Source organism: Heterodontus francisci, chromosome 12 (assembly GCF_036365525.1).
Source record: "Heterodontus francisci isolate sHetFra1 chromosome 12, sHetFra1.hap1, whole genome shotgun sequence".
Lineage (NCBI taxonomy): Eukaryota > Metazoa > Chordata > Chondrichthyes > Heterodontiformes > Heterodontidae > Heterodontus > Heterodontus francisci.
The window spans coordinates 111,778,011-111,888,962 of NC_090382.1; the positions used below are offsets into that span (position 1 = coordinate 111,778,011).

Consider the following 110,952-nt stretch of genomic DNA (forward strand, 5'->3'; position numbering starts at 1 on the left):
CAATACACCCGTTTTTGATAAGAACGTGTACCAAATTGTTATTTAACAGCTAAAATTAATGCTACGGATTTGGACAAAAAAATAAATGGTGAGGTGATATATTCTTTCAGCGACAACACTGCTGATAGAATGCGCAAGCTGTTTAGCATCAATTCCGAAAACGGAGAGATCAAAGTAAATGAAATGGCTGATTTCGAAGCAGTACAGAATTATGAGATGACGGAGCAAGCGAAGGACAAACGCAATGCAGGCGTATCTACCTACTGTTTCTTTCTTTTTTCTTTTGGGCCTCCTTATCTCGAGAGACAATGGATACGCGCCTGGAGGTGGTCAGTGGTTTGTGAAGCAGCGCCTGGAGTGGCTATAAAGGCCAATTCTGGAGTGACAGGCTCTTCCACAGGTGCTGCAGAGAAATTTGTTTGTTGGGGCTGTTGCACAGTTGGCTCTCCCCTTGCGCCTCTGTCTTTTTTCCTGCCAACTACTAAGTCTCTTCGACTCGCCACAATTTAGCCCTGACTTTATGGCTGCCCGCCAGCTCTGGCGAATGCTGGCAACTGACTCCCACGACTTGTGATCAATGTCACACGATTTCATGTCGCGTTTGCAGACGTCTTTATAACGGAGACATGGACGGCCGGTGGGTCTGATACCAGTGGTGAGCTCGCTGTACAATGTGTCTTTGGGGATCCTGCCATCTTCCATGCGGCTCACATGGCCAAGCCATCTCAAGCGCCGCTGACTCAGTAGTGTGTATAAGCTGGGGATGTTGGCCGCTTCAAGGACTTCTGTGTTGGAGATATAGTCCTGCCACCTGATGCCAAGTATTCTCCGAAGGCAGCGAAGATGGAATGAATTGAGACGTCGCTCTTGGCTGGCATACGTTGTCCAGGCCTCGCTGCCGTAGAGCAAGGTACTGAGGACACAGGCCTGATACACTCGGACTTTTGTGTTCCGTGTCAGTGCGCCATTTTCCCACACTCTCTTGGCTACTGTAAAGTTCTGGTAAAAGTTACTGATATTAATAATAACGCCCCTGAAGTAATGATAACCTCTGTGCACGGTCCGATTCCAGAGGACGCCTCTTTAGGGACTTTAGCAGCTATTTTAAAAGTAACGGATCGAGATTCCAAAGAAAGACAGGCTGTTTATTGTCATGTCTCCAAAAAAATATCCCCTTTAAGCTTGAAAGCTCCTTTAATAACTATTACACAGTTGCCATTGATGGTGTCATAGATCGTGAAAAGGTGCCTGGGTACATTACCATTACCTGTACGGATACGGGCAACCCTCCACCCGCCCCCGACATTCCACTAACAGAACCATCCCAGTGCAAATTTCAGATATTAACGACAACGCACCACGCTTTACGCAGCTTTCTTTTACAATGTATGTGACGGAAAATGACGCGAATGGGGTCTCTATTGGATTTCTATTAGTGATTGAACCAGATTTCAATCTAAATAGCAGACTGTCGTATTGCATGCTATATATCCTCGTTCATGGCGTGCCTGTGTCCTCATTCGTCTCAGTCTATTCAAACAGCGTTGTGATGTTTGCGCACCATTCTTTTGATTACGAGCAGGTCAATGATTTTCAGATTTCTGTGCAAGGAAAGGATGCTGGATACCCTTCGCTCAGCAGCAAAGTAACTTTGAATGTGATCATGTCGATCAGAATGACAATGTTCCTGTGATCCTATCTCCCTTGCCAAATAAAGGCTCAGCAGCAGAGGAGGCCATTCCATTCCCCCAGTTTCTCCGTCTCTGACGCATCTGCTCTGATGATGCAACCTTCCACGACAGCGCTTCTGAGATGTCTTCCTTTTTCCTCAACCGAGGATTCCCCCCCACCCCCTCCCCCCACTGTGGTTGACCGGGCCCTCAATCTGTTCGGCCCATTTCCCGCACCTCTACCCTCACCCCTTCCCCTCCCTCCCAGAACCGTGACAGGGTTCCCCTTATCCTCACTTTCCACCCACCAGCCTCCACATCCGCCATTACCGCTACATCCAGTGTGATGCCACTACTAAACGCATCTTTCCCTCCCTTCCCCTGTCAGCAATTCGAAGGGGTCATTCCCTCCGTGACACCCTCGTCCACTCCTCCATTACTCCCACCACCTCATCCCCTTCCCAAGGCATCTTCCCCTACAATCGCAGGAGTTGTAATACCTGCCCTTTTACCTCACTATCCAAGGCCCCAAACGCTCCTTTCAGGTGAAGCAGTGATTTACCTGTACTTCTTTCAATTTAGTATACTGTATTCGCTGCTCACAATATTGTCTCCTCTACAGCGGGGAGGCCAAACGCAGATTGGGTGACCGCTTCGCGGAACACCTCCGCTCAATCAGTAAGTATGGCCCCGAGCTTCGGGTTGCAGGTCATTTCAACACCACCGCCCACCCCCTCCCCACGACATTCTGGTCAGCTATTCTGTGACCTTGTCCTATCTACACCTTCTCCTTTGATATCTCTTGCCCCACCCCACTTTACTTGCTTCTAACCTTTTACATTTCTAATATTTGCCAGTTCTGAAGAAGGGTCACTGACCTGAAACTTTAACTCTGCTTCTCTCTCCACAGATGCTGCCAGACCAGCTGAGTATTTCCAGCATTTATTGTTTTTATTTCAGATTTCCAGCATCCACAGTATTTGGCTTTTATTTACTGGAGTAACTGTCTGTCTGTTCCTCATTAATATTAACCAAACAAGTCCAGTTTCTGCCTTATTGCCCTATGCCATCGTGGCATTGTAGCTCTTAATGGAGTCCTTAACAAATGCTGTCATCCCTTCTTCCACTCATACTGCATCTACTCTGAATAATTTACAAGCAGTAATATTTAGCTCCCAGTATCACCTAAATATAACCCATGACTTTGATAATATCTTCTCACTACAAATCCTAAATCAATTTCTCTGCATAGCTCACAATATTATTGTGTCTGTCATGATCCGTCTTTTTTTTCTCTCTGGGAAATATGTGGTGTGTCTTTAAGACAGCAAAGTATCAGTACTGTTTAAGAACAAGCAAGCCTCAGGAGTTACCGAAAGGTACATTTTGGTTGCTGTTGGACACAACCATACAGAGACGGCACCAGCCAGCTTCAAAGGGTGTATCCTGGTTGCCTTGGATACAGCCAGTTGGACTGAGCATGGAGAGATACTTCGTTACAATTTAATTTTTGAACTAGCTTATAGTGAAAACATACTGCTCTAACAGAAGAAACAGACAGACAGCTGTGTGTTAGCAGCTGAAAGGAGTGCTCTTAAACCATTTAAACTGAAGGAAGAGAATTTAGTCTGTTTATTTATTATTCTCTAAATGGAGACGTGTGACCAGTGGTGTTCCACAGGGATCCGTGCTGGGACCACTGTTGTTTGTGATATACATTAATGATTTGGAGGAAAGTATAGGTGGACTGATTAGCAAGTTTGCAGACGACACTAAGATTGGTGGAGTAGCAGATAGTGAAGGGGACTGTCAGAGAATACAGCAGAATATAGATAGATTGGAGAGTTGGGCAGAGAAATGGCAGATAGAGTTCAATCAGGCAAAATGCGAGGTGATGCATTTTGGAAGATCCAATTCAAGAGTGAACTATACAGTAAATGGAAAAGTCCTGGGGAAAATTGATGTCCAGAGAGATTTGGATGTTCAGGTCCACTGTTCCCTGAAGGTGGCAACGCAGGTAAATAGAGTGGTCAAGAAGGCATACGGCATGCTTTCCTTCATCGGACGGGGTATTGAGTACAAGAGTTGGCAGGTCATGTTACAGTTGTATGGGACTTTGTTTCGGCCACATTTGGAATACTGCGTGCAGTTCTGGTCGCCACATTACCAAAAGGATGTGGATGCTTTGGAGAGGGTGCAGAGGAGGTTCACCAGGATGTTGCCTGGTATGGAGGGCGCTAGCTATGAAGAGAGGTTGAGTAGATTAGGATTATTTTCATTAGAAAGACGGAGGTTGAGGGGGGACCTGATTGAGGTGTACAAAATCATGAGAGGTATAGACAGGGTGGATAGCAAGAGGCTTTTCCCCCAGAGTGGGGGATTCAATTATTAGAGGACACGAGTTCAAAGTGAAAGGGGAAAAGTTTAGGGGGGATATGCGTGGAAAGTTCTTTACGCAGAGGGTGCCTGGAACGCGTTGCCAGCGGAGGTGGTAGATGCGGGCACGATGGCGTCTTTTAAGATGTATCTAGACAGATACATGAATGGGCAGTAAGAAAAGAGATACAGACCCTTAGAAAATAGGCGACATGTTTAGATAGCGGATCTGGATCGGCGCAGGCTTGGAGGGCCGAAGGGCCTGTTCCTGTGCTGTAATTTTCTTTGTTCTTTGTTCTTTGTTCTCTCTCAAAATTCTTAAAAGTCAAGCCTAAACAGAGATCTCTGATAATTTAAACTGAAGGAAGGGAAGTTAGATTGTGACGATTTTTCATCCCACAAAAATTCTAAAGCCAAATTGATTCATTAAAAAGTGCTTGCAAATTATTAATTACAGGAATTCATTGCTGGAGAAGGAAAGCAACAATTTTGACTTCTGGATTAGACTCCCGACTGTTCTACTGTTGAAGAATTTTTTTCCCCATCGGATAGCTGTGAGGACTTCAAGCAACCCTGGACTGTTCCACATCCGGCAGGAGCTCAAGTCTGCAAGGACGCTATTTTATTTTTCTATTTTAAATGTTGTTTATATCTTAGTAGTGTTTAAGAATTTAGCTATCCTAATTAAACAGTTAATTTGTTGATCTAAAGACACCTGGTTTGGTTAACCTCATTTGGGGATTAATAGAGGGTACAATTTGGATGGGTCTTTCTTTACTTTGGAAAGTTTAAAATGAGATGTTAGGCGCTCTGTGGAGGGACAGGACTGAATTAACGGTGTGTTTATCCCACCACAATCAAAATCATATATTTTGATTGGAGGCTTTGACTGGAGCGGTCAGTCGTATCTAAGTTTGCAAACTAAGTTTTGTAACTCTGGCAACTGTGCGTTATTTAATCCATTTCCTCTATTGTTTGCCTTATATCTTTCTTTCAAACTAGCCCTGTTTTGTTGACATTTCTGCTTGATTCCCCCCGCCCGCATATTACTTTAATTTGCACCAACAGAACTAATAATTCACTCCGCAATAGCATTTGGAAGGACTCCATTAAGAGCTACAATGCCACGATGGCATATGGCAATAAGGCAGAAACTGGACTTGTGTGGTTAATATTAATGAGGAACAGACAGACAATTATCAGTGCAGCAATTCTAACACAAAGGAACATGTCTCCAGTCTGAAGGAATTTGGCGTCCTTGAGTACATTCCAATTGGTTAGGTTGTCCGTCTATTCTTGGTTCCCATGGGAATGTAACTGCCTCTACCTGCTGTCTTAGTCTTTCTTATTTCTGCTGATAGATGACTTTTAGTTTAACTTTAGTCAGGTTATGCATTACTTCTCGTTTAATTGTCTCACTTTAGAGTGGCTCTGGAAATGATTTTGTCCTTCTGGGAGCATCTGAAGAAAACAGTAGCAAAAGGTCAAAACCAGAAACAAGCTATTAACCAAACTTCCTGGATCTACACGGGGCGCTGCAGCCACAACATTCCGGACCTCAGCACTTACCCTATTAGACTCATCAGCAGAGTACTGTGCACCTGTCTGGCATAGCTCATCACACACACACATACATCTTGTTGATACTTAATTGAATACAGAAATGCGCATGCTAACACTAATCAGACCTATTCCCTTTTATCACCCTTTTACTATTTATATGCTTATAGAAGACTTTGAGATTCCCTCTTACATTAGCTGCTGGTCTGTTTTCATACTCTCTCTTTGTTTCTCTTATTTGGTTTCTCATTTCCCCTCTGAAACCTCTTTATCCAGTCTGGTTCTCCCTTGTATTATCTACCTGACATCTGTCATAAGCACACGTTTTTTCACTCATTTTCATTTCTATCTCTTTTGTCATCCAGGGAGCTCTGGATTTGTTTCACCTACCTTTCCCCTTCAAGGGAATATACCTTGACTGTGCCTGAACTCCCCCTTCTTTGAAGGTTTCCATCGTTCAGTTGCTGTTTTGCCTGGCAACCTTTGACTCCAATTTATTCAGCCCAGATCCATTCTCACCCCTTTGAAGTTGGCTTTCCCCAGTTAATTATTCTTACACTGGATTGTTATTTTTCCTTTCCCACAGACAACCTAAAACTTATGATACAATGCTATCTGTCCTATAAGTGTTCTCCGACTGATATTTAATCCACTTGGTCCAACTCATTCCCAAGAACTATACTGCCGTAGAAAGTTTTCCTGGGCACAGTCTAGGGACTCTTAGCCCTCTCTACCCTTTGCACAACTATTATCTCAGCCTATATTTGGATAATTAAAGTCCCGCATTATAACTACTCAAGAATTCTTGATTTCCTTGCACATGTGTTCCTCTACATCCCTTCCACTAGTTGGTGGCTTACAGACTACACCAAGTAATGTAAAGGCACCTTTTCTGTTCCTTAGCTCTAGCCAAATAAATTCTGTTCCTTACCACCCACCCCCTCCCCATCACCCCCCCCCCCCCCCCCCCCCCCGGATATCCTTTCTCTCAAGCACTATAAATCTCTCCTAAGTAAATACCACCACTCCTCCCCTTTTCTTCCTTCCTTATCTTTCCTGAATACCTTGTATCCAGGAATATTTAACACCCAGTCCTGCCCTTCTTTGAGCCAGATCTCTGTTACAGCCACAACATCATATTTCCACGTCAGTCTTATTAACTACACTCCGTGCATTCACATACATGCACATTAACTCTGATTTAGACTTCTTTTCCTACTCTCCTCCCAGCTAATATCTTATTATTCACTACTCTAGTGCTATCTATCTTTCCCAGTATGGTAGTACTGTCTAACACTTATGGACCTTATTCCTCTTTTCTACTTCTATATGCTGATGTGCATCACCCTACCAATTTAGTTTAAACCCTTCCCAACCATACTGGTGAACCAGTTAGTGAGGACATTGGTCCCATTCCTGTTGAAGTGCAACCCATCCCTTTTCAATAGGTATCTCCTGCCCCAGAACTGGTCCCAATACCCCAAGAATCTGAAGCCCTCCCTCCTGCACCATTCTTCAAGCAACACATTGATTCTCCCTATCTTGCTATTTCTACTCTCACTAGGATGTGACACTGAGAGTAATACACAGATTACTTCCTCCGTGGTCCTACACTTTAACTTCCTCCCTAGCTCCTGCAAATCTGACCGTAGGACCTCAATTCCTGCCCTTGCTATGTCATTGGTACTAACATGCACCACAACTTCTGGCTCACTCCCTTCTCCCTGCAGAATATCCTGCACCCTCGAGGTGATATCCTTTACCCTGGCACCAGGGAGGCAACTCACCATTCAGGACTCGCAGTACGGTTACAGAAATGCCTTTCTATCCCACTGACTATGTAATCACCTATAACAACTGCATTTCTGCACTTCGCTGCTCCCTCCTGTACAGTCCCTTGCCCATTGGTGCCATGGTTTGGACTGCACCCCCTAAAGGTGTCATCACTCTCAGCAGTTTCCAAAGCTGAGTGCCGGGTTGAGAGCGGCACTCAAACCGAAGACTCCGCACCTCCTGCCTCTTCCTATTTTTCCAGATGGCCAGTCACCTACTATCCAGAACTCCTACTGCTTGTGGGGTGGCCACATCCTGGAACGTATGATCTAGGAACCTCTCCTGCTCCTTGATGCTCCGCAATGACTCCAGTTGGCCCTCAAGCTCAGAAATCCTGAGCTGGAGCTGAAGCAGCTGGAGACATTTCCAACACACGTAGTCTCCCAGGACACATGAAGTTTCCTGAAGTTCTCACATGGCGCCGGAATTGCAGGCACCAAGTCGCAGCTCCCATCCAGGATCTAAACAAAAACCTTCTATTCTCTTTTTAAACAATCTACTCAATACACTGTTTTAACAATCAATTATAATTAATATCCATCTCTGTTTATACTCTTACACTACCCCGATTGATTTAAAAAAAAAAAATTCCGCTCCTAATTTGAACCAACACCCTCCCTGCTGAGCATATATATGCTAAATTATAAGATGTACCTGAATTTTTATACAAATGAATCGTTCAAGTTTTATTTTATATTTGATTAACTTAGATTAAATTAAATTAAAAGCTTAACAATATACTTGCCCAGCTCGGTTTTCTGTTTTCCCGAACTCCCTGTTCATTGTGACTTCATTTTTGGATTTTTGATTTGCCGCCGAACCTCCATCTCCTCTCGCGCTGCTTCTCTCCGAATCTCTGAGATTTTGGCTCTTTTTAAATCCTCTCCTCTCCTACTGTTTCTCTTCGAATCTGAGTTTTTGGCGGGGTTTTTAAGTCCTCTCCTCTCCCGCTGATTCTCTCCGAATCACCGAGCTCTGGGCGAGTTTTCTTTTTCAATCCTTTCCTCCTCCGCTACTTCTCTCCGAGTCACCATGTATAGCGCGCATTTGAATCCTCTTTGCTCGCTGCTTCTCTGCGAACCTCCAAGCTTTTGGCCGGCTTTTTAAATCCCCTCCTCTCCCGCTATTTCTCTCTGAATCTCCGACGTTTTGGCGCGCTTTTTAAATCCCCTCTCCCGCTGCTTCTCTCCAAATCTCCGAGCTTTAGGCGAGCTTTTTAAATCTTCTCCTCTCCTGCTGCTTCTCTCCGGATCTCCGAGATTTTGGCGGGCTTTTTAAATCTCCTCTTCTTTGCTTCTGTCCAAATCTCCGAGCTATTGGCGCGCTTTTTAAGTCCTCTGCTCTCCCACAGCTTCTCTCCACAATTATCTGGCCCAACTCCTTGTCCAATTCAGGTTGAATGGGTGTTTCGTCCCTAGTATCATTAAATACCGTGGAAATGCAAGGCTGGCGGGTGGGGTGTGCCTTGGGCTGCCTGGTACAGCAGGGATGATTGGAGTATGCATCTGGTGGTGATCGCGTTCATGGGTACTCCTCAACACGGGATTCCTCAATTTGCAACAAGGGTCATTGTAACAGGTTGGTGCATATTCTAAATTAGCGCGATCACATTTTACCCATCAAAGCTTTGAGCTATCACTGCCGAGACCAATGGCTGGCGTCGATTTGATTTACCCTGCAACTCGTAAAGCTGTAACTTGCAACTGAAATGATCTGCCTCGTGACCGGGTCAATTGGCCAAATTACAAGGGCTCCTTGCGCAACCAGCAGTTTCACTCAAGTCGCTTGATTTGCGCCTCCAGCTCTTTTATCTATTGAGTCCTCAGCGCTGGTTCTGCTGCTACTACAATAGTCACTTGTAGTTGGCTGACAGCACACTCGTCCTATTTTGCAGTTGTTCCTGTTCCAAAGCCCACTTTTTGACTTCTGTTCCCACTCCAATGAACATTGTTTAGATATTTCATGATATTTCCCCTCATTATTTCACTGCCCTGCGCACAAAAATGTACCAAGTAAGCCAATAAAAACTTATCTTTCTCTCGCTTAAAACTTCCCAGAGATGTCTGGCTCTAGATTCATTGTTTCGCCTTCTGAAACAATCTGGAGTCATCAGAAATGACACGAAATTCATTACACATAATTGCGCAAACTCTTTTGTCTCTGGCACGCTCGACGTCAGTCAAGTATGCCATTCATAATATCCCCTCAGTAACACTATTGGTAGGTCGCAGATTCCTTAACTCCAGAAGGTTTCCTACTTAGGTCTATGTCGCACTAACCAGGATAGTCCTAGGAGCTCACTTGCACTGTAAAAAAAACCCGAAATCAACAGCTTGTCAGTGTCCTGCAAAGGTCACCAATTTGTTATAAAACAGAAATTTGTAGAAATACTCAGGAGTTCAGGCAGTATTTGTGGAGAGAAAAACAAAGTTAAGTTTCAGGTCTGATGAAAAGAGCATAGAGGGGGAAAAGTTTATGACATGTGTTCAGGAGAATTTTTAAATCAGCATGTTTCCGGCCCAACGAGGAAGGGGACATTACTCGATGTGGTTCTGATGAATGATGTGGGTCAAGAGGATCAAGTGTTTGTAGCGTAACAATTAGTGGACCGTGATCATAGTGGCGTAAGATTTATGTTATCTATGGAAAAGGACATGGTGCAATTCAAACTAAAAATAATTAATTGGAGGAAAACCAATTTTCAGTGAGGTGAGAACCAGGTAAATTGGAATCAAAGATTGGCAGGCAAAACTGTAACGGAGCAATGGACTGCCTTTGAATAGATGTTTCATGTGCAGTCGAGGTATATTTCCACAAGGGGGATGAAAGGACAAACAAAGCCAAGGGTCGCTGGGTAATGAAAGACATAGAGAGTAGGAGGAAGCATGCAAAGGGTGCACATGACAGCAACTTATATCTATATAGCATCTTTAATGTAGCAAAACATCCCAATGCACTTCAGAGGAACAGTATAAAACAAGATATGACACGGAGCCACATCAGGAGATTTTCTTATCGGAGACCAAAAGCTTGACCAAAGAGGTACATATTAAGAGTGTCTTAAAGAATCAAAGCGAGGCAGAGAAGCGAAAAGGTGTGGAAAGGGTAGTCCACGGCTTAGGGCCTAGGCAACTGAAGATGTGGCCACCAGAGTTTAATTATGCAATTAAAATGCATAATACTCAAAAGGCCAGAATTAGATGGGCGTTGGTATTGCAGAGGTGGTGGTGCTGGAGGAGATACCAGGGATAGAGAGGGCCGACGACCTGGAGGTATTTGAAAAAAAATCAGAATTTTAAAATCAAGACGTTGCTTGACTGGGAGCCAAATTGGTCAACGACCAGAGGGTGATGAGCGAATGGGACTGGATGCGAGTTAGGACATGGGCAGCAGTGTTTTGGATGACCTCAAAAGGTTTGCAGAAATTAGAATGTGGGATACCAGCCAGGAGTGAACTGGATTATTCAAGTCTAAAGGTACCAAAGGCATGAATGAAGGTTGCAGCAGCAGAAGAGATGAGACAAAGTTGAAGTCATGAGATGTTACAGATGTGGAAATAGGCAGTCTTAGTGATGGCGCCAATATATGGTTGGAAGCTCATCTCGGGGTCAAATCTGACACCAAGATTGCAAACAGATTGGCTTAATCTCAGACTGTTACCAAGGAGAGGGATGGGATCTGTATCTAGGGAACAAAGTTTGGAGAAGGAAGTGAAAACAAAACCTTCAGTCTTCCCAATATTTAATTGGAGGAAATTTCTGCTCATCCAGTATGGAATGTTAAATAAGCAGGTTGATGTTTGTAACAGTGGAGGAGTCAAGAAAGGTGATGGTGACGTAGAACTGACTGCCATGAGTGTACATGTGAAAACTAATGCTATGCTTCCAGATGATGTCACTGAGGGAATACCGTGTAGATGAGACATAGAAGGGGACTAAGGATAGATGCTTGGGGTACCACAGAGGTAACTGCGGGAACAGGGAGAGAAGCCATTGTAAGTGATACTCAAGATGTGCTTAGATAGATAAGAAGGGAACCAGGTTAAAGCAGTCCCACCCACCTGAATGGCAGATGGAAGATTTCTAATACAAGTGAGAACCAGGCAGAAATAGGAAGTTCAGAGGGGAAGTGAAAACAGAAAGAAGAAAAGCCAAGACAGTGTCTGAGAAGAGACTAGCGGCGAACATAAAAGGGAATCCAAACGTCTTCTAAAGGTAGAAGGGGTGGTAAAAGGATGAGTGGAGCCGATTCGGGACCAAAAAGTGGATTTATGCTTGGAGGCAGAGTGCATGGCAGAGGTACCAAAACACACTTAGCATCTGTCTTTACAAAGGAAACAAATGCTGCAAAAGTCATGGTCAAAGAAAAGGTAGTTGAGACAACAGAGGGGTTAAAACCTGTTAAAGAGGGAGGTATAACCCTGGACCAGATCAGGTGCATCCGAGGACACTGAGGGAAGTAAACTGACCATAAACTTCCAATCCTCCTCAAATACAGGGGTGGTGCCAGAGGACTGGAAAATTGCAAAAGTTATGCACTTGTTTTAAAAAAGGGTATAAGAATAAGCACATCAACTACAGGCCAGTCCGTTTAACCTTGGGGTGGGAATGCTTTTAGAAATGATAATTCGTGACGAAATTAACAGTCACGTGAATAAATATGGATTAATTAAGGAAATCTAGCACGAATTTGTTAAAGGCAAATCGTGTTTAACTGACTTTATTGCGTTTTTTATGAGATAACAGAGATGGTTGATAAGGGTAACGCTGTTGATATGGTGTAAATGAACTTCCAAAAGGCATTTGATAAAGTGCCAGGTAATAGACTTCTGAGCAAAGTTAAAACCCATGGAATAAAAGGGGCAGTGGCAGCAAGGATGCGAAGTTGGCTGAGTGGCATGAAACAGAGAGTAGTGGTGAACTGTTGTTTTTTGGACCAGAGGAAGATATATATTGACATTTCCTAGGAGTCGGTACTAGGACCACAGATTTTTTTGATCCATATTCATGACCTTGTGTTGGATGTGCTGGGGACAATTTCAAAATTTGAACATGACACAAAACTTGGAAGTATTGTGATCTGTGCGGAGGATAGTGATAGACTTCAAGAGGACATAGGCTAGTGTAATGGGTGGACACGTGGCAGATGACACTTAAGGCAGAGAAGTGTGAAGCCATAAATTTTGCAAGGAAAAACGAGAAAAGGCAATAGAAAATAAAGGATACAATTCTAAAGGGTGTGCAAGAGCAGAGGGACATGGAACTATATGTACACACATCATTGAAGGTGGCTTGACAGGTTGAGAAGGGTTATTAGTGCAGACTGGATCCTGGGATTTATAAACAGAGGCATAGGCATAGCAAGCAATAGCAAATACGTTGTGGTGCAGAATCCTGCGCTTTATAAATAGAAGCAAAGAGTAAAAAAGCAAGAAGGCTATGATGAACCTTTGTAAAACGTTGGTTCTGCCTCAACTGGAGCATTATGTCCAATTCTGGGCGCCACACTTTAGAACGGATGTGAAGATATTCAAAAGGGTGCAGAAAATGGTTTATTTACGAGAATGGTTAGAGGGATGAGGGACGTAGCTTACTTGGATAGAATGGACAAGCTGGGGCTGTTCTCCCTAGAGAAGAGAATGTTCAGAGGCCATTTGATAGAGGTGTACAAAATGATGCGGTTCTGGACAAAGTAGATAGGGAGAACCTATTCCCATTGACAGAGCGGTTGAGAACCAGAGGACACTATATAAGGTGATAAGCAAAAGAACCAAAGGTGGCATGAGGAAAATCTTTTTTGTGCAGCTGATGGTTAAGATTTGGAATGCACTGCTTGAGAGTGTGGTGGACACAGATTTAATTGCGGCTTTCAAAAGGGAAATAAATAATTACCTGAATGAAACAAAAGATCAGGGAAAAAGCGGTGGAGTAGGACGAGCTGAGTTGCTCTTACAGAGAACTGGCACGGCCATGACAGACAGAATGGCCTTCCTCTGTGTTGTAGCAATTCTATAACTTCCCTGCTTTTCTTCAATATAATGTCATGAGATCTCGTGCATCCTCCTGCAAGAGCAGACAGGGCCATGGTTGAACCTCTTAACTAAATTTACCCTTCCCACAGTGCAGCATTTCTTCAGTAATGCACTGAATCTACAGTCTAGACGTCCAGGTGAAAATCCTGGAGTGGAATGTGAACTCACAAACTTCTATCTCTGAGGCAAGGACGCTACCAACTGAGCCATGGTTGACTGCATTGCCTTCTGTATTTATGCTGTTCCTTTGGCATAAACTATTTTGAAGATAAATAAAATTATATTTTAAGACGACATCTCAGTACAAGAACATTGAAGACCCGTTGCACTACCTGGTGATTTAAAAATAAATTCTTGGATGTGGACATCGCTGGTGATGCCAAAGTTTATGGCCATCCCTAGTACCCTTGAGAACTTGATGGTAGTCCTACTTCTTCAACAACTGAAGTCTGTGTGGTGACCTATTCCCACAATGCTCTTCCATGATGTTGACACAGTGCCAATGAAGGAATGGAGTTATATGTTCCATAGAGACAGAGAGTTATTACATCACAGAAGGAGGGCATTTGCCCCATCAAGCCCATGCCAGCTGTCTGTCGAGCAAACTGGTCAGTCCCATTCTCCCACTGTATCCCCATAGCCCTGCAACTTTATTTCCGTCAAGTGCCCATTCAATTTCCTTTTGAAATCATTGATCATCTCTGCTTCCACCACTCTTACAGACAGCAAATTCCAGGTCATTATATCCTGCTATGTAAAAAAAAAGTTCTTTCTCACATTGCCCCTGCATCTCTTGCCTAAAATCTTAAATTTGTAACTCCTCATCCATCTACAATCAGCTAATGGGAACAGTTTTTCTTTGTAAACCTTATCTAAGACTGTCTTAATTTTGTGCAGCTCTTTCATATCTCCTCTCAATCTCCTTTGCTCCAAGGAAAACAAGAACAGGTTCTCCAACCTAACCTTGCAGCTAAAATCCTTCATCCCTGGAACCATTCTAGTAAATACACTCTGTATCTTCTCAAGGCCCTTCATATTCTTCCAAAACTGGATGTAATACTCTAGTTGTGGCCTAATAAGAGCTTTATAAAATTCAGCATAACTTCCCTGTTTTATACGCAATGCCTCTATTTATGAAGCCCAAAATCTCATATGCTTTGCTAATTACTCCCTCAGTAGGTCCTAACACATTGAAAGATATATGCTCATGAACCCCTAGATTCCTCTGTCCCGCACACACTTTAGAACTGTGCCATTAAGCATATCTCGCCTCGCTCTGTCCCTTCAGCCAAAATGCATCACCTTACACTTTGCTGCATTCAATTGCATCTGCTACTTGTCTGCCCATTCTGCTAGTCTATTTATATCATGTTTCAGTCGATTACTATCATCCTCGTTGTTTACCATACCTCCAAATGTGGTATCATCGGCAAATTATGCAATGTTATACTGTATTTATATACAGAGAGAGACCGACATATAAAGCGGCCCAAGCTCTGAAGCTTGGGGAACACCATTGTTTTGCAACCTCCAGTCTGAAAATCAAACATTTACCACGACTTCCTGTTTTCTGTCCTTAATGCAACGTATTTCTCCAAGCTGACACTGATCTTCCTATTCCAGGAGCGTCAATTTTGTTAATCTGACTTTTATGTGGTGTTTTATAAAACGCTTTCTGATAGACACCATCCACTGCATTCTCATCATTAACCTTCTTTGTTACTTCTTCAAAATTTTCAATTCAATTCAGCAACCACGATATGCCTTTTACATTTCCGTGCTGGCTCTCCTTAATTAATGCAAACCTCACCAAGTGGCTGTTTCCCCCTGATTATTGTTTCGAATAGCCTTATCCACCACTGATGTTAAACTGACTGGCCTATGGTTACTACAAATGTCCTTACACCCTTTCTTGAATAAAGGTATCAGATTTGTTACTCTTCAATCTTCTATCACATCTCCCGTATCTCAGGAAGAGTGGAAGAGTATGGCAAGCCTTTCCATTATCTCCACTCTCACTATCTCCACTCCCACTTCCTTTAGCAATTCGGGATGCAAGCCGTCCGGACCAGGTGCCTTATTCACTCTAAGCATAGCTAGACGTTCCTGTGCATCCTGATTATCAATTTTCACCTCATCCGATACCTCTGCCATCTCTGCTTCCATCGATATTTTGCCAGCATATGCTTCCTCAGTAAATACAAATACAAAGTACTTATTCAGTATTCTAGCCTTGCCCTATGCCTCTAAGCATGTATCACTCTTGTTGTCCTTAATAAGGCCCGCCCCACTTCTTATAACCAGCAGACCATTTATATGCCAGTAGAGGATTTTTGGGTTCCCTTATATATTAACTGACATTCTGTTGTCATATTCTCTACTTGCCTGAATTATTTTCCTCTCCACTTCCCCTTGGCCTGGTTCTCGCTTGAAGTATTGACCAGAAATACATCATACACCACTTTTATTGTTTCATCACATTCTCTATCTTCCTCATTATCCAAGGAGTCCTGGCCTTGGTACCCCTACCTTTCGCACTTTTTGGAATGTACCTAGGCTATATCCGAAACATCTCTTCCTTAAAGACTACTCACTATTTCGTTACAGTTTTTACAGAATCTTTGGTTCCATTTTATCCTTGGCTAGATCTCCTCTCATCCCATCGAAGTTACCCTTCTTCCAGTTTGGAAGCTCTATCTCAGATTGTTCCTTGCTCGCCTCCATTACTAATTTAAACCTTATGATTCCCCAAATGTTCCCCTGCCAACACGTTTTCCACTTGGTCCACCTCATTTCCCAGCAACAATTCCAGCAATGCCTCCTTCCTAATTTGACTAAGGACATGCTGGTCAATGAAGTTCTCCTGAACTATTTCAGAAATAGCACCTACCCTTTCCCTTTACTGTACCATTATCCCTATCGAAAATTAGGCATTTAAAGTCCCCCAGTAGCACCACTCTATAATTCTTGCACATTTCTGTGATTTCCCTGCAGATTTGCCTCTCTATATCTCTCTCACTATTTGGAGGCCTATAGAATACTTCCCGTAATGTATTCATATCTTCCTCACTTCTCAACTCTAGCCAAATTAATTCTGCCCTTGCCTCCTTCAGAACATCTCTCTTTCCAAAGCTACAATGTCTTCGTTAATCAGTACTGCCACCCCATCTTTCTCTTTTACTTCCCTATATTTTCTGAACAGTTGCATCCTTGAATATTAAGTGCCCAATCCTCACCATTTATTATCCACATTTCGGTTATTGCTACTGAATCATATTCCCACACAGGTATTTGTGTGTGTAGCTTACCAACCTTATACACCACACTGTGTGTTTACATACATGCATTCTAAGTTCTCTCTTCATATTTCTTGCAGTCCTTCTTGGTCTGCTGCTATCAAACATGGGACAACTTCCTACTCTAATATTATTCAACACTTCCACACCTCTATGCACTTTATTCCTCTTTTCGTCTATATGCTGGTGCCTATCACCCTGCCAATTTAGTTTAAACCCTCTTCAACCATTCTAGTGAACCTACCTGCGAGGACATTAATCCCAGTGTGGTTGAGGTGCAACCACCCATTTTGGATCGCTGCCTTCTGTCACAAAACTGGCCCAGATGCTCACAGAAACTGAAGCCCTCCCTCATGCACCATGTTTCAAGCTATGCTCTGATCCTCCTTATATTCGTATTTCTACTCTCGATGGCCCGTGGCATTGGGAGTAATCCAGAGATTACTGCCTTCGAGGTCCTACTGTTAGCTTCTGAAAGTCTAACCATAAATCCCAATAACAGTCCTCTCTGTGTCATTAGTACCGACATATGTCTTTCCTTCTGGCTCACTCCTTTCCCCCTGAAAAATATTCTGCAAATGTCCTTTACCCTGGCACCAGGTAGGCAATACACAATGCAGGACTCATGATGACGGTTATAGAAACACCTGTCTAACCTCTAATTATGGAAGCTAATATGACAGCCATATTTCTACACTTTACTGTTCCCCCTCTGCAATCCCTTGCCAATTGGTACCATGGTCCAAACTGGGCTCCACCAAGGTGTTTTGACTCACAGCAGTCTCCGATGGTGCCTACTGGTTTGAGAGTGACATACACCCAAAGTGTCCTACACTTGCTGCCTCTTCTTACTCTTTCAGATGGCACCAAAAACTGACCTGAACTCTCTGCCTTTGAAGTGGCCACCTCCTGGATCATATGCTCTAGTCAGGATGCTGTATAACTCTTCTCTTTTCCTTCTGTGTTGTGGACATTGTGAATTTATGTAGGTCCTGCGGGAGAAGCAATGACAGGTTGGTGCCGTCCATTTTGTAGCCAGTAAACATTGCAGCTGCAGTATGTCTGTGGAGGCTGTGATGATTTTCATACTTGTGGATTAGGTGCCAAGCAAGTGGATTGCTTTTCCGGGATGATGTCGGCCTTCTAGAATATTCTTACAGGTGCACGCATTGCGGCAAGCAGTGAATATGTCTTCACACTCCTGGCGTGCCTTATAGATATGGAAACGTTCTGCGAAGCCAGGAGGTGACCCAGTTTCTGTAGAATATCTAGCCTTTGACCTGCTTTAGCAGTCATGGCATTTGTGTAGCTGGTCCACTTGAGACAAATATTGGAGACACTTAAGGCAATAAAATTCGACAAATCCACAAGATCTGGTGGCCTACAATCAAGCATTATGAAAGAGACAACTGCAGAGATAGTGGGTGCATGTTTATGATTTTGTAAAATTGCCTAGAATCCAGAACAGTCCCAGCAGATTGAAAGTTATTTGATGTAACTCCGCGATTCAAGAAGAGAGGGAGAGAGAATACAGGGAGGTACAGGCCAGCTGGCCTGACATCAGTCGTCGGGATAGTTCTGGAACCTATTATTAAGGAAATATTAACAATGGACTTAGAAAATCAGTGTGATCAGACAAATTGAACATGCTTTCACAAATGGAAATTGTTTTTGACAAACTTGTTATATTCATTTATGAGCATGTAACTAGTAAAATAGATAAAGGGGAAACAAAAGATGTGGTACATTTGGATTTCTGAAAGGCATTCAATAAGGTGCCACACAAAAGGTTAATACAAAAAATAAGGATTCCTGGAGTTGGGGGTAATATATTAGCAAGGATACAGGGTTGGTTAATGGACAGGAAGCCGAGAGTAGGGATAAACGAGGCATTTTCAAGTTGACAGGCTGTGACTGGTGGAGTACCACAAGGATCAATGCCAGGGTCTCAGTTATTTGCCATTTATATTAATGACTTAAACAAATGGACATAGCGTAATGTATGTAAGTTTTCTGATGATACAAAGTTAGGTGGGGAATGTAAGTTGTGGGGAGGACACAAAAAGAGGTGCAAAGAGATATAGACGGGTTAAGTGAGTGGGCAACAAGGTGGCAGATGCAGTATACTGTAGGGAAGCGTGCCACGAATCCATTTGGTTGTAAGTATAGAAAAACAGAATATTTTAAAAAGGCATTAATCTTCTAAATAATGTTCGGAGGGATTTGGGTGTACCTGTACAAGGAACACAGAAAGGTACAGCAACAATTAAGAAAGAAAATGGCATGTTGGCCTTTATTGCAAGGGGATTGGAGTACAATAATAAAGAAGTCTTGCTACAGTTGTACAGGGCTTTGGTGAGACACACCTAGAGTACTTCACACAGTTTTAGTCTCCATATTTAAGGAATGATATGCCTGCATTGGCGACAGTACAAGGAAGGTTCACTGCATCTGTTCTGAGATGAGAGTGGTGTGCTATGATGAGATGCTGATTAAATTGGCCCTATACTCTCTCAAGTTTAGAAGAATAAGAAGTGAAGTTATTGAAACATACAGGATTTTGAAGGGGTTTAACAGGGTCGACACTAGGAGGTTTCCTCTGGCTGGGGAATCCAGAACACATACAAAGATATTAATTAGGAGCAGGAGTAGGCCACTTGGCCCTTCGAGCCTGCTCTCCCCTTCAATAAGTTCATGGCTGAACTGATTACTTCACATTTCCACCCACGTCCAATAACCTTCCACCCCCTTGCTTATCAAGAATCTATCTACCTCTGCCTTAAAAATAATCAAATACTCTGCTTCCACCGACTTTTCAGGAAGAGAATTCCAAAGACCCATGACCCGCTAAGAGAAGAAACGTCTCCTCTAGTTCTAGATTCTCCCACAAGGGGGAATATCCTTTCCACATCCACCCTGTCAAGAGCCCTCAGGATCTTATATGCTTCAATCAAGTCGCCTCTTACTCTTCTAAATTCAAGCAGATACAAAGTTAGCCTGTCCAATCTTTCCTCATAAGACAGCCCGCCCATTCCAGGTATTAGTCCAGTAAACCTTCTCTGTACTGCCTCCAACGCATTTACATCCTTCCTTAAATAAGGAGACCAGTACTGTACACGGTACTCCAGATGTGATCTCACCAATGCCCTGTATAGCTGAAGCAAAACCGTCCTACTTTTGTATTCAATTCCCCTCTCGATAAACAATAACATTCTATTAGCTTTCCTAATTACGTGCTGTACCTGCATACTAACCGTTTGCGATTCATGCACTAGGACACCCAGATCCCACTGCATCTCAGAGCTCTGCAATCTCTCACCAACACACAAGTGCAGTATCAAAATAAGGGCCCAATCATTTAGGAGATGAGGAGAAATCGTTTCACTCAAAGGATCGTGAATCTTTGGAATTCTCTACCCCAAGGATTGTGGATGCTCCATCGTTAAATAAGTAAGGCTGAGAAAGACAAATGTTGTCACTCCAGGAATAAAGGGATATGGACAGTGGGTGGGAAATTGGAGTAGTGGAGTTATGGCCAACGATCAGCCATGATTATATTGAATGATGGAGCAGACTCGAAGGACTTCTGCACCTATTTATTACCTTCCTATGAGGTTCCAGTCATTGGTGGCCCCTCTCTACCCCAGAATGTTGATGGGGAGGATTCAGCAAATACCATTGAATGTTAACGGAAGATGCTTAGGGATGGTCATTTCCGAGTACTTGTGTGGAATAGCTGTTACACATCAGTTATAAGTACAACCTGGATATTCTTTGAGTCTTACTGCATGTCTGCATGGACTGATCCATTGGTTCAGGAATTCCAAATGTAGCAGACCACTGTGCAATCATCTTCCCCACGGATGACTTGATAATGGAGAGTGGGTTATTGATGAAACAGCTGAAAAGTTTGGGCTTCATATGCTATGCTGAGTAACATTACAATTTTTGTGCTAGGTATGACTTCACCTACTGAAGAAACTTCTCTCTGATGCCCATTGAGGTCACTTTGGGGGCCATAGTGAAAAATAAAGCTAAGATGACTAACAATGTTAAAAAGACAAGTCTAAAGGCATTCTGTCTTAATGTACAGAGCATTCACAATAAGGTAGATGAATTCACAGTGCAAATAGATATAAACAGTTATGATATAGTTGCAATTATGGAGACATGGCTGCAGGGTGACCAAGGATGGGAACTGAACATCCATGAGTATTCAATATTTAGGAAGGACAAGCAAAAAGGGAAAGCAGGTGTGGTAGCGTTGTTAGTCAAGGAGGAATTCAATGCAATAGTGAGGAGGAAATTGGCTTAGAAAATCATGTGGAATCTGTATGGGTGGAGCTAAATAAACACCAAGGGGCAGAAAAAGTTGGTGGGGGTTGTCTATAGGCCCCCAAACAGTAGTGCAGATGTAAGGGATGGCAATAAACGGGAAATTGGAGACGCATGCAACAAGGGTACAACTGTAATCATAGGTGACTTTAATCTACATATAGATTGGTCAAACCAAATTAGCAATAATACTGTGGAGGAAGATTTCCTGGACTGTGTACATGATGTTCTTTTAGACCAATATGTTAAGGAACCAACGAGAGAAAAGGCTATCCTAGACTGGGTATTGTGCAATGAGAAAGGATTAATTAACAATCCTGTTGTGCGATGTCCCGAGGGGGAGGAGCGACCATAACATGATAGAATTCTTCATTAGGCTGGAGAGTGAAGTAGTTGAATCTGAAACTAGGGTCCTGAATCTAAATAAAGAAAACTGCGAAGGTATGAGGCATGAGTTGGCTATTGTAGATTGGGAACTTTACTAAAAGGGTCGACAGTGGATAGGCAATGGATTATATTTAAGGAACGTGTGCATGAATTACAACAATTATTCATTTCTGTCTGGCGCACAAATAACACTGTAAAGGTGAATCAAACGTGGCTTACAAAAAAAATTAGGGGTAGTATTAGAGCCAAAGAGGAGGCATATAAAATTGCCAGAAAAACCAGCCGGTCTGAGGATTGGGAGCAGTTTAGAATTCAGCAAAGGAGGACAAAGAGGTTGATTAAGCGGGGGAAAATAAACTATGAGAGTAAATTTGAGGGGAACATAAGTATGACTGTAAAAGCTTCTATAAATATGTGAAGAGAAAAAGATTAGTGAAGACAAATGTCTTACAGTCAAAAATGGGGGAAATTAAAATGGGGAACAATGAAATGGCAGAACGATTAAACACATACTTTGGTTCCGTCTTCACGAAGGAGGACACAAGTAACCTCCCAGAAATGTTAGGGAACCAAGGGTCTAATAAGGGGGAGGAACTGAAGGAAATCAGTATTAGTAAAAAAAGTGCAGGGAAATTAATGGGTTAAAGGCTGACAAATCCCCAGACCCTGATAATCTACATCCCAGAGTACTAAAGGAAGTGGCCCTGGAAATAATGGATGCATTGGTGGTCATCTTCCAAAATTCTGTAAACTCTGGAGCAGTTCCTGCTGATTGGAGGGTGGCAAATGTAACCCCACTATTTAAAAAAAGGAGGGAGAGACAAAACAGGGATTTACAGACCAGTTAATCTTACATCAGTAGTGGGGAAAATGCTAGCGTCTATTATAAGGGATGTGATAGCAGAACACCTGGAAAGCATAAACGGGATTGGACAAAGTCAGCATAGGTTTACGAAAGGGAAATCATGCTTAACAAATCTACTGGAGTTTTTGAGGACGTAACTAGTAGAATAAATAAGGGAGAAACAATGCATGCGGTGTATTTGGATTTTCAGAAGGCTTTTGATAAGGTCCCACATAAGAGGTTAGTGTGCAAAATTAAAGCACATGTTATTGACGGTAATATACTGGCATAGATTGAGAGTTGGCGGACAGACAGGAAACAGACAATAGGAATAAACGGGTCTTTTTCCGAGTGGCAGTCAGTGACTAGTGGGGTACCGCAGGGATCAGTGCTTAGGCCCAGCTATTCACAATATATATCAATGACTTGGATGAGGGAACTAAATGTAACATTTACAAGTTTGCAGACGACACAAAGCTTGGGGTGGGGAGGGGGTGGGAATGTGAACTGTGAGGAGGATGCAAAGAGTCTCCAATGTGATTTGGACAAGTTGAGTGAGTGGGCAAATACATGGCAGATGCAGTATAACGTGGATAGATATGAGGTTATCCACTTTGGTTGTAAAAACAGAAAGGCAGATTATTATCTGAATGGTGATAGATTGGGAAAGGGGGAGGTGCAACGAGAACTGGGTGTCCTTGTTCATCAGTCGCTGAAAACAAGCATCCAGGTGCAGCATGCAATTGGGAAGGTGAATGGTATGTTGGCCTTCATTGCAAGAGAATTTGTGTACAAGTGCAAGGATGTCTTATTGCAGTTATACAGGGCCTTGGTGAGACCATATCTGGAGTATTGTGTGCAGTTCTGGTCTCCTTATCTGAGGAAGGATGTACTTGTCTTGGAGGGAGTGCAAAGAAAATTTAGTAGGCAGGTTCCTGGGACGGCAGGATTGATGTACGAGGAGAGATTGGGTCGACTAGGCCTATATTCACTCATAGAATCTCATAGAAACCTATAAAATTCTAACAGGACTAGACAGGCTAGATGCAGGGAGGATGTTCCCGATGGCTGGGAAGTCCAAAACCAGGGGTCACAGTCTCAGGATACGGGGTATGCCATTTAGAACCAAGATAAGGAGAAATATCTTCACTCAGAGGGTGGTGAACCCATGGAATTCTCTACCACAGAAGGCAGTGGAGGCCAAGTCATTAAATATATTCAAGAAGGAGATAGATATATTTCTTAATGCTAAAGGATCAAGGGATATGGGGAGAAATCGGGAACAGGATACTGAATTAGACGATCAGCCATGACCTTTTTTGAATGGCAGGGTAGGCCCGAAGGGCCGAAGGGCCTACTCCTGCTCCTATTTTCTATGTTTCTATGTTTTCTAGGCATCCCTGGGAACCCTGGGATCAAGTTGGTCAAACAAGATCTTCCCTTAACAAATCCATGCTGAATGTACTTGATTAATACGTGCCTTTCTAAGTGACAGTTTATCCTGTCTCTCAGAATAGATTCCAATAATTTGCCCACTACTGAGGTTAGACTGACTGGCCTACAATTATTTGGTCTATCCCTTGCCCCCTTTTTAAACAGAGGGATAATGTTAACAGTTCTCCAATCCTCCGGCAGCACACCTGTATTCAGTGAAGACTGGAAAATGATGGACAGACCTTCTGCTATTCCCTCTCTTGCTTATTTTTACAGCCTGGGGTGCATTTCATCTGGCCCTGGTGATTTATCAACTTTCAAGGATGCTAATCCCATTAGTACTTCCTCTCTTCCTATGTATATCACATCCAATTGTTCACAGCCCTCTTCCTTAACTACAATATCTGCATCTTCCCCCTCTATTGTGAAGACAGACGCAAAGTAAGACGAATCTTTTGCCCCTACACACAGGTTACATTTTTGGTCTTTCATGGCCCCTACTCTTTCTTTAGTTATCCTCTTACTCTTAATGTATTGGTAAAATATCTTTAGGTTCACCTTGATTTTGCTTGCCAATATTCTTAGCTTTCCTAATTTCCTTTTTGATTTCACTTCCTATATTCCTGTTGGCTTTCTGTCGTATTGAGTTCTCAGTGTGGAACATAAGCTTTCCTTTTCTGCCTTATCTTACCCTGTAAGCGCCTTGACATCCATGGGGCTCTACATTTGGCCATCCCACGCTTTTTCTTTGTGGGAACATGTTTACTCTTGTCCTCTCCTAATTACATAGTTGTCCACTAATATTCATGACAGTTTTGAAGAGCTTTGACCCAGTCCACAGATTGTGGTATGGGTAGCTCTGTCTACAGTATGTTCCATTCACTGTTTATCATTTACTTAGTCCTGTGATATGGCATCATAAGGTTGGCACTTCATTGCCAGGTTCGTCTGATGCTACCCCCAGCATAATATCCTGCATTCTTCATTAAACCAGATTGGTCATCTCGCCTGGTAGTGCTGGAAGAATGTGGGATATACAGGGCTCTGGTACATGCAGATTCTGGTGTTATACAGATCTGCGATGATGATGACTCATGGTGTTTCATCCATACTCTGTTTTGAATTGCTAGTTATTATCTTAAACTGTATCAATTAAAATGGTGACAGTGCCACATGACAGGATGAAGGGCCTCCTCAGTGTGAATTTGACGAATTTTGTTGCATTTATTTAAGAGTTAACCACTGTCAGAGATCTTTCATCAATGGTCTGGAATGAGATACGGAGCCCAGAGAAAAAGAATAATGTTCGAAGAATGTCGACAAATTGATCTTTAATGTCGCCTGGTAAAATAATATCCGTGAATGTTTCAAAGATTTTAGAATGTTAATCCATCTGTGAACTAATGAAGGCTAGGCAATGCGATTGTCACAGATCCAGGGTTATCACAATTTTGTAGCAAACAGGTAGTTAACCTTTTTTTCTCTCTGAACAAATGTCCCTATTTTTCCAACCATCTGTCTGTAAATAGATTAATGATGATTTGCCCTCCCTTAAACCCTAATAATAAATGACCGCTTCAACAACACGGTTTTTAAAGTTGAAACAAAGAAGTAGGGTTTATTAACACACTCTTAAACTCGGAAAGGGGTTTAAACTCGTTAAAGGCATAAAAAAGGCAAAGACATTTAGTAAATCGAAACTTAATTTACCATGATTTTCAATTAAAACTCGTGTCCGTTAAATTAGCAGAAAATGTCCAAAAATTGGAGATCACCGATTAGAAATGCCGAATAGGGGAGGAGTTGTTGGAAATCACTCTTCTCTTACAAACTTCTTCTTCTTTGCACTCTCAGATATAAATGGAGGTAGCTCGATTTTCTTTTTTTGCTGAAGTCACCTTTTCCAGGAAGCTAGCAGAAAGCAGGTTTTCTTGTTATTTTGGTAGACTGTGTCTTTAATTTTATTTTCTGTTTGAAATCTGTGTCTTCTTTGATTTTTCTGGCTTTAGCAGGCTGTCTTAGAGAGAGCTGTGCAGCAGCAGGCAGGCTGTGGCTTCTCTGAACAAAAATAACTGTGCAAAAGAAGACATGCTGTACTCTCAAACTGTAATAGTTTCAAGTCCAGGCAGATTGGAGGTAATTCCAGAACTAAGGGCCTAGGCAACGAAGGCACGGCCAGCAATGTTGGAACAATTACAATTAAGGGCTAAAAGAGCACAGGTATCTCAGAGGATTGTGGAGCTGAAGGAGATCACAGAGATAGGTGGGGCGTGGCCATGGAAGGATTTGAATTCAATAGTTGACATTGGATGAAGCAGTGGATGGCGAAAGAATAAAACGAACAAGGACTATCAATTCTGTTAGAAAATTTGCATTGTAGTACAAAACCAATGCATTCTATTTGGTGGTAGTTGAATAGGTATTTTACAGGTTTAGCAAATGTTTTACCTACTGTCATCATCTATACACTAGGGGAATATGTGACTTAATTGAAAAAATGGACACATCCTTGTTTGCTGAAGGAAGTAACTATGGAGATAGTGGGGCTTCTGTCCACAAACTTCCAATCCTCGTTATATATGAAAGGACTGGAGGATTGCAAATTCTACAACCTTATTGAAAAAAGTAGAAATGGAAAAGACTGGCAACTAGAAGCCAATTGGCCGAACTTCCGTCGTGGTGAATCTTTTATGAGCAATAATCTGAGATAACATTAATTTCCAATTCGAAAAAAAATGGATCAATAAATGCATTGGTAAAGGCAAATCATGTTTGACTAACTTGATTGAGTATATTGATGAAGTAATGGAGAGGGATGATGAAAGTAAGGAGATTGATGTGAATATAGACATTCAGAAGATTTATGTTTTTTTTTAATTCTTTCATGGAATGTGGGCGTTGCTGAGCCACATAATAGACTTGTCAACAAAATTGAATCTCAGGGATTAAAAGATAGTGAAAGAGTGGTATGAAATTGGATAAGATATAGAAAAAGGGAGTATTCAGACTAGCGGGAAGTATGCAGTGATGTTCTTAGGGTTGATATTAGGACCATTACTTTTTGATATAAATTAATGACCTGTACGTTGGTATGCGGGACATCTTTTTAAAATTTGCAAAACTTCAGTAATTTACGAAATAATGAGGAGGACAGACAGACTGGTGAAATGATCAGAGACATAGAAAATACAATTTAATGCAGAGAAGTGTGAAGTAATGCATTTTTGGTAGGAAGAATGAGATAAGGTAACATAAACTATATGGGTACAGTGTTAAAGGGTGTGCAGGAACAAACATACTCGGCTATGTACGTACACAAATCTTGAAAGGTGGCAGTGCAATATCAGAAGGTTGTTTTAAAAAGGCATATGGGATCCATGGCTTTATAAACAGAGGCTAGAGTACAAAAGAGTGGAATTAATGCTAAACCGTTTTAAAACATGGTCAGGCCTCAGCTAGAAAGATGTGTTCAATTCTGTGCACCACACTTCAGAAAGAATGCAGAAGAGATTTCCAAGAATGTTACCAAGATGTGGATTTCAGTGACTTGACAAGACTCGAGAAGCTATGCTTTTTCTGCTTAGAGCAGAGAAGATTGAAGGAAGATTTATTAGAGGCATTCAAAATCATTTAATAATTTGATAGAGGAAATAGGTAAAAACTGTTCCAATGGCAGAAAGGCCAATGGCCAAATTTCACAGATTTAAAGTAATTGGTGAAAGAACCAGAGGTGAGACGAGGAGAATTTGTTTTACGCTTTGAGTTGTTATGAACTATAATGCCCTTTCTGAAAAACTGGTGGAAGTAGATTCAATAACGACTTTCAAAGGAATTGGATAAATATTTGAAGGGGAAATTTTGCAGGGTTATGGGGAAAGGGCGGGAGAATTTGCCTAATTTGAAAACTCTTTCAAAGAGTCGGCACAGGCAATATGGGCCTAGTGGCTTTATTCAGTGCTGTATGATTATATGATTCAAAGCCTGTGCATTTATGGAGAGAAGATATTCAGAGAATGGAGCGAAAGCAGATATTTAGAGGCAATATGAAAGAACAGTCAAGTCTTTTTTTCCTCCTTTAAAAATATATGATGCTGCCATGGGATAGAAATTTCACCATGGAGAATAGTTAGGGATTCTTTGCAAATTGGTTTGAGTTTCCTCTCTACAATATTTCAGTTAAAGCGGCATTATTAACGTACAACACACCTGGTGTTCTCGTGTTCAGCGACAACCTGGTCATTTCCGGAAATAGTGATCATAGACAAGTTTAATTGATTATTTATAATAGGTAGATATGCTCATGTGACTCCATTGTCCTTGTTAATTATGATTTCTCTGAATTGTTTAAAAACGTGTGATCCCACATTAATCTTTGGGAAATCAACTGTGCCTGTTTCTTTGCTCAAAGACGATTGTTTAAGGTAATTAATGAAGTAACATTCGCTTTAGGGATTACAAAATATTAACATGTCTATATAATGTCAGTGAGCGTGTGAAAGTGCTATTGATTTTATGCAATATTGGCGAGTACACCGCTGAGTTATTAGTAGCAGACAGAATTAATATAAGGAATATCTAGGAGATGCAGTTGTCGCTGAAATATTGTATTTTGATGATATTTTGATTCCATGGAGAATTCCTCTTCAATTAATATTACTGGGCGACTTGACATTATCAAGTTATGGACTATCGTTATTGGAAAATAGAATGCTATTGTCAATGTCGCCAACGGATATCAACAGCAAGCAACAGCAACTACTTGCATGAATATATAACTTTTAATATAGAAAAGCGTCCCAATGCGCTTCACAGAGGTCGAGCAAAGACAAATCGACGCGGAGAGCAAGGAGATAGTAAGAGAGGGGCGACAGTGTTGGTTAAAACAGTGTTTTTAACGAAGCCTTAAAAGTGAAGAAGGGGCTTCAAGATGCTATTTCCAGAGCCTGTGGTTTAGGAAGCCTACGTAACTTGCACGTTAATAGTGGAGTGAAGATGGGAGGCCAAAATCAGAGGACCGCAGAGTTAGAGGATAGCGCTAGAGCAGGTTTTGGAGCCAGGAAGGGGAAAATCCATAGTGAGGTTTAAACACGACGATGTGATTTTAAAATTTAGTGGGTTGGGGGACTAGGAGGCTGTGGAGGTCAGTGAGGGCAATAGTCATGCGCAAGCTGGAGGTTTGATAAGCGGAAATTTACAGAAGGTGAAGGGTTAGCACAATAGCAGGAGATCACGGAAGTAGTCTAAATTGAGATATTTCAGTGGACGGTGAGCTATGGTATGGGTGGAGGAGGACAGTGTCAAGAGGACAATGAAAGTAGGAGGTCTTTATGTTGGACGACATATGTCGTCAGTTGCTCATTTACATTCAAATAGGGCACACAGCTTGTGAAGAAGCAGTTGCAGCCTGAGCTAGTGGCAAATGAGGAGGAAGAATCAGTGGAGAGGGCATATGTCTTATGAAGATGTTGAAGAAAATAGCTGAGGTTCTTCCATTATTTAGCTGGAGAAAAATGCGATTTATCCACGGCTGAAATTCATAAAGTCAGTCTACGAGCATATATACTATAAGTTGGAGATAGATAGTGGAAATTCAGTGCTGAAGATCATTAACATACAGATGGAAATTGAATCCATAGTTGCGCCGATGTTGCCAATATGCAGAATGTAGATCTGGAAGAGGGGAAAACAAGAATGCATCTTCGGGAAAACCTGAAGCGACAGAGAGGTAGCTAAGGAAGCAATTGATAACAGTGCTCTGGTTGATATTGGATAGTTAAATGGGAACAAGGAAGACAGTCCCATTGAGATGTACAGGTGAAGAAATGTATTGGGGGAAGGATGGCGTGGTCAATCGTATCAAAAGCTGTAGAGAGGTCGAGAGAGAAAGAAATATGATGTTATAAGCTTTGCAGTGTGGCCAAAAAGTAACTTTAGTCTTGCCAATGTTTAACTGAAGGAAATTGCAAATTATCCAATACTGAATCTCAGGTAAGCATTTTGATAGCATAGACAGTGTTGGGTCGTAAAAACATAAAGAGAAAATAGAAGCTGCACTCGCATGTCCTTTAGATTTTGACTTGGGCTATTTTATTCCTTGGGGGGGGGGCGGTCTAAAGCTGATTGGAGGGATTCAAACAAAAGTTGAACTTCATGAACCTGGGAGGTGATCACAATTTGGGAATTAGAGGGCGAGTGCATATGGTGTGGTAATTTGCAAGGGTAAAAGAACGGAAGCTGATGTTTTGAGGAGGCATTTTGATGGTGGCTTTCAAAGGCAGAGGAGCAATAATTGTGACGCCGAAGCCTTTCACGATGTCAGTTAGTACGAGATCCAATTCGTTACATGGTCATCCGCTTTATGGCAATTGAGGTTGAATAAGTGGTCTCTATACATATACTCCTCACACTTATTGTTAAATATGAGGATAGAGGGGCAGGAACAACAGCAAAGAAGGCGTTGATGGTTGTGAAAATATGCCAGGCATTATCTTCAAAAGTGCAGGTGGTCACCTTGTAGAGTATTGTTTGGGAAGTGATTAAGCGCCAATAAAGTATGCTGCTACTCGATCTGGTGATGTTTTGCTAATCCATGTGTGGGCCAGACAAGCTGAGATTTGCACCTCTTATATTTGTGAAAATGAAGATTATTTCCAGGCTAGGAGGTTGGGTGACTGGGATCCTATTTAAGTCAATGAGGACAGAAGTCTTAAACTAGCTGTGCTATGATACAGGCAGCAGTATTTTGAATAAGCTTAACGAGCCTGCAGGATAAGAAGCCGGCATGGAAACCATTGGATTCGATCAGTTTGCCAATTGCAACAGCATGAATGAGGGACTCAGCAGCAGATGGTTGAAGTATAAGTGTAAGTGGATAATGTTGCACAGGCGGACGTATGTACTATTTATGATGGCGAAGATATTTGGTAAGAAGCTCATTTCGGAGCCAAATGAGACACTGAGATTTGGAACAAACTGCTGCTGCCTGGGCCTGTAGTATAGCCAAACAAAATGACTTTAGTCTTGCCAGTGTTTAACTGAAGGCAATTGCAGGCTATCCAATATTGAATCTCAGGTAAGCATTCTGACAGAATAGACTGTGGTGCGTCATAAAAATATGAAGGGAAAATAGAAGCTAATGTCAGTAGCATACTTGTGGCAAATGAACTCATAGTTTTGGAATGCATGTACATAAGAAAGAACAGTGGGCAAGGGTCTCCGAAGGTAAGATCATAAGGTGGTTAGAATAGCCAATAATAGAGGTACTTTAGCTGCAACTGGATGGTTGAGAGGGGAATCAAGCAAAAGCAGGTCCATCAAGTCCGACAATGAAGCAAAGGCATCATCGGAGAATGAAGTGTCAGCCCGTGTCACAAAATGCAGATAAATCTGCTTTACAGTGACAGATAATGCGCCGTCGCCATGGTCATAGAGAATATCTTTCAAGATTTTGATTTAAGGCTATTTCATGGTAATGTAGGGATGAAACCCTGATTGGAGATGTTGCAACAGAAAGTTGCAAGAGAGACGGTTCAGGAAAACAAGACATTGAATGTGAGAGTGCGATTGGAGTTGGCTTGCAGTTTGCAAGAGAGAGAAGTGCCACAGTCGTAAGGAAGATGCAATGGCTTTCAAAGAGACGGGCTCCGTACTTTTCGGAAGTGTACCACTTACAATGCCAGCCAGCATTACAGCCAGGGGGTTCGGTTGTCTGTAATGTTGTTGCGGTAAAGGTGTTGATTGGCTTCATCCAAAGAGGAGGTAGCTCTCAAAGTAAAGGAACTTTCGGGGGCGTGAGAAAAATACGAGAAAAAATTAAACTGAGAGAAATTTAAGTGATGGGAGGCGTGAGAGATGTTTGGTTTCATATGCAGTAGCATTGAGGGTAGAGAAGAGATGGTTAATTCGATATCCTCTATATTACTAACAAATAATCCACGAGCTTCTTGTAGATTGTAGGGCATGAACGTGGAGAGTAAAGCAAGAGAGACGTAAGGAAATGGTTAAGATGTGATAAAAAGCAACAGAGACTTTCTTTGCATACCAGTATGATCTTGGACTAGTGATTTGTTACGGGAGGGCTTGATATCTTCCATGCCGTACTGGGAAAGTTTGTCTAATTCATGTGTGTGTCAGACACGCGGTGGTTTGCATCCCTTCAACTTGTGGGAGGAAAGATTCGTGCTGTACCGAGGGTTCAACTGCCATGGGAAACCGTGTTCAGGAGACAATGACATCAAACGTGGAGATAAGGGAGAATATAAATGCCTGCAAACCGATGTAAAAAAGTGGGATTGAAAAGAGATACGGGCTGGCATTGATACAGGGAAGTGGTTGGAGATGGCCTGGTCAGTGATCAAGTGGATGAAAGTGGAGAAGCCATGTCAGATGGCGAGATCGAGTCCACCAGAAGTCTTCCAAGGTGAGGATGGCGGGTCGGTTGAGTGGCATTCAAAGGACGTCGGTGAGTTTATTGGTCAGTGTGCACTCTGGGAAAGAAGGTCGGTGAGGGAGATAGGGCACTTACTATGCTGCTTTTATGGAGGCAGTGGCAGATGCCTTGACGGGCATTGCAGAGAATCCATCACCATATACAAAGCGCATTCAAGCCTGATATGCTGGTCTGAACACTGAAGATAGGGAATAGCAGCAGGAAATTGAAGGGCTGGTTAAAAACAATTCAGGGAATGAATCAGAGGAGTGCAGTCTCAGTCTCAGTAAAAAGCAGTCGGGAAAGTAGAAATTGCAGTAAAACCCAAAGTCAGCCAATAAACTGGAGCTGGCCCAGGAGGAAACAATTTTATGCCAAAGATCTAACATAGCAGCACCTTATAAATGAAAAAGCAAAAATGAACTGGAGTACAGTTTAGAAGCCTAATACGTCTTGAAAAGATCAAATGACCGAACATATTTTTGGCAACCTAAGCATACGGTTGAGCCCGACAGATCTACGCTATCTGGATAGTGGAGATGTCCAGGAAATCGCATAGAAATCATTGGACAAATACAGAACAAGCAGCCTTGAGCTGAGCAGTGCACCGTTCAAGTAGTTTCGCTTGTCGATTGAACCAAATGTGACCACTATCATGAGCAAGTGTCAGTAGCAAGTAATACAAGAAGTTGCCGCGGGGGGTGGGGGGGGGGGGGGGGGGGGAGTTGCTGGCGGTGGGCGTGGAGGGAGGCGTTGGTGAGAACAGAAGAGGGAAAAGGCAATATATAGCCATATGAGGTTCAGAAGGCGACGTCAGTCGGAACCTGCCAGCCAAGGGAAGACACTCAAAATATATTCCCACATTAGGTTTATCATAAAAGCTCAACACCACCTGTTGCACAACCTGAAGCAGAAAACGTTCTATACATTGACATTTTATGTATATATTGTTTTTGACTTTAGATTGCTTGGAAACGTAAAGAATTTTATTTCACTTTTCATCCACAAGACCCGTGCCCAGAAAAAATGTGAGAATATCTATTCTCAGTCTACCCGTTCACCACAGAGCCTGATTAAACTATGACTCTATAACTCTATAAACACTTTTCTGGAGCTAGCAAGAGGTTATACTTGGTGACTCGGCGTTGGATTGGATGTTTCTGTGCATCACATGCAAGCAATAACTAGCTTTTGTTCTCATTTTTCTTAAAGACAGATAAACAATTTGCAGTAGTTTAGTTAGTGAAAGCGAGATGATCAATCTTATAGATTCAAGCAGACGCCTAGTGAGGAAAGTTATTGAGAATGCATTACTTTAGCTAACCATTTCAATAGATGATTCATATTTAGAGTTAACCTCTAGATGGTGAGCTAATTATAGCTGAAGTATTCAACCATGCGTATCTGAGTGTTAGCTACAATAATCTTGCGCTTCTTTCATTTTACTTGAAGGACCTTCAGTCGGTCTTTACGTATATTTATTGGAAGCTTTGACAGTACAGTCGTCTATTCAGTGCCTGCTGCTTGTCTGGGAACGTTGTAGACTTTAGCTGTTGGCACTGAACAGAGGACTGGACTGTCAAAACTTCCAATAAATATACGTAAAGAACTCTGCCACAGAACTCACCGTCATAATGTTGTCTTTGTAGAAAGGTTTAACTGCGTGTATTTTTCCTGTTAATATTATTTGTTATTTGCATTTGGAATTGAGAGTAAGGCAACATTTGCTGTCCATCCCCTTTTGTGCTAGTATGATGGTGGTGGGCCTTCTCTTTGAACTTAAGCCACCCTCGTGCGGGCGATGCTTCTACGGTAGCGATTTATTGCAAATAAAGGCTGGCAAAATCAAAATAATTCGTTTTAACTGATGAATATTTCTTCCAATTATTGTGAACATTTCATGTCATTTTATTTATACCTAATAAAGCAACCAGTTAGGGCTTTAAAACATACCACATTGCATCCGTGTACACACAGATGTCACAGTTATTACTTTTAGTATGTGACAAACAAAACCCAAGAGCTTAAACTATCTGCCAAAGCAACTTGAACAGATGGTCTGACTTAGTAGAATGTTTGTATCTTCGAGATACCCAAGGTTTGGTGAAGGTAAGAGTATTTCAATTAGTATACACAAGTGCTTTTTTAATGCTGTTTTATATTTTTCTGTATTTATAATTTTATTTTGTAGTTTATGTACAAAAATGCAAGTGTCAATTCATTTCAATGTAAATGCATCAAACCAGATGTCTTGAGTTGTATTAGTTAAAAGAAACGGTGTTCGGACACATTAAGTATAACGCTCATACTTCAATGAGGTAACCAAAAAAAGGGAATGATAGCACAGTGGTAATGTTGCTGGACTAATAATCCAAAGACCCGGACTAATGCTCTGGCGATACGAACTCCAATCCGACAATGGCAGCTGGAGGAATTTAAATTAAATTGATTAATTAATGTGGAATAAAATGCTAGTATCATTAATAATGATAAGGAAACTACTAGATTGTGGTTAAACCCATTGTGTTCACTAATGCCCTTCAGGGGAGGAAATCTGCCATCCGTCCTCGCTTTGGCCTTTTGTGAACCCAGACCCACAGCAATGTGGTTGGCTCTTAACTGCCCTCTGAAATGGCCTAGTAACACACTCAGTTGCATCAAACTGCTACAGAAAAGTTGATAAGGGCAATTAAGGATGGACAGTAAAAGCTGGCGTTGCCAGTTCTGTTCACATCCCAATAACGAATTAAAACATTGAATAATTGTATGCAACGTCAATTAAAGTTGCACAACGTTAAATACACAAAGCAATTCCTTGCGGTGTTCAGTAGAGGCACTATTGCTTTAAGAGTATCTGATGCTATTATTGGACGAGTCTCTTTGTGTCGCTGTCTACCAATGAGATGAAGAAATGCGGCTGGAGATCGAGCCCGACTCCCCCTACACCAAACACTGCGCAGTACGGAAGAAACGAACAACACTCATCATTCCCCGCTCTCCAATCGCCCGAGGAAAAAAAGGTTTGGAGTAATTTGAGCAAATTATACTGGCAATCGTGGCGAAGTCTTAGTATTCTTATACGCAAAGTATAGTTTTTCATCTCGTTAACAAAGGTGATGAGCAATTACATTCGCTATCTGACATCCAAGGGCGTGTAATTCGTCGGAGAAGCTATAAGAATGAAGTACTGGCTTAACAACCGAGTGTCGCAATGGCACATTCTTTCCGTGATACTGATATATGTTTCGTATCGAGTATGTGGCAACATCCGCTATTCCATTCCTGAAGAAACAGAGCTTGGTGCCTTTGTAGGTAATATCACTAAGGATTTAGGATTCAATGTAAAAGAGCTATCGCCGCGCAGGTTTCGAATTGTGTCTGAAAACAGAAAAAAACAATATCTCGGCGTGAATTTGAAAACTGGAATTTTGTTTATAAAGGAAAGAATAGACAGAGAGGCGCTGTGCGAACAAAGCCTAACATGCGTATTGATATTAGAGGCTTTGATTGAGAGTTCGCCACAATTATATCGTGTTGAGATTGAAATTCTCGATGTAAACGACAATTCGCCCTTATTTCAGACAAGGGAGGTTAACATTGAAATCTCAGAATTGATGCCGCCTGGAACAACTTTCCCACTCCAGAGCGCGATTGACCCGGATGCTGGAACCAACAGTGTTCGCTCCTACCAACTGAGCTCAAACGAGTATTTCACTTTGAAATCACAGTCAGACAGCGAACAAAATGGCATCCCAGAACTCGTGCTGGAACGACCCCTAGACCGAGAGCAACAGCCAACTCATCGGTTAACACTGACGGCGTTTGATGGAGGAACTCCACAGAAATTCGGGACAACCCAGATTAATATTAATATACTTGATGCGAACGATAACGCCCCAGTTTGCGAACAAAAGGTCTATCAAATCACCACGGCCGAAAACGTGCGCAAAAATACTTTGATTGTGAAAGTAACTGCGGTTGATCTAGACGCAGGCCTAAACGGTGAGATAATCTATTCTTTCACCGATCACACTCCTGATACAGTTCGCGATATATTTCGCTTAGATTCAGCCAACGGAGAAATCAGAGTAATTGGTACCGTAGACTTCGAAGAAACAGTGAATTATCAGATTATGGTACAAGCCAAGGACAGAGGCTCGCTTCCACTGCTAGGATACTGTAAAGTTTTGATAAAGGTCACTGATGTTAATGATAATTCTCCTGAAATAATAACGACTTCTGCGTCGAATTTCATTCAAGAGAATGCTGCTCTAAACACTGCAGTAGCTGTTTTAAGAGTTGCAGACCGAGATTCTGAAAATACAGCGGCTGTTTATTGCCGAATCAACGGGGGTATTCCTTTTAAGCTTAATAGCTCCTTTAATAACTACTATACGTTAGTCACTCATGGTGATATAGATCGTGAAAAAGTGCCAGAATACAACGTTACCATTACATGTACGGATAGTGGCTCTCCTCCCCTCTCGACCAGCAAAACCATCCGAGTTCAAGTCTCAGACATAAACGACAACGCGCCACGCTTTACGCAGCCTTCGTTCACCATGTATGTGACAGAAAATAATATTATTGGTGCTTCAATTGGTTCTGTGTCAGCTTTTGATCCAGATTCTAATCAAAATTCACAAATACGTTTTGATATTTTGAGTAGCCTGATACACGGGTTGCCCGCGTCCACATTCGTCTCAATAAACTCAGCCAATGGTGTGATGTTTGCTCACAAGTCTTTTGATTTTGAGCAACTAAAAAATTTTCAAATCTGTGTGCAAGTAAAGGATGCTGGATCCCCTCCGCTCAGCAGTAACGTAACGGTAAATGTCATCATCACAGATCAGAATGACAATGTCCCTGTGATCCTGTCACCTCTGCCAAGTGAAGGGTCTGCAGCAGAGGACACGATGCCTAAAACTGCCGATTCGGGTTACTTGGTTGCAAAAGTGACAGCCACTGATGCCGATTCTGGGCAGAACGCTCAAATTGTCTATCAGCTTCTTCAGCCCACTGATGAAAGTCTGTTTACGGTGGCTCCAGAAACAGGAGAAATCTGGAGTATTCGCCGCTTTGGGCAAAAGGATTCCCTCAGACAGAAAATCGTCATTTTGGTGAGGGACAATGGAATCCCGTCCCTTTCAGCTACTGTCACCATCAATGTATCAGTGCAGGATGATACTACAGAAAATGCATCTAATATTGGCATGTTCGGGACCTCTGGGCCATGGACATCTGATTTTAAATTTTATTTAATGATTTCTTTTGGCACAATTTCGCTGCTATTGCTTGCGGCGATTGTAATCCTCGGTATTAAGGTGCAAAGATATCGAACGGAAACTAATAGTGACTGTTGCTGTTGGCACACGTCATACATTTCCAGCAGGGATTCGCTACGTGGAATTCAAAAAGCGAGTCTGAATATTCAAATGCCACCCAATTACACTGAAAGTGGCACTTTCCCGCAACCATTTCGCTATGATGTGCGTCAAGATTCAGACATGGACGATTTCATGTTTCTAAAGTTAGATGGTGTGACAGCGCCCATAATTGATATCAAAACTGGCATATGTACTGCTGCAGAACATGGAAAGGTATCACAGTCTACAAGCAAGGAAACCACTGAATTTCGCAAGGTGAGTGGTCCGTTGTTAACACTTTAAACCTCACTTAGCATTTTTAGAAGGTACGGCAGTGCATTATGTTACTCTGGACTAGTCATCCGGGGGCCTGGACTAATAATCGAGAGAACGTGTGTCGCGGCCCGTAATAGCAGTTGAAGAAGTTGTTTTGACTTAAAATAAATCCAGAAATTAAAACAAAAATCTACTTTCGATAAACGTTACCACAAAGTTGTCGGAATCTGGGTAAAAAATGTCAGCTGGTTGTCAACCTCACTACGAACATACGAATTAGGAGCAGAAGTAGGCCACTAATATTATTCCGAGGAGAAAATCTGCTGTTCTTACCAGGTATGGCTTGCATGAGGCTCGAGTCATACAACAAGGTTGTTGACTCTGGACTGTTTCGCTGTCATGGCTCAGCAAGCCACTCAGTCAGGGGATAAGAAGAAAGGAATGGGAGAAGGCGATTTAGCTGCTCGTGCCGACTCCACCATCCCAGTAAATTATATTGATCTGTTTTTCAACCACATTATGCCACCTTTGACCCATAACCAGAACAAGCAATAATCCAGCGACTGTATTATTGAAAGTTTCAAGACTTTATATATACTCTGATGAACTTGTTAATCCAAATAAAAAGCTCAGACGGAAGGTAAAGCTAAATCCGATAATTATGTAGTTTCAACTTGAAGTATAATTTCAATAAAAATAGATAATACCGATTCTTGAGGGTTGATGGAACATTTTATTTTCAGAAAGTAAGTGAGGTCCTGAATTACCCTCGTTCACCTTCATTGCTTTCTATTTCCCTCCTGGTGTTTGATAAGGTGCACCTAATCTGTACTAATGCTTTGTCTTTCAACACACCATGAACGTATTGTTTGCCTTTGCTCCGTGACCTTTTGGTCCAATCTGCACCTCCTTTGTATCTCTTGCCCCACCCCCACCTCACTTGCTTTTAACCTGTGACTTTAGGAATATTTGTCAGTTCCGCAGAAGTGTCACTGACCCGAAACGTTAATTCTGCTTCTCTTTTCACAGATGCTGCCAGACCTGCTGAGAGGTTCCAGCATTTCTTGTTTTTATTCCTGAGTTACCTTGTTAAGTCAGGAAAAGATTATTTTTTTTAGCCCGGATGAGAGGATGGTTGAAATAAATATAGTGAAGGGACAAACGAAAAGCGTAAAGGACCTCTGAAATGTATGGGACAGGTTAAGGGAACATTTATGCACAAAATAATAATAAAAATGGAAGGAATTACTGAGGCTACATGGATGTGTAAATCATGACAATTTAATTTGGGTTTTAGTGACATGAATTAGAATGCAGATGAATGATTTTAACAGACGGTGCCCCCTAGCTTTTGTCTCTTCCCCAACAGACAGCCTTGAAAGAAACTTGGCTGATTCTGGATCGTCAGTGGAAATTAAATATTCACAGATTTTAAATTGGTATGTGTCATAGGGAAGCAAAATGGAAAAAAGAGGTGACCTTTTAACTGAATACGAACAAGGAGCAGGGGTAGGCTATTTGACCCCTCGAGCCTTCTCCACCTGTCTGTAAGATCATGGCTGATCTGTTTGTGGACTCAGTTCCACTTTCCTGCCGACCCCCGATACCCTTTGCCTCCCTTGATTGTCAAGAATCTGTCCATCTCTGCCTTAAAAACATTCAATGACACTGCCTCGACCATTCTCCAGGAGAGTTCCACAGACTCACGAACTTCTGAAAGAAAACAATTCTCCGCATCTCTGTCTTTAAATGGAAGACCCCTGATTTGAAACTGTGCCCCCTAATTTTATCTCTTTACAAGAGATAGCCTTGAAAGAAACATGGTTGCTTCTGGATTGTCCAGGGAAATCAAATATTCACAGATATAAAATTAGGAAGTTTCATATGAAAGCAAAATGGAAAAAGAGATGACCTTATTAAGCGAATGCATTATTCCAGAAGAAGCAAGATACGTTTCTCTGAAGGAAGCTTTTGCTTGCAAGGGTCCTCTGGGCGGAGTTAAGCATTAGCAAATTGAAAGAAATTGAATTACACAAAGCGTTCAATGTAATGGGGATATAACAGATCTGGATAACTCAATACATTGGCTGATTTCATCATAGAACACAAAAGTTATCTAAATGTGGCATCCTCTCCATCGGAATTGTCATAGAATGGCTTGATTGATGCATCAGAGGTATTGTCCATTTTGTTAACTACATTTCAGGCTGAAACCATGGGTCAACCAGGGCAGATTTATTGTGGATTTTGGGAAGGAGGAAAAAGTGGGCTCTACAGGTTTGGGGAGCTATGAGGCTAGAGATTGAAGAGCAATGATCTTCAGAGGAAATTAGGTCAATGACAGTCCAGGAAACAATGTAATGGGGATATAACAGATCTGGATAACTCAATACATTGGCTGATTTCATCATAGAACACAAAAGTTATCTAAATGTGGCATCAGGGGTCTTCCATTTAAAGACAGAGATGCGGAGAATTGTTTTCTTTCAGAAGTTCGTGAGTCTGTGGAACTCTCTTTCCTGGAGCATGGTCGAGGCAGTGTCATTGAATGTTTTTAAGGCAGAGGTGGACAGATTCTTGACAATCAAGGGAGGCAAAGGGTATCGGGGGTCGGCAGGAAAGTGGAACTGAGTCCACAAACACTCCTTTCAGGTGAAGCAGCGATTTACTTGTACTTCTTTCAATGTAGTATACTGTATTCGCTGCTCACAGTGTGGTCTCCTCTACATTGGGGAGACCAAGCGCAGACTGGGTGACCGCTTTGCGGAACATCTCCGCTCAGTCCGCAAGCAGGACCCTGAGCTTCCGGTTGCTTGCCATTTCAACACTCCCCCCTGCTCTCATGCTCACATCTCTGTCCTGGGATTGCTGCAGTGTTCCAGTGAACATCAACGCAAGCTCGAGGAACAGCATCTCATCTACCGATTAGGCACACTACAGCCTGCCGGACTGAACATTGAGTTCAATAATTTCAGAGCATGACAGCCCCCCACTTTACTTTCATTTTCAGTCATTTTTAGTTATTTTTTCTTCCTTTTTTTGCATTCCTTTTTACATTTTTTGCATTTATTTCATTTCATCTTAGTTTGTTCAGTTTGCTTACCCACTGTTTTTTTCAGGTTGTTTTTCTTCAGGTTTGCACTTGCTGATGTTCTATATTCAGTATATTCACACCTAATCTGTACTAATGCTTTGTCTTTCAAAACACCATTAACATATTGTTTGCCTTTGCTCTGTGACCTTTTGGTCAGCTATGTGGCCTGGTCCAATCTGCACCTTCTCCTTTGTTATCTCTTGCCCAACCCCCACCTCACTTGTTTATAATCTGTGACTTTTCTAATATTTGTCAGTTCCGAAGAAGGGTCACTGACCCGAAACGTTAACTCTGCTTCTCTTTCCACAGATGCTGCCAGACCTGCTGAGTGAATCCAGCATTTCTTGTTTTTGTTCCAGGAAACAATGGTTTTATATTCAGAAATGGCACCATGGTTCAGGGGAAGGGAAGAAGGAAGTGTTAGAGAGTTTGCATTTGGCCTCTCCCAGGTAGAGCTTGGTATGGCAGGCAACAGCGATACCACCCTTGTCAGCACGTTTGATGACGATGTTAGCATTGGAACTGTGGGAAAGGTGTACTGCAAATTCAGAAGCAGATAGGCGAGAGCGAGGCAAGGGAGCAGAGAAATTGAGATAGCTGATGCCATGCTGTGAGTTCTCAATAAAATATCAAGGGAGGGTAAGAGGAGAGACGGAAGGGTTCAGGTAAAGGGGGAATATTGGAGATGAGTTAATAGATCCACTGAGTAGGCGGTAGACGCATGGCCAATTAAGTCAAAGAAGTGGGCATGGAGGCAGCAGCAATGAAAGAAGAGCTCATGCCGAGCTTGAAATTCACTGAGGTGGGGGCGGAAGGGGGTGAAGCTGAATCCTCTGCCGAGGACAGATCGTTCAGAGTCAGCTAGGGAAATTAAAGAGAATATAGTGAATAAACAGCAAGGGGTGAAATTCGAAGAAGAGATGGGGTCAGAGGGAGGGGAAGGGGAAGAAAGATTCAGAGGAGTGTTGCTGCCCATGTGTTGCTGAAGCGTGTGATCCTTCACACCTAAAAGGAGGATAAAATGTTTTTAGTTAAAGCGCCAGATGAAGTGAGGGATGAAATGAAACTATGGGACAGGGCAGTTTTGGGATAGATTGAGTCAGTGCTGCTTAAGAGAGAGGTCGAGAGCGGACATGTGGCAGTGCATGGCGTTAAGAGCGGATCTTGGGATGCAACAAGAACAGCAGTTTGAGGAATTCTGAATGTCTCGAATATATCTGTAATCGTGGCTGGATTCAAAACACAAGAGTCTTGGAATCCAGGTGGAATAAGCTGGAGCTGGAGACAATTGCCGAGGAAGGAGATGTGGCTGTTATAGCGATTTCTGCTAGATACCTGATAAAAGACAGGAAGGGAAATGTAGCTGTGAAAACAATTTTTGGTAGATAACTGATTTAAAAAAAAATAAGGCGGATATAAAGCAATGAAGGCAAAAAAGGTAGCAGAAAAACTACAATCCCATAAGAGAAAAGAGCAGAATTTCTTGAAGATAAGGCACATTCCTGGAAGAGACGTGACAGTAAATTAAGCAATAATACAAAAGCGAAATACTGTGCATGCTGGAAATCTGAAATAAAAACATAAAATGCTGGAAAGACACAGCAGGTCAGGCAGCATCTGTGGAGAGAAAAACAAAGTAAACGTTTCAGGTTCGCGACCTTTCATTAAAACTGCGAAAAGTTAGATATCTAATATGTTTTGAGCAAGTAAAAGGGGACAGCGGGGAAGATGAACAAAAGTAAAGATCTGTAATAGGGTGGAGGGCAGAAGAGATTAATTGACAACTAATTTTTTTGACTGAAGTTTTATCTTCTCAAGTTGAATTATATCGTTGCTTGAAATTGGAACACTGTACTAATATTATCATTCAGTATTAACACCAATCAATAACAAACCTTGCATTTATACACAGTTTTAAAAGAAATCATGAGCGAACTGCACTTGGTGTGGGAAAGGATATCGGCAGCACAGTAGGAGATAAGGTAAAGGTCCGACTGACGGATAGGTGAATGCCAAGGAGATCATTGCAATTAGTTCTTTCTGCAGATGGCAAAGGCATGCGTGAGGTTTACATCAGCATGTTGGTAATGAATGGTTAGAGGTAGGTAATGCTGCACAGATAAAACCAGATGGTCTTTATGATGTTGTAGCTGCTGCTCCAGTACAGCTACAAAACAGGCATCTACCCGACAATGTGGAAAATTGAAATAAAAACAAGAAATGCTGGAACCACTCAGCAGGTCTGGCAGCATCTGTGGAAAGAGAAGCAGAGTTAACGTTTCGGGTCAGTGACCCTTCATCGGAATGTGGAAAATTGCCCAGGTGTGTCCTGTCCACAAAAACCAGGACAAATCCAAACCAGCAAATTACTCTAGGCTGAAGCATTAGCAAAGAGATGGAAGGTGCCGTCGACTGCTGTGCAGCGGCACTTAGACAGCAACAAGCTGCTCATTGATGTTCAGTTTGCATTCGGCAAAGAGCACTCACTCCAGACTTCATTACAGCTTTGGTCCAAGCATGGGCAAAAGAGCTGAATTTCAGAATTGAAGTTCGGGTGACTGCCCTTGACATCACTGCAGCATTTGGCCAAGGGTGCCATCAAGGAGCCCTAGCAAAACTGAAGTCAAAGGCAAGTGGTGGGGGGGGGGGGGGGGGGGGGTGCGTGGTTGGGGGGCGGAAATTCCACTGCGTGGAGTCATACCTAGCAGAAAAGAAGGTGGTTTTGGCTGTTGGATGCCAATCATTTCAGCCCCAGGGCATCGCTGCAGGAGTTCCTCACGGCTCAGTGTTCAGTACCATTGGCAACTCCTCAGGTACTGAAGCAGTCCAGCAGTCCACGTCCACTTGCCTCGAGACTCGACAGCATTTAGCCTTGGGCTGGTAAGTGGCAACATTTTCTTTCTTCCTTCATGAGATGCGAGCGTCTCTGGCAAGGCCAGCATTTGTTGCCCACCCATCATGTTTCTTATTTGTTCATGGGATGTGGGCATCGCTGACTAGGTCAGCATTTCTTCCCCATCCCTAATTGCGCTTGGGAAAATGGTAGTGAATTGCTTTCTCAAACCGCTGCTACCTTGGGGTATAGGTATACCCAGAGTGCTGTTAGGAAGGGTATTCCAGGATTTTGACACAGTGAAAGTGAAGGCACGGTGATATAGTTCCAAGTGGGGATGGTGTGTGACTTGGAGGGGAACTTGTAGCTGGTGGTGTTTCCATGCTACGGCTGCGTTTGTCCTTCTAAGTGGTAGAGGTCGTGGGTTTGTAAGGTGCTGTGAAAGGAGCCTTGGTGAGTTGCTGTGGTGCATCTTGTAGATGGGACATACTGCTGCCACTGTGCATTGGTGATGAAGGGAGTGAATGTTGAAGGTGGTGAAAGGGGTGCCAATGAAGCAGACTGCTTTGGCTGGATGGTGTCGAGCTTTTTGAGTGCTGTTGAAGCAGCACCTATTCATGCAAGTGGAGAGTATTCAGTAACACTCCTGACTTGTGCCTTGTAGATGGTGGACAGGAGCTGGGGAGTCAGGAGGTGAGTTACTCGCAACAGAATTCCCAGCCTCTGACCTGCTCATGTCGCCAGAGTATTTATGTGGCTGCTCCATTTAAGTTTCTGGACAATGGTAACCCCCATAATGTTGATAGTGGGATATTCAGTGATGGAAATACCATCGAACGTTAAGGGGAGATGGTTAGATTCCCTTTTGTTTGAGATGGTCATTGCCTGGCACTTGTGTGGGGTGAATGTTACTTGCCGCTTATCAGCCCAAGACTGAATGTTGTCCAGTTCTTATTGCATATGACATGCACTGCTGCAGTATCTGAGAAGTTGTGAATGTTACGGAATGTCATACATTCATCAGCAAACATACCCACTTCTGATCTTATGATGGAGGGATGGACATTGATGGTTGGGCCTAGAACATTACCCTGAGGAACTCCTGCAGCAATATCCTAGGGCTGAGATGTTTGACCTCCAACAACCACAACCATCTTCCTTTGTTCTAGGTGTGACTAATTGATTATTTAGATGAGGGAACTAAATGTAATGATTTAGATGAGGGCACTAAATGTAATATCTCCAAATTTTCAGATGACACAAAACTGGGTTGGAGGATGAGTTATCAGGAGGATGCAGAGAGGCTTCAAGGTGTATTGGACAAGTTGAGTGAGTGGGCTAATGCATGGCAGATGCAGTATAATCCGGATAAATGTGAGGTTATTCACTTTGGTAGCAAAAGCAGGAAGGCAGATTATTTCTGAACGGCTATAAACTGAGAGAGGGGAATATGCAGCGAGACCTGGGTGTTCTCATACACCAGTCGCTGAAAGTAATCATGCAGGTGCAACAGGCGGTAAAAAAGGTAAATGGTATGTAGGCCTTCATCGCGAGAGGATTCGAGTACAGGAGAAGGGATGTCCTGCTGCAATTATACAGGGCCTTGGTGAGGCAACACCTGGAATATTGTGTGCAGTTTTGGTCTCCTTATCTGAGGAAGGATGTTCTTGCTATAGAGGGAGTGCAGTGAAGGTTTACCAGACTGATTCCTGGGATGGCGGGACTGAGGTATGAGGAGAGATTGAGTCAGTTAGGATTATATTCGCTGGAGTTCAGAAGAGTGAGGGGAGAGCGCATAGAAACCTATAAAATTCATCCATGACTTGACAGGGTAGATGCAGGAAGGATGTTCCCGATGGTGGGGGAGTCCAGAACCAGGAGTCATAGTTTAATGATCCGGGGTAAACCTTTCAGGACTGAGATGAGGAGAAATTTCTTCACCCAGAGAGTGGTGAGCCAATGGAATTCGTTACCACAGAAAGTAGTTGAGGCCAAAACATTGTGTGTTTTCAAGAAGGAGTTAGATATGGCTCTTGGGTCTAAAGGGATCAAAGGATATGGGACTAAAGCAGGAACAGGCTACTGAGTTGGATGATCAGCCATGATCATAATGAATGGCAGAGCAGGCTCGATGGGCCGATTGGCCTACTCCTGCTCCTATTTTCTATGTTTCTGTGACTCGAACCATTGAAGAGTTTTCCCCTTGATTCCTATTGATTTCATTTAGGCTCGGGCTCCTTGACGTTACACTCGGACAAATGCTAGCTTGATATCCCGAGCCTCACTCTCACCTCACCTCTTGACTTCATCTCCTTTATCCATTTTTGAACCAAGGCTGTTATGAGGTCAGGGGCAGAGTGGCCCTGGCAGAACATTCGTGCCAGAAAAGTGTCAGGCAACGACCATGTCCAACAGGAGAAAATCTAACCAAGTTTCAATCCAAGTGGTGTAGCTAGATCCATATGCTGTTGGCAAAGGAGATCTAGTTTTTCTGATCCAGTAACAGTGATGAAATGGTGATATACTTCCAAATCAGGTGGATTAGAGGGGAACGTACAGGGGGTGGCATTCCCTTGCCTCTACTGCCCTTGTCCTTCTAAGTGGTAGAGGTCACGGCTTAGAAGGTGCTGTCAAAAGAGGCTTGGCAAGTTGCTGCAATGCATCTTGTAGATGGTACAGACTGCTGCCACTTTGCACCAATGGTGAAGGCAATTGATGCTTAAGATTGTGGATGGGGTGCTGGTCAGCAAGCTGCATTCTCCTGGACGGTGGCGAGCCTCTTGAGTGTTTTGGGAACTGCACTCATTCACGCAAGTGGAAAGTATTCCGTGATGCTCCTGACGTGTGCCTTGTAGATGGTTGACAATCCCTCGGGAGTCTGGAATTGACTTGATCACCACAGAATATTCAGCCTCTGACCTACTTTTGTAGCCACAGTATTTATATGGTTAGTCCTGTTAAGGTTCTGGTCAATGGTAACCCCCAGGTTATTGATGGGGAACGAACATTGATCAATTATGGATCGTTGTGGGTTCTGCGGAGGTCTTGGATGGGTAGAGTAGCAATTAATTGATATACTCTTGCTGCTATTGGCAAGATAGAAGTAGATGCAAGAAAAAGCAGCTGAGTTTGACAAAGAGGGACACACAGGAACATGACGTGCTCAGCCGGTCCAAAAGCTGCAGAGAGATCTGGAAGGGCATTGATAGCTGGTGCACCATGGTCATAGTCATCGGGAATGTCTTTCGAGATTTTGCCTAGAGATATTTCGATATTGCGGGAGGGAGCACAGAGAACTGCAGACATTCATAAATCCAGGAGATAACAATTTGACGCTGAGAGGAAAATTGGAGATTGGCGGCATTTTGCAAGAACAGAAAGTTCGGAGGGTTTTTTTTTATAAATCTGGGGCGATTCTGTTATTTGCAAGAGGGAGAGGCACAGTGATTGTGGCCAAAAAGAATAATTCCCAATATCGGCAAACATCAGAGTCAGGAAATATTGCGGTTCGTAGGTGCCTAGGAATGGGGTCTTGGAAGTAAGAGGTATGGCTCGAATTGGAAGAACTTTCACGGGGCCTGGGTGGAAATGAGAGAAAACTAGACCTAAGAAAGAGTGATGGGGACGGGAGAGTTTTTTGCCGGTAAGCATTGATTTCATTGGCAGGAGCAGATGAAGAAGGCCGACATAAATAATGGGATTGTCATCACCTTGCTAAAAAAAATTAAAAAGGTGCACTTTTTGGGGGCGGGGAGATGCGAATGTGGATGTTAAGGAAGGCAGGCAGAGTAGTTTCTTGAGAGTTGAGAAAAGGAGAGAAGAATTACCTTCACGCTCCAAAATGATCACGGATTAATGGCTTCTTTTGGCAGAGGAAATCAAGGCCTTGTCGGCCGAATATGTGTCAGACAGATCTAGTGGTGTCGAAAATAAAACTGTGGATGGTAAATGACCCAAATAAGTTGATGGAGATGGTGTTTGTAGTGATCGTAGGACTGGTGGGGCTACGTAATATGGTGACGTCAAGATTGTAGTCATAAATGTGATCAAAACAATTGATAGGGACGACATGCATGGTTTTGATAAGGACTATTTCGATATTGTGGAAAGGCGCATCGAGAACTGCAGAGGTTCATAAATCCAGGAGACTAAACCTTGGCGTTGCGAGGAACAGAGGGAATGCGGTGGGGACTGTTCATTTGAAGATTTTGATTAAGTGGAAGGGGAATCACATTTTGAAGAGGTTCAGAAGATGCCAGCGAAGCGGTGGAAAAGACGTAGGTCTAATTTGACAATCAGCGCCAACCACAGAACTCAATGTGTCATGGTGGCTGTGATGAACACAACTCGAAGGAGGGTAGTGAAGTTAGCCCCGAGGGAGTATCCTGGAAAGGATGGTTATTGATTGTGGAAGATAGTTAGCTGTAACAAATGCTTTTAAAGAGGTCTTTAAATGTGATTTGCAGAGAATGCTGCAAAGCACAGAGAAGATCTATCATTTCACATAGGACATGATACAAACTGTGGCAATGACAGGAGCGCCGCAGATCGGGACTCCCTGGAGGCGGTCGAAACAACAAATGGAACAGGACACAATTAGTGTCCACGGGTAGAACGCAGAAAACAGAATGTCAGAGATGGGATCAGCATCAAGAGCAGATCCAGTAGTACCATATTGGAACGATCCCAGGATGGAAACAAAAACGTCCAAGGAAAATTAGCCTGCAAAGGCAGACTGGATGACGAAATAGGGATAATCCAGCAGATATCAATCACTTTGGAAAGTCATGGCGAAAATACAGATTACTGTATCACCCAGAGGCTAGCGGTGAAACGGCATTCAAACCAGTGGAAAACGACTTTCTGCCGAAAGCAACATTGCTGCACAGCTGGAAAAACAGCAGTACACTGGAATCCAGTTCAGCATCCAATGTAATTCTTGAAGAGATGAAGTAATAAAGCAGATATATGGCAATTGAAGATTACGGTGAAGACTAGTGCAGGCCAGATGGCGGAATAGTTCAGAAAAACAATGGAAGCAGAGTCCTGGTTCGCCAAGTCAGTACAGGGAAAATACCTAACAGAACCCGGCTGAGCATTGCGCTATTCGGAGGACGGCGTCTAAGTAGTGGAAGTGAGGAGAGGGAGACGAGCCGGGATTGGGGCAAGTGGCATTGGATTGCCTTGAATGAAATTGCGAAGGAGAACTCAGTTGGAAGTTGTCCAGGAACGGACTCCAGAGATGGTCCAAGTTGTGTTCCATGACAATGTAGTTATTTTGCTGTGCTACCTCAGTGTGGTTGTCATCCATATAGTTTCACTCCGCCAAGTTGCAGTTTAAGTTATTATTTCACAGCCGCTTTGCATTCTCTCACTAATAAACGCATTTCAGATAAGCAGCTGAATCTGGAAAGATATTCAATTCCCGGACTGTGCATTGAATTGAATTGAATATTCTTGGACGTCGCACATGAACAGTTACCTCCAGTTTCCTTTGTTGTAGACCAATAAATAGCATCCCAGGGATTGGTTGGTGAAAGCGACATGTTCAATCCGAAACAGCCTAAAAGACGGACAATCCGGAATGTTAATGAATCTGTAGGTAATAATTGTTATTGATGATTCTACTTTCAGAACTTTTATTACATAATTGAGCATTCGCCAGAATCAACGCTGGATATTATGCACCGTGCATATTTCTAGGTTGTGGATTAATGGAAATGCAGACTTCAATTGACAATGAATAGAACACAAGCCTGTGAAAACTTGTAATATATATACATAACTAACTACTCTTACGAAATTCACCATCTTAATGATTTTTTTTTGTAATAGAAATACGTTGCGCATCGTTTTCCATTAATATCTTAGTTCTTGGGATTTGGACATCGCAAGAAAGGTTACATTCGTTGCTCTGGTAAGGTGGTGGTGAACTTTCTACTTCAAATTCGGCAGTTCCCGTTGTCGTTGCGCTTTTATTGGAAGGACTAAAAAAGGAATTCGTAATTTATATATAAAAGATATATAGGTTCTGTTAATTATAGCACATCAGTCCATGCCATTTTATTTAAACCTGGCAAACCTGGTAAAGCTGTCGGTAAGGCAGGAGGAACCATACACATTATCTCCCTAAAATATGAAACAAGGGTTAAGCAATTTGCTAAAGAAATTCGGATAGTTCAGTCGTCCAGAATAGTTTGTTCAATCAGCTTGTTTTCGTTGCGATTTGATGAAGAAATAAGTACATTAGACAAAAAAGTACGGAGTTTGGACAAACGTAGAATAATATAATTAGATTGCACGTCAATTGAATAATAGAGCAAAGCAGGTAAGAAATATAAACTAGCAACGTCAATTAAAGTTGCACAACATTAAATGCACAAAGCAATTCTTCCGGTGTTCAGTGGAGGCAGTATTGCTTTAAGATAATGAGCTGTTATTATTGGCCGAGTCTCTTTGTGTCGCTGTCTACCAATGAGGTGAAGAAATGTGTCTGGAGATCCAGCACCACTCCTCCTTCATCAAGCACTACGCGCTGTGGAATGAACGAACAGCATTCACCGTTCCACGCTCTTAATTCACATCGCAGAAAGGGACGGAAAAATCTGAGGGCATTTGTAAAATCATCTAGGCGATCGTAACCAAAACGTCTACGCGCTATACATAAAAAGCAACATTTCCTTTGGATAAGCAAGGTAATGAACAAATGCGTTATCGGTCTAACAACAAGGCACGTATAAATTCATCTGAGAATCTGGCAATTATATTCGCAGTACTTTGATCCAAAATGGCCTACTGGATGAATAGCCATTTGTCCCTATGGCTTGTTTTTTATCTGATACTCATGTATGTTTCGGATTCAGTCTGTGTAAAAATTCGCTACTCAATTCCGGAAGAATTAGATCTTGGCGCCTTGGTTGGAAATATCGCTGCGGACCTGGGATTAGATGTAAAGCAGTTATTGGAGCGCCGATTTCGGATTGCATCTGAAGGCAAAAAACAATATCTAGACGTGAATTTAAAAACTGGAGCTCTCATTATAAAAGAAAAAATAGACAGAGAGCAGCTTTGCGAACACCGCCTGTCGTGCGTATTGATAATAGAGGCTGTGATTGAGAACCCGCTAAAGTTATCTCGTGTGGAAATTGAGATTCTCGACGTAAATGACAATTCGCCCGTGTTCCAGAGAAGTGAGGTAAACATTGAAATCGCAGAATTGATGCCAGCAGGAACGAGCTTCCCGCTCCAGAGCGCGATTGACCCGGATGCTGGAACCAACAGTGTTCGCTCCTACCAACTGAGCCCAAACGAGTATTTCACTTTGAAATCACAGTCAGACAGCAAACAAAATGGCATCCCAGAACTCGTGCTGGAACGACCCCTAGACCGAGAGCAACAGCCAACTCATCGGTTAACACTAACGGCGTTTGACGGAGGAACTCCACAGAAATTCGGGACAACCCAGATTAACATTAATGTGCTTGATGCGAACGATAACGCCCCAGTTTGCGAACAAAATGTCTATCAAATCACCACGGCCGAAAACGTGCGCAAAAATACTTTGATTGTGAAAGTAACTGCGGTTGATCTAGACGCAGGCCTAAACGGTGAGATAATCTATTCTTTCACCGATCACACTCCTGATAGAGTTCGCGATATATTTCGCTTAGATTCAGCCAACGGAGAAATCAGAGTAATTGGTACCGTAGACTTTGAAGAAACAGTGAATTATCAGATTATGGTACAAGCCAAGGACAGAGGCTCGCTTCCACTGCTAGGATACTGTACAGTTTTGATAAAGGTCACTGATGTTAATGATAATTCTCCTGAAATAATAACGACTTCTGCGTCGAATTTCATTCAAGAGAATGCTGCTCTAAACACTGCAGTAGCTGTTTTAAGAGTTGCAGACCGAGATTCTGAAAATACAGCGGCTGTTTATTGCCGAATCAACGGGGGTATTCCTTTTAAGCTTAATAGCTCCTTTAATAACTACTATACGTTAGTCACTCATGGTGATATAGATCGTGAAAAAGTGTCAGAATACAACGTTACCATTACATGTACGGATAGTGGCTCTCCTCCCCTCTCGACCAACAAAACCATCCGAGTTCAAGTCTCAGATATAAACGACAACGCGCCACGCTTTACGCAGCCTTCGTTCACCATGTATGTGACAGAAAATAATATCATTGGTGCTTCAATTGGTTCTGTGTCAGCTTTTGATCCAGATTCTAATCAAAATTCACAAATACGTTTTGATATTTTGAGTAGCCTGATACACGGGTTGCCCGCGTCCACATTCGTCTCAATAAACTCAGCCAATGGTGTGATGTTTGCTCACCAGTCTTTTGATTTTGAGCAACTTAAAAATTTTCAAATCTGTGTGCAAGTGAAGGATGCTGGATCCCCTCCGCTCAGCAGTAACGTAACGGTAAATGTCATCATCACAGATCAGAATGACAATGTCCCTGTGATCCTGTCACCTTTGCCAAGTGAAGGGTCTGCAGCAGAGGACACGATGCCTAAAACTGCCGATTCGGGTTACTTGGTTGCAAAAGTGACAGCCACTGATGCCGATTCTGGGCAGAACGCTCAAATTGTCTATCAGCTTCTTCAGCCCACTGATGAAAGTCTGTTTACGGTGGCTCCAGAAACAGGAGAAATCTGGAGTATTCGCCGCTTTGGGCATAAAGATTCCCTCAGACAGAAAATCGTCATTTTGGTGAGGGACAATGGAATTCCGTCCCTTTCATCTACTGTCACCATCAATGTATCAGTGCAGGATGATATTACAGAAAACGCATCTAATATTGGCATGTTCGGGACCTCTGGGCCATGGACATCTGATTTTAAATTTTATTTAATGATTTCTTTTGGCACAATTTCGCTGCTATTGCTTGCGGCGATTGTTATCCTCGGTATTAAGGTACAAAGAGGTCGAACGGAAACTAATAGTGACTGTTGCTGTTGGCACACGTCATACATTTCCAGCAGGGATTCGCTACGTGTAATTCAAAAGGCGAGTGTGAATATTCAAATGCCACCCAATTACACTGAAAGTGGCACTTTCCCGCAACCATTTCGCTATGATGTGCGTCAAGATTCAGACATGAACAATTTCATGTTTCTGAAGTTAGATGGTGTGACAGCGCCCATAATTGATATCAAAACTGGCATATGTACTGCTGCAGAACATGGAAAGGTATCACAGTCTACAAACAAGGAAATCACTGAATTTCGCAAGGTGAGTGGTCCGTTGTTAACACTTTAAACTTCACTTAGCATTTTTAGAAGGTATGGCATTGCATTATGTTACTCTGGAATAGTCAACCGGGGGCCTGGACTAATAATCGAGAGAACGTGTGTCGAGGCCCGTAATAGCAGTTGAAGAAGTTGTTTTGACTTAAAATAAATCCAGAAATTAAAACAAAAATCTACTTTCGATAAACGTTACCACAAAGTTGTCGAAATCTGGGTAAAAAATGTCAGCTGGTTATCAATCTCACTAGGAACATACGAATTAGGAGCAGAAGTAGGCCACTAATGTCATTCCGAGGAGAAAATCTGCTGTTCTTACCAGGTATGGCTTGCATGAGGCTCGAGTCATACAACAAGATTGTTGACTCTGGACTGTTTCGCTGTCATGGCTCAGCAAGCCACTCAGTCAGCGGATAAGAAAAAAGGAATGGAAGAAGGCGATTTAGCTGCTCGTGCCTACTCCACCATCCCAGTAAATTATGTTGATCTGTTTTTCAACCACATTATGCCACCTTTGACCCATAACCAGAACAAGCAATAATCTAGCGACTACATTATTGAAAGTTCCAAGACTTTATCTATACTCTGATGAACTTGTTAATCCAAATAATTAGCTCAGACGGAAGATAAAGCTAAATCCGATAATTATGTAGTTTCAACTTGAAGTATAATTTCAATAAAAATAGATAATACCGATTCTTGAGGCTTGATGGAACATTTTATTTTCAGAAAGTAAGTGAGGTCCTGAATTACCCTGTTAAGTCAGGAAAAGATTATTATTTTTTAGCGCGGATGAGAGGATGGTTGAAATAAGTATAGTGAAGGGACAAACGAAAAGCGTAAAGGTACCTCTGAAATGTATGGGACTGGTTAAGGGAACATTTATGCACAAAATAATAATAAAAAGGGATTACTATAGCTACATGGATGTGTAAATCGTGACAATTTAATTTTGGTTTTAGTGACATGAATTAGAATGCAGATGAATGATTTTAACAGACGGTGCCCCTTAGCGTTAGTCTCTCCCAAAACAGACAGCCTTGAAAGAACTTGGCTGATTCTGGATCGTCAGGGGAAATTAAATATTCACAGATTTTAAATTGGTAAGTCTCATACGGAAGCAAAATGGAAAAAAGCGGTGACCTTTTAACCGAATACGAACTCGGAGCAGGAGTAGGCTATTTGACCCTTCGAGTCTTCTCCACCTGTCTGTAAGATCATGGCTGATCTGTTTGTGGACTCAGTTCCACTTTCCTGCCGACCCCTGATGCCCTTTGCCTCCCTTGATTGTCAGGAATCTGTCCACCTCTGCCTTAAAAACATTCAATGGCCCTGCCTCGACCACTCTCCAGGAAAGAGAGTTCCGCAGACTCATGAACTTCTGAAAGAAAAATATTCTCCTCATCTCTGTCTTGAAATGGGAGACCCCTTATTTTAAACTGTGCCCCCTAGTTTTATCTCTCCACAAGAGATAGCCTTGAAAGAAACATGGCTGCTACTGGATAGTCCATGGCAATCAGATATTCACAGATATAAAATTGGGAAGTTTCATATGGAAGCAAAATGGAAAAAGTGGTAACCTTATTAACCGAATGCATTATTCCAGAAGAAGCAAGATACGTTTCTCTGAAGGAAGGTTTTGCTTACAAGGGTCCTCTGGGCTGAGTTAAGCATTAGCAAATTGAAAGAAATTGAATAACACAAAGCGTTCAATGTCAGAGCAGATCTGGATAAGTCAATAAATTGGCTGATTTCATCACAGAACACAAAGGTTATGTAAATGAGTGGCATCCACCCCATAGGAATTGTCATAGAATGGCTTGATTGATGCATCAGAGGTATTGTCCATTTTGTTAACTACATTTCAGGATGAAACAATGGGTCTACCAGGGCAGACTTATTGTTGGTTTTGGGAAGGAGGAAAAAGTGGGCTCTACAAGTTCGGGGAACAATGAGGTTTGAGATTGAAGAGCAATGATCTTCAGAGGAAATTAGGTCAGTGACGATCCAGGTAACAATGGTTTTATATTCAGAAATGACACCATGGTTCAGGGGAAGGTAAGAACGACGCGTTGGAGAGTTTGCATTTGGCCTCTGCCAGGTAGAGCTTGGTATGGCAGACAACAGCGATACCACCCTTGTCAACACGTTTGATGACGATGTTAGCATTGGAACTGAGGGAAAGGAGTACTGCAAATTCAGAAGCAGATAGGCTAGAGCGAGGAAAGGGAGCAGAGAAATTGGGATAGCTGATGCCATGCTGTGAGTTCTCAATAAACTATCAAGGGAGGGTAAGAGGAGAGACGGAAGGGTTCAGGTAAAGGGGGCATCTTAGAGATGAGTAAAAGGATCCACTGAGTAGGCGGTAGACTCATGGCCAATTAAGTCAAAGAAGTGGGCATGGAGGCAGCAGCAATGAAAGAAGAGCTCATGCCGAGCTTGAAATTCACTGAGGTCGGGGCGGAGGGGGTGAAGCTGAATCCTCTACCGAGGACAGATCGTTCAGAGTCGGTGAGGGAAATTAAAGAGAATAGAGTGAATAAACAGCAAGGGGTGAAATTCGAAGAAGAGATGGGGTCAGAGGGAGGGGAAGGGGAAGAAAGATTCAGAGGAGTGTTGATGCCAATGTATTGCTGAAGCTTGTGATCCTTCACACATAAAAGGAGGATAAAATGTTTTTAGTTAAAGCGCCAGAAGTGAGGGATGAAATGAAACTATGGGACAGGGCAGTTTTGGGATAGAATGAGTCAGTGCTGCTTAAGAGAGAGGTCGAGAGCGGACATGTGGCAGTGCATGGCATTGAGAGCGCATTTTGGGATGCAACAAGAACAGCAGTTTGAGGAATTCTGATTGTCTCGAATATATCTGTAATCGTGGCTGGATTCAAAACACAAGAGTCTTGGAATCCAGGTGGAATAAGCTGGAGGAAGTTGCCGAGGAAGGAGATGTGGCTGTTATAGCGATTTCTGCTAGATCCCTGATCAAAGACAACAAGGGAAATGTGGCTGTGAAAACATTTTTTGGTAGATAACTGAATTTAAAAAAATAAGGCAGATATAAAGCAATGAAGGCAAAAAAGGTAGCAGAAAAACTACAATCCCATAAGAGAAAAGAGCAGAATTTCTTGAAGATAGGCACATTGCTGGAAGAGAAGTGACAGTGAATTAAGCAATAATACAAAAGCGAAATACTGTGCATGCTGGAAATCTGAAATAAAAACATAGAATGCTGGAAAGACACAGCAGGTCAGGCAGCATCTGTGGAGAGAAAAACAAAGTAAACGTTTCAAGATCGCGACCTTTCATTAAAACCGCGAAAAGTTAGATATCTAATATGTTTTGAGAAAGTAAAAGGGGACAGCGGGGAAGATGAACAAAAGTAAAGATCTGTAATAGGGTGGAGGGCAGGAGAGATTAAGTGACAATTTCCACTGCGTGGAGTCATACCTAGCAGAAAGGAAGGTGGTTTTGGCTGTTGGAGGCCAATCATTTCAGCCTCAGGACATCGCTGCAGGAGTTCCTCAGGGTTCAGTGTTCAGAACCATTGGCAACTCCTCAGATACTGAAGCAGTCCAGCAGTCCACGTCTACTTGCAGCGAGACTCGACAGCATTTAGCCTTGTGTTGGTAAGTGGCAATATTTTCTTTTGTCCTTCATGAGATGCGAGCGTCTCTGGCAAGGCCAGCATTTGTTGCCCACCCATCATGTTTCTTATTTGTTCATGGGATGTGGCCATCGCTGACTAGGTCAGCATTTCTTCCCCATCCGTAATTGCGCTTGGGAAAATGGTAGTGAATTGCTTTCTCAAACCGCTGCTACCTTGGGGTATAGGTATACCCAGAGTGCTGTTAGGAAGGGGATTACAGGATTTTGACACAGTGACAATGAAGGGACAGTGATATAGTTCCAAGTCGGGATGGTGTGTGGCTTGGAGGGGAACTTGTAGCTGGTGGCGTTTCCATGCTACGGCTGCCTTTGTCCTTCTAAGTGGTAGAGGTCGTGGGTTTGTAAGGTGCTGTGAAAGGATCCTTGGTGAGTTGCTGCGGTGCATCTTGTGGATGGTACATTTTGCTGCCACTGTGCATTCGTTGTGAAGGGAGTGAATGTTGAAGGTGGTGGAAGGGGTGCCAACTAAGCAGGCTGCTTTGGCTGGATGGTGTCGAGCTTCTTAAGTGCTGTTGAAGCTGCACCCATTCAGGCAAGTTGAGAGTATTTCATCACACTCCTGACTTGTGCCTTGTAGATGGTGGACAGGATCTGGGGAGTCAGGAGGTCAGTTACTCGCTACAGAATTCCCAGCCTCTGACCTGCTCATGCAGCCACAGTGTTTATCTGACTGCTCCAGTTAAGTTTCTAGTCAATGATAACCCCCATGATGTTGATAGTGGGATATTCAGCGATGGAAATGCCATTTAACCTTAAGTGGAGGTGGTTATATTCTCTCTTGTTTGAGATGGTGATTGCCTGACACTTGTGTGTCAATGTTACTCGCCACTTATCAGCCCAAGAATGAATGTTGTCCAGATCTTGTTGCATATGACATGGACTGCTGCAGTATCTGAGAAGTTGTGAATGTTACTGAATGTCATACATTCATCAGCAAACATAACCACTTCTGATCTTATGATGGAGGGATGGACATTGATGGTTGGGCCTAGAACAGTCCCCTGAGGAACTCCTGCAGCAATATCCTGGGGCTGAGATGTTTGGCCTCCAACAACCACAACAATCTTCCTTTGTTCTAACCATCCCACCAGGATGGTTTGAGGGCTCTCCGCTTCTTCCTGGAACAGAGGCCCAACCAGTCCCCATCCACCAACACCCTCCTCCGCCTGGCTGAACTTGTTCTCACATTGAACAACTTCTCCTTCAACTCCATGCATTTCCTTCAAGTAAAAGGTGTCGCTATGGGTACCCGCATGGGTCCTAGTTATGCCTGTCTTTTTGTGGGATATGTCGAGCATTCTTTGTTCCAGTCCTACTCAGGCCCCCTCCCCCAACTCTTTTTCCGGTACATTGATGACTGTATCGGTGCCGTTTCCTGCTCCCGCCCAGAACTAGAAAACTTTATCAACTTTGCTTCCAATTTCCACCCTTCTCTCACCTTTACATGGTCCATCTCTGACACTTTCCTTCCCTTCCTCGACTTCTCTGTCTCCATCTCTGGGGATAGGTTGTCTACCAATATCCATTATAAGCCCACTGACTCCCACAGCTACCTCGACTACACTTCTTCACACCCTACCTCCTGTAAGGACTCCATTCCATTCTCCCAGTTTCTCCGTCTCCGACGCATCTGCTCTGATGATGCTACCTTCCATGACGGTGCTTCTGATATGACCTCCTTTTTCCTCAACCGAGGATTTCCCCCCACTGTGGTTGACAGGGGCCTCAACCGTGTCCGACCCATTCCCCGCACCTCTACCCTCACCCCTTCCCCTCCCTCCCAGAACCGTGACAGGGTTCCCCTTGTCCTCACCTTTCATCCCACCAGCCTCCATATCCAAAGGATCATCCTCTGCCATTTTCGCCACCTCCAGCGTGATGCCACTACCAGTCGCATCTTCCCCTCCCTTCCCCTGTCAGCATTCCGAAGGGATCATTCCCTCCGCAACACCTTGGTCCACTCCTCCATTATCCCCACCACCTCGTCCGCGTCCCAGGGCACCTTCCCTTGCAATCGCAGGAGGTGTAATACCTGCCCATTTACCTCCTCTCTCCTCACTATCCCAGGCCCCAAACACTCCTTTCAGGTGAAGCAGCGATTTACTTGTACTTCTTTCAATGTGGTATACTGTATTCGCTGCTCACAATGTGGTCTTCTCTACATTGGGGAGACCAAGCGCAGACTGGGTGACCGCTTTGCGGAACATCTCCGCTCAGTCCGCAAGCAGGACCCTGAGCTTCCGGTTGCTTGCCATTTCAACACTCCCCCTGCTCTCATGCTCACATCTCTGTCCTGGGATTGCTGCAGTGTTCCAGTGAACATCAACGCAAGCTCGAGGAACAGCATCTCATCTACCGATTAGGCACACTACAGCCTGCCGGACTGAACATTGAGTTCAATAATTTCAGAGCATGACAGCCCCCTACTTTACTTTCATTTTTAGTCATTTTTAGTTATATTTTCTTCCTTTTTTTTTTACATTCCTTTTTACATTTTGTACAATCTTTTTTTGCATTTATTTCATTTCATCTTAGTTTGTTCAGTTTGCTTACCCACTGTTTTTTTCAGGTTGTTTTTCTTCAGGTGTGCACTTGCTGCTGTTCAATATTCAGTATATTCACACCTAATCTGTACTAATGCTTTGTCTTTCAAAACACCATTAACATATTGTTTGCCTTGGCTCCGGGACCTTTTGGTCAGCTATGTGGTCTGGTCCAATCTGTACCTTCTCCTTTGTTATCTCTTGCCCAACCCCCACCTCACTTGTTTATAATCTGTGACTTTTCTAATATTTGTCAGTTCCGAAGAAGGGTCACTGACCCGAAACGTTAACTCTGCTTCTCTTTCCACAGATGCTGCCAGACCTGCTGAGTGATTCCAGCATTTCTTGTTTTTGTTAATTTGTTCTAGGTCTGACTCATTGATGAATTAGACGAGGGAACTAAATGTAATGATTTACTTGAGGGAACTAAATGTAATATCTCCAAATTTGCAGATGACACAGATCTGGGTGGGAGGGTGTGATGTGAGGAGGATGCAGAGAGGCTTCAAGGTGATTTGGACAAGTTGAGTGAGTGGGCTAATGCATGGCAGATGCAGTATAATTTGAATTAGAATTAGAACATTACAGCGCAGTACAGGTCCTTCGGCCCTCGATGTTGCGACGACCTGTGAAACCATCTGACCTACACTATTCCATTTTGCTCCATATGTCTATCCAATGACCACTTAAATGCCCTTAAAGTTGGCGAGTCTACTACTGCTGCAGGCAGGGAGTTCCACGCCCCTACTACTCTCTGAGTAAAGAAACTACCTCTGACATCTGTCCTATATCTATCACCCCTCAACTTAAAGCTATGTCCCCTCGTGATTGCCATCACCATCCGAGGAAAAAGACTCTCACTCTCCACCCTATCTAACCCTCTGATTATCTTATATGTCTCTATTAAGTCACCTCTCCTCCTCCTTCTCTCAAACGAAAACAACCCCAAGTCCCTCAGCCTTTCCTCGTAAGACCTTCCCTCCATACCAGGCAACATCCTAGTAAATCTCCTCTGCACCCTTTCCATAGCTTCCACATCCTTCCTATAATGCGGTGACCAGAACTGCACGCAATACTCCAGGTGCGGTCTCACCAGAGTTTTGTACAGCTGCAGCATGACCTCGTAGCTCCGAAACTCGATACCCCTACTAATAAAAGCTAACACACCATACGCCTTCTTAACAGCCCTATTAACCTGGGTAGCAACCTTCAGGGATTTATGCACCTGGACACCAAGATCTCTCTGTTCATCTACACTACCAAGAATGTTCCCATTAGCCCAGTACTCTGCATTCCTGTTACTCCTTCCAAAGTGAATCACCTCGCACTTTTCCGCATTAAACTCCATTTGCCATCTCTCAGCCCAGCTCTGCAGCCTATCTATGTCCCTCTGTACCCTACAACATCCTTCGGCACTACCCACAACTCCACCGACCTTAGTGTCATCCGCAAATTTACTAACCCACCCTTCTACACCCTCTTCCAGGTCATTTATAAAAATGACAAACAGCAGTGGCCCCAAAACAGATCCTTGCGGTACACCACTAGTAACTAAACTCCAGGATGAACATTTGCCATCAACCACCACCCTCTGTCTTCTTTCAGCTAGCCAATTTCTGATCCAAAGCTCTAAATCACCTTCAACCCCATACTTCCGTATTTTCTGCAGTAGCCTACCGTGGGGAACCTTATCAAATGCCTTACTGAAATCCATATACACCACATCCACGGCTTTGCCCTCATCCACCTGTTTGGTCACCTTCTCAAAAAACTCAATAAGGTTTGTGAGGCACGACCTACCCGTCGCAAAACCGTGCTGACTATCGCTAATGAACTTATTCTTTTCAAGATGATTATAAATTCTGTCTCTTATAACCTTTTCCAACATTTTACCCACAACCGAAGTAAGGCTCACAGGTCTATAATTACCAGGGCTGTCTCTACTCCCCTTCTTGAATAAGGGTACAACATTTGCTATCCTCCAGTCTTCCGGCACTACTCCTGTCGACAATGACGACATAAAGATCAAGGACAAAGGCTCTGCAATCTCCTCCCTAGCTTCCCAGAGAATCCTAGGGTAAATCCCATCTGGCCCAGGGGACTTATCTATTTTCACACTTTCCAAAATTGATAACACCTCCTCCTTGTGAACCTCAATCCCATCTAGCCTAGTAGCCTGAATCTCAGTATTCTCCTCGACAACATTTTCTTTCTCTACTGTAAATACTGATGCAAAGTATTCATTTGACACTTCCCCTATCTCCTCTGATTCCACACACAACTTCCCACTACTATCCTTGATTGGCCCTAATCTAACTCTAGTCATTCTTTTATTCCTGATATACCTATAGAAAGCCTTAGGGTTTTCCCTGATCCTATCAGCCAATGACTTCTCGTGTCCTCTCCTTGCTCTTCTTAGCTCTCCCTTTAGATCCTTCCTGGCTAGCTTATAGCTCTCAAGCGCCCTAACTGAGCCTTCACGTCTCATCCTAACATAAGCCTTCTTCTTCCTATTGACAAGCACTTCAACTTCTTTAGTAAACCACGGCTCCCTCGCTCGACAACTTCCTCCCTGCCTGACAGGTACATACTTATCAAGGACACGCAGTAGCTGCTCCTTGAATAAGCTCCACATTTCGATTGTTCCCATCCCCTGCAGTTTCCTTCCCCATCCTACGCATCCTAAATCTTGCCTAATCGCATCATAATTTCCTTTCCCCCAGCTATAATTTTTGCCCTGCGGTATATACCTGTCCCCGCCCATCGCTAAGGTAAACCTAACCGAATTGTGATCGCTATCACCAAAGTGCTCACCTACATCTAAATCTAACACCTGGCCGGGTTTATTACCCAGTACCAAATCCAATGTGGCATCGCCCCTGGTTGGCCTGTCTACATATTGTGTCAGAAAACCCTCCTGCACACACTGGACAAAAACTGACCCATCTAAAGTACTCGAACTATCGTATTTCCAGTCGATATTTGGAAAGTTAAAGTCCCCCATAACAACTACCCTGTTACTCTCGCTCCTGTCGAGAATCATCTTAGCTATCCGTTCCTCTACATCTCTGGAACTTTTTGGAGGTCTATAAAAGACTCCCAACAGGGTGACCTCACCTCTCCTGTTTCTAACCTCGGCCCATACTACCTCAGTAGACGAGTTCTCAAACGTCCTTTCTGTCGCTGTAATACTCTCCTTGATTAACAATGCCACCACCACCACCACCCCCCCACCTCCCCCCCCCCCCTCTTTTACCATCTTCTCTGTTCTTACTGAAACATCTAAATCCTGGAACCTGCAACATCCATTCCTGCCCCTGCTCTACCCATGTCTCCGAAATGGCCTCTACATCGAGATCCCAGGTACCAACCCATGCTGCAAGCTCACCCACCTTATTCCGGATGCTCCTGGCGTTGAAGTAGACACACTCTAAACCAGGTTCTTGCTTGCCAGTGCCCTCTTGCGTCCTTGTAACCTTATCCCTGACCTCACTACTCTCAACATCCTGTACACTGGCACGACAATTTAGGCTCCCATTCCCCTGCTGAATTAGTTTAAACCCCCCCGAAGAGCACTAGCAAATCTCCCCCCATAGGATATTGGTACCCCTCTGGTTCAGGTGAAGACCATCCTAATGTGGATAAATGTGAGGTTATCAACTTTGGTAGCAAAAACAGGAAGGCAGATTATTATCTGAACGGCGATAAACTGAGAGAGGGGAATATGAAGCGAGACCTGGGTGTTCTCATCCAGCAGTCGTTGAAAGTAAGCATGCAGTTGCAACATGCGGTAAAAAAAGGCAAATGGTATGTTGGCCTTCATAGTGAGCGGATTCGAGCACAGGACCAGCGATGTCTTGCTGCAATTATACAGGGCCTTGGTGAGGCAACACCTGGAATATTCTGTGCAGTTTTGGTCTCCTTGTCTGAGGAAGGATGTTCTTGCTATCGAGGGAGTCATAGCGAAGGTTTGCCAGACTGATTCCTGGGATGGCAGGACTGATGTATGAGGAGAGATTGAGTCGGTTATGATTATATGTGCCGGAGTTCAGAAGAGTGAGGGGGCATCTCATAGAAACCTATAAAATTCTAACAGGACTTGACAGGGTAGATGCAGGTAGGATGTTCCCGATGGTAGGGGAGTCCAGAACCAGGAGTCATCGTCTAAGCATACACGGTAAACCTTTCAGGACTGAGAATAGGAGCAATTTCTTCACCCTGAGAGTGGTGAGCTTGTGGAATTCGCTACCACAAAAAGCAGTTGAGGCCAAAACATTGTATGTTTTCAAGTAGGAGTTAGGTATAGTTTTTGGGTCTAAAGGGATCAAAGGGTATGGGGCTAAAGCAGGAACAGGCTACTCAGTTGGATGATCAGCCATGATCATAATGAGTGGTGGAGCAGGCTCGATGGGCCGATTGGCCTATTCCTGCTCCTATTTTCTATGTTTCTATGACTCGAACCATTGGAGAGTTTTCCCCTTGATTCCCATTGATTTCATTTAGGCTCGGGCTCCTTGATGCTGCACTCGGACAAATGCTAATTTGCTATCCAGAGCCTCACTCTCACCTCACCTCTTGACTTCAGCTCTTTTATCCGTGTTTGAACCAAGGCTGTTATGAGGTCAGGAGCCGAATGTTCCTGGCAAAACATTCGTCCCAGACAAGTGTCAGGTAACGACCATGTCCAACAGGAGAGCATCTAACCAAGATTCAATCCAAGTGGTGTAGCTAGATCCATATGCTGTTGGCAAAGGAGATGTAGTTTTTTTGATCCAGTGACAGAGAAGAAATGGCGATATAGTTCCAAATCAAGTGGATTAGAGGGGAACGTACAGGTGGTGGCATTCCCATGCCTCTACTGCCTTTGTCCTTCTAAGGTCACGGCTTAGAAGGTGCTGTCAAAAGAGGCTTGGCAAGTTTCTGCAATGCATCTTGTAGATGGTACAGACTGCTGCCACTTTGCACCAATGGTGGAGGGAAGTGATGCTTAAGATTGTGGATGGGGTGCTGGTCAAGCAAGCTGCATTCTCCTGGACGGTGGCGAGCCTCTTGAAAATTCTGGGAACTGCACTCATTCACGCAAGTGGAAAGTATTCCATGACACTCCTGACGTGTGCCTTGTAGATGGTTGACAATCCCTGGGGAGGGGTGGGGTGGCTGGAATTGAATTGATCACCACAGAATATTCAGCCTCTGACCTATTCCTGCAGCCACAGTATTTATATGGCTGGTCCTGTTGAGTGTCTGGTCAATGGTAACCCCCAGGATATTGATGAGGAACGAAGATTGATCAATTATGGATCGTTGTGGGTTCTGCAGAGGTCTTCGATGGATAGAGTAGCAACTATTGCTGCAATTGACAAGATAGAAGTGGATGCCAGAAAAAGCAGTTGAGCTTGACAAAGAGGGACACACAGGAACATGACGTGCTCAGCAGGTACAAAAGATGCAGAGAGATCTGGAGGGGCATTGATAGTTGGTGCGCCATGGTCATAGTCATAGGAAATGTCTTTCGAGATTTTGATGAGAGATATTTCGATATTGCGGAAGGGAGCACAGAGAACTGCAGAGTTTCATAAATCCAGGAGATAAAACTTTGACGCTGAGAGGAAAATTGGAGATTGGCGGCACTTTACAAGAAAAGAAAGTTCAGAGGTTTTTTTTATAAATCTGGGGCGATTCTGTTATTTGCAAGAGGGAGAGGCACAGTGATTGCAGCCAAAAAGAATCATTCCCAATGTCAGCGAACATCAGCGTCAGGAAATATTGCGGTTAGTAGGTGCGTGGGAATGGGGTCATGGAAGTGAGAGGTAACTCTCGAATTGGATGAACTTTTACGGGACCTGGGTGGAAATGAGGGAAGACTAGACAGAAGAAAGAGTGCTGCGGACGGGAGAGTTTTTTTGGGGTAGGCATTGGTTTCATTGGCAGGAGCAGATGAGGAAGGCCGACAGAAATAATTGGATTGTCTTCACCTTGCTAAAAAAAAATTAAAAGGTGCTGTTTTTTTGGGAGATGCGAATGTGGATGTTAAGGAAGGGAGGCAGAAGTAGATTCTTGAGAGTTGAGAAAAGGAGACAAGAATTACCTTCACGCTCCAAAATGATCACGGATTAATGGCTTCTTTTGGCAGAGGAAATCAAGGCCTTGTCGGTCGAATATGTGTCAGACAGATCTAGTGGTGTCGAAAGTAAAACTGTGGATGGTAAATGACCCAAATAAGTTGATGGAGATTGTGTTTGCAGTGATCGTAGGACTGGTGGGGCTACGTAAGATGGTGACGTCAAAATAGTAGCCAGTAATGTGATCAAAAGAATTTATAATTACAACATGCATGGTTTTGATAAGGGCAGTATCGATACTGTGGGAAGGCGCATCGAGGTCTACAGATTTTCATAAATCCAGGAGATTAAACTTTGGCGTTGCGAGGAAGAGAGGGAATGCGGTGGGGAGTGCTCATTTCAAGATTTTGAAGTGGAAGGGGAGTCACATTTTGAAGAGGTTCGGAAGATGCCAGAGAAGCGGTGGAAAAGACGCAGGTCTGATTTAACAATCAGGGCCAACGACGGAACTCACTGGGTCATGGTGGCTGTGATGAACAAAACTCGAAGGAGGGTAGTGAAGTTAGTCCCGCGGAGGTACCCTGGAACGGGTGGTCATTGATTGTGAAAGATAGTTAGCTGTAACGGCTGCTTTTAAAGAGGTCTTTAAACGTGATTTGCAGAGAATGCTGCAAAGCACATAGAAGATCTATCATCTCACAAAGGAGATGATTCAAGCTGAGACAATGACAGGAGCGCCGCAGATCGGGACTCCCTGGAGGCGGTCTAAACAACAAGTGGAACAGGACACAATTAGTGTCCACGGGTAGAACGCAGAAAACAGAATGTCAGAGATGGGATCATCATCAAGAGCAGATCCAGTAGTACCACATTAGAACGATCCCAGGATGGAAACAAAAACGTCCAAGGAAAATTAGCCTGCAAAGGCAGACTGGATGACGAAATAGGGATAATCCAGCAGATATCAATCACTTTGGAAAGTAATGGCGAAAATAAAGACTACTGTATCACACAGAGGCTCGCGGTGAAATGGCATTCAAACCAGTGGAAAACGATTTTCTGCCGAAAGCAACATTGCTGTACAGCTGGAAAAACAGCAGTACACTGGAATCCAGTTCAGCATCCAATGTAATTCTTGAAGAGATGAAATAATAAAGCAGCTGTATGGCAATTGAAGATTACGGTGAAGACTAATGCAGGCCAGATGGCGGAATAGTTCAGAAAAACAATGGAAGCAGAGTCGTGGTTCTCCACGTCAGGACAGGAAAAATACCTAACAGAACCCGGCTGAGCATTGCGCTATTCGGAGGAGGGCGTCTAAGTAGTGGAGACGAGCCTGGATTGGGGCAAGTGGCAATGGATTGCCTTGAATGAAATTGCGAAGGAGAACTCAGTTGGAAGTTGTCCAGGAACGGACTCCAGAGATGGCCCAAGTTGTGTTCCATGACAATGTAGTTATTTTGCTGTGCTACCTCAGTGTGGTTGTCATCCATATAGTTTCACTCCGCCAAGTTGCAGTTAAAGTTATTATTTCACAGCCGCTTTGAATTCGCTCACTGATCAAACGCATTTCAGATAAGCACCTGCATCTGGAAAGATATTCAATTCCCGGACTGTGCATTGAATTGAATTGAATATTCTTGGACGTCGCATATGAACAGTTACCTCCCGTTTCCTTTGTTGTAGACCAATAAATAGCATCCGATGGCTTGGTTGGTGAAAGCGACATGTTCAATCCGAAACAGCCGAAAAGACGGTCAATCCGGAATGTTAATGAATCTGTAAGTAATAATTGTTATTGATGATTCTACTTTCAGAACTTTTATTACATATTTGAGCATTCGCCAGAATCAACGCTGGATATTATGCACCGTGCATATTTCTAGGTTGTGGATTAATGGAAATGCAGATTTCAATTGACAATGAATAGAACAGAAGCCTGTGAAAACTTGTAATATATATACATAACGAACTGCTCTTACGAAATTCACCATCTTAATGATTTGTTTGTAATAGAAATACATTGCGCATCGTTTTCCATTAAGATTACTAGTTCTTGGGATTTGGACATCGCAAGATTCGTAGCTCTGGTAAGGTGGTGGTGAACCTTCTACTTCAAATTCGGCAGTTCCCGTTGACGTCGCGCTTTTATTGGAAGGACTAAAAAAGGAATTCGTAATTTATATATAAAAGATATATAAGTTCTGTAATTATAGCACATCAGTCCATGCCATTTTATTTAAACCTGGTAAGGGAGGAGGAACCTTACACATTATCTCACTAAAATATGAAACAAGGGTTAAGCAATTTGCTAAAGCAACTCGGATAATTTCAGTCGTCTAGAATAGTTCGTTCAGTCAGCTTGTTCTCGTTGCGATTTGATGAAGAAATAAGTACATTAGACAAAAAAAGTACGGAGTTTGGACAAACGTAGAATAATATAATTAGATGCACGTTAAAAAGCGCCCGCGGGAGATGGCTCGGAGAGCATCTGCAGCGCACTGTCGGCAATGCTGCATGCCTTTATTTAAACCACTGCAAAAAAAAAACCCTTAACAAATGTAATCACCTCTAAGTCTGCCAAATGATGCTTCACCTCCCGAAGGACGTGGATGAGCTTTCCGGACGTCGATGGTGGGCACTGAGGAAATGGCTTATTACCTGCACCAGATTCCACCCCCCCTCCCCCCCCTTTACCCCCCTTCCACCCCCCCCCACCCCCGTCCCCTTCCCTGCTCCACCCTCTCAGCTCACCCCCTCACAACCCCGTCCCAGCCCGCCCCCCCCTCGCACCATCTTCACCCCGCACCCCCTTCCCCTGCACCCCCCCACCCCCTCCCTCTACCCCTCCCCCTTGCATCCCCTCCTCCCACCGGCACCATCCTACACCTGTGTAGGGGCCCCAACAACCCCACTGCCTTGTGGGCGTCTCGGGAGAGACCAAGGCTAAGGGAGTAAACCCTAACAGAAAATCCGGAGCGGAACCCCGTAGGCGGTCATGTGTCACCTTTGGCATGTTTCCGGCAGTTCCTGCAGCCATACTGGTGCCAAACGTCGTGTCCTGCACTCCTTTGGACCCCACCAGAAAGGCCGAGAGGGGGGTTTTGACGACTGGGCAACTCTCAACCTCCATAAATTTGCCCAGGCATGCGCCATGGAGAGGTCACTCCATAGTTGCCTCACAGCAACCGAAACAACACGGAAGGCAGCAGTTACGGGTTATAAGTCCAGATAAATTGGCGTAGAAACTGGGCGCCACGGGTTGCCTTTGTCGGTGGGAGAGGTCATTGCACCTCACTGGACAGCTACCGCCCGCCTCAAACCGGGCAGCCCCCGGTCAATAAGGTTCTGTCCCGCCACAGTCTGCCTGCTTCAATGGGTGCTTGGAGCTCAGGGTCATTGCCCGAAAGGTGGACTGATACACCGCACCAAACAACATGAAAAAAGGAAAGAAGGTACCAGCCCTTCGCTTTGCAAGCTGGAACGTCAGAACTATGTGTCCTGGCCTGTCGGAAGACCTTACACAAATCAACGATTCTCGGAAGACCGCCATCATTAACAACGAGCTCAGTAGATTCAATGTGGACATTGCAGCACTTCAGGAGACTCGCCTCCCCGCGAGTGGCTCTCTAGCAGAGCAAGACTACACCTTCTTCTGGCAGGGCAGGGATCCTGAAGAACCAAGACAGCATGGAGTGGGCTTCGCCATCAGAAACTCCTTGCTCAGCATGATAGAGCCTCCCTCAAATGGCTCGGAACGCATACTGTCCATCCGACTGCTCACCACCTCTGGTCCAGTACACCTACTCAGCATCTATGCTCCAACACTCTGCTCCGCACCTGAAGCTAAAGACCAGTTCTATGAACAACTCCATAACATCATTAGCAGCATCCCCAACACCGAACACCTATTCCTGCTGGGGTACTTTAATGCCAGGGTTGGGGCCGACCATGACTCATGGCCCTCCTGCCTTGGGCGCTATGGCGTTGGAAGGATGAATGAGAACGGGCAGAGACTGCTTGAGTTGTGTACCTATCATAACCTCTGCATCACCAACTCGTTCTTTCACACTAAACCCTGTCACCAGGTTTCATGGAGGCACCCAAGATCACGTCGTTGGCACCAGCTAGACCTCATTGTCACAAGGCGAGCCGCCTTAAACAGTGTTCAAATCACACGCAGCTTCCACAGTGCGGACTGCGACACCGACCACTCCCTGGTGTGCAGCAAGGTTAGACTCAGACCAAAGAAGTTGCATCATTCCAAGCAGAAGGGCCACCCGCGCATCAACACGAGCAGAATTTCTCACCCACAGCTGTTACAAAAATTTCTAAATTCACTTGTAACAGCCCTTCAAAACACTCCCACAGGGGATGCTGAGACCAAGTGGGCCCACATCAGAGACGCCATCTATGAGTCAGCTTTGACCACCTACGGCAAAAGTGCGAAGAGAAATGCAGACTGGTTTCAATCTCATAATGAAGAGCTGGAACCTGTCATAGCCGCTAAGCGCATTGCACTTTTGAACTACAAGAAAGCCCCCAGCGATTTAACATCCGCAGCACTGAAAGCAGCCAGAAGTACTGCACAAAGAACAGCTAGGCGTTGCGCAAACGACTACTGGCAACACCTATGCAGTCATATTCAGCTGGCCTCAGACACCGGAAACATCAGAGGAATGTATGATGGCATGAAGAGAGCTCTTGGGCCAACCATCAAGAAGATCACCCCCCTCAAATCTAAATCGGGGGACATAATCACTGACCAACGCAAACAGATGGACCGCTGGGTTGAGCACTACCTAGAACTGTACTCCAGGGAGAATGCTGTCACTGAGACTGCCCTCAATGCAGCCCAGCCTCTACCAGTCATGGATGAGCTGGACATACAGCCAACCAAATCGGAACTCAGTGATGCCATTGATTCCCTAGCCAGCGGAAAAGCCCCTGGGAAGGACAGCATTACCCCTGAAATAATCAAGAGTGCCAAGCCTGCTATACTCTCAGCACTACATGAACTGCTATGCCTGTGCTGGGACGAGGGAGCAGTACCCCAGGACATGCGCGATGCCAACATCATCACCCTCTATAAAAACAAAGGTGACCGCGGTGACTGCAACAACTACCGTGGAATCTCCCTGCTCAGCATAGTGGGGAAAGTCTTTGCTCGAGTCGCTCTGAACAGGCTCCAGAAGCTGGCCGAGCGCGTCTACCCTGAGGCACAGTGTGGCTTTCGTGCAGAGAGATCGACTATTGACATGCTGTTCTCCCTTCGTCAGATACAGGAGAAATGCCGTGAACAACAGATGCCCCTCTACATTGCTTTCATTGATCTCACCAAAGCCTTTGACCTCGTCAGCAGACGTGGTCTCTTCAGACTACTAGAAAAGATCGGATGTCCACCAAAGCCACTAAGTATCATCACCTCATTCCATGACAATATGAAAGGCACAATTCAACATGGTGGCTCCTCATCAGAGCCCTTTCCTATCCTGAGTGGTGTGAAACAGGGCTGTGTTCTCGCACCCACACTTTTTGGGATTTTCTTCTCCCTGCTGCTTTCACATGCGTTCAAATCCTCTGAAGAAGGAATTTTCCTCCACACAAGATCAGGGGGCAGGTTGTTCAACCTTGCCCGTCTAAGAGCGAAGTCCAAAGTACGGAAAGTCCTCATCAGAGAACTCCTCTTTGCTGACAATGCTGCTTTAACATCCCACACTGAAGAATGCCTGCAGAGTCTCATCGACAGGTTTGCGTCTGCCTGCAATGAATTTGGCCTAACCATCAGCCTCAAGAAAACGAACATCATGGGGCAGGATGTCAGAAATGCTCCATCCATCAATATTGGCGACCACGCTCTGGAAGTGGTTCAAGAGTTCACCTACCTAGGCTCAACTATCACCAGTAACCTGTCTCTAGATGCAGAAATCAACAAGCGCATGGGTAAGGCTTCCACTGCTATGTCCAGACTGGCCAAGAGAGTGTGGGAAAATGGCGCACTGACACGGAACACAAAAGTCCGAGTGTATCAGGCCTGTGTCCTCAGTACCTTGCTCTACGGCAGCGAGGCCTGGACAACGTATGCCAGCCAAGAGCGACGTCTCAATTCATTCCATCTTCGCTGCCTTCGGAGAATACTTGGCATCAGGTGGCAGGACTATATCTCCAACACAGAAGTCCTTGAAGCGGCCAACACCCCCAGCTTATACACACTACTGAGTCAGCGGCGCTTGAGATGGCTTGGCCATGTGAGCCGCATGGAAGATGGCAGGATCCCCAAAGACACATTGTACAGCGAGCTCGCCACTGGTATCAGACCCACCGGCCGTCCATGTCTCCATTATAAAGACGTCTGCAAACGTGACATGAAATCGTGTGACATTGATCACAAGTCGTGGGAGTCAGTTGCCAGCATTCGCCAGAGCTGGCGGGCAGCCATAAAGACAGGGCTAAGTTGTGGCGAGTCGAAGAGACTTAGTAGTTGGCAGGAAAAAAGACAGAGGCGCAAGGGGAGAGCCAACTGTGCAACAGCCCCAACAAACAAATTTCTCTGCAGCACCTGTGGAAGACCCTGTCACTCCAGAATTGGCCTTTATAGCCACTCCAGGCGCTGCTTCACAAACCACTGACCACCTCCAGGCGCGTATCCATTGTCTCTCGAGATAAGGAGGCCCAAAAGAAGAATTGAATAATAGAGCAAAGCAGGTAAGAAATATAAACCAGCAAAGTCAATTAAAGTTGCACAACATTAAATGCACAAAGCAATTCTTCCGGTGTTCAGTGGAGGCACTATTGCTTTAAGATAATGTGCTGTTATTATTGGCCGAGTCTCTTTGTGTCGCTGTCTACCAATGAGGTGAAGAAATGTGTCTGGAGATCCAGCACCACTCCTCCTTCATCAAGCACTACGCGCTGTAGAATGAACGAACAGCATTCACCGTTCCACGCTCTTAATTCACATCGAAGAAAGGGACGGAAAAATCTGAGGGCATTTGTAAAATCATCTGGGCGATCGTAACTAAAACGTCTACGCGCTATACATAAAAAGCAACATTTCCTTTGGATAAGCAAGGTAATGAACAAATGCATTATCGGTCTAACAACAAGGCACGTATAAATTCATCTGAGAATCTGGCAATTATATTCGCAGTACTTTGATCCAGAATGGCCTACTGGATGAATAGCCATTTGTCCCTATGGCCTGTTTTTTATCTGATACTCATGTATGTTTCGGATTCAGCCTGTGTAAAAATTCGCTACTCAATTCCGGAAGAATTAGATCTTGGCGCCTTTGTTGGAAATATCGCTGCGGACCTGGGATTAGATGTAAAGCAGTTATTGGAGCGCCGATTTCGGATTGCATCTGAAGACAAAAAACAATATCTAGACGTGAATTTAAAAACTGGAGCTCTCGTTATAAAAGAAAAATTAGACAGAGAGCAGCTTTGCGAACACCGCCTGTCGTGCATATTGATATTAGAGGCTGTGATTGAGAACCCGCTAAAGTTATATCGTGTGGAAATTGAGATTCTCGACGTAAATGACAACGCGCCCGTGTTCCAGAGAAGTGAGGTAAACATTGAAATCTCAGAATTCATGCCAGCAGGAACGAGCTTCCTGCTCCAGAGCGCGATTGACCCGGATGCTGGAACCGACGGTGTTCGCTCTTACCAACTGAGCCCAAACGGGTATTTCACTTTGAAATCACAGTCAGACAGCGAACAAAATGGCATCCCAGAACTCGTGCTGGAACGACTCCTCGACCGAGAGCAACAACCAACTCATCGGTTAACACTAACGGCGTTTGACGGAGGAACTCCACAGAAATTCGGGTCAACCCAGATTAATATTAATGTACTTGATGCGAACGATAACGCCCCAGTTTGCGAACAAAATGTCTATCAAATCACCACGGCCGAAAACGTGCGCAAAAATACTTTGATTGTGAAAGTAACTGCGGTTGATCTAGACGCAGGCCTAAACGGTGAGATAATCTATTCTTTTACCGATCACACTCCTGATAGAGTTCGGGATCTATTCAGCCTCGATTCAGCCAACGGAGAAATCAGAGTAATTGGTACCGTAGACTTTGAAGAAACAGTGAATTATCAGATTATGGTACAAGCCAAGGACAGAGGCTCGCTTCCACTGCTAGGATACTGTAAAGTTTTGATAAAGGTCACTGATGTTAATGATAATTCTCCTGAAATAATAACGACTTCTGCGTCGAATTTCATTCAAGAGAATGCTGCTCTAAACACTGCAGTAGCTGTTTTAAGAGTTGCAGACCGAGATTCTGAAAATACAGCGGCTGTTTATTGCCGAATCAACGGGGGTATTCCTTTTAAGCTTAATAGCTCCTTTAATAACTACTATACGTTAGTCACTCATGGTGATATAGATCGTGAAAAAGTGCCAGAATACAACGTTACCATTACATGTACGGATAGTGGCTCTCCTCCCCTCTCGACCAACAAAACCATCCGAGTTCAAGTCACAGATACAAACGACAACGCGCCACGCTTTACGCAGCCTTCGTTCACCATGTATGTGACAGAAAATAATATCATTGGTGCTTCAATTGGTTCTGTGTCAGCTTTTGATCCAGATTCTAATCAAAATTCTCAAATACGTTTTGATATTTTGAGTCGCCTGATACACGGGTTGCCCGCGTCCACATTCGTCTCAATAAACTCAGCCAATGGTGTGATGTTTGCTCACCAGTCTTTTGATTTTGAGCAACTTAAAAATTTTCAAATCTGTGTGCAAGTGAAGGATGCTGGATCCCCTCCGCTCAGCAGTAACGTAACGGTAAATGTCATCATCACAGATCAGAATGACAATGCCCCTGTGATCCTGTCACCTTTGCCAAGTGAAGGGTCTGCAGCAGAGGACACGATGCCTAAAACTGCCGATTCGGGTTACTTGGTTGCAAAAGTGACAGCCACTGATGCCGATTCTGGGCAGAACGCTCAAATTGTCTATCAGCTTCTTCAGCCCACTGATGAAAGTCTGTTTACGGTGGCTGCAGAAACAGGAGAAATCTGGAGTATTCGCCGCTTTGGGCATAAAGATTCCCTCAGACAGAAAATCGTCATTTTGGTGAGGGACAATGGAATTCCGTCCCTTTCATCTACTGTCACCATCAATGTATCAGTGCAGGATGATACTACAGAAAACCCATCTAATATTGGCATGTTAGGGACCTCTGGGCCATGGACATCTGATTTTAAATTTTATTTAATGATTTCTTTTGGCACAATTTCGCTGCTATTGCTTGCGGCGATTGTAATCCTCGGTATTAAGGTGCAAAGAGGTCGAACGGAAACTAGTAGTGACTGTTGCTGTTGGCACACGTCATACATTTCCAGCAGGGATTCGCTACGTGGAATTCAAAAGGCAAGTGTGAAAATTCAAATGCCACCCAATTACACTGAAAGTGGGACGTTCCCGCAACCATTTCGCTATGATGTGCGTCAAGATTCAGACATGGACGATTTCATGTTTCTAAAGTTAGATGGTGTGACAGCGCCCATAATTGATATCAAAACTGGCATATGTACTGCTGCAGAACATGGAAAGGTATCACAGTCTACAAGCAAGGAAACCACTGAATTTCGCAAGGTGAGTGGTCCGTTGTTAACACTTTAAACTTCACTTAGCATTTTTAGAAGGTATTATTTTACTCTGGACTAGTCATCCGGGGGCCTGGACTAATAATCGAGAGAACGTGTGTCGCGGCCCGTAATAGCAGTTGAAGAAGTTGTTTTGACTTAAAATAAATCCGGAAATTAAAACAAAAATCTACTTTCGATAAACGTTACCACAAAGTTGTCGGAATCTGGGTAAAAAATGTCAGTTGGTTGTCAACCTCACTACGAACATACGAATTAGGAGCAGAAGTAGGCCACTAATATTATTCCGAGGAGAAAATTTGCTATTCTTACCGGGTATGGCTTGCATGAGGCTCGAGTCATACAACAAGGTTGTTGACTCTGGACTGTTTCGCTGTCATGGCTCAGCAGCCACTCACTCAGGGGATAAGAAGAAAGAAATGGAAGAAGGCGATTTTGCTGCTCGTGCCTACTCCACCATCCCAGTAAATTATATTGATCTGTTTTTCAACCACATTATGCCACCTTTGACCCATAACCAGAACAAACAATAATCGAGCGACTGCATTATTGAATGTTTCAAGACTTTATATATACTCTGATGAACTTGTTAATCCAAATAAATAGCTCAGACGGAAGATAAAGCTAAATCCGATAATTATGTAGTTTCAACTTGAAGTATAATTTCAATAAAAATAGATAATACCGATTCTTGAGGGTTGATGGAACATTTTATTTTCAGAAAGTAAGTGAGGTCCTGCATTACCCTTTTAAGTCAGGAAAAGATTTTTTTTTAGCGCGGATGAGAGGATGGTTGAAATAAATATCGTGAACGGACAAAAAATGTAGATTAGTACACTAAACAAACAAAAAGCGCAAAGGTGCCTCTGAAATATATGGGACGGGTATAAAATAATAGTAAAAATGGAAGGAGTTACTGTATCTACATGGATGTGTAAATCATGACAATGTAATTTGGGTTTTCGTGACATGAATTGGAATGCAGTTGAATGATTTTAACAGACGGTGCACCCTAGCTTTTGTCTCTCCCACAACAGACAGCCTTGAAAGAAACTTGGCTGATTCTGGATCGTCCGGGGAAATTAAATATTCACAAATTTTAAATTGGTAAGCGTCATAGGGAAGCAAAATGGAAAAAAGAGGTGACCTTTTAACTGAATACAAACTAGCAGCAGGAGTAGGCTATTTGACCCCTCGAGTCTTCTCCACCATTCTGTATGATCATGGCTGATCTGTTTGTGGACTCAGTTCCACTTTCCTGCCGACCCCCGATACCCTTTGCCACCCTTGATTGTCAAGAATCTGTCCACCTCTGCCTTAAAAACATTCAATGACCCTGCCTCGGCCACTCTCCAGGAAAGATAGTTCCACAGACTCACGAACTTCTGATAGAAAAAAATTCTCCTCATCTCTGTCTAAGGGAGACCCCTTATTTTAAACTGTGCCCCCTAGTTTTATCTCTCCACAAGAGATAGCCTTGATCGTCACATGGCTGCTTCTGGATAGTATCAGGTCCCGGCGACTGGAGAATTGCTAATGTTGTCCCCTTGTTTAGGAAGGGGAGCAGGGATAATCCAGGTAATTATAGACCAGTGAGCCTGACGTCAGTGGTAGGGAAGCTGCTGGAGAAGATACTGAGGGATAGGATCTATTCCCATTTGGAAGACAATAGGCTTATCAGTGATAGGCAACATGGTTTTGTGCAGGGAAGGTCATGTCTTACCAACTTAATAGAATTCTTTGAGGAAGTGTCAAAGTTGATTGATGAGGGAAGGGCTGTAGATGTCATATACATGGACTTCAGTAAGGCATTCGATAACGTTCCCCATGGTAGGCTGATGGAGAAAGTGAAGGCGCATGGGGTCCAAGGTGTACTAGCTAGATGGATAAAGAACTGGCTGGGCAACAGGAGACAGAGAGTAGCAGTGGAAGGGAGTTTCTCAAAATGGAGACGTGTAACCAGTGGTGTTCCACAGGGATCCGTGCTGGGACCACTGTTGTTTGTGATATACATAAATGATTTGGAGGAAAGTATAGGTGGTCTGATTAGCAAGTTTGCAGACGACACTAAGATTGGTGGAGTAGCAGATAGTGAAGGGGACTGTCAGAGAATACAGCAGAATATAGATAGATTGGAGAGTTGGGCAGAGAAATGGCAGATGGAGTTCAATCAGGGCAAATGCGAGGTGATGCGTTTTGGAAGATCCAATTCAAGAGTGAACTATACAGTAAATGGAAAAGTCCTGGGGAAAGTTGATGGACAGTGAGATTTGGGTGTTCAGGTCCATTGTTCCCTGAAGGTGGCAACGCAGGTCAATAGAGTGGTCAAGAAGGCATACGGCATGCTTTCCTTCATCGGACGGGGTATTGAGTACAAGAGTTGGCAGGTCATGTTACAGTTGTATAGGACTTTGGTTCGGCCACATTTGGAATACTGCGTGCAGTTCTGGTCGCCACATTACCAAAAGGATGTGGATGCTTTGGAGAGGGTGCAGAGGAGGTTCACCAGGATGTTGCCTGGTATGGAGGGCGCTAGCTATGAAGAGAGGTTGAGTAGATTAGGATTATTTTCATTAGAAAGACGGAGGTTGAGGGGGGACATGATTGAGTTGTACAAAATCATGAGAGGTATAGACAGGGTGGATAGCAAGAAGCTTTTTCCCAGAGTGGGGGATTCAATTACCAGGGGACACGAGTTCAAAGTGAAAGGGGAAACGTTTAGGGGGGATATGCGTGGAAAGTTCTTTACGCAGAGGGTGGTGGGTGCCTGGATTGCGTTGCCAGCGGAGGTAGTAGACGCGGGCACGATAGCGTCTTTTAAGATGTATCTAGACAGATACATGAATGGGCAGGAAGTAAAGAGATACAGACCCTTAGAAAATAGGCGACAGGTTTAGATAGAGGATCTGGATCGGCGTAGGCTTGGAGGGCCGAAGGGCCTGTTCCTGTGCTGTAATTTTCTTTGTTCTTACATGGAAATCAAATATTCACAGATATAAAATTGGGAAGGTTCATATGGAAGCAAAATGGAAATAGAGGTGACCTTATTAACCGAATGCATTATTCCAGAAGAAGCAAGAATAATTTCTCTGAAGGAAGCTTTTGTTTACAAGGGTCCTCTGGGCCGAGTTCAGCATCAGCAAATTGAAAGAAATTGAATTACACAAAGCGTGCGATGTCATGGGGATATAACCGATCTGGATAAGTCAATACATTGGCTGATTTCATCATAGAACACAAAGGTTTGGTAATGAATGGCCTCCTCTCCTTAGGAATTGTCATAGAATGGCTTGATTGATGCATCAGAGGTATTTTCCATTTTGTTAACTACTTTTCAGGCTGAAACAATGGGTCTACCAGGGCAGACTTTTTGTGGATTTTGGGAAGGAGGAAAAAGTGGGCTCTACAGTTTTGGGGAACTATCAGGTTAGAGATTGAAGAGCAATGATCTTCAGAGGAAATTAGGTCAATGACAGTCCAGGAAACAATGGTTTTATATTCAGAAATGGCACCATGGTTCAGGGGAAGGGAAGAAGGAAGTGTTAGAGAGTTTGCATTTGGCCTCTCCCAGGTGGAGCTTGGTATGGCAGACAACAGAGATACCACCCTTGTCAGCGCATTTGATGACGGTGTTAGCATTGGAACTGAGGGAAAGTAGTGCTGCAAATTCAGAAGCAGATAGGCTAGAGCGAGCGAAGGGAGCAGAGAAATTGAGATAGTTGATACCATGCTGTAAGTTCTCAATAAAATATCAAGGGAGAGTAAGAGGAGAGACGGAGGGTTCAGGTAAAGGGGGAATATTGGAGATGAGTTAATAGATCCACTGAGTAGGCGGTAGACTCATGGCCAATTAAGTCAAAGAAGTGGGCATGGAGGCAGCAGCAATGAAAAAAGAGCTCATGCCGAGCTTGAAATTCACTGAGGTGGGGGCGTAAGGGGGTGAAGCTGAATCCTTTGCCGAGGACAGATCGTTCAGAGTCGGCGAGGGAAATTAAAGAGAATATAGTGAATAAACAGCAAGGGGTGAAATTCGAAGAAGAGATGGGGTCAGAGGGAGGGGAAGGGGAAGAAAGATTCAGAGGAGTGTTGGTGCCCATGTGTTGCTAAAGCTTGTGATCCTTCACACCTAAAAGGAGGATAACAAATTTTTAGTTAAAGCGCCAGATGAAGTGAGGGATGAAATTAAACTGTGGGACTGGACAGTTTTGGGATAGAATGAGTCAGTGCTGCTTAAGAGAGAGGTCGAGAGCGGACATATGGCAGTGCATGGCGTTGAGAGCGCATCTTGGGATGCAACAAGAACAGCAGTTTGAGGAATTCTGAATGTCTGGAATATATCTGTAAACGTGGCTGGATTCAAAACACAAGAGTCTTGGAATCCAGGTGGAATAAGCTGGAGCTGGAGACAGTTGCCGAGGAAGGAGATGTGGCTGTTATAGCGATTTCTGCTAGATACCTGATAAAAGACAGGAAGGGAAATGTGGCTGTGAAAACAATTTTTGGTAGATAACTGATTTTAAAAAAATAAGGGAGATATAAAGCAATGAAGGCAAAAAGGGTAGCAGAAAAACTACAATCCCATAAGAGAAAAGAGCAGAATTTCTTGAAGATAGGCACACTCCTGGAAGAGAAGTATCAGTGAATTAAGCAATAATACAAAAGCGAAATACTGTGCATGCTGGAAATCTGAAATAAAAACATAAAATGCTGGAAAGACTCAGCAGGTCAGGCAGCATCTGTGGAGAGAAAAACAGAGTAAATGTTTCAGGTTCGTGACCTTCCATCAAAACTGAGAAAAGTTAGATATCTAATATGTTTTGAGCAAGTAAAAGGGGACAGCGGGGAAGATGAACAAAAGTAAAAATCTGTAATAGGGTGGAGGGCAGGAGAGATTAAGTGACAACTAATTTTTTTGACTGAAATTTTATCATTCTCAAGTTGAATTATATCGTTGCTTGAAATTGGAACACTGTACTAATATTATCATTCAGTATTAACACCAATCAATACCAAAACTTGCATTTATACACAGTTTTAAAAGAAATCATGAGCTAACTGCACTTGGTGTGGGAAAGGATATAGGCAGCAGAGTTGGAGATAAGATAGAGGTCGGACTGACGGATAGGTGAATGCCAAGGAGATCGTTGCAAATAGTTCTTTCTGCACATGGCAAAGGCATGCGTGAGGTTTATATCAGCATATTGGTAATGAATGTTTAGAGGTAGGTAATGCTGCACAAATAAAACCAGATGGTCTTTATGATGTTGTAGCTGCTGCTCCAGTACAGCTACAAAACAGGCATCTACCCGACAATGTGGAAAATTGCCCAGGTGTGTCCTGTCCACAAAAGCCAGGACAAATCCAATGCAGCAAATTACTCCAGGCTGAAGCATTAGCAAAGAGATGGAAGGTGCCGTCGCCAGTGCTGCACAGCGGCACTTAGACAGTAACAACCTGCTCATTGATGTTCAGTTTGCATTCGGCCAAGACCATTCACTCCAGACATCATTATGGCTTTCTTCCCCATCCCTAATTGCGCTTGGGAAAATGGTAGCGAATTGCTTTCTCAAACCGCTGCAACCTTGAGGCGTAGGTATACCCACAGTGCTGTTAGGAAGGGTATTCCAGGATTTTGACACAGTGACAGTGAAGGAACGGTGATACAGTTCCAAGTCGGGATGGTGTGTGGTTTGAAGGGGAACTTGTAGCTGGTGGTGTTTCCATGCTACGGCTGTGTTTGTCCTTCTATGTCGTAGAGGTCGTGGGTTTGGAAGGTGCTGTGAAAGGAGCCTTGGAGAGTTGCTGCGGTGCATCTTGTAGATAATACATACTGCTGCCACTGTGCGTTGGTGATGAAGGGAGTGAATGTTGAAGGTGGGGGAAGTGGTGCCAATCAAGCAGGCTGCTTTGGCTGGATGGTGTCGAGCTTCTTAAGTGCTGTTGAAGCTGCACCCATTCAGGCAAGTGGAGATTATTTCATCATACTCCTGACTTGTGCCTTGTAGATGGTGGACAGGATCTGGGAAGTCAGGAGGTTCGTTACTCGCTGCAGAATTCCCAGCCTCTGACCTGCTCATGTAGCCGCAGTATTTATGTGGCTGCTCCAGTTAAGTTTCTGGTCAATAGTAGCCCCCATAATGTTGATAGTGGGATATTCAGCGATGGAAACGCCATTGAATGTTCAGGGAAGATGGTTATATTCTCTCTTGTTTGAGATGGTCATTGCCTGGCACTTGTGTGGGGTGAATGCTACTTGCCACTTATCAGCCCAAGACTGAATGTTGTCCAGTTCTTGTTGCATATGACATGGACTGCTGCAGTATCTGAGAAGTTGTGAATGTTACTGAATGTCATACATTCATCAGCAAACATACCCACTTCTGATCTTATGATGGAGGGAAGGACATTGATGGTTGGGCCTAGAACACTACGCTGAGGAACCCCTGCAGCAATATCCTAGGGCTGAGATGTTTGACCTCCAACAACCACAACCATCTTCCTTTGTTCTAGGTATGACTCATTGATGATTTAGATGAGGGAACTAAATGTAATGATTTACTTGAGGGAACTAAATGTAATATCTCCAAATTTTCAGATGACACAAAACTGGGTGGGAGGGTGAGCTGTGAGGAGGATGCAGAGAGGCTTCAAGGTGATTTGGACAAGTTGAGAGAGTGGGCTAATGCATGGCAGATGCAGTATAATGTGGATAAATGTGAGGTTATCCACTTTGGTAGCAAAAGCAGGAAGGCAGATTATTATCTGAACAGCTATAAACTGAGAGAGTGGAATATGCAGCAAGACCTGGGTGTTCTCGTACACCAGTCGCTGAAAGTAATCATGTAGGTGCAACAGGCGGTAAAAAAAAAGGTAAATGGTATGTTGGCCTTCATAGCGAGAGGATTCGAGTACAGAAGCAGTGATAAAAACAAGAAATGCTGGAATCACTCAGCAGGTCTGGCAGCATCTGTGGAAAGAGAAGCAGAGTTAACGTTTCGGGTCAGTGACCCGAAACGTTAACTCTGCTTCTCTTTCCACAGATGCTGCCAGACCTGCTGAGTGATTCCAGCATTTCTTGTTTTTGTTTCAGATCTCCAGCATCCGCAGTATTTTGCTTTTATTACAGAAGCAGGGATGTCTTGCTGCAATTATACAAACCCTCGGTGAGGCAACACCTGCAATATTGTGTGCAGTTTTGGTCTCCTTATCTGAGGAAGGATCTTCTTGCTATAGAGGGAGTGCAGTGAATGTTTCCAGACTGATTCCTGGGATGACGGGACTGAGGTATGAGGAGAGATTGAGTTGGTTAGGATTATATTCGCTGGAGTTCAGAAGAGTGAGGGGGGATCTCTTAGAAACCTATAAAATTCTAACAGGACTTGACAGGGTAGATGCAGGAAGGATGTTCCCGATGGTGGGGGAGTCCAGAACCAGGAGTCATAGTCTAAGCATACGGGGTAAACCTTTCAGGACTGAGATGAGGAGAAATTTCTTCACCCAGAGAGTGGTGAGCCAATGGAATTCGCTACTACAGAAAGCAGTTGAGGCCAAAACATTGTATGTTTTCAAGAAGGAGTTAGATATAGCTCTTGAGTCTAAAGGGATCAAAGGATATGGGACTAAAGCGGGAACAGGCTACTGAGTTGGATGATCAGCCATGATCATAATGAATGGCAGAGCAGGCTCGATGGGCCGATTGGCCTACTCCTGCTCCTATTTTCCACGTTTCTATGACTCGATCCATTGATGAGTTTTCCCCTTGATTCCTATTGATTTCATTTAGGCTAGGGCTCCTTGATGTTACACTCGGACAAATGCTACCTTGATATCCAGAGCCTCACTCTCACCTCACCTCTTGACTTCAGCTCCTTTATCCATGCTTGAACCAAGGCTATTATGAGGTCAGGAGCAGAGTGGCCCTGGCGGAACTTCCGTGCCAGACAGTGTCAGGCAACGACCATGTCCAACAGGAGAGAATCTAACCAAGTTTCAGTCCAAGTGGTGTAGCTAGATCCATATGCTGTTGGCAAAGGTGATGTAGTTTTTTTGATCCAGTAACAGTGATGAAATGGTGATATAGTTCCAAATCAGGTGGATTAGAGGGGAACGTACAGGGGGTGGCATTCCCTTGCCTCTACTGCCCTTGTCCTTCTAAGTGGTAGAGGTCACGGCTTAGAAGGTGCTGTCAAAAGAGGCTTGGCAAGTTGCTGCAATGCATCTTGTAGATGGCACAGACAGCTGCCACTTTGCCCCAGTGGTGAAGGGAATTGATGCTTAAGATTGTGGATGGGGTGCTGATCAAGCAATCTGCATTCTCCTGGACGGTGACGAGCCTCTTGAGTGTTTTGGGAACTGCACTCATTCACGCAAGTGGAAAGTATTCAGTGACGTGCCTTGTAGATGGTTGACAATCCCTCGGGAGTCTAGAATTGAATTGATCACCACAGAATATTCAGCCTGTGACCTACTTTTGTAGCCACAATATTTATATGGTTGGTCCTGTTAAGTTTCTGGTCAATGGTAACCCCCAGGATATTGATGGGGAACGAAGATTGATCGATTATAGATCGTTGTGGGTTCTGTGGAGGTCTTGGATGGGTAGAGTAGCAATTAATGGGTATACTATTGCTGCAATTGGCAAGATAGAAGTAGATGCAAGAAAAAGCAGTTGAGCTTGACAAAGAGGGACACACATGAACATGACGTGCTCAGCCGGTCCAAAAGCTGCGGAGAGGTCTGGAAGGGCATTGATAGTTGGTGCGCCATGGTCATAGTCATCGGGAATGTCTTTCGAGATTTTGATTAGAGATATTTCGATATTGCGTGAGGGAGCACAGAGAACCGCTAGACATTCATAAATCCAGGAGATAAAACTTTGACGATGAGAGTAAAATTCGAGATTGGCGGCATTTTGCAAGAACAGAAAGTTCGGAAGTTTTTTTTATAAACCGGGGGCGATTCTGTTATTTGCAAGAGGGAGAGGCACAGTGATTGTGGCCAAAAAGAATAATTCCCAATATCGGCTAACATCAGAGTCAGGAAATATTGCGGCTAGCAGGTGCGTGGGAATGGGGTCTTGGAAATTAGAGGTATGTTTCGAATTGGAAGAACGTTCTCGGGGCCTGGGTGGAAATGAGAGAAATCTAGACAGAAGAAAGATTGATTGGGACGGGAGAGTTTTTTGTGGGTAAGCATTGATTTTATTGGCAGGAGCAGATGAGGAAGGCCGACACAAATTATTGGATTGCCTTCACCTTGCTAAAAAAATTAAAAAGGTGCACTTTTTTGGGGGGAGATGCGAATGTGGATGTTACGGAAGGGAGGCAGAGTAGATTCTTGAGAGTTGAGAAAAGGAGACAAGAATTACCTTCACGCTTCAAAATGATCACGGATTAATGACTTCTTTTGGCAGAGGAAATCAAGGCCTTGTCGGCCGAATATGTGTCAGACAGATCTAGTGGTGTCGAAAGTAAAACTGTGGATGGTAAATGACCCAAATAAGTTGATGGAGATGGTGTTTGCAGTGACCGTAGGACTGGTGGGGCTACGTAAGATGGTGACGTCAAGGTAGTAGTCAGTAATGTGATCAAAATAATTTATAGGGACAACATGCATGGTTTTGATAAGGGCTATTTCGATATTGTGGAAAGGCGCATCGAGAACTGCAGAGATTCATAAATCCAGGAGATTAAACTTTGGCGTTGCGAGGAAGAGAGGGAATGCGGTGGGGAGTGCTCAGATAAAGATTTTGATTAAGTGGAAGGGGAATCACATTTTGAAGAGGTTCAGAAGATGCCAGCGAAGCGGTGGAAAAGACGTAGGTCTGATTTGACAATCAGCGCCAACGACAGAACTCAATGAGTCATGGTGGCTGTGATGAACAAAACTCGAAGGAGGGAAGTGAAGTTAGCCCCGAGGAGGTACCCTGGAAAGGATGGTCATTGATTGTGGAAGATAGTTCGCTGTAACGGCTGCTTTTAAAGAGATCTTTAAACGTGATTTGCAGAGAATGCTGCAAAGCACAGAGAAGATCTATCATCTCACATAGGACATCAGTCAAGCTGAGACAATGACAGGAGCGCCGCAGATTGGAACTCCCTGGAGGCGGTCTAAACAACATGTGGAACAGGACACAATTAGAAGAACGCAAAAAACAGAATGTCGGAGATGGGATCAGCAACAAGCGCAGATCCAGTAGTACCACATTAGAACGATCCCAGGATGGAAACAAAAACGTCCAAGGAAAATTAGCCTGAAAAGGCAAACTAGATGACGAAATAGGGATAATCCAGCAGAAAATACAATTACTTTGGAAAGTAATGGCGAAAATAAAGATTACCCAGAAGCTAGCGGTGAAATGGCATTCAAACCAGTGGAAAACGATTTTCTGCCGAAAACAGCATTGCTGTACAGCTGAAAAAACAGCAGTACACTGAAATTCAGTTCAGCATCCAAATGAATTCTTGAAGAGATGAAGTAATAAAGCAGATGTATGGCAATTGAAGATTACGGTGAAGACTAGTGCAGGCCAGATGGCGGAATAGTTCAGAAAAACAATGGAAGCAGAGTCCTGGTTCGCCAAGTCAGTGCAGAGAAAATACCTAACAGAACCTGGCTGAGCATTGCGCTATTCGGAGGACGGCGTCTAAGTAGTGGAAGTGAGGAGAGGGAGAGGAGCCGGGATTGGGGCAAGTGGCAATGGATTGCCTTGAATGAATTTGCGAAGGAGAACTCAGTTGGAAGTTGTCCAGGAACGGAATCCAGAGATGGTCCAAGTTGTATCCATTTGTGTTCCATGACAATGTAGTTATTTTGCTGTGCTACCTCAGTGTGGTTGTCATCCATATAATTTCACTCCGTCAAGTTGCAGTTAAAGTTATTATTTCACAGCCGCTTTGAATTCTCTCACTAATCAAGCGCATTTCAGATAAGCACCTGCATTTGGAAAGGTATTCAATTCCCGGACATTGCATTGAAATGAATATTGTTGGACGTCGCATATGAGCAGTTACCTCCCGTTTCCTTTGTTGTAGACCAATAAATTGCACCCGATGGCTTGGTTGGTGAAAGCGACATGTTCAATCCGAAACAGCCTAAAACACAGACAATCCGGAATGTTAACGAATCTGTAGAGAATAATTGTTATTGATGATTCGCCAGAATCAGCGCTGTATATTATGCACACTGCATGTTTCTCGGTTGTGGATTAATGGAAATGCAGACTTCAACTGACAATGAACAGAACACAAGCCTGTGAAAACTTGTAATATATATCCATAACGAACTCGTCTTACAAAATTCACCATCTTAATTTTTTTCTGCGCATCGTTTTCCATTAGTATTATTAGTTCTTGGGATTTGGACATCGCAAGAAAGGCTACATTCGTTGCTCTGGTAAGGTGGTGGTGAACCTTCTACTTCAAATTCTGCAGTTTCCGTTGACGTTGCGCTTTTATTGGAAGGGCTAACAAAGGAATTCGTAATTTATATATAAAAGATATATAAGTTCTGTTAATTATTGCACATCAGTCCATGCCATTTTATTTAAACCTGGCAAACCTGGTAAAGCTGTCGGTAAGGGAGGAGGATCCATACACATTATCTCCCTGAAATATGAAACAAGGGTTAAGCAATTTGCTAAAGAAACTCGGATAGTTCAGTCGTCTAGAATAGTTTGTTCAATCAGCTTGTTCTCGTTGCGATTTGCTGAAGAAATAAGTACATTAGACAAAACAAAAGTACGGTGTTTGGACAAATGTAGAATAATATAATTAGATTGCACGTTAATTGAATAATAGAGCAAAGCAGGTAAGAAATATAAACCAGCAAAGTCAGTTAAAGTTGCACAACGTTAAATGCACAAAGCAATTCTTCCAGTGTTCAGTAGAGGCACTATTGCTTTAAGATAATGTGCTGTTATTATTGGCCGAGTCTCTTTGTGTCGCTGTCTACCAATGAGGTGAAGAAATGTGGCTGGAGATCCAGCACCACTCCTCCTTCACCAAACACTGCGCGCTGTAGAATGAACGAACAGCATTCACCGTTTCACGCTCTTAATTCACATCGAAGAAAGGGACGGAAAAATATGAGGGCATTTGTAAAATCATCTAGGCGATCGTAACTAAAACGTCTACGCGCTATACATAAAAAGCAACATTTCCTTTGGATAAGCAAGGTAATGAACAAATGCGTTATCGGTCTAACAACAAGGCACGTATAAATTCATTTTAAGAATCTGGCAATTATATTCGCAGTACTTTGATCCAAAATGGCCTACTGGATGAATAGCCATTTGTCCCTATGGCCTGTTTTTTATCTGATACTCATGTATGTTTCGGATTCAGTCTGTGTAAAAATTCGCTACTCAATTCCGGAAGAATTAGATCTTGGCGCCTTTGTTGGAAATATCGCTGCGGACCTGGGATTAGATGCAAAGCAGTTATTGGAGCGCCGATTTCGGATTGCATCTGAAGGCAAAAAACAATATCTAGACGTGAATTTAAAAACTGGAGCTCTCGTTATAAAAGAAAAAATAGACAGAGAGCAGCTTTGCGAACACCGCCTGTCGTGCATATTGATATTAGAGGCTGTGATTGAGAACCCGCTAAAGTTATACCGTGTAGAAATTGAGATTCTCGACATAAATGACAACGCGCCCGTTTTCCAGAGAAGTGGGGTAAACATTGAAATCTCAGAATTGATGCCGGCAGGAACGAGCTTCCCGCTCCAGAGCGCGATTGATCCAGATGCTGGAATCAACAGTATTCGCTCCTACCAACTAAGCCCCAGCGAGCACTTCACTTTAAAATTACAGTCCATCGGTGAACAAACTGGCAGCCCAGAACTTGTTCTGCAGCGACCTCTCGATCGAGAGCAACAACCGACTCATCGATTAACACTGACGGCGTTTGATGGAGGAACTCCACGAAAATTCGGAACTACTCAGATTAAAATTATCGTGCTTGATGTGAATGACAATGCCCCTTCTTGCGAACAGAACGTTTATCAAATCACCACTGCCGAAAACATATCCCCAAATACTTTGATCGTGAAAGTTACTGCTGTGGATATGGACGAAGGCCTAAACGGTGAGATAATCTATTCTTTCAGCGATCAGACTCCTGATAAAGTGCGTGAGGTGTTTAGCTTGAATTCAGCAAACGGAGAACTCAGAGTAACCGGAATCGTGGACTTTGAAGAAGCGAAGAATTATCAGATTTCGGTACACGCTAAGGACAGAGGTACGCGTTCACTGTCAGTATACTGTAAAGTTTTGATAAAGGTTACTGATGTTAATGATAACTGCCCTGAAATAATGATAACTACTACGTCGAGCTCTATTCCAGAGGATGCTGCTGAGAATACAGCAATAGCTCTCTTCCGAGTTGCGGACCGAGATTCTATAAAAAGGGCAAGTATCTATTGCCGAATCGTCGGAGAAATGCCGTTTCGGCTGAACAGCTCTTTTAATAACTACTACACATTAGTCACTAATGGCGAGTTAGATCGTGAAAAAGTGCCAGAATACAACGTTACCATTACATGTACGGATACTGGCTCCCCTCCCCTCACGACCAACAAAACCATTCGAGTTCAAGTATCAGATATAAATGACAACGCGCCACGCTTTACGCAGCCTGCGTTCGCCATGTATGTGACAGAAAATAATGTTATTGGTGCTTCAATTGGTTTTGTGTCAGCCTTTGATCCAGATTCTAATCAAAATGCGCAAATACGTTTTGATATTTTAGATAGCCTGATACACGGTTTGCCTGCGTCCACTTTCGTCTCAATAAACGCAGCCAGTGGTGCGATCTTCGCACAACGCTCGTTTGATTTTGAACAAATAAAAAACATTCAAGTCCATGTGCAAGCAAAGGATTCTGCATTCCCTCCTCTCAGCAGTAACGCAACAGTGAATGTAATCATTGTTGACCAGAATGACAATGCCCCTGTGATCGTGTCACCTTTGCCAAGCAAAGGGTCCGCCGCAGAGGACACAATGCTAAGATCTGCCGACTCAGGTTACTTGGTTGCAAAAGTGACAGCGACCGATGCCGATTCTGGATTGAACGCTCAACTTTTTTACCAACTCCGCCAGCCCACTGATGAAAGTTTGTTTACTGTGGCTCCAGAAACAGGCGAAATCTGGACTATTCGTCGCTTTGGGCATAAAGATTCACTCAGGCAAAAAATCGTAATTTTGGTGACGGACAACGGAACCCCATCCCTTACATCAACAGTCACCATCAATGTATCAGTGCAGGATGATAGCACAGAAAATGCATCAAATATCGGCATATTGGGGAACTCTGGTCCGTGGAAATACGATTTAAAATTTTATTTAATGATGGTTTTTGGCTCAACCTCGTTCCTACTACTTGTGGCGATTTTAATCCTTGCTGTAAAGGTGCACAGGGATAGAAACGAAATTAACAGCTACTGTTGCTGTTGGCACCCCTCTTACCTTTCGAGAAAGGATTCTTTCCATGGAATTCAAAAGGCTAGTATGAGTCTTCAAATACCGTCCAATTACACAGAGGTGTATGAAAGCGAGAGCCTCCCGCAACCATTTGGCTATGGCATATGTCAAGCTTCTGCCATGAACGATTTTACGTTTCTAAAGTTACAAGGTGTGGCCGCGCCAAGAATTGATATTAACAAGGGCACAGGTAACCCTGCAACACATGGAAAGGCATCTAACTCTACGAACAAAGGTACAACTAATTTTCGCGAGGTGAGTGTCGCGTTGTTAAAATATTAAGCTTCGCCTATGGGGTACGGTGGTGCAATAATTCTGTTACTAAAAGAAAGTACTGTGGTTGTTGAAAATCTGAAATAAAAATAGAAAATGCTGGAAATATCTGTCAGTATATGCGGAGAACTCGGATTGCTTAAAAATATAACAGCTTTGAAAGAAGACAGGAGAAGCTGGGGGAGGGAAGGAAGAACAAACGGGAAAGTCAGTGATATGGTGGAAGGCAGGAGAGATTAAATGACAATACTGCAAGCTTTTTAAAAATGGTAATCGGACAAGAAACAGAAAGATGTCTAGAAGAGGTATAAATGGGTGAAGCAGAATCATCACCAACAGCTGCCATCCATAAAAAAGGGCAGAGGTTATTATCTGAAACTGTTGAACTCAACGTTGAATCCGAAAAGTTGTGAAGCATCTAGTTGAACGATGAAGAGCGATTCCCGGATCGTGCATTGAGCTTTTCATTAGAACAGAATAATAAGCAGCAGACAGAAAGGGCAGAGTGTGAATGGAGGAGAGAATTAAAATGACAGGTTAGCAGGAGCTGTGGGACATTTTGTAGACTGAAAAGTAATGTTTCACAAAGTAATTACCCAAACTACGTTTGGCCTCACCAAAGTAGAGGAGACCACGATGTGAGCAGTGAATGCATTATATTAAAGTGAAAGACGTACAACTAAATCACTTTTACACCTGGAAGATGTGTTTGTAGCTTTGGAGGGTGAGAGGAGAGGAGGTAAAAGAGCATGCATTGCATCTCTTGAACTCCATGGGAAGGTGCTGTGAGAAGGCACTGTATTATGCTACTGAACTAGTATCCAGAGGCGTGGACAAATAATTGTCAGAACGTGAGTGCAAATCGCATAATAGGACTTTACGAACTTGTTTGCGCTGGAAATAAATAAATGAAACTGCTTTCAGTCAACGTGGCCATCAAGCTGTCGGAATACCCCAATTTTTCATTAATCTCACTAATCTTATTTGAGAAGGATACCTACTCTCCTTGCCAGGAAAGGGCTATATAAGGCTCCTGTTCTGTAACAACGTGCATGACTCTCAACTGGCATATTGCCATGGCCTAGCCACTCAGTCAGGGCAACTGAGGATAAGAGCATACGGGAAAGCTTAGGTCGTTCACTATCTTGTATACGTTTCGACTTTCCAGTACATTTTGCGGACCAGCACAAAGCCTGCCCTGCTTTGATCCGTATGCCTTGATGTCTAAAATATATTGCTTCTACTAAACTCGCTGATTTAAATAAATGGCTCAGTCTGGAGGAAACAGTTAAACCCAGCAATTATATAGTTAGAACCTAAAGTGCACGCTACCGCTCCTTTGGGACAGATAATTAATTTTATTACCAAACAGAAAGGGGAAGTACAACAGGGCCTGAATTTCACTGGTAAAGCGGGAAATCATCAAATATTAGCGCGGATGGGATAAGAATAATTTTCGTGTTAGGACGTGAAATGTAAATTAGCACGGTAAGCAGATGAATTTGATTGGAGGAAACCAGAAAATGAAGGATTAAGGAAAAGCTAATGAACAATAGAATAATAAAAGTGCAAGTGGTAAGACAGATGTCTAAACCATCATAGGAACATGAGTAGGTCTTTTAGCCCTTCGAGCCTGTTCCTTCATTCAATAAGATTCTGTCTGAACTGTGACATAAGTCAGCTCAATTGCCCCATATCCTGAATACCTTGACGAGCAAAAATCTATCAATCTCAGATGTAAAATGAACCTTTGATCTAGCATCAATTGCCATTCTTGAATCATAGAATGGATTCATAGAATGGCTACAGCACAGAAGGAGGCCATTCGGCCCGCCGTGTCCGTGCTCTCGTCAAGAGTGCTCCAAATTTCTTCCACCGTTAGTGTGTAGAGGTTCTTCTTAATTTCACTCCTAAAAGGCCTAGCGCTAATTTTTAGAAAAAGAACCTAGTGCTAGATTCTATAACCAGTGGAAATAGTTTATCTCTACCTATCCTATCAGTTCCCCTTAATACCTTGAAAATATCGATCAAAGCACCCCTCAACTTCTCAGTTCCAGGCAATACAACCCTAGTTTGTGTAATCTCTCCTCATAATTGTATCCAGCTATCATTTTGGTAAATCTACACTGCATTTCCTCCAAGTCTAATATAAACTTCCCAAATAAGAACAAAAAGTACTGAAAATACACAGCACGTCAGGCAACATCTGTGGAGCGAGAAACCGAATTAATGTTTCAGGTCTGTGACCTTTCATCAGAACTGGCAAAGGTTAGAAATGTAATAGGCTTTCAGCAAGTGAAAGGGAGGAGGTGGAGAAGAAGAACAAAAGGGAAGGTCTGTGATAGGGTGGAGGGCAGGGGAGATAAAATGACAATGAAATCATAGAATAGAAGACAAAGGGAGTAGCATTAGCCATAGCAAAACACAAAGCATTTGTCTAGAGAGAGTGCTAGTAGCAGAATAATGAACAGATCTGTCTGAAAGCAAAACATGAAAAACAAGTTTAAGACTGGCACATGCTAAAAAAAACAATCAAAATTGCAGTCATGGTATGAAGATGTTGAACTCAGTGTTGCGTTCAGAGGGCTGTAGAGTATCAAATTGGAAGATGACATGGTGTCATCTTGCATTGACCTTCACTGGAACACGTCAGCAGTTCGAAGACAGAAATGTGGGTGTGAGAGCAGGGTGGTGAATTAAAATGACAAGCAGCCAGCAGCTCGGGGTCATGCTTGCAGATTGAGTGGAGGTGTTTCTCCAACTGGTTACCCAATCTGCGTTTGGTCTACCCAATGTAGACCGGACCACATTGTGAGCAGCAAATACTGTATACTAAATTGAAAGAAGTACAAGTAAACGCCTATTCACCTGGAAGGAGTGTTTGGGACTTGGATGGTGAGTAGAGAGGAGATAAAAGGGGAGGCATTACACCTCCTGTGATTGCAGGGGAAGGTGCCTTGGCAAGGGGATGAGGTGCCGGGCTGATGGAGGAGTGGACCAGGGTTTCATGGAGGGAATGGTCCCTTATGAATGCTGGCAGGGGAGGGGAGAAGAAGATGTGTTTGGTGATGGTATCATGCTGGAAGTGCTGGAAATGGTGGAGAATGATCCTTGGATGTGGAAGTTGGTGTGGTAGAAAGTGAGGACAAGGGGAACCCTGTTGCGGTTCTGGGAAGGTGGGGAAGGTGTGAGGGCAGAAGTGTGGGAAATGGGTCGGACACGGTCAAGGATCCTGTCAACCATGGTGGGAGGAAATTCTCAGTTTATGTAAAAGGAAGACATATTCAGAAGCTATTTTAGAAGGTTGCATCAGCAGAGCAGATACAACAGAGATGGACAAACTGGAAGAATGGGATGGAGTCCTTACAGGAGGCAGGGTGTGAGTAAGAGTAGTCGAGGTAGCTGTGAGGTCGGTGGGCTTATATTTAATATTAGTAGATAGCCTATCCCTAGAAATGGAGACAGAGAAGTGGAGGAAGGAAAGTGTCGGAGATGCACCATGGTCCCAAGGTCTGTTGCCCAGAACCTTCCACGGTTTTCCACGTGCGGTCTAATCTGGGCTATGTATTGTTATAATATAGCTTCTACCCCTTGTATTTTAGTCTTTTGGACACAAAGGCAAGCATTCAAATAACCATTTGATTATTTTATGGACTCATCCAGGATATTTTTATAATCATTGTCAAAAGACTACCAAGTATATTTTGAACACACCTCCCCCACTGTGTCTAGCTTTTCACAATTTGGAAAGTGCTCTATTCTATCCACACATTTTTTCTACTTTTACAACCATGTGTCACAGTTCTGCCCATTCGCTTAATCTATTAATAGCTCCTTGTAATTTTATGGTTCCATCAACACTGCTTACAAACATGCAAACATACAAATTAGGAGCAGGAGTAGGCCATTCAGCCCCTTGAGCCTGCTCCACCATTTGATAATATCATGGCTGATCAGATTGTGGCCTTAACACTACTTTCCTATTAACTCCCTATACCGTTTGACTCCCTTGAAAATAAAGTATCTATTTAACTCAGCCTTAAAGATATTCAATGACCCTGTCTCCACTGCTCTTTGGGGAAGAGAATTCCACAGCCTAACGATCCTCTGAGAGAAAATATTTCTTCCCATCTCCGTCTTAAATTGGAGACCCCTTATTTTTAAATTATGTCAGCTGGTTCTAATCTCTCTCATCACGGGAAATATCCTCTCAGCATCCACCCTGTCAAGTCCCCTCAAGATCTTATATGCTTGAATAAGATCACCTCTCATTCTTGTAAACGCCAATGTATACAGTCCCAACCTGTCCAATCTTTCCCCATAAACCCTTCATCCCAGGAATCAGTCGAGTGATCCTTCTCTGAACTGCTTCTAATACAATTATATCCTTTTTTAAGTAAGGAGACTAAACTGTACAACTTACAATGCTACTTATCTTTGTGTCATTGGCACAGTTGGGTATGTGGCTTTCTATCCCATCATCTAAGTCGTGAATAAATATAGTGAATAGTTGAGGCCCCAACAGCATGAGTCGCATTCTGTCAATTCGAGTACTTGCCCATTTTGTATGCCTTTGTTTTAATTTTATGTTGCCCCTTACTTATCCATGATTGTTTTGTTTTGTTAAGTAGAATTCTTGCCCCTTAGGTCTATAGGCTGCTTCTGTACTGCATTAAATTCTTCTTCAGCACCTCACACCAATCTTCCATCATTTTGTTCATTGATATATTAGCTCACTTTACTATGGACAGCCTCTGTCTTACAACATTGAAATCAGCTTTTCCCAAACTACAAATCTTTGTAGCCGTTTCCCCTTTCTCCCATTCAAACACGACATTCAATTTAATCATATTGTGGTTGTTATTAGATAAATTTTCATGCAATGTAAGGTTGTTAACAAAATCTATTTCATTACTCATTACTAAAACAAATGCACCATGTCCCCTTCTTGGCTCTACAACATATTTTTGCCAGTCTGTTTGTCCCAATCTATATGAAAGTTAAAAACCTTAAATAAAACCAATTTGTCTTGGCTACCTACTTGTCTAATCTCTATTTATATAGTCGACAACTTCACAACTGCCATTGGGGTGGGTTGGGTGGCTTTACATAAATCCCACTGCAGTTTTAAATCCTTTTCCATTTCTTAACTGCACCCATGAAATCTCCACTGTCTTTCCTATCCTCCCTTATCATTGAAATTATTCCATCCTCAATCACTAAGTTTAATCTTCACCCTCTCTGCCACCCCACCACGACTATTATTCAGACTCCTTCCTGTTGAATTTATAACTTGGCATATTTAGTTTCTAATCCTGATTGTCTTGTTGCGATGTTCCAGTAATGATGACCGTGTTATACCCTACAATTTGAATGTGCGCCTGGACTTCACTTAATTTGTTCCTTATGCTAAGAACACTTATTTGGACCATAGACCCTAATCTGTCCTCTGTTCTCATGCTTTGCTCACACATTTCTTACTCTTTCTCCTGATTTAATTAATTTAATTCTTTTAGTCATCAAATGTGAAGTTGGGGTTAAGAGACACGAATAAAAATGCAGGTGCCTGATATTACAGACTTGAAATAAACTCGGCTGTTTCTGAAGAGAGTATTGAAATCAAATTTTCAGATGTATATCAATTGTGAGGAGTCATACGGAAGCAAAATCGACAAAAAGGCGTCCTTATTAACGGAATGCATTATTCCATTGAAAGCAACGTACATGTTTCTTAAGAAATTTCGTACTTAGACAATTCCTTTGGGTAGAGTTAAGCGCTAATATATTGAAATCATTTGAATTTCCTGAGGGTGCAATGAAATAGGGATATGACGGACCTGGATGAGTTATTATATTGGCTAATTTTATCAGAGAAAAAAATGGTAGGTGAAGGAGTTCACATTTTACCCATGGGAAATATATATTGGTTTGACATGTGGAAGACGATTGATAGCCTGCAGTCATAGTTTAAGGTCCTGTGAATAATTTAAACATCAGGACGTGCAGGTAGTAACTCCGGATTATTCTTGGTGCCATGAACCAGTGAGTGGACAAATAGGAGAACATGGCAGGTTACTGAATGGCTAGAGACTTGGTGCAGGAGGAAGGGTTTCAGATTCCTGGGACATTGAGACCAGTTGCTGCATGTGGGCTTGTACTACTTCAGTATCTGAGGAATCGTGAATGGTACCGAATACTGTTCAATCATCAGCAAGCATTACCAATTCTGACCTTATCATGGATGGGTGGCCATTGATGAAGTGGCTGAAGATGTTTGGTCCTGGGTCACTACACCGAGGAACACCTCCAGTCCTAGGGATGAGATAATTAGCCTCCAACTACCACAACCATCTTCTTTTGTGTAAGGTCTGACTCCAATCAGTGGAGAATTTTTCACCGATTCCCATTTACTTCACTTTTGCTAGGGTGCCTTGATGGCACACTTGGTTAAATGCTGCCTTGATGTCAAGGGCAGCCACTCTCACCTCACTCGTTGACTTCAGCACTTTTGTTCGTGTTTGGACGAAGGCTGTAATAAGTGGCTCGAGCAGAACCCAAACTGAGCAGCTTATTGCTGAGTAAGTGACAGAAGTGTTAATACCACCTTCCATCACTTTACTGATGATTGAGAGTAGACTGATAGGGCTGTAATTGAATGCTTTGGATTTGTCCTGCTTTTAGTGGACAGGACATACGCGGGCATTTTTTCACAATGTCGGGTAGATGCCAGTGTTGTAGCTGTACTGGAACAGCTTGGCTAGGGGCACGGGTAGTTCTGCAGCACAAGTCTTCAATACTACAGCCGGGATGTTGACTGGGTCCATAGATTTTGCCGTATCCAGCGCCTCTAGCCGTTTCCTGGTGTCACTTGGAGCGCATTGCCTTGGCTGAAGACTGGCATTTTTTTGTTACTCATTCATGAGATGTTGGTGTCGCTGGCCAGGCCAGCATTTATTGCCCATCCCTAATTTCCCTTCAGAAGTTGGTGGTAAGCTGCCTTCTTGAACCGCTGCAGTCCATGTAGGGTAGGTACACCCACAGTGCTGTTAGGAAGGGCGTTCCAGGATTTTGACCCAGCGACAGTGAAGGAACGGTGATATAGTTCCAAGTCAGGATGGTGTGTGACTTGGAGGTGAACTTGCAGGTGGTGGTGTTCCCATGCATTTGCTGCCCTTGTCCTTCTAGTTGGTAGAGGTCGCAGGTTTGGGAGGTGCTGTCTAAGGAGCCTTGGTGCATTGCGACAGTGCATCTTTTAGATGGCACACACTGCTGCCACTGTGCGTCAGTGGTGGAGGGAGTGAATGTTTATGGACTGAGTGCCAATCAAGCGGGTTGCTTTGTCCTGGATGGTGTCGAGCTTCTTGAGTGTTGTTGGAGCTGTTCCCATCCAGGCAAGTGGAGAGTATTCCATCACACTCCTGATTTGTGCCTGGTAGTCAGGCTTTGGGGAGTCAGGAAGTGAGTTACTCGCCACAGGATTCCTAGCCTCTGACCTGCTTTTGTAGTCATGGTACTTATGGCTACTCCAGTTCAGTTTCAGGTCAATGGTAGCCCCTATGATGTTGATAGTGGGGGTGATGGAAATGCCATTAAATGTCAAGGGGAGATGGTTAGAAGATTTCCTCTTGTTGGAGATGGTCATTGCCTGGCACTTGTGTGGCGCAAATGTTACTTGCCACTTAGCAGACCAAGCCTGGATATTGTCCACATCTTGCTGCATTTCTACATGGACTGCTTCAGTATCTGGGGAGTTGCGAATGGTGCTGAATATGGTGCAATCATCAGCGAACATCTCCACTTCTGACCTTCTGATTGAAGGAAGGTCATTGATGAAGCAGCTGAAGATGGCTGGGCCTAGGACACTACCCTGAGGAACTCCTACAGTGATGGCCTGGAGCTCAGATGATTGACCCACAACAACCACAACCATCTTCCTTTGCACTAGGTATGACTCCAACAAGCGAAGAGCTTTCCTCCTGATTCCCATTGACTTCAGTTTTGCTAGGGCTCCTTGATGCCTTACTCGGTCAAATGCTGCCTTGATGTCAAGGGCAGTCACTCTCACCTCACCTCTTAAGTTCAGCTCTTTTGTCCATGTTTGAACCAAGGTCGTAATGAGGTCAGGAGCTGAGTGGCCCTGGCAGAAACCAAACTGAGCGTCACTGAGCAGGATATTGCTAAGCAAGTGCCACTTGATGGCACTGTTGATTACACCTTCCATCACTTTGTGATGGTAGGGACCTCATAGGAGGCCAAGTTGCATTATCCACTTGGCACTTCTGGATGAAGATGGTTGCAAATATTTCAGTCTTGATTAGAGCTGTTTCAATGTTATGGGAAGGGTGAAAATCTAATTGGAGAGATCCGTGGACCTGGGAGATAACAACACTGTGGCAATGAGAGATACATTGGAGATGGGTTGGTAATTTTCAAGAACAGAGGAATCGAGGTTTTTTTTTAATGAGGGGGCGATGCTGATGGTTACTAAAGAATGCACGGTGTTTGTGGTGAAAGAACCCTATTCACAATGACAGCTTGCATCAGAGCCAGGATGTTTAATGTTCAGCCCTTTAGTGGTCGAGCGAGTAGGAGGTAGGTCTCGTGGTTTACAGCTTTCATGGTTCTCGAGAGGGAATCGCGGGAAAAGCTAGACAGAGGTAGGAGTTTCAGACAGTGGTGGTGATTGCCAGGGGATTCTGGTGAAGGATTAGTTTCATTGGCAACAGCTAAGGAGGAGAGCAGAAGCACTTAATGAGATGCTGTCTCCCTTGCTAAGAAACAAATCCACGGATACCACACAGATTGTTAAATCTGAGTATGGATAGTAACAGAAGAGAGGCAGAGGGAGGGGATTGAGAGTTAAGAAAATGAATCACGCATTATTGACATGTTCCAAGATAAACATAGATCATTGGCTTGTTTTAGCAGAGGAAATTAAGATCCTAAAGGGCTCGATATATTGCAGCCAGATCCGGCAGGGTTGAAATAGGGTGGGGGCATGAGTGGTGATATAAATAAGAGGTTGAAGATGGTGCATTTAGTGATCACAGATTAGTGACGCCATGTCAGATAGCGAGGGAAAGGCAATAATCATGAACATTAAAGGAGAATTTATCGGGAGGACATGAGGACAGTGCGCTCAGAGGGGAAAAGGCAAGGGTAGGCGGGGATGAAGACTTGACTCACTCGTGATACAGCTTTACTGATTGAAAGGATTAAGAAGATGCCAGAGAATTCGTGAAAAAGGCCAAGGTATAAAGTGGCAATAAGGGCCACCTACAGCTTTCAAGATGACATGGTGCTGTGGTGTGTGAACTGTGAAAGAAGATGCTGAAGTTAGTCTCCAGGGCGTACCCTGGTAATGAAGATGAGTGACAGAGTAAGATAAGGTACTGCTAATGGCTGCGTTTAATGGTCTTGTGGCAGGTGCCTTCCTGAGACTGCCAAGAAACGTAGAGAATATCCATCAGCTTATCGTAAGGAGATTCAAGCCTGAGAAAGTGGCAGGAGTACTATAAATTGAGACCTGTAGCATGAGTTTGTTTAGGGCAGCTGCTTCAAAGTAAAATCTGCTGGAGGCGTTCTAAACGACAGGCGAAACAAAACAATTTCACCGCCCATGGGAAGTAAGCAGATCGCAAAAAAATAAGTGATGGGGGTCAGCATCAAGAACAATCCCAGCGGGACTGGCATAGAACTGTCGCAGTGTGGAGTGAAACATCCCAGGAAAGGAGCGGGAAATGAGCCTGAAGAAGCCGACCGCAAAGTAGAATGGCAAACCAGCAAATAATATAGTTCCTTTGGAAAGTAATGGAGAAAATAAAGATTGCAGTAAAACCCTGAGGTCAGCGGTGAAACCCTGAGGTCAGCCCAGTAAAGACTGACTTTCTGCCCAATGCCCACCGTTCAGCTGAAAAGCCAGCAGTGTAGTAGAATGTAGTTCAGCACACATGTGGATATTTGAAGAGATGAACTGACAGCGCAAATTTATGGCAACAGAAGCTTAAGGTTGAGACCAGCAGGCCAGACCAATTACGATGGCAGAAGAGTCCAGGACATAATTCTCGAAAAGTGCCCACGGAAAATACAAACCAAAATTGGACATGAGCAACCTGCTATTAGAAACAAAGAGTCTAAGTTGTGCGGGAGAGGAAAGGGGGTGGGGTAGCAATGGATGAGCACGAATGGAGTTGCGAAGGAGAAAAAGGTTGGAAGTTGCCCGGGAACGGAGCCGAATGCTCCTCCACGTTGCATGCATTTGTGTTTCATGAAGCTGCCATGATTCCCCAAACACGATTTACCATACGAGATAGCCATATGATGTTATTCTGCCAAATTGCAGTTAAAGTTAGTAATACTCAGCAGTTTTGAATTCTCACACTAGTTAAGCAAAGTTGAGGTAAGTATTTGCATGTGAGAAGAAAATTAATTTCCCGAAGGTGTGCGGAATCAAATATTCTTGCGCGTCATATGAAAGCAGTTATCAAGCTAGATTTCCGTCCTTGTAGACCGGTAAATTGTTTCCTATAACTTGGTTGATGAAAAAGACATGTACAAACGATTTTAACCAAATAATTGCCGAATCCGGAATGTTAATGAAAATGCTTTAGTGCAGCTAACCATTGCCATGGATGATTGCATAGTTTAATTCTTTTTCGCCGAGATCCCCAAGGTGTATTGAAGAAATTAATATATTAGTAAAAAGAAATGTCTTTTCAATGCATCTCATATAATTGTAATTACACTACAATTTAATGAGGAAATAAAATAAATCTTCTCAGAAATATAGAACACCAAAGTCAATTAAAGTTGCACAACCTTAAATAGTCAAAGCAGTTCATTCCGGTGTTCAGCAGAGGCACTATTGCTTTAAGATTATGTGATATTATTGGCCGAGTCTCTTTGTGTCGCTGTCTACCAATGAGGTGAAGTAATGTGCCTGGAGATCCAGCAGCACGCCCCTTACACAAAACAGTGCGCAGTATCGAAGAAACGAACAACACACAGCGTTCCAAGCTCTTAATTCGCAACTAAGCAAAGGCCGAAAAAATATAAGGTCATTTGTAAAAACATTCTCAGCGATCGCAATTAAAGGCGTCTCGGTGTTGTTTAGAAATTACAGCTTTCATCTCGCTAACCAAGGTAATGAACAATTACGTTTTGGACATTATATCTAGGGGCGTATAATTTATCAGAGAATCTGGCGGGTATATTTGCAGTAAATGGATCAAGAATGGCCTCCTTGCTAAACAGGCGAATGTGGCAATGCCACGTTCTTTATGTGATATTCATATGCGTTTCCAATTCAGTTTGTGAGAATATTCACTACACAACTCCTGAAGAATTGGAGCTTGGTGCCTTTGTTGGTAATATTGCCTCGGACCTGGGGTTAGATATTAAACAGCTCGTTGCGCGCAGGTTTCGGATTGCATCTGAGAACAAAAAGAAATATGTAGACGTGAATTTAAAGACTGGAATTGCGTTTATAAAGGAGAAAATAGACAGAGAACAGCTTTGTGAACAAATCTTCACATGCGTATTGGTATTAGAGGCTGTGATTGAAAATCCGTTAAAGTTATATCGTGTAGAAATTGATATTCTCGACGTAAATGACAACGCGCCCGTGTTCCAGAAAAGTGAGGTTAACATTGAAATCTCAGAACTGGTGCTAGCTGGAACAACTTTCCCGCTTCAGAGCGCGATTGACCCGGACGCTGGAACCAACAGTGTTCGCTCCTACCAACTCAGCCCAAACGAGTATTTCACTTTAAAATCGCAGTCAGACAACGAACAAACTGGCATCCCAGAACTCGTGCTGGAACGACCCTTAGACCGAGAGCAACAATCGACTCATTTGTTAACATTGACGGCGTTTGATGGAGGAACTCCACAAAAATTCGGAACTACTCAGATTAAAATTACTGTGCTTGATGCGAACGACAATGCCCCAGTTTGTGAACAAAACGTCTATCAAATCACCACTGCAGAAAATGTACCCCAAAATACTTTGATTGTGAAAGTAACTGCGGTGGATGTGGACGAAGGCCTAAACGGTGAGATAATCTATTCTTTCAGCGATCACACTCCTGATAGAGTGCGGGAAGTATTTAGCTTAGATTCGGCAAACGGAGAAATCAGGGTAACCGGTATCGTGGACTTTGAAGAAGCGGAGAATTATCAGGTTTTGATACAAGCTAAGGACAGAGGTACCCATCCAGTACCAGTATACTGTAAAGTTTTGATAACGGTAACTGATGTCAATGATAATTATCCTCAAATAATGACAACATCTACATCGAACACGATCCCAGAAAACGCTTCGCCGAACACTGCAGTAGCTCTTTTAAAGGTTACGGACCGGGATTCTGAAAATAGAGCAGATGTTTATTGCCGGATCACCAGAGATATACCGTTTAAGCTGAATAGATCTTTTAATAACTACTACACCTTAGTCACCCATGGTGATATAGACCGTGAAAACGTGCCGGAGTACAATATTACCATTTTTTGTACGGATACTGGTTCTCCTTCCCTGTCGACTACGAAAACCATTCGAGTTCAAGTGTCAGACATAAACGACAACGCGCCACGCTTTACGCAACCTTCCTTCACTGTGTATGTCGCAGAAAATAATGTAATTGGTAATTCTATCGGCTCTGTGTCAGCCTTTGATCCAGATTACAATGAAAATGCCCAAGTTTCGTATTCCATTTTGGACAATCTTATAAACGGTTTGCCTGTATCTTCATTAGTCTCAATAAACACAGCTAATGGCGTGATGTTTGCACATCGCTCGTTTGATTTTGAGCAACTAAAAACGTTTCAAGTCCATGTGCAAGTAAGGGACGCTGGATCGCCACCACTCAGCAGTAATGCAACTATCAACGTGATCATCGTAGATCAGAATGACAATGCCCCTGTGATCCTGTCACCTTTGATAAATAAAGGTTCCGCAGCAGAGGACACAATACCAAAATCTGCCGATTCGGGTTACTTGGTTGCAAAAGTGACAGCCACTGATGCCGATTCTGGACTGAACGCTCAACTTTCCTACCAACTTCGTCAGCCCACTGATGACAGCTTGTTTACGGTGGCTCCAGAAACAGGAGAAATCTGGACTATTCGCCGCTTTGGGCATAAAGATTCACTCAGGCAAAAAATAGTCATTTTGGTGAGGGACAATGGAACCCCGTCCCTTTCATCAACTGTCGCCATCAATGTATCAGTGCAGGATGATACAACAGAAAACGCATCTAATATTGGCATGTTGGGGACCCCTGGATCAGGGAAATTGGATTTCAAATTTTATTTAGTGATTGCTTTTGGTATAACCTCATTCATTTTACTTGTGGCTATTGTGATCCTCAGTTTTAAGGTGCACAGAAATAGAAATGGCACTAGTAGTTACTGTTGCTGTTGGAACACGTCGTATTTTCTACGGAAGGATTCGCTCCATGGAATTCAAAAGGCTAGTGTAAATCTTCAAATACCATATAATGACACAGAGATGTATGACAGCGCGACGCTACCGCAACCATTTCTCTATGACGCGTGCCAAGATTCAGCCATGAAAGATTTCATGTTTCTAAAGTTACACGGCTTGACAAAGCCCACGATTGAGATCAAAACTGGCTTATGTGTCGCTGCTGAGCATGAAAAGGCATCAAACTGTACAAGCAGGGAAGTCACTGCATTTCAAGAGGTAAGTGGTATATTTTTAGAATGTTAAGCTTCACTCAGCGTTTTAGAAGGTGCTGTAGAGTAGCAGTTATGCTGTTGCACTAGCAATCCTGGATCTGGACTAATAGTCGATCATGTAATGGCAGTGTGAGAAGCTGATTTCGCTTAAAATACATTTCAAGATCAAAACAAAGCTGCTTTCGGTATAGGTGACCATCAAGTTGTTGGAATATTGCAGTAAATTCAATTTAAGGGCGGCACAGTGGCGCAGTGGTTAGCACGGCAATATCACAACTCCAGCGACCCGGATTCAGTGCTGGGTCCTGCCTGTGTGGAGTTTGCAAATTCTCACTGTGACCGCGTGGGTTTCCTCTGGGTGCTCCGGTTTCCTCCCACAGCCAAAGACTTGAAGGCTGGTAGATAAATTGGCCATTGTAAATTGCCCCTAGCATAGGTAGGTGGTAGGACAATTGAGGGAAGGTAGGGATGTGGTATGGGATTATTGTAGGATTAGTATAAATGGGTGGTTGATGGTCGGCACAGACTCGGTGGGCCGAAGGGCCTGTTTCAGTGCTGTATCTCTCTATGATCATTAATGTCACGAACGTCATTGAAGGAAAGAAGCTTGCTGTTACGCATTATTGTCGAAATGTGTCTCCAAACATACAACACGTTGTTTGATTCTTTGTGGCCTAGCAAACCACACAATCAGGGCAACTGGGATAACAACAGAGTAAGCCATTCCAGCCAGTTTCTCAATTCTATTATATCCTGGCTGATTTGTATCTCCATCCCATTGTTGCAAACTCCTTGATACTCTTACCTAACAATGATCTATAGATGGCAGTCTTAACAGTTCCAGGACATTAAAACTGTGCATCATCTATTGATCTTGTTTATCTAATAAACAGCATAGTTTCCCTAGCTGAAGGGAAGTATGATATCTGGCCATTTCATGGATCGCACCTGACGAATGATTACCTCATATTACATACCAAAGATTCTTTAGGATCAAGAAAATATTATATCATCAAGAAGAAAGGGAAAGTGACGCAGGGAAGCTGTAACACTGGTAAATCAAGAAAGGGTCAAATCTTAGCGCATATGAAAGATGGAATAAGAATAAATATAATAAAAAGACTATAAATGTGAATTACCTAGGCATGCAGACGAATATGGCTAAAGGTAGTTAGAAAAGATAAGAGGCTGGTTAAGAAAAAGTTAACAAAAAAAATAAGCAAAATGGAAGGAACAAATTAATCTATCAACGTTGATGGATTTACATGGATATGCAAAGCATCACAATATAAGTTGCGTGTATTAGCATTAATTATAATGGATGGATGTTTCTGCTGCCTTTAAAGAAACTTGGCTTCTTTGATAGAGAGTATGGAAACCAAACATTTACAGTTAACACATTTTGTGGCTTTCAATCACCTAGGTTCTATTAAAAAAGGCAGACGATTCCCTGCCAAAAGCGTATTCTATATGTGGTACAGAATTGCTTTCTTGTTCGGTTTCTACAAAAGTCAAAAGAGTTATTTGTGTTGTAGAATAAATCTATAGCAATGATCCAGATAATCAACCAGATAATGATCAAAGGTTTAGTAATCATATTGTCAATGCAACTCAGATCGTTATGTAGTTATGCAAAAGAGAGAATGGCAGAAAATATTGCACATTCAAGAACAAATTTTAAAGAGCAACAGTAACAAAAGCATTAAGAATTAAGAACTGATGAGCAAATTTTAACAAAACGTTTGCTTTATTGAAAAATGAGATAAAAAGGAGTGGTACAGTAGCATAGTTGCTACATTACTGGACTAACAATCCAGAGGCCTGGACTAATGATCCACAGAAATTAGTTTAAATCCCATCATTCAACTGGGGAATATAAATTCAGCTAGTTAAACAAAATCTGCAATGAAAAGCTAATTTCAGAAATGGTGACAATGAGATAACCAGAATGTTATAAAAGCCTATCAGCTTCATTGATGTTCCTTAGGGAAGGAGATCTGCCCTCATTACCTAGAATGACTTGGATCTAACTTCAGACCTAAGGCAACGTGTTTGACCATAAACTGTCTATTGAAATGGCCTAGCAAGCCACTCAGTTGTGTAAATGATAAAACCAGATGGACCACTGGATGTGACAAAGGCACAAGCAGCCCAGTCTACGAGTTACCCAGTCCTCCTCACGAACACCCAGGGGCTTACACCAAAATTGGGACAACTGTTCCACAGACGATTCAAGCAACAGCCTGACATAGTCATAATCATAGAATCATGCCTTTCAGCTGATGTCCCTGGCTTTTCCATCATTATTCATAAGTATGGCCCATCCCACCAGTAGGACAGACCCAGCAGAGGGCGGGTCACAGTATGCATACAGTAAAGACTTAATGCGCCTGTGAGCTCTAAACATTGAAAATGGACCCCATGGCATCTCAAGGAATCAGGCCGAGCGCAGGTAAGGAAACCTCCCGCTGCTCAGAACCTATCGTCCTCCCTCAGCTGATGAATCAGTATTCCTCCATATTGAACATGACTTTGAAGAAGCACTGAGAGTAGCAAGGGTAGAAACATTACTCTGGTGGGAGACTCTAATGTCCCATCAGCAAGTGTAGTTCCATAGCATCAGTACTGACCACGTCCTGTACGACATTGCAGCAAAAGTAGGCCTGCAGCACATGGTGAGAGAAAAAACACAAGTGAAAAAATTACTTGACCACGTCCTCACCAATCTACGTATTACATACATTATTGGTAGTAGTAACCATCAAACAGTCTTTGTGGAAACAAATTCTCATCTTCACACTGAGAACACCCTCCATTGTGTTGTGTGGTATTACCACTGTGCTAAATAAGATAGATTCAAAACAGAACTTGCAGCTCTAAACTGGGCATCCATGAGGCACTGTGGACCATCATCAGAAGATCATTTTAGGACAATCTGTGACCTCATGGCCTGGCATATCCCTCACTATCGTTTCTATCAAGCCAGGTGTCAAGCTTGGTTCAATGGAGAGTGTAACACAGCAGGCCAGTAACAGTACCAAGCTTACCTAAAATGAGGTGAAGCTACAATACAGGACTATCTGCTTGCTAAATAGTGGAAAACATGTCATAGAGAGAGCTAAATGAGCTCACAAGCAACTGATCAGATTAAAGCTCTGTAGTCCTTCACACCCAGTTGTGAATGATGGTGGACAATTAAAGAACGAACAGGAGGAGGAGGTGCCCCAAATTTCGCCATGTTGAATGATGTTAGAGCCCAGCATGTGTATGCCCCTATAACACTAGCTGTTGTTATAACCAGGTGAGAAATGTGTCTAGGGGTCTTTTACTGTCTTCACCTGGTAATATTGTAACAGGGTTTAATTTTTAAATGCATTGTGTATTGAGCTCCCACCTTGCATTGTGTATTGAGTTCACCACTTTCCAATTATAAGGCAAAGAAATGAGCATAAACAGGTTTTCTTAGGTTTAAAAAAAAGTGAAATTTATTAAAACATAAACTTAAACTCTAATTCGGTAAACGCCTATGGATACACGCCGTGTCCCATGCTAGCATGCATTCGTGATATGCACATGCAAATATAGACAGGAACTAGCAGAAGAAAAATAAAGTGGAGAGGTGTGAGGCAATATGAGAAGAGCTTTTTGTTTACTGTGCTTCCAGATCACTGTAGTCCTTTTGTAAGTAGTCTTTCTTTTCCTTGGAGCCCAGTATTCTTCTTAAACTTTGTTCACTGTCGGAGAATTTTCTCTCTTGGGGTTCATATGTCTTCAATGATTTCCGAAGCTGGTGAGAGTGAGATGAAAGCAGACAGGAGAGAGGTTTTTTCTAGTCCAGGAGTGAACAGCCTTCTGAGTTTTATCCCTGTGGCCAATTCAAATTCAAAAAACTCCAACAGTCAGCCAGTCCTGTGACTAAACTGGTCTGATAACCTTTATTTGTGTATTCAGTCTTCTTAGTAGTTAACCTGGAATGCTTCAGTGTCTGGTAATCAAAACTCCATTGTGGATTAAATTGGAGTAGGAAATAGCTCCTTTGTCCTTTGAAGTACTGTCTGTTGATATGCTAATGTCTCATTCCAGCCAAAGTGTCCAATTGTTTTTTAAAGCAAGTTCTTTCATCACCAACAACAATTTAAAATCAATGTTCATGTGGCGAAATTAATTTTCCCCATTCTTGGTGGATGGCGGACTTGTTCCAGTATGATTACAGCACCAGCATCTACCAGACAAAGTGCATTATTTTCCCTGTATGACCTGTCCACCAAAAGCAGTACAAATCCAATTCAGCCAATTACAACCTCCCCCACCACCGGCACCCCCCAAACAGTCCACGTTTAATCATGAGCAATGCGATGGAAGGTGATAATGACAGTGCTGTCAAGTGGCACTTAATCACTAATAACTTGCGCGCTGATACTCATTTTGAATTCAACCAGGGCCACTCAGCTCCTGACCACATTACAGCCATGGTCCAAACATGAACCAAAGGGTTTGATTCCAGAGGTGAGTTGAGAGTGCCTTCCTTTGAAATCAAAGCAGTATTTGACATGAGAGTGTGGTGGAGGCAGGTTCAATTGAGGCATTCAAATTGTTATCTGAAAAGGAAGAATGTGCAGGGTTACAGGGAGAAGGTGGGGGAATGGCATTAGGTGAATTGCTCATTCGGAAAGCCGATGCAGACACGAGGGGCCGAATGGCCTCCTTCTGCACTGCAACAATTCTGTGATCAGGGAACCTTAGTAAAATTGAAGTAAATGAATAAAAGGGGGAAAATTCGACATTGCTGGAGTCATAGCTAGCACAAAGGAAGATGTTGTGGTTTTGGAGGCCAATCCTCTCAGCCCCAGGACCTGACTGCAGAAGTTGCTCAAGCTTGTGTCCTGGGTCCAACTATCTTCAGTTGCTTCATCAATGACCCACCCTCCAAGAAAAGTTCAGATTTGGGTATGTTTGCTGACAATTGCACAATTTTCGGTTCCATTCACAAGTCCTCATGTGATGAAGCGTTCGCTGCCCATGCAGAAAGAGCTGGACAACACTCAGGCTTTAACTGATAAGGGACAAATCGCATTTCTACCACACAAAGGACAGGCAATGAACACCTCCAACAACAGTCCAGTCACCTACTCTTAACATTCAACAGCATTACCGTCACTGATTTCCCCACTATGAACATCCTGTAGGGCACTATTAACCGGAAACCTGACTGAACTAGCCACATAAATACCGTAGCTACTGGAGCAGGTCAGAGGCTGGGTAGTCTGCGATGAGCAACTCATCACTGGACTCCCCAACACCTATCCAGCATCTACAGGGCACAAGTCAGAGGTTTGCTGGAATACTCTCCACCTGTCTAGATGAGTGCTGCTCCAACAACACTCAAAATGCTCGACACCATCCAGAGCTAAGCCATGCACTTGAACGCCACCCAACGACCAGCTTAAGCATTCATTTCTTTCACCACCTTTGCGTCATGACTGCATTGTGCACTGTCTACAAGAGGTACTGCAGCAACTCGCCAGAACTTCTTCAACAGCACCTTCTTAACCTGCAAACATTTGTGGGATAGAAGAACATGGGCAGAAAGTGCTTGAGAGTACAACCATCCCCAAATTCCCCTCCAAGTTACACAACATCGTGACTTGGAAATATATGGCTATTCCTTCATTGCCGCTGGGTCAAAATCCTGGAATTTCCAACAAATCGCACTGTGGGAATACCTACAGCACACAGGTTGCAGCGGTTCAGGTAGACCCATCCAGACCCACCTTCTCAAGGACAATTAAAGATAGACAATAAATACTGGCATTGTCAGTGATGCTGAATCCAATGAATGAATGACAAATACTTTTTTGTTATGGAGGAAAGAATAAAAATGTTGTTGACAAATTGTTGACTGCAGAAGCATTGTTCCTAAATGGGAAATTTAGAGTGAGAATAAAATTCAAGCAGATAATTGTCACACAAATGTTGATCCAGTTCTAAAATACGTTCTCATTAAAGGCTAATGGAGAAGAGAGCTTAAATGTAACTATAGAACAAATCAAGTCATTTCTCACGAAATTCAGAAAATTTAAGAAACTGGATATGTGTAATTAATTTGCGAAAAACCATCAAGTCTACCTTTCATTCTATTAAAATGCCTCACGTTTTTATGCCCTTTATATTGCACTGTGCTAATAGATAGGCATCTTAACGAATTTGTTCAAAAATGCGCTTTCTGATAACCTCAGTAAATGTTGTGCTTAAAATGTAATGCTAATTTGTGCGCTCATGATTAACGACAACCTAGTTAATGATGAAAATAGTGGTCAATGTTTCACTTCATGAAATATAATTATATACGCTTATGCAGTTTTCTATATAGCCTTTCAAGTAGAAAAACGCTCAAATGCACAACGAGAAAAATGGACACAATGGACAAGGAGAAGAACCAGAAAGCTGCTGCCAACAGAGGGTTTTATGGAAGATTTTAAAGGAGATTTTGAGGCTTTTAAGGATTGATGGCCAATGCGTGGCAGATCATCAGGTTCAGGGTCAGAAAGAATATCTTTCAAGGTTTTAAACAGAGCTGTTTGTGAAATGCTGGAAAACTAATTAGAAATATTCAAAGAGAAAGCACAAGTTAAATAACTTATGGGTTTGGGCACAATATGTTGGAGATGAGGGAATTATTGGCGATCAGGTGCTATTTTGCAAAGGCAGGGCGCCCACAGCTGGATTTCTTAACGTGTGGGGCGATGTTGCTGGTTTCAGCAGAGAAAGGCTTTGTGTTTGGCGATGGATGAACCATTTACAATGCCAGTTGGCGTGAGAGCCAGGAAGTTCAGTGGTCATTGGTTTATTGGTAAAGCGATCAAATAGGATCAAAGAATCAAAAGGTAATTCTGGAAGCAAATAAGCTTATGAGGACTTGGCTGTAAATGAGGGAAAGTAGACAGAGCTGGAGTTTAAGGCAAAGTGGTGGGGGGAAGATGTTGGGGAAGGACTGGTTTCGTGGCAGAGGTGTTAAAGAAGCAGTGATGACAGTTGAATATGTAGCCTCTGTCTTGCTATTAAAAATATTCATGATCCTCTGGCGCTTGTACTTATTTGTGAGTGTGGAGTACCACGGAAGAGGTTTAAGTAGGAAGATGGGAATTGGGATGTAGAACCAAGGCCTGTTTTGGATTCCAATATGGGATACAAGCCTAGACTGTCTCACCATTCCTCATAAGCCACCACCCCCCACCCCCTCACCACCACCCAGCCGCCCCCAATCACCCCCTCCCCCTCCTCCGCCGCCCACTCCAGGTATTAGTCTAGTAAACCTTCTCTGAACTGTTTCCAATGCATTTACATCCTTTTTCAAATAACAAGACCAATACTGTACACAGTACTCCAGATGTGGTCTTACCAATGTCCTGTATAACCACGCGACTTTTATATTCAGTTCCCCTCGCAATAAACGAGAATATTCTATTAGACAAAATACAAGCAGAAAGTGTTGGAAATACTCAGCAGGACAGGCAGCATCTATGGAGAGAGAAGCAGAGCTAACGTTTCAGGTCTGTGACCTTTCATCAGA

General features: G+C 43.3%; 4 protein-coding genes across 4 annotated transcripts; all 4 read left to right on the forward strand.

Annotated features, from left to right (window-relative positions):
- Window positions 1-35,373: 35,373 nt before the first annotated feature.
- Window positions 35,374-49,466, forward strand: LOC137375745 (protocadherin-10-like). The gene is made up of 2 exons (XM_068043133.1): window positions 35,374-37,836; window positions 49,398-49,466. The coding sequence occupies exons 1-2, from the start codon at window positions 35,374-35,376 to the stop codon at window positions 49,464-49,466; spliced, it is 2,532 nt and encodes an 843-aa protein (XP_067899234.1).
- Window positions 49,467-50,550: 1,084 nt separating this feature from the next.
- Window positions 50,551-67,180, forward strand: LOC137375746 (protocadherin-10-like). Its single transcript, XM_068043135.1, has 2 exons — window positions 50,551-53,010; window positions 67,112-67,180. Exons 1-2 carry the CDS (start codon window positions 50,551-50,553, stop codon window positions 67,178-67,180), a joined length of 2,529 nt encoding a protein of 842 aa, XP_067899236.1.
- A 5,278-nt stretch (window positions 67,181-72,458) lies between these two features.
- Window positions 72,459-87,050, forward strand: LOC137375747 (protocadherin gamma-B7-like). The gene is made up of 3 exons (XM_068043136.1): window positions 72,459-74,918; window positions 84,342-84,496; window positions 86,861-87,050. The coding sequence occupies exons 1-3, from the start codon at window positions 72,459-72,461 to the stop codon at window positions 87,048-87,050; spliced, it is 2,805 nt and encodes a 934-aa protein (XP_067899237.1).
- Window positions 87,051-87,197: 147 nt separating this feature from the next.
- LOC137375748 (uncharacterized) lies at window positions 87,198-109,889 on the forward strand. Its single transcript, XM_068043137.1, has 4 exons — window positions 87,198-89,646; window positions 100,862-103,386; window positions 109,389-109,476; window positions 109,741-109,889. Exons 1-4 carry the CDS (start codon window positions 87,198-87,200, stop codon window positions 109,887-109,889), a joined length of 5,211 nt encoding a protein of 1,736 aa, XP_067899238.1.
- Window positions 109,890-110,952: the final 1,063 nt, after the last annotated feature.

What these genes read in the sequence shown, in the direction of transcription:
- LOC137375745 (XM_068043133.1), top strand. Translation starts at nt 35,374, where the DNA reads ATGAAGTACTGGCTTAACAACCGAGTGTCGCAATGGCACATTCTTTCC. An exon ending in AAACCACTGAATTTCGCAAG is followed by an intron (nt 37,837 to 49,397) that starts GTGAGTGGTCCG and finishes TTCTACTTTCAG; the next exon opens with AACTTTTATTACATAATTGA.
- LOC137375746 (XM_068043135.1), top strand. Translation starts at nt 50,551, where the DNA reads ATGGCCTACTGGATGAATAGCCATTTGTCCCTATGGCTTGTTTTTTAT. An exon ending in AAATCACTGAATTTCGCAAG is followed by an intron (nt 53,011 to 67,111) that starts GTGAGTGGTCCG and finishes TTCTACTTTCAG; the next exon opens with AACTTTTATTACATATTTGA.
- LOC137375747 (XM_068043136.1), top strand. Translation starts at nt 72,459, where the DNA reads ATGGCCTACTGGATGAATAGCCATTTGTCCCTATGGCCTGTTTTTTAT. An exon ending in AAACCACTGAATTTCGCAAG is followed by an intron (nt 74,919 to 84,341) that starts GTGAGTGGTCCG and finishes TTCTTTTGGCAG; the next exon opens with AGGAAATCAAGGCCTTGTCG. An exon ending in CGTAAGATGGTGACGTCAAG is followed by an intron (nt 84,497 to 86,860) that starts GTAGTAGTCAGT and finishes TTATTGGCCGAG; the next exon opens with TCTCTTTGTGTCGCTGTCTA.
- LOC137375748 (XM_068043137.1), top strand. Translation starts at nt 87,198, where the DNA reads ATGGCCTACTGGATGAATAGCCATTTGTCCCTATGGCCTGTTTTTTAT. An exon ending in ATCTAACTCTACGAACAAAG is followed by an intron (nt 89,647 to 100,861) that starts GTACAACTAATT and finishes CATTATATCTAG; the next exon opens with GGGCGTATAATTTATCAGAG. An exon ending in AAGTCACTGCATTTCAAGAG is followed by an intron (nt 103,387 to 109,388) that starts GTAAGTGGTATA and finishes TTCTCATTAAAG; the next exon opens with GCTAATGGAGAAGAGAGCTT.